Genomic DNA, 144,179 nt, shown 5'->3' with positions numbered 1-144,179 from the left:
TAAACTCAATGCAGTATAAAAACGACAATAAAAATGTAGTTTATATAAAGCATTTAAAACAGTAGATAACAACTCAATGTATTTAAAAATACAATAATTACTCAGTTTGTATGTAAAGATACAAAATAACTCAATTTGGGAGATTCTCTAACCGACAACCATCACTATGAGCTATGTGATAATACAACGTATCACCCACGCTGCCACAACTGTCCTATATCTTGCCGGAGTATAAGACATCCTCAACTAAGTGGATCCACTAAGCTATGCTTAAAAAGCAATAAGGAATCATCTAAAAAGTATGACCTTTTCTACCCACGTTGCCTACATGGTTTATAAGGACTTTGAGTTGTATGAACTCGTCCCCATATCGGTGCTCAATGTTACTCCCAAAAATATACTTAGCTCATATGTTTAAAAATATTTCCTCATCCTCAATCTTTGAGATTATTACTCAAAAGGTTCGCTTAAAAGAGATTATACTCGAAAACTCCTCATGAACTCATTTGTAAATCAATGTTTCCTCTCATTTTAAATGTAAAAACATTTACTCTTGGGAATACTTAGTTCCCATATATTCATTTTGAAAAATGAAACTCAACTGTCCTTATCCTCAAACACAAGTACTCAAGTCTTAAAACAAGTTTTAAAAGATTGTAAAAGATTTCTCAAAATGACTCGAACGAACTCTCACGACTTTACTCTTAACTCTACCTTGAATTATGAATTATGAATTCAAGGGTTATGATTCATGTTATGAAGAATCTTTCGATGTTTAGATGTATTTTAGAGTAGTTAGAATAAGAAGGGAGTAAAGGTACACTTTAAAAGCACTTAGGCGAAGCAAACGACGGAAAATGGGTGGGGGCAAGAGACCCTGGCGCACTGTTGGTGCGGGGCGCCAGCCCTTAAACTTCATAGACTCATTCTTGGCGCACTCCTGGCACGCCTCCCCAGTCCCCCTGGCGCATTTGGGGTGCGCCGCCCTAGCTCCTCCCCAGAACATTCTGACGAATTTTCTTCTTCGATTTTTTGCCATAATTTGCCTAGAATCAAATAGTTTCTTTCCAACCCACTTAGATTTGACGACCCAACATAAGTACACAAAAATCTACTAAAAACAACTCTCAAACTTCTAATACTCATTTCAAGAACTCATCAAACTCATCATTAATGATTTAAGAACGAAACTTTAAGAAACTCATCAAGAACTCAAATCATTCAACCTGAAGAACAAAATTACGGATTTAAAATCACATGATTGGCGTGTGGGTGAAAGAACCCAACACTATGAGAGCTTATATACCTTAATTTGGAGAAACAAATCCTCGATTGAACCTTTATCGTTCTTCTTTTCTCCTATTCTCTTCTTCTTGAACTCCTCTCAAAACCCTAAGCGTATTTTAGGATTGTGAAAACTGAACCAAATCAGTTTAGACCCCTAAAATATTACTAAAAACGTTTAAAACTGATGGGGGTAAGGAAACCCCAGAATACCCCTCATTAATTTGGGTAAATTTCCTTAACTAGACAGGCTGACTTCAAACGGGCATATTTCCCTCATTCAAACTCAAAATTTAACAAACTCAGTGGCGTTGGAAAGAGGATCCAAAGACCTTTCATTTGATATCTTATGGGTCACCTAACTCATCATGTATTGAAAGTTCGTTTGAAGTTAACCCAAAACTCACAACATAAGCATAACTTGCAAAATTCTAAAGTTGGCTCTTTCCAAATTAGTTCTTTCTAAATTTAGCTCTTTCTAAGGGGGGATGTTACAAAATGAAATGAGTATGAATTGAAATGTTAATTGTTGTAATCGTATGTAATAATCAATCTTTTTACTTGGGTGTTCACGTGTGATTTCTGCTAATTGTGATTGTGATGTGTTATTGTTGGTTAGCTCGGATACCATGCATGGCATGACTAGATATTCTTATGGTTGGCTTGGATACCACACCTGATACATACTGACGATTGACTTGGATACCGCACATAATATGAAATATCTATATGGTTGACTCGGGTACCACGACGGTACAAATTACTAACGGTAGAGATCACATAAAACTTTCAACGATTAATTTTGAAAGTGTGATGGAAGAAATTTTATGGCCTTATAATAAATATTGGTGATAATTTTTTTATGGCTGAATACTTATTTTTATGCATAATAAATAAACATGACCCTTAACTTGGCTTCAAATTATAGTTTTAACCTTTAGCTTTGATAGTGCACATGCACTTTAATTATCCAAAATATAAACAAAAGAACACTCAAATATTTCATGCAAAACACATGATATACAAATGTTCCAACACGGATAAGTGAACCACTTATTTGCTGCCAACTGACTCAAATAAATACACGTAGATTTTTAAAAACAATAAAAACAAATTATAATATAGTATAAGGTGAATGTGAAAACAAATTCATTTTTAGGAAAAAAAAATCACTAGAACTTCTCCTCTTTCTTCTGAAAAAAAAAACCCTAATCTAAGTTTCTATATTTCACGCTCTTTGTCTTCAAATCGAAGGAAAAATTGTACAAAATATGTGCTGAGATTTCATATTCTTGAATGGTTACCACTATACAAAAAAAATGTGTATTGTTGGTCAGATGCTCAGGCCAATAAGGGAATCACTAGAGGAGACTAATGCGTTGGTTGAAAATTTGTTTCAAAACAACTTGTAGATATGGAAGACATAATGAACTTTTCCTTGTTTTCTTTAGTTTGAAGTGTATTTGTGCTTTAAGTTGTCAAAGACTTAATGAAAAAAAAGGATGTTTTGTGTATTGTGATTGTCATAGTGAGTAGAAAATTACAATTACGAATTTTTGGAGGCCAAACAATAAACATAGAGTGCTAAAAATTACTAAATAAAATGGTGCACACACTATTTGATAAATTGTAAATGAAATTTCCAGAGAGATATTTGTCAAAGTCTGAGTAATTCTCACGCCCCAGGCCTACACCCTGGATGGGACTAGCACTCGAAGACCATTGCTGGCCTCAAGCGAACCCTTGGTCTGGCTTAGTAACTCAGCGGAAGACTTAACGCATCATATACACACTTATGAAGTAACTAGAATATTATAAGGGAACATTCAACTGGCCTTTAAGGCAAACTCAAGTCTTTAACATATGAAATGAAAAGTAAAGACAATTGAATTAACTAACTGACTGTCTGTCTGTCTATGAAGCCTCTAAACAACTGAGATGGATGTCGGGACAGGCCCACGACATCCTAATGAACTAATACTAAAACTAAAAGCAATGAAAAAAAGTCCTCTGGAATGAAAGAGTCTCACTAACAGACTCTGAATGCTCAAGCTGGATCAACGAGGCGTTGGATGCTGATCCTGGTCACCTGCGTCTGCATCATAAGACGATGCAGGCCAACTGGCATCAGTACATTGAATGTATGAGTATGCGAGTTGGAATGCTAACAAACATAGGCTTGATAGAGGTTCTGAAAGAAACACTTACCTGGCTCTTCTCAACTCATGAATACTAAACTCAATATAAAGCAATAGAACACATGCGATATATATATATATATATATAAAACTTATAAAACAAATGAAAACAATCTTAGTTCGTTAAAGATAAAACAATAACAAACTTAACTTTACTCATTTAGAAAGTAATATAACTTCTGTGGAAGATTCTCTAACTGACAACCATCACTATGAGCCTAAGTGATGGTACAACGTTTTACCTCACGTTGCCAAGGACCGTCCTATACCTTGCCATCAGTATAGAACCTGAACTAATAAGTGGATCCACTAATCTATGCTAAAAAGCACTAAGGAATCATCTAAAAAGTACGATCCTTTTTCTGCCCATGATGGCTACATGGTTTATGAGAGCTTGAGTTAATATGAACTCATGTCCAGAGGCGTATCCAGGATCTCAAGAACATGGGGGCACCATTATCTTCAAAATAGACAATTAATTCAATTATATAAATTTTACGGTGAGAACAAGTTGATGAGCAAGTAGGTAGTAGCAATCTTTATATAGTAATATATTAGCAAAAAACATCATTCACTTACAATTGTCCTCGACGAGTTTTCATATTTTGAAAATGGTCAATAATGGCATCATTACTTACATTTTTAAATATACTACGCTCTATATAGCAAACTAAACAACCATTCAAAAGATCTTCATCCATCCTATTACGCAAATCATTCTTTATGTACTTCATTAATGAGAATGCTCTTTCCACGCTTGCGGTAGCAACATGAATAATCAAAGTTAACTTCACAAGTAGATACACAAGTGACCAAGTTTGATCTAGTTTTGTCTCTATCATCACTTTTGCAAGATCCTTGATTCCCTTCAAGTTGAGAAACTTGCTATCACACTTTTGAGCATAGACAATAAAATCATCAAGTTGAAAATTGAGTTCCCGAAGCTCTTTATCACCAAACTCACTTGGGTAGTACTCGGCTAGTTTCATTATCCTATCCTTGTGAAAATTAGCAAATGAATCAACCGGACTCAAACTAGCCATACCGAGAAGCAAGTCACTAGTCACCACATCAAAACGATTATTGAGTTCTTGAAGTGCCAAATCAATGACGGCATAAAATACTTCCACACGAAAGTGATGCAAATATGAAATATTGGACCTCTTACGCTTCGACTTCCCATTAGAGTAGTCTTCATTCATTTTGGGAATTGAAATTCCATGTTTACCACAAAATAAGCTAACCTCATCCATCATAGAGTCCCATTCATCCTCTCTCATCATTTGCAATCGTTTCTTTGAAAGGTCAAGCAATCCCATAGCATTAACGATATCTTGATCTTTCTTTTGTAAAACTTTATTCAACTCATTCGTCAATAGCAACACCTTAAACATCAAGTGCAACATAAAGACAAATTCAAATTCATGAATCTTGCTCAAAAGATTTTCCGCCGCAAATCTATCAAGATGATATGGACAATCACGTTTCATATCCTTAAGCACATTAACAATTGTAGAAAAAAGAATCAGGAAATTGTCCAAGGTTTTAAAATGAGACCCCCAACGAGTATCACCCGGTCGTTGGAGGCCACGTTCTTGATTCAAACCTTGCCCTGTATGAACTTCTCCAAATTTAAGCAACTCTTCCAACTTATCTTCTTGATGTTGTCGAAGTGAATCTCTGCGTTTAAATGAAGCTCCAATAGTATTCAAAATATTAGTGAGAACATAAAAAAAATTATCCACATCCGAATTCTTTTTGGAAAGACCTACAAGTGTCAATTGCAATTGGTGAGCAAAACAGTGAATAGAATATGCAGATGACGTATCTTGTAAAATCAAAGACTTGAGACCATTTATTTCCCCTTGCATATTACTAGCCCCATCATAACCTTGACCACGTATTTTGGATGTACATAATGAGTGATCCAAAAGCAAAGAATAAATTGCCTTTTTTAATGATTGAGAAGATGTATCATTTACGTGGACAATACCCAAGAATCGCTCTATCACCATTCCACTTTTGTTGACATATCTCAAAATTAGAGCCATTTGCTCCTTATGAGAAACATCCTTTAATTTGATTATCAACTAATATTAATAATCACCGTCCAAGTCTTCAATGATAGCCTTAGTTGTTTCTTTAGCACAAGCCTCCACAATATCTTTTTGAATTGTCGGACAAATCATCATATCATTTGCATTACCTAATATTACTCTTCCCACATCAAAACTTCTATCCCCATACCATTTCAAAAGTTCAAGAAAAGCACCCTTATATTCGGAACCTTCACTTTCATCATGTCCACGAAATGGAAATCCCGATGTCAAGAGAAATCTTGCTACATCCTATTGAAACATTTATGATGGATACTATTTACCTTACCAACATGTTTTTTGAATCTTTCTAAAGCTTTGTTCCAACACCTAAAACCATCTCTTGTAAATGAATCTCCGGCATTTCCACGACTTTCAAGTTCATTCTTGAACAAATAACAACACAAACAAAATGCCGCGTCTGCTTTAATGCTATATTCCAACCATTGAGATCTTCTCAAACCAAGTTGGTCGAAATTGACGCATTTTATCTCCTAACTTAGTTTTAAGGAAGATATGATCAACAGGCTGACATGGCTTTTTTTGAATGTAATACCTCCTTACCTCATCTCGAATATTAGGACCATAAGATGAAATAGGCATTCGATCTTTGGGATCTGCTTCAAGAGATTTAAAATCAAGCATATTATCCATATTTGAAAGTGGAAAAGAATTTGTATGTCTTTGAACTTCCGGAGCAACTTGTGAACTCACAAATGGTTGATTAGAGCTAGAACTTGGTTGGCCATCTTTTGGCTTTGGTAACTTGATGAGAAACTTATCCATTTGTGATTTGATGAATTGATTGTAAGAATTATTTTACCTATAAAATTAAATATTCACACTTCTATTCAATCTTATAAAAACAAAATAATTTTTAAAAAATATTAGCACAAATAACAAGTTTACTAATAAAAGAATCACAATTATTAGATAACTATTTAGAAATCAAGAAATTCTTATAAATTTAAATATTCAAGCAATCAAATAATGGAACCACTTCATAAATCAAGAAAAACATATAAAACAAATGAAGTACATTAATAAATAATTTTTTTTTTTTGAGATAACATACCTTGTTACTTGTTCTCAAATCTCACTTCTATTTCACCATGAACAACAAAGTGAAAATGTGGAAGGAAGCCAAAAGAAGAACAATATGAATATATGATGTCTTTACTCCTTTTTACCTTTAAGTTTAGGGCTTTGAAAAGTCAAAAGAAAAAGTTAAAATAAATAAATAAGAAAAACGTCTAAATAAAGAAGGAAAGGAGAAAAAGAAAGTAAAAAAATATAATTTGACTTTATTAACACTTCTAGCTTAAGGCCTAGACATAGCTAATGCACTCTAAAAATATGGGTATTTGAACCTCTTTTTATTTATAAATTATTTAAAAAATCTATGAAAAGTGGCACATTTTGTTATATTAATTAAAAATTTAAAATATTAATGTGGATAGAAAAATTTGAACCACAAATCTATAAGTTATGCACCCCCTATTTGTACTTACTTATCAATATACTAGAGTATTCTTTTTAACCTTGGGTTCACCAATACAAATTTAAAAAGATAATTAGAAAAATAGTAGTATTATATAGGGGTTAGGAAGGGGAGGATGGGTGCATGTGAACCCCCTCCCCTTCATGTACATACGCCTCTGCTCATGTCCCCATATCGGTGCTTAATACTACTCCCAAAATATACTTAGCTCATATGTTTTTAAAACAACTTCTTCTCTGGTTTGAGGTAATTCTCAAACTTAGCTTAAAAAGCTCTCTTGGAATTAATGTTTCCTTTTGCTGTTCAAAACTCTTTTGGAAATCTCAGTTTCCTCTCATCTCAAATGTGAAAACATTTACTCTAGGAAATACTTAGTTCCCATATATCATTTTAAAGAAATGAACTTTGCTCTTACTCTTTACTCAACTTCAAAACTTAAGTCTTAAAACAAAGTTAAAATGTTTGTAAAAGACTTGTGAAAAATTGCAATGAACTTCTCTTACTGACTCTTGACTTGACTCTTAACTTTACTTGAATTTACTCTTTACTTTCCTTGAATTTGAATTATGGATTCAAGGATTATGATTTGTGATAGGTAAGGTCTGTTGATGTTTAGGAATGATTTGGAATAGCTAAACTTGAGAAAGTTATGAAATCACCGTTTTGGAATAAGTCCGCGACGCGGAGATGTTCCTAAATAATTATTCGCGAAATTAAAATTTGAGACAGTGGAGTCCGCATCCTCTCTGCGACGCGGAGCAGATTTTTGTTCACTGTGGGAACAAATCCGCGACGCGGACTTGTTTCATGAACCTTACTCGACTTTTTCCTTCTTCATTTTTCAGCCTCAATCCACCTAAATTCGATTATCTTCCTCAAATTCGTTTTAGATCCCGATGCCCAGCATGTATACTCAAGAAACTAACTCAAAGCAACCCTAAACTCAATGTAAGGATCTCATAAACTTCTCAATTCATCCTAATTCGCTAACAACATTCGAATTCAAGAATATTTGTTAAGAACATCAATTTTCCAACTCTTCTAGGACAAATTTTACTGAATTAAACATGTTTGGCGCGTGGGTGAATGAACCCAATGCCATGAGAGACTCACATACCTTGTAGGATAAATTCCTTGGTGAATCCACAACCAAAATCGATCGTTCTTGGCGAATCTTGTTGTTCTCCTTCTCCTTTCTCTTGTGTTCTTACTCCACAAGCCCTAACTCTATTTCTCAAAAGCGTAAACTGAACTAACTCAGTTTTGACCCCACTTAATTTACTAAAATGGATTTAATTAAATCGGGTAAGGAAAAGACCAAACTACCCTTCAAAAATCTAGATTGGACATTTCCTAATCCAACAGCCCAACTTCCGAAAGGCATAACGTACTCATACGATATCGAAATCGTGCAAACTAAGCGAAGTAGGAAAGATCACTCCAAGAGCTTTCCAACCATATCTGGAACTACACCTAACTCATCCTGAGATAGGAGTTATGGTCGTTTGAAGTTGACCAAGAACTCACTTGAACTTAGAATTTTCCAGATTTCCTTACACTTTCCAAAAATGACTATTTTCATATTTTAAACTTCTTTCTAGTTGCGAGATGTTACAATAGCAATCCAATACCTAAGGGAAAATGTAAAAAGTCCCCTAAGTGTGGATACGAGTCGTTGATTGAGAGTCTTCGGACTTAAATCGCATTTGCTTTTTATAAGTGTATACTCACCTAGGGATGGCAATGGGGCGGTGTAGGGCGGGGGCGGTGCGGGTTGAGCTTAACCCCCAAAATTTTTAATCTGCCCCGCATAATTTTTTTAATATTTTCTTTTTCTAGTTATGTTTGATACTAAAAATAAAATTCATAAAAATAAATTCACTTTTTCATTAAGTTGTATTAATTTAATAGGATAGTACTTAAAATTTTATTTTTTAGATTTCAATTGAGAAACATGTAAGAAGTTGTATTATTTTTTATTGAACCATTTTCATTTATTATCTTGAATATTTTAGTAGCTTTAATGAAATTATCTAAATAAATAATGTTCTATCACTCTTATAACATGTAAAAAGTTAAAATTAAGTTTGAACCCACATAAAATCACATATACCCGCAACCCGCCCCGCCCCACATTATTTGTTTTAAAAACTCACTTTAACCCGCCCTGCATCTAACCCTCCCACACAACCTTAAACCCGCCCTGCCCCACATAGCCTTAAACCCACCCCGCCCCGCATCCGCCCCACCCCATGGCCATCCCTATACTCCCACATTGCTTACAATAGATATAGGCAAAAAAAGAACTACTTCATAATAGTTTTTTTCACAATAAAAATAAAATAAAATTAAATGCCACTTGCATTTAGCAATGAGCAGCAAATAATGCAAAAAAAGGAAAAAATTGTTGAACTGCTAGGCCTTGAAATTTACATCTGGCGCGCATAACTTGGGTGTATTTCATGCACTTTGCCTGGTAGGTTCAATTGTTTTTTTTTTGTTTAAGTTTTGAATAGTTAAAGTGCCTAGTTGTGCACTGACGAAGTTAAATGTCAGAGTTATAATTTGAAGTCAAGTTAAGCATTTAATTTATGTAATTATGCCTTATTTTTAATTAGTTTCTTACTCTTAAAAATCAACAATCATAGAATAACCACATAACTTCTCCATCTCTATATTTTGATAAGAAAAAAATTTAATGTATACGATATTAGAAGAGAGCTCGCTTTAGGTTACTCTAGATGGGCACACTATCTTTTTTAGTTCATACATATATAAAGGAAGTTTAATGCCGATAACTCAACCTTCTTCTTGAGGTTTGAATTTTTGCATTATTTAAGTATCCTCATTTGTCATATCATCATAGAGTGTAAATTAAACTCTGTAACTTAGTTTTCTCTAGTTCTTATTTTTTCCATGTTTGTTAATTAGTAGAGGTTTGTTACCTCATTAGGATTGGTAAGGTAAGACCTATAGCCNCCCCCCCCCCCCCCCCCTTGCTTGTACTTATCCACGTTGAGAATTTCATTTTATTATTAATAAAATGCCGCTAGACTGAAGGGATATTAGTTAAAATCTTGTTGTTTTTCCCGGCTGTGTAAAATCAAATGACAATTGTGCTTTAGCCAAGTAATGGTTCTCTTAATTATAGGTTTAGAAGAAATATACCTAAAATTAAAGGAGTTATTAATTAATGAGAATTTAAATACTCAAATTGAAGGAAAGAAAGTTGCATATATAGTTTTAGACGGGTTCAACCCCAGTACTTCATAAAAGGAATGCAAGAAAATGTTGAATCAAAATTATTAATGAAACAATAAAAGTACCTATTATAAATTTATAACAATAACATGCATGGTATCAAAATTAAAAAGTACAGATCGATTAATGGTCCAAATCTTCATCCTCTCGCCGTTTAATTTTCACTAAGCTCTCCTTATAATAAAAAAACTCCACAACCGCCATCATACTCTGCATCTTTTCTCAAGCCCGGATGTTGAAATCCAAGATGCCTCGTCTTGTTAGTCCGAATATCATAGGAGACCAGTTGAGAATCTTTAGTTGCCAAAATGAGAGAGCTATCATAACAAGACTTAATCCTAAAGAAGCATTGAAAGGTAACAAGTTTGTTCCATACACCTGGTTGGATCATTACCCATATATCATAAGCAAACACAATACGCGGGTTTAAGTTCAAGATGGCAATGGAACTATCAACCGACATCAAACCCAACATGTTAGTATCAACAGATTGATGACCTGGCCCTTCAATCTCTTTAAACATTTCACTCCCAAAGTCGAACAAAAGAATGGTGTAATTACTATGGCGGCCCCCAATTAGCAGCCAATAATAAGTTCCATTCAAATAAGCAGTACCAAATGTGTGTTTGACGTCTGTAAAGTAGGGGATTTTAGGTTTGAAAATTCTCCACAAGTCCCTAGAACACGAGTAGACCGATGCATAATGTTCACACAAATTATTCATGTGAAAGTAAACCACTTTATAGTCATAAGTCAAGGGGTCCAATCCAAACCCGAACACCGGGGAATCATGGATTGTGGCAACTGGGATAGGGAGATGGAGGGGTTTCACCTCCCTAGTCCCAGGATTCCATAATGCACATGAAACCTCACGATCAATTTCTCCAACCATAAAAAACAAGCCATCCACAGAATCGAAGAGTTGTTTCATACCTATGAACCTTCGCGGATGTTCTTCGGAAATCAAGGTTATGGAAAGGTCGTCCTCATCATCATCAATGTCACCATTATCATAAATCAAGAGTTTAGGGGGGCTATGATTTTTCAAGTGTTGTTGAACAAATTCAGAGGTTTTGATAAGAGTGCACCAATTCTTACAGACGCATTTGAATCTCAACAACGACTTCACAAGACACCTCACCAAAATATCCTTCACTATATCTTCAGGGGAATTAGCCAGACAACTATCCATAGTAATAGGGCTGATCATGAAAAGAAATGAGGAGGGATTCAACCAGCAATTTGCTTCCTTAAATAGACAAGCAAAAAATTCCTCATTTTACTATCATTAAATTTTATTCTACTTTTAATCATGCAAATTAAAATACTTTGACTACATTTCTCACATTAAATTTTATTCTACAATTAGTCATGCAAATCTAAATACTACTTCCTCCTTCTCATTTACTTTGAATAATTTTCCCTTTACCAGCCATTTAAGGATTTAGAATAAATTATTTGCTAAATTTATCCTTTAATCTTTTACATTATTCTATTTATGACTTATTCAAACAATACTTAATTTTAAGGGCAAAGGAATATTTTAAATAATTCTATCTTGATTTTATAAATTGACAAATAATTTAGGACAAATGCTTTAAGTAATGTAAAATAATAATATCGGAGGAAGGAAGTATGAGAAAGAATATATTTTGTACTTTAAAAGGAAAAAAGAAATACAGTACTCATTCTATATATTTTTAATTGTTCAGTATACAACTAAACCCACAAGCACCTTAAGCAACTTTTAGTAGACTACCACAAAACTGAAGGGAGAAGAAAAAGTGACTTCCTGATTATTATTGAACTTCATTTAGCGAATGAATCTACAAGCTAATTTTCCTAACACAATTTTTTCATATTTGACTAGTTCTTTCTCTTATAGGAAAAATATTTGCTTTGCTAGTTTTCGCCTGACATTTGATTATTTCAATCATAACAAAAACCTCATCGGAAACTCAAAAAGATTGTTGAGAAGATTAAAAGCAGGATGTTGCTTCAATCCACCATGATTTTTTCCCTGGGAAAGTCAAGCTCCTCAAGAACAATATGTTTCTTTCCTAAGGAACTATTCATAGATATTGTGTAGGACAAAATATGGATACAAAAAGTAGTCCATGAAAACACAATTCGCTCAATTTAGCCAATCAAAATTTTTTACTGATATGTAGTCCAAATTAACTTATGACAAACAACCTTATAAAAATATTTATAATTTTTTTTTTTTAATTCCAAAGATCACCTGTTAACCTTCTTAACCTTATCATGTGCAAATTTACTCTAGTTTTATATATGTAATCTCTTCTAGATTTTTGGTGTTACTTAGGGAGGTTTTTTGTTCTATGTCCTCNCCCCCCCCCCCCCCCCCCCCTCCCTCTATTGTAATTATTTCTAATAAAATAAGATAGTGGTCAATGCCAAACCCATTTTAACTATTTTATTCTTAAGAAAAGGAAGACCTTGCCCATTGGGGTTAAAACCTGGTTGAAGAAAGACCAGCATTCTTTTTTTTAAAAATAAAATTGAAAGACCAACATTCAAGATTCGAGCTTAAAAAATTTTATTTTTTAATTCACTATCAATCTTATAGAGCATCATGCAACTATTAACACGACAATGAATTTTATCATACGATAATCCTAACTTGGAAATCAATCTCTTTGTCTGATAGAAATTCTTAGGTAAGTTAAACTCTGAATTAACTAATTCACTCAAAAGATCAACAATTGAGTTCATAGTCACATGAGGAACACTCCAATTTAATTTAATTCATTAATTTAACTGCAAACTAACAAGGCAGAATGCGGACTCCCTTCACATAGTGGACAACTAGTCTCTTCTAATTGTTCATAGAAACATCTTGCTTCTTCATTAGGAGCTTCATCAAAATATTATTCGGGTTTCACCCCTCCTTGAATCCCAAAAGCATCATTGACCATTTCATGAACTCTATCATGTTGAACCCTATCATGTTCAACCCTAATTTGGCCATGTGGTGCAAGAATACTATATTCATCCATGGGCAGCAAATTATAAAACATGTCATTCAATCCATCTATTTCTTCATGATCAACCCATACAAAATATCTAGGCGTAAATCTATTACGACACAAATGAACCATAAGTGTATCTGAATTAAAAAATTTCAAGCACCTACATGCACTATAAGGGCATCTAATCAATCCATTATTCTTTAAAATATCAAGTGTTAGTGCATGATCAATAAAACTTCTTACACTATCAATAAACTCAGGTTTTAAACCACTGCACCAGTTTTATAATGCATGTTATACATCCACAACTGATGATCCATCGATAAAAATATATATTGTCAATTATAAATTAAATTTATTAATAATTTAACTAGATTAAACTAATTTATATTGTCAATATATATTTATTGTTACTTAATAATTATATTTTTAATTACTTATATATATTTGGTTAATTTATATACCTAAGTTCATAAATACAACATTTCAAGATCAACAAAATTCAAGTTTCATTAGTTCATAATTAAACACTACATTTCATCAAGATTTCTAATGTTTACCAACTAAGTTCATAATTCTACAATTCAATATATATTTTTAAAGTTCACAACTTAAAGTTCATATATAAATCCTAAAGTTAATAATTCAACATTTTTATAGTTTAAGCTTAATTCGTTCATAAAGACTAGAATTCATCAAGATTACTAAAGTTCACAACCTAAGTTCATAAATTCTTCAATTCAAAATTTATAAAGTTCATAAATCTTACAATAATTCAAGATTTCTAAAGTTTAAACTTAGCTCATAAAGACTACATTTCATCAAAATTTCTAACGTTCACAACCTAAGTTCATAAATTCTACAATTCAATATATATTTCTAAAGTTCACATCCTAAAGTTCATATATAAATCCTACAATTAATAATTCAACATTTCTAAAGTTTAAGCTTAATTTTATCATAAAGACTACAATTCATCAAGATTGCTAAACTTCACAACCTAATAAGTTCATAAATTCTACAATTCAAGATTTCTAAAGTTCACAACCTAAAATTTCATAAATCCTACAATAATTCAAGATTTCTAAAGTTTAAAAGTTAATTAGTTCATAAAGACTACATTTTATCAAAATTTCTAACGTTCAGCACCTAAGTTCATAAATTCTACAATAATTTAGGATTTCTAAAGTTTAAGCTTAATTACTTCATAAAGACTAAAATTCATCAAGATTTCTAAAGTTCAAACATAAGTTCATAAATTCAAGAACAATTCAAAATTTCTAAATTAAGTTCACAACTTAATTTCAAATAAATCCTATACAATTCAAGATTTCTAAACTCTAATTAGCGTAATTAGTTCATTAGGACTACAATTCAACAAGATTTCAAATTCTAAGTTTAAGTTCTAAATTCAAGTTATAATTAAGTTCTAAGCTGTAATTACAAGTTATAATTAAGTTATAAGTTCATGACATTCAAGTTGAATTTTTCAAGTATAACTAAAGTTCAAAATCCTAAAATTCAAATTCATGAAAATATGAAGTTCTAATTTCTAATTAATTAGTTCTAAAGCTATGTCAAAATTTATACAAACAAAAAAAAAAATCTAAGTCAACTTCAACAGATTCAACAAACTACATAGAATAAACTAACTAATAAATCAAAAATTACTCAATTGAAAAATACTAACCCTAACCTTAATTTAATGAGAAGAGAGAGGATGAAGGGGCAGTGGGGTCACGGCACAGTAGGGAGGTCAGCGGCAGCTCCAGGACTTGCGAGAGTGGCAACAACAGGGAGAGTGGCGGCAGCAGCAAAGAGGGTAGCAGCGTTTGGTGGCAGTTTAGAGAGAAGAAGAGAGGAGAAGAGAAAAAGAGGGAAGGGAGAAAATGAAAAAAATAAATCTGGTTCTCCAGATATTTAATAAAAGTAACGGACAACATCACGAAGTCCGTCGCTATTTTGATCAAACATCATATCATCATATCATATATATTATTATAAGTGGGAAAAATCTAAGTCAAAAGTTGGATTACGAAAATACCCCATACCTATTAATTTATTTTCTTAAAACTATTTTTTTTTTAAATCTTTTTCATTTAAAATCAACTTCATAACTACACCTCTTCATTTTCATAACTTATCCTAATAATATTCATTAATTTTGTGCCTTTAACTCACTCATTATCATCTTAAATTAATCTTCTTTTCTACTTCTTTTTAGCTTCCATCGGTTAAAAGAAATTTTCATATTCTTTTACGCCTTCTATAAAATCAATAGTTTTAGCCTTTGGGTCATTATCAAATTATTGTATGCTTTCCTTTTTAAAATACTCAATATTTGATGTATTCTTAGCACTTTCTCCAGCAAAACTATATATTTTTTATATTAATTTCTTAGACCTATGTTTTGTTCTTAAAATTTTTGTTCTCATTTGTTCTTTGTCGTTCTTTGCTTGCGTTTTCAATCTTCAAAATTTGATTTATATTATATGGCTTATTTTGCTTAGTCATTTTTTGAAATTCTGGCATTCGCTCAATCTTTTGATTTTCTTCTCTATTATTTTAAGAAATTTGTACGAATTGGCATAGAATACACGTGAAATGCCTGTGTTCGAGAACTAGTTTTAAAAATATGACAGACTAAGTGACATTGTCTGTTGCTTTATTAAAATATTTGACCAACATTTTGATCAAAATTGTGACGGACTAAGCAGCGTCATCTGTCTCTTATATTAAAAAAATTGAGAAATTAAAATTAGTTAAAAACGAAATACGGTATCATAATTTATTAATTTTTACATAGTTATATTTTTATTAAAAGTGACGGACGGTCTCCCTACCTATATTAAATAATTAAGTAATATATATATATATATATATATATATATATAATATTTGGTGCAAAATCTGCCAAAATAAATAAATGACGGACTTAGAGTCACTATTTGTCGTTTTTAATAAAAATAATAATAACGGACACCGTGGCAAATAACATCGCTTTTGCAGTCGTTTTCCTTTCCATCATTTTTCACCACCATTAAATTTTATTCTACATTTAGTCATGCAAATCCAAATTACTTTGATCACTTTCTCATATTAAATTTTATTCGGCAATTAATCATGTCAATCTAAATACTACTCCCTCCTTCTCATATTGCTTTGACTATTTTTCCTTTTACCATCCATTTAAGGAATAAGAATACTTATTTTACTAATTTTATCTTTTAATTCTTTTAAATATATTCTATTTATGTCTTACTGAAATAATTATTTCAAGGATCTTTCTAAAAAAAATTAATAAATTCTATCTAGATTTTATAAATTGACAAATAATTTGAAATGGATATTTTAAGTAATGTGAAAAAGTAATATGGGACTGAGAAAGTATGAGAAAGAATATATTTTATAGCTTAAAAGGAAAATGGAAATACATAAACAATATTCATTCCTTCATTTTTAATTGTTTAATATAGAACTAAACTCGTAAGCACCTTAACCAACTTTAAGCATACTCCCGAAAAATTGAAGGATAAGGGAAAATGACTTCCTCCTTATTATTTGAAGAGAAGTAAAGAAAAATGAACTGGATAGGATCGTTTGGGGAATTTTCTGAGTTTGTATTTCTTTTTGCTCCTCTATTACAAAGCTACTAAGTATACAAGTAAGAAAGGGATTGAAATGTAAGAAAATAAAGTTTATAACAAACTACAGTTGTGTGATAGCACAAGATACCACATGTACTATTTTCTGGAGGCATCTATTCTAGACTATGTATGATGGTATCTATACATGCATATGTATCTATACATCAGAGTGAAATGTTGGATAAGTGAGCTTGCTTTCATACAATAGGCAAGACTCCTAAAGGCCCAAATAAAATAGTCCATTAAGCAATAGAGGTCATATCAGTTACCTTTCTTCTTTCTCTTTTCTGATCATCATCTTCTTTCTTAGGATCAAGCAGGTCACCAAAAAATCCCCCCTCAAGTGGGAGATTGAAGATCGGATTCCCAACTTTCCAAAGAAGTGTCGGTGTAGAGTGGTCCTGCCAAAACCTTGGTGAAGAGGTCTACCAATTGAGAAGAAGATGGAACAAAAGGCAATGAAATCAGTCCATCAAGAAGCTTTTCACGACTAAGGGTGTGTTTGGTATGAAGGAAAACATTTTCCGGAAAATGTTTTCCAATTTTCTCATGTTTGGTTGGGCTAAATGTTTTGGAAAATGTTTTCCAAATCAACTCATTTTCCTCAAATTTAAGGAAAATGACTTCCCTTCTAAACTTAGGGAAAACATTTTCCAAAACTCACTTCCAACTTCAAATTACAATTATTTTTTTGCTGAAAAAATCAATTTATTTTGTCCCTACCCTCAAACCACCCCCAACCAACCCCCTCCCTCCCAAAATAAAATAAAATTTTAAAGCTTGTTTTTAAATTCAATTTTTTTACCCCACGCTCACCCCTACGCCCACCCCCACCCCCTCCCAAAAAAATATTAAAAATTGTTTTTNCAAAAAAAATTTAAGTTTGTTTTTAAAAACTATTTTCAATTTCAAAAATTATTTTCTACTCTAGTAAAAATAAAAGATATTTCTCAAAAATATTTTTCATTCATAAATCAAACACTAAAAAATCTTTTCCGGAAAATATTTTCTACTCACCAACCAAACATGAGAAAATAAGTCAAAAATCAACTTGTTTTCCAGGAAAACATTTTCTAGGAAAACATTTTCCATGGAAAACATTTTCCTTCATACCAAACACACCCTAAGTGACAATCCAGTTAATTATGTTTCATTCCTTCGTGAAATACAGGATTGCGAGTAATATGTATGGCAACCTGATTTTCACAATGAAGGTTGATAGGTAGTGGAAGAGAAAGAGAGAGATCATAAAGAGACCGGACAAGCCATGAAATCTCTGCAACTAATCGTCGCATGGATCGATATTCCGCTTCAGCTGAAGTGCGGGATACCATATTTTGCTTCTTAGATTTCCAAGAAATGGGAGAACCACCGAGACTGATATAAAATCTACTAAGACGTGTATCGAAACACGCAGCCCAATCTGCATCACACAAAGCAAGGATCTGAAAAGAAGGATCACAATTCATAAAAAGCCCAAGATTTGGATCCTTTTTTCAGATATCTCAAGGTGTGAAAAGCAGCATGTAGATGACCAGATCGAGGGAACTACATAAAATGACTCAAAGTTTGAACACCATATGATAAATCCGGACATGTATGGGTCAAAAAATTTAGTTGCCCCAATAAACGTCGATAAAAGGTTGGATCTTGAAGAAGAGTACCAAAATATGAGTTTAGTTTTACCTATGGATCTAACGAAGTGGAAGCAGTGCGAGTACCAACGTTAGGATACTCATATAGCAACTCAAGAGTAATTTTTTTCGGTGTGATTACAAGTCCATCTGACTCAGGTAAAATTTCCATACCCAAAATATAACTTTCCCTAACCAAATCATTGATTTTGAATTCTTTATCTAAGAAAAGCTTCAACTCTCTAATTTCCTCAACGTCATTACATGTCATCAGAATATCATCAACGTACACCGCAATAATAGTAATCAATGCACCAGAAGATTTAGAGAACAAAGAATAATCATTCATGGAATGCGAGTAACCCCTTGTACTCAAAGCTGAAGACAACCACAAATACCACTATCGAGAAGCAATGAACATGTCACTGCATTTTTTCCACTTTCCAAACATAGGCGAGTCTTTCTTTGGAATTTCAATGTTTCTATTTATGAAATCTAACTTGTAGAAAAAAAAAACTGGAAAGAAGAAGAATGATGATGAATTCTTCTAGTTCTGCTCTGATACCATGAAGAGAAGTAAAGAAAAATGTACTAGATAAGATCGTTTGGGGAATTTTCTGAGTTTGTATTTCTTCCTGCTCCTCTATTACAAAGCTACTTAGTATTATATACACGTAAGAAAGGGTCTGAAATGTAAGAAAATAAAGCTTGTAACAAACTACAGTTGTGTGACAACAAAAGATATCACTTGTACTATTTTCTGGAGGCATCTATTCTAGACTATGTATGCTAGTATTTATACATGTATATGTATCTATACATCAGAGTGAAATGTTAGGATAAATGAGATTGCTTTCCTACAATGGGAAAGACTCCTAAAGGCCCAAATAAAATAGTTCATTAAACAATATCAGTTGTCTTTTTTCTTTCTCTTGTCTGATCATCATCTTCTTTCTTGGGATCAAGCGGGTCATCGAAAATATTATTGAACTTCATTTCGCCAAAGAATCAGCAAGCTAATTTTTGTTGGACTTTTATAAATACACTGAAGAGACAAGACACCGACAACTTTTAACTTTGTTACAAGCAAGTAAACAACCTGATAGATTAATGAATACAATTGTATCACTCTAATGACTGTATCAACATATAGTTTTGTATCACCCTTTATATATTAGCTTGTATCTATCGAATATAATTTATATTGCTATATTTTTGTATCATGAATATATATACAATCAATACAAATGCAAATGAATATTATTATTTTTAATATTAAAATGCATATTGCTAAAACAAGTGCGCGTATCTTTTGTATGCAAGAGTAAAACTTGAGTATGTATTATAAATTGGAATAAAGGGAGAAATCAGTACACATTTAAAAATATATACTTTAACTACATAAATAAGAATTAACATTTTTACTAATTTTATCCATATACTCTTTTGACTAAATGTATACATGAAAAATAAAATTAACAATGAAGGAATTATTATGAAACTTTATAATCAATATGGTTTACACCCTCGAAAAGAATTAATTTACGGGCTAAATAGAAAAAAAAATTAAATTTTATCTTAATTTTGTAAATTGCTAACTAATTTGGGATGAATAATTTTTAGTAATGTGAAAAAATAATATGGGACGGGATCCAAATACCAACATTCTTGTACATGCTCTGTTGTTGATCTATTAGGAGTTGCTTCAGAAATGTATGTTTTGTTGTAGTATGCATTTATTTAAACAATTAATGCACTTTTTTGACTAAATATGTACATGAAAAAGAATTAACAACAGTGGAATTCGAAGTCTCCAACTTATTCTCTACTCAAATCTTCAAACAATTTTACATACTTATAAGCTCAATTACAAACACTGAATGTATATATTAGAACTATGAAATTGATTGAACATGCTTATACGCTCGACGGCGATTAAAGGTCCAACTCTCGATCCTCTCATTGATAAGAGCGTATCAGTTCTTGCTAGCACATTTGAATCGCAACAACGACTTGATAGGACAACTCAATAGAATCTCCTTCACTATATCTTTAGGGAAATTAGCCACACAATCATCCATTTTAATCTAGGTTTTTCCACAGAAGCAATTTGCTACTTCTTTAAATAGACGAGGAAATTTCCTCATTCTTATCCTTCATTTTTCGTTACTATAATTCATTTTACAAACACTAAATTTTATTCTGCATTGAGTCATGCAAATCCAAAATACTTTGACTATATTTCTTATATTAAATTTTAGTCTACATTTAGTAATGCAAATCTAAATACTTTGACTTCATCTCTTATATTAATTAATTTTATTCTAAATTTAGTCATGCAAATTTAAATACTTTGACTACATTTCTTATATTAAATTATATTAAACATTTAGTCTTGCAAATCTAAATACTTTGACAGCATTTCTCATATTAAATTTTATTCTGTTATTAGTCATGCAAATCTAAATATTACTCCCTCCTTCTCATATTACTTTGACTACCTTTCCCTTTACCAGCCATTTAAGGACTAAGAATGATTTTTTTACTAATTTAATCCTTGAATTCTTTTAAATACAATATATTTAGTATCTTACAAACAATTAATGCACACTCTTGACTAAATATATATGTACATGAAAAAAATATAACAATGGAGGAATTCTTTTGAAATTATAAAATAATAAAAAATTAACTCATCTTGATTTTGTAAATTGAAAGATAATTTGGAGCAAATATTTTATAGCTTAAAATGGAAAGGGAAATACATAAACAATACTCATTTCGTCTAGTTTTGCTTGGTCAGTAGAGAACTAAATTCACAAACACCTTAACCAACCTTTAGCAGACTCCCCTACACAAAACCCAAGGAGAAGAGAAAAGTAGTTGATTTCCCTGACTCTTATAAATACTCTGAAGAGACAAGACAGTACAACTTCTAACTTTGTTACACTCATGAATTAAACGCAGGATTTCATGCATTTGTTTATGAAATTTCCACATAACCTAGCAAACATAACTACTATATTTACTATGCATAGTTATAGTTTTAAAATATTATTAAACGTAATTATAGTTAGGGTTTTATAAAAAATTTCTCGCCGCTCTATATCAGCATGTATCAACCAGTAAAATGTGCCTAACACATTTTTAAGGAAGGGAATTGATTTGTATAAATCTTTAGGTTGGAAAATTCTCCATGAGTGCATAGAATAGGAATAAGACACTGCATATTCATCTGGTTCTAGAAAAAGTAAACCACCTTATAGTCATTAGTCAAGGGGTTTATTTCGAATCCAAAGTAACGGTTGCAATTTTCATATGGTTGAAGCTTAATTTTGTGTGCAGGGTTGGCAGAATTCCGCAATGCACATAAAACAACATTAGCAATTTCTCTGGCCATAAAATCCAAGCCTTCCACAGCTTCTTGGCCTTGTGAACAGCTTCTTAGCCTTGTGATTCTTTTCAATTTTCCTTTTGTCAGTTTCACTGTATTGGTGTCGGATTTTAGGAACAACCCTTATGATATTCTCATCATTTACCTTGATAGTGGGCACATAGGGACCATCGAGAATAAAATCTCATAGCTCACTATCCTTAGTCATGAGATAATCATACATGCGAATTTTTCACCATCTAAAACTTACCACAAAAAAAGAGGGAGGAAAACCACGGCCAGTGCAACTAAAATTTCAAATTGTCTTCACTATCTTCAAGCAACAAGTGAATATATGTCACGCCCCGAGCCTACACCCTGGGCGGGATTGGCACTCGAAGACCATTGCTGGCCCCAAGCGAACCCTTGATCTGGCTTACTTAACTCAGCGGAAGACTTAAACTCAACAAAGCTAAGTTCATATAATAAACTGGAATGTTATAAAGGAACATTCGACTGGCCATTAAGGCAAACTCAAGTCTCAACATGGAATAATGACAATGAAAAGACTAAAGAACTAACATCTGACTGTCTATGAAGCCTCTAATAACAACTGGGATGGATGTTGGGACAAACCCCACAACATCCTAATAAACTAAACTAGTAAACAATGAAATGGATCCTCCGGAATGCAAGGAGGCTCACCAACAGACTCTAAACTGCTCACTGGATCAACGATGCGCTGGAATGCCGATCCTAGTTACCTGCATCTACATCATAAGACGATGCAGGACAACTGGCATCAGTACATTGAATGTACGCATATGCGAGTTGGAAGGCTAAACATAACATAGGCTTGAAAAGGATCTGAAAGAAACACTTACCTTAGCTCTTCTCAACTCATGAATACTTAACTGAACTCATTTCATTATAAAGCAGTTTAAAACAAGTGCAATATAAAGAAAAAGAAAATTATTTAACACATGTTATCAACTCATAATCATAAAAGACATATCATGATCCCTCTCGAAGTCTACTTGTGCAATGTATGAATGAAGTCCCATACCCCATCCATACTAAGAAGAACCCCTTGAGGAACCGTACAATTACTGTTGTGGGAGTTTCTCTAACCGACAACCATCACTTAAGAACTATAGTGATGATACACCGTTACTAGCCCCACGCTACCCGGGCCATCCTATACCTTGTCGTGGTATAGGACATGAACTACTAAGTGGATCCACTAGTCTATGCGAAAAGGATTCATCTAAAAAGTATGACCCTTTCTACCCATGATGGCTACATGGTTTATGGAAACTTGAGTTAATGTGAACTCATATCCCCATATCGGTGCTCAATACTACTCCCAAAAATATAATATAAGCTCTTATGTTTAAAAACACATTTCTTCTGTGATTTGAGATTAGTGCTCAAAAACATAGCTCAAAGGCTATCTTGGAATCTCAGTTTCCCTGTTTGTTTCATTTAGAAAGCTATTACTCTTTTCTGAAAAACTAGCCCGAAGGCCCTTTGGAAATCTCAGTTTCCGTTCTTATTTAAATGTGAAAAACATTTTAAATCTCTTTGGGAAATACTTAGTCCCCATATGTTTATTTGAAGAAAAGAACTTCAATCCTTACTCTTTACTCTTTACTCAACTTGAACTTTAAGTCTTAAAACAAAGTTAAAGCATTTGCAAAAGACTTCTTGAAAAGACTCGAAGAACTTTCGAAACTTGGCTCTTAACTTTTCTTAAATTTGAATTTATGGATTCAAGGTTATGATTCATGTTTCTGGATGATTTCTAGATGTTTAGAAGTCATTTAGAATAGTTAGAATCAATAGGGAGTGTTAATACCCTTTAGAAAGGCTTAAACGGACTGAATGACGAAAACTGGGTGAAAAATGCCGATTCGGGCGCGTCCGGGGCGCGTCGCGCCATCCCCACATTACTGGGGCTCCAAAATGGCATACTGCTGGCGCGCCTCCCCAGCCTCTCTGGCGCTATGGGGGCACGTCGCGCCAGCCTCCCTTCAGGCGAATTCATGACGAATTTTGCATCTCGTTTTCTGATCCTAAATCGTTTTAATCCGATTCTTTTTCTCAAATTCACATTAGATTCATGTGCCCAAATCATATATACAAAATCTAACCCAACAACTTAAAGAAACAACACTTAATCATCAAGAAACTTCTTAATCCCAACTCATGTTCAAGAACTAAATTAATTCAAGAACAACTATCAAGAACATCAAATTCTCAATCTTTTTAGGACGAAAATACGCTCAATTAAACATACTTGGCGCGTGGGTGAACTAACCCAATGCTATGTGATCTCACATACCTTGTGTGGTCAATTCCTTGGCGAATCTGCAATCGAAATCGATCGTTCTTGGCGAATCTTGCTTTTCCTCTTCTCTTTTCTCTTGCGTTCTTTCTCCAAAAGCCCTTACTCTATTTCTCAAAAGTGCAAACTGAACTAACTCAGTTTTGACCCCAACTATTTTATTAATAACGGATTTAATTAATTGGGTAAGGAAAAGACCAAATTACCCTTCAAATCCTGATTGGGCATTTCCTTATTCGAACAGCCCAACTTCCAAAGGGCAGAACTCACTCATACGAACTCGGAATTGCACAAACACAGAGGCGTTGGAAAGATTATTCCACGAGCTTTCCAACCATATCTGGAAGTACACCTAAATCATTCTGAGCTAGGAGTTATGATCGTTTGAAGTTGATCAAAAACTCACTTTAACACCTTTACCAAATTTCCAGATTTTTAAATTCTTCCCAAAAATGACTATTTTCAGATTTTAAATGTAACGACCCTCTTAGTGGTTTTATGAATTTTAATCATTATTTTTATATTAACCCTTTATAGTAGCTTTTATAAATAATTTATGACTTATAAGAATGAGTGATATGATTTTCAAATTTAATACAAGATTATTTTGTTACTAATAATAATACAAAAGGTGAATAAATAAATTTTAAAAAAAAATTAAAATAGAAATAAAAGGGCAAATATTACTGGCTGTTGTGAACAACAGCAGTTCGCGCAGAAGGTAAAAAAATAAAAATAAAAAGAAGGGTTGGAATACTACCTGCGGCGGCCGACAACGAATTCAGGTGAGAAGTTCAAAATTTCGACTCTTTGAGTACGCAATATATTGCTAAATATGTTAAGTTGTCCATTGTTCTGGAAGGAAAGGTAGTATTATATAATATTATATGTTGGTAGTGAATTGGATTTCTTTTTGTTTGCTGCAATATTGATTTTTCAAATTAATGTTAAGTATTATTATATGGGTTACTATTCACAGGTTATAGTAAGTAATCATAAAGTAATTATAACCAATGATTGGAGGATGTTATAGTATAGGATAAATGCCCAACAACGTTCTGCCTATTAGTTTCACGTTTAAGTATTGTTTCTTCAGTGAGTTTCAATTTCAGATTTTATATAATTATCATATTATGATTAAAGTTTTGGTATATTGAGATAGTAGTGGGTGTATTGTAGTATATGAAGATCATTAAATTTATGTTATTTAGAGATATTGAGACTAAACCCTAGACTTGAAATTTGGAAAAGAACTTGAAAGAGTTGACATATTAGTTGGTATCAAGATTAGGATAGCTTGATTATAGAATTGATGTGAGCTTTTGGGTCTAGGCGTAGACCTGTAATGATATGGTATTGTTAGTTTTGAAATCTTATTGTGGTCATTTATTTGAATAGATTGCTTTGATTTGGAAGTTCAATGAAAGGGGAAGACTCAAGTCCCAGAGTGATTGTTCGACTATTTGAGGCAAGTGAATTTCTAACCCTTGTTAAGTGTATGGAATTCATGTATTTCCTTGTAATATGTGTTTAGGGTAATGAGGCTTGGTGATGGGTTGACTTGTCCACATTCATTAATTCTAATGATGAAAAAGGGATAATAAAAGGCAATGTGATCAATTGTTTGTGTGATGTGTTGAGAGTTGTTTGAAAGGCTTGTTGAATCATTGTTGATGTTGTATCCTGATTGTCTTGTTGTGAATTGTGCAATGTTATGAAAATGGTCATCTCTTCATTATGTGTGTGAACGTGTCATTTGCATTATTCTGAGACATGGTTCTGACAAGTGTTATGTGCATTGAGAAAGAATAAGAAAATAAAGAGGATGTACCATTTCGAGGGACGTGTCGCGCGCCGCGACGGATACTATATTTCGAGGAACGTATCGCGCGCCGCGATGGTTACTATTATCGAGGGTCGTATCGCGCGCCGCGATGGATGCATGGACAGATATGTCCCCCATGGGTCCCGGACTGAGAGACAGCGGGTGTGTATCATTAGGTCAGACATGCATCACTATACTTGACATTGCATTTCATTACATTGCACTTCTTTATTATTGGTGAACTTGATCTTGTGTGTTGCTGATCTTGTGAGTGCTTTTCTATGGAACTTGTGACTAATGAATATTGAGCTTGTTGTTGAAGGTATGAAATTGTTAGAGTGTTGTGTTGAGCTATGTGCTTTGTAAATTGTGAACTGTTAGGTTGGGCTGGTTTTATACAGATTGTAGTTGTGAAGGTTCGGTTGGGGTGTAAGGAGTACTTGTATTCTATCCCCTTAACTCGTGTTTAGAGGTTTACTTGCTGAGTACCGTGTGGTTTGGTACTCACCCCTTGCTTCTACAAATTTTTGTAGGTTACGAGCCTGGATTTTTGTGGTACTTGTTATTCTCTTCTTTTTCGAGGCCTCTGGGAGATTTGTGAGGTAGTTGGTTGTCTTTTCAACGATCCTTCTTACTCCTGTTTATGATCTTGTTCTACTCTAGAAACAATGTCATATGAGATTTGTATTTTTCTTTTGATTCAATTGTAATACTTTAGAGGCTTGTACACGTGACAACCAGATTTTTGGGGGTATATTTGAGTTGATTATAAAAATTTCCGCATTTAATTGAAATGGTTGAGTTTTAGGCTGACTTGTCTTGGTGGGTTAAGACGAGTGTCATCACGTCCATTTTTGGGTCGTGACATTAAACTTCCTTCTAGTTCTTTCTAGTTGCGAGATGTTACAATATAGACTCCAATGAACATGTAAGGATTGAACTCTTAATCCTACAATCTGTAACAACCTATTACAGAGAGAGTCAAAGTAATACCTCTATTGCCCACTATATCAACTACCTCTAGTTAATGCAAATTCAATCACACCATACACAGTCAACTCTAACTATGCTCATAAAGACACGATATATTCCTTTATAGATTAGGAACTGATCCTACAAGTTATGATGCACAAGACCCAAGCTTCTGATCAACAACAAAAGACACGCTTGATAGCTTTATCAAGTCCTTTCTAGTTCTTGAAAGCTTGTGTTCACGAGAGACAAAAGAAAGCTTTTCTTCAATGTATTCAATTGTCCTAACTAAATTGTTTCATGTCAATGAGGATGTATATATTATCCTCTGAACAAAACAATCTAGTGTCCTCCCATTGGTCGAGGACACTATCCTCTTTTCCCGTGCTCACCAACTGTGCCAGTCTTGGCAGCTTTACAATTGTTCTTCATTTCACCAAATATACATGACTTATGGGATCAGGGAACATAGTTTGTGAGGATCATCAAAACACCAAAGTTATATTTTCTCCCTTTTTGATGATGACAAACAAACACTTCACTTTTTCAGCATGCTCTTAATTTATTCCCCTTGTCACCAGGGGCGGACCTACAGTGGTTCAAGTGGGTTCATATGAACCCACTTTGTTGAAAAATAACACTATATATATATGTATATTTAATCAGCTTTTAAAATTTTATATGTATATATTAAATTTTGAACCCACTAACACAAGTCTGAAGCTTAGCCGAATGGTTTAGGGGGTTCAATTTTCCCAGCCAACCCGGGATCGAATCCCCATTGCCACATTTTAGTTTTAATTCATTTTCTTGATATATAAAACGTTCACACACAGTTGTGTCCTCTATGTAGGTGTAATTTTTGTCCTTTTAGTTACTTAGAAACTATAAAAAGTAGAACAACTTTTTACTTTTACAATTAAAAGTCCAATAGTCAACAACTTTTGTCCTTTTTGTTTTTAATTTATTTTTTAAAAAAAAACTCAACTAAAAAGGCACTAATCCCTATTATTCTCAATTCTAAAAACCGTTTTGTCTTCTTCTTTGTTGAATGTTTTTCGCTCTTGATTCTAGTCTTTATATATACATATATGATTATTGTGGTTATTTTTTATTTCTTCAACTAAAAAATCCCTTATCATTCTAAAATCAACAAAAAATTACAAATAATATTAGGTATATTTCTATATATTTGATTCTGAAATTAAGGTTATAATTATTTTGTTTAATATTTTGCTTTTATTTGTTAAATGTTGAATGAAGAGAAATCATTCATAATATTTTTTTATTTTCTTAGTTTATATTGAAGCCTAGTTTTTCGTCCATCTTGTTATTTACCGTCTCATTCATAAGTCAATGTAATTTTTTTTCAAATGTATTAACATTGTTTAGTATAGTCAAATATGTATGTTGTTAGCCTCATAAAAATTACAAATAATAGTAGGTATATTTTTATATCTTGAACTCACTTCATGAAAATCCTGGGTCCGCCACTGCTTGTCACCAATAAAGCATACATTCATTCCCCCTGTCACTAGTATGTCCCTGCTGCCCTATCATCCATAACATATTTCCTCTGTCCCCTATTTTTTCATCTCTCTATAACAGATAAAGGTTTTAGCGACAATAAATAATTGTCACTATATTATATTTAGCGGCAATAATAAAGATAGGTATTTATAACCAGCACTCTATATAAATGTTGTCAAAGGCTTTAGCGACTCTTGATGCAATGGCATTGACAAATTAATATATCTGAGAGTGGACAGATACCGAAAGTAATCAAAATGCTGCCATCAGTTTCCATAAATTGTAATACATTGATATGAATGCCATAAATTAAAATGTAGTTTACAAAGTACCATGTCCTTCAATATCAAGTTGAAAGCATTAGGAAAGAGAATTACTGCAGCAGTACACAAGTGCTGGTGAATTATTCGAAAAAGTAGAGTTACTAATACAACCTTAACTTCATAATTTGGTTGGATTTCTTGATCATTTCAGATTCTTAACAAGCCCTTTTTCTATGACAGCATTCTTTATGAGATTAAGAGAATCTTCAAAATCATCAAGCAATTGATGTGGATCAGGTATAGCATTTTCATCAACAGATACGACGATAATCATCTTGTTGATATAGCTTTGGAAATTGATCATCAATGCCTACAATTACAAATATTGTAAATCAAATTCTTGATTTACTCTGTCACTGCTTAAGATGCATGTGTGATGCACATAAAAGCTAATTTTATTAAGACCTCTTATTATAATTTGATTTTAGGCCACCAACTTCGTGGAGCCCCAATTAAATTAAAGAGCAAATGACTCAACAACAGAGTGTAGCAATACTTACACTTGGCTGCCCATAAGCACTTGGAGCAAAATAAGTAATGGGGTAGCCACAGAACCCAATTTCCTCTTGTGGTCCAACCAAGTTGGTGAAACATATTGTTGAATTTGAGAATCCTTTGCAAGTCACCTCTGTAGCTACCTTAAACACACATTTTTTAACAATTTAAATTAGTTAAAAGTTAAATATGTTGAGTCATATATATATAATACAAAGTATCAAAATTAACAAATAACTAAAGGACAAAAATTGTTATTAATTATAGCTCTACATTTTACTAATGCAACAACATTGTTTTAAGTTTTATACATCAAGGAAATTAAATGTAACTTGAAATATGCAAATATATAAATGTATATATACCTTGATCCCAAAAAACTTGATAAGTAATTCGGCCATGATCAAAGTGGACAAAGCTTCAAAGGATCGCTTCTTGCGATCAACTGTCGCTTTAGCTTCTTTCACATAGTCTAAAGGATTATCTCGCAGTGCAATCTTGAATGGTAACAACGCGTAACCAAACCAATTTCCCCAACCCCGCTTCCCTTTGCTTCCATTCTCCATCATATTGGCTAGATCCTAAATGTTTCATTCATGTATGTCATATAATTTAATAGCGAAATTTGAATGTCACATAAATTGAGACAGAGAGATCGTAACAAAAATAGAGTGCATGAAAGTTACTTGAATTCCTGCAGAGGATCTTAGGTTAAAACAAAGACAAGACCGAAGTCGAATGCCATTGGGAAGATTATTGCTTCTCTCTGTTGCTCCCTTGTCTTTTCCACCAATAGCTGTGAATATTTGGAACAATAAAATAATTTAGAGGTATAAATGTGAAAATTTATTAACATTTGAACAAGTATTAAAATCAAAACTCATAATTGTGAACATGTATCAAGTTCAACGGAGAGAATCAAGGTCGAATCTATCAAATTTAAATTGTGAATCCGTCTCTTTGACTAAAAATAACTTACCATATCTCCTATTAAGATATTGAGATAAACCAGCTTGTGTTAATCCTAGGGCAACATCATTTATAGTCTGTGGAGAAAAAAGATTAGCTAATTATTTTCACTTGTAAACTTTCACAACACTATGAACAAGAGAGGTTGATTATAACTTACAACATTCATAGCATTTTTCACAAACTTCAAATCATCCAGACTGATTATCCGATGAACGATTCGTCTAGCTTTATTAGACTCGAAATTAGGCGGGGCGCTGATTGGTGTTTTGGTATCCTTGAGGAACATGATTGTGATGATGAACATGAAAACATCCACTGCAGTATTCACAAGCATTACCATGAAAAGCCAAAATTTTCCCAACAGACGCCACAACCCTTCCTTTGCTGAATAACCTACAAAAGTAAAAATTAGATATGGTAAAATTAACTCATTTTGCGGCAGCTTGTTCAATTTGACTGTTGTGCGTAATTTTCCTAACCTTTAGAAAAATCACTTTTCGAATATTCTAAGTATAAAACAATTTGAGAAAAATACTTAGAAAATAGTCGCTACTTAATTTTTAAAGAAATTAAGAAAACTTATAATTTTCAAAGATTTAAACAGAAAAAATAATTTTTTAGGTATATATAGTAGATGTCGAACCCCTTCGGCTACTTCGTGTGTCTATTTGTTTAGATTTTGAACCCCTTATTGAAAATCCTTGCTCTGCCACTACATGTATCCCAAATACACGTGAATCACACTGGATACATGTATATGTATGTATTTAGAGTGATTTGCATGTATCTGGGATAGGAGAGTGACGAACAAGATGAGAGGGAGGCAAAGGGAGGTGAGCAAGATTTGTTGTGTTTCCTAGATACATGTGAATCCACTTGCATACAATATATCTAGAATAAATTACACCTAATAAGATTCGTAATATTACAAACTAGAGTATATCTAAGTAATCCGCTCCTAAACTAGTGAAATTTATGTAAGTTTTGTCCGATAATTAGTAGAGTTCACTTAACCCGACGGGTTGTACCCAAAATGACCCCTCAAATAATTGGGTCAAAAATGTGTCATAATGGTATAATTCAGCGAATCACATTGCCACCTATATCCAAAAACAAAATATCTAATTTTGGACCGAACTTGATAACCATCTGACACCTTTTGTTGGGCCATGATGGGCAGCGACTTAAGTTATGACTTATCATTTAATCCAAATTATATTGATAAAAGTAAATTACGCGACTTAAGTTATGACTTGTCATTTTGATCCAACTTATTCTGATTCAAGTAAATTATTGAGCAAGTTATGTTACGATCCATTTAAAGCTTTGATTCATTTTGACTCAATTCGCCCATTTACCTGAAGGAGTAGGCCTCCGTTTCTTGGTTGGAATGGTAGGAAGTTTGAGATCATCAGCAGTTTGGCGAGTGCACGCGAGTAGAAGAGAAATAAGGGAGGTGCCATCGCCAAGAGAATGGTGAACCCTAAACACAACCACGGACTCTGCTTGACGAGTTTTGACATTGATAATGTGAAGGTCCCAAAGTGGCTTTGATCTATCGAGGCTTGTTTTGCTAAGATTGTAAATATAATCCTCCACAAACTTGTCGGGTGATTCCAGCTGAGTTTCATCTACTTCAACAATTATAATATGTTGGTCCAAATCAATCTTTGTTTGGACCCATTTCATGTCTGTTAAATTTTCTTCATCCACAACCTGTGTGTACATTAAATTTGTTAGTACATATATTTTGTCACATAATTAAAGAGATATCACTTCTTCGTGAATTTATATTCAAATTGAAATCTTTTGCTCAATTTTAATCTTTTTGTATCTAGAGAGATCTAGTTTCCTTTTCATAACTAAACATACTCTCGCTTTTTTCTTTTAAAGAAAATAGATTATTATTTGATTATATATAATAAAATATAATTACACATAATTTTGACTATAACTAGAGTCTAGACTTAATAATGTAAGAATATTTTTTCAAGACTAGTGTAATGTATACTTCCTTTATTTCCTTTTGTTTCTTCGATATAACTAAAAATAGAATATCTTTTTTAATCTATTTTTACTAGTCTATTTTAACAAAATTTTAATTTTTTTTTTTTTTTTTATTATTATTATTATTATCAAATATTTATTTTCCAAATGAATTGGAGTGCTAATAATCAAATTCAATTTTTCAAAATTTTATTAACAGAAACAATAAAGGGCAATCTGATACACTAAACTTTTGTTATACGTGGATTTTGAGAAAGGATCAGATCATAAGGATCTATTGTATATAATTTTATCATGTATTTTTATAAGAGATTGTTTTACGTCTCGAACATGTGCTCTTCCAATCATGTTAAAGCAACTTTACCAGTCATGTATCATGGCTCTCCATAAATAAAGATAATTTGATAAAAATAAATACTCAATTAATATTGTTATGAAAGTATGTGTCCATCTTTACTTGTCCAGTCTGTAAAACTAGTTATCCAACTTTACTTGTCCAGTTTAGAAAACTAAGAGTAATTTACTATTTTATGTCTATTTTGCTCTTACTATGAATACTATATTTATTTGTCAACATTTAAATAAGAGTAACTTTCACATATAGCAAACATAAAAATCATATTTGTATGTTATAGCTATAGTTTGCATAATTGCGCTCCATAACAAATTTTATGTTTGCTATGGAGCTTTTGATTTTTATAATTCGCTACAAACATCTAATTTTATACAAATTGATCAGTTTTGTATAAATTCATTTATACATTGTAATTTGTATAATAAGATCTGTATTTGTATAATTATAAGTGTATAGGATGAAAATATATGTATTTGTATTTGTATATACACTTTTCTCTCGCTTTATACAAACACAAACGCATTTTATACATTTTATACCAAAATGTATAAAATGACTAATTGTATACCAAAAATGGCTAATTGCATATCGAATTAGATGGAAAAAAAAGGGGATGTTTGCTACGAATTACAATTAAAATAAACTATGGCAATAGCATTTAATTTGAATTAATAATTTGTTATTTCATACAATTTTCCCTTTAAATAAGGCATAATACATAAACATGACATTTAACTTGGCATCAATTGGCAACTATGACCTTTAACTTTGGTGTGCACAAGTAGACACTTAAACTTGTATAAAATTGAACAAATAGACACATTCATCCTACATGGCACCTTACATGAAAATTTTGTATCCTACGTGGCGTCCTACGTGTATTATGCCATGTAGGACACATGTGTCTACTTATTCAATTTTATGTAAGTTTAAGTGTCTACTTGTGCACACTCAAAGTAGGAGGACATAATTATCCGTTGAAGCCAAGTTAAGAGTCATGTTTATGTATTATGCCTTTAAATAACTTATAGAGAAAAGACATAAAGTCACCACTGAAGTTGTCCCAGATTTTCAAAAAAACACCTTAACTTTGCGAGTGTCATATTAACCCACAAAAGTATTGAATATCCATCGGGTGAGAATATGGCTCAAAATGGTCCTTTTAAAAAGATATTCAATACATATGTGGGGTAATAGGACACTCATTAAGTTAATGTGTAATTTTGAAAATTCGAGACAATTTCAGTGGTGACTTTATGTATTTTCTCTAACTTATATAATTAATAAGAGTGATCTAATAAAATTACTTTTTTTTATTATTTATTAAAAGAATATGTCAAATTAAAGATGGACGGAACAAGTAGTTGGAATATTGAATATTGAGGTCACAAAATTCCATATGTTATGGAGAAACATACATGGCGTGCACCCTTAAGAGATGCTTATTACTAGGCACATCACACGGTATCATGCATCTTTCTCTTCATCTACCAACTACCGTATGGGACTCTTTTATGGGTCTAAAAGCTCACATTTTTGGAGTACCAATTATCATTAATACGATTTACATTGTTTGCTAAAATTAAGTTTATTAGTAATAAATATTTAATAATTATTTACTCTTTCAACTTATTTATTTTTCCATAGGCATAATATATAAATATGACTCTTAATTTGTATTCAACAGACAATTATGATCTTTAATTTTTGGTGTGCACAAGTAGGCATTTAAACTTGTATAAAGTTGAACAAATAGACACATTCGTCCTACATGGCAATTTTGTCTCCTACATGGCGTCCTACATGTATTATGTCACGTAGGACGCATGTGTCTACTTGTTCAATTTTATACAAATTTAAGTGTCTATTTATGCACACCCAAAATTAGAGGACATAAATGTCAGCTAAAATCAAGTTAAAGAGCATATTGATGTAAGATTTGGTGTTAGTAAGGTTCTCATATATCGAGATTTGTAATTATTAATTCTAAAAATAAATAGTGTTATATTAGCTTTTAAAAAAAACAAATATGGGAGGATCAGCAATGGAATTAATAATTGGCCGATGATAGTAAAACTTAATCTCTAAAAATATAGTGGGATCATGGGCGGAGTTACCTTAGGCTAAGAGTGGTCATGTATACATTTTTCTTTTGGAAAATTATGTGGTGTACAGAGTTCAAACGTTACTTCCTTTATCTCAATTTATACGACTTAGTTTGATTCGGCATAGAGTTTAAGAAAAAAGAGAAAGACTTTTGAAATGTGTCATAATTCATTTCATTAAGGGTAAAATAGGCATTTTAAAATTATATTATTATGAATATCTATTTAATTTTACTCAATTTTAACACAACTGAAAGAAAATTTTGCACATACTTCGTTAAATTTCTGATTCCACCGGTGGAAGGGTAAGGCAGGATAAGCTAAATTAGAGCCATTTCTTCTTCTTTGTTTTTACGAAGGAAAAATCCATTTGATAATTGAAAGGAAAAAAAAACTTAGCGCATATATTGAGGCGGAGCCAGGATAAAGAGTTTGGGGTTCAAAATTTCCTTTAGAACCGTCAATCAATTTGTTAGGGGTTCACAAATACAGAGTATACGAAAAATCTACTAGGTTCATCTGAACCCACGAACCCCGCCTAGCTCCGTCTCAGGGTAACTTATAAGTAGGAAAAGATGTCAAGCAATGGATTCAATTGAACCAATAATTTTAACACGATAATCTACCTGAAAGTCACTAAAATTTTAGTTATTTATAATTTTTCACCTAGTACGTTCACAAGTGTATATAATATTAAACTCTTAGATCCTTCTTCGGTGACATGCTCTCAAAGTACTTTTTTATGTTTTGACAAAAATTCTGACTCTGTCATGCACGTCCAAGAACCAATTACATCCTACATAAACGGAACATGCAAAAAAAAAAAAGCATACCATCAAGCTAGTGAAACGAGGATGCTTAAGCAAAGTATGCACCAATTTTTCCTTCACAGGCTGTGGTGAGATTCGAGTTTTGCAAGCCATAAATGCAACGGCATGGACATCGAACCTCCTATCGTGGAAAAGACGAGCCATTGGACTCAATGGCTCGTCTTCCACGGTCACCATATCGTACTCTTCGATTCCCCCTTTCCTCTTTGTTTCTATTGGTTTTAGACCTGATGATCTGCTTCTTAATCCTTCAGCCATGAGTGACTCCATTTTTTTTTCTAAGAGAAAGTAATATGTGTGTACTATACTTTGATCTTGTGACTTTTTTGGTTTGTTATATAGAAGAATAATAGTACGAATCTCAGTTAACTTATTATGTGTTTTATTTATTTTAATTTGTGTGATTTATTTTGATTGGACGTGAATTTAAAACAAGTGTAAACTTTATTTTAAAATAATAAATAAATATATATATGACATAAATTATTATTTTTCTTTTTATTTGTTCTTTATTATACGAGTGGAGAAGCCCCGTACTTAGCACGGGCCAAATGGCCCATTCTTTACTTCCGAACTTTTTTGTTTTTGTTTGTATAGAAGCTACTAATTTTTTCCGTTTCATTTTAAGTTTTGAGATAAGTATTGAGAATATCCATAAACTTGACGTGAATTATTATTTTAGTCCTTCAACTATTGACAGCGTTAAAAATATATAGGTGATACGTTGATAGCTACTAGTTGAGGATAGGTTTTAGACTTGCTAGAGAACTTCTAATATTGTTATTATTATATTATTTACCTATATGTTTTACTTATTTGTCACTTTTAATTTATTTAGTATGATGATAATATGATATGAACTTAAATGGAAAAATGAGGACTCATCGCCAACCCAACTTGTTTGGGACTAAGGCATAGTTATTGTATAAGTAAAGTGTTGTTGGGCTGGATATATAATCAATGAGATCTAATAATATGGGAGAAAGTACATGGGTGGTGTTTGATAATGATTACAACAACAACAACAACATACCAACTCTAATCCCACAAATGGGATCTGGGGAGGATGGTGTGTACGCGGACCTTACCACTATCTTGTGAGGTAGAGAGGTTGTTTCTGATAGACATTCGCCTCAAGTAAAACATATCAAAACAGGTTTGAAACAGAAATACAGTATTGTCTGTATTGAAGGAAATACAGTACTGAATGTCATTGTGCCCAAAATAATGGAGAAAAGAACAGTATCAACAAGTAATACGATAACTGAAGCAAAGGAGGCAACAGATAATAATAAAATCAAAGAATAAAATATTATGAGAGGAATAAGGGTTAGGAAACTAGACAACGCCTGGCTAGCTTCTAACCTTCTAGCTTCTACCCTAATCCTCGACCTCCATCTACTAATACTGTTTGATGATGATTGTGAGTAGCAAATATGGAAAATAGTGTTTTATATGTTGGTTAGAGTCATAGAATTGGAAAGAAAGAGTGTTTCGTTGAAGAACTAACCTATGTCCTCAAATTGTTCTTCCTCCATGTAGTGGAAAAGAATATAATTGAGCATTTTTGTCAATTTGAAACAACCAAACATCAAAAAATGATTTTATCATGGAAACAACTTCTGTCAAATCAAAGAGAGCAGCAAAATGGTAGATGCCTATTATCAGTATCCAAAATCTTCCAAATTTTGAGCCTTAATCAAGTATCAGATGCACTGTTTACGAAGGACATGTTAAAATCATACGCAACGCAAAGCTTTTTTTTATTTAAAACATAACAACTGTATCCAACTTACCGTTAACATCCACATCGCATTTTCCACTTCTCGGGGATTTGATTTGACATACCGATGGTTAAAAGTGCAACCTGAATGCATGTCTACCTTGTGATCATCTCGCAAATGAGCAACCAAGTAAGGAATATCACCAACAATTGAGCACTCTGAACCAGCATACGGGCAGTTGTAAGGTCTAAAATTACACATTGCCTCATGTTTCAGCTTACTGTAATAAGGAAATATCTCAGGACAGCCAAGAGAGCCATATTTGCAAGGGAGCTCAAGAGATTCAGCAACCTTTTCCAGTGCTAAGCATCTAATATCACCAAGCTCCTGTCTACACGTCGGACATCGATTGTGCACGCTTTCTTTACATGTTGAGCAGATGGTGTGCCCATTGTGACACTGTAGAAATAACATGGGGAAAATGGCACATTAAGTAGCTTTCCACAATGAATTAGATTTGGTATATTTAAAATAATAGTGTTCATTTACGCTGGAACAAATACGAGTCAAGTAGAGCATTGGTTAAATTCAGAGCTTCCAGTTATGGATAATTAAATCAATTATCTGTATTTTGTGAATGGTAGTTATGTAGATGCCGCATGCACTAGTATTCAGTTTAGAAAGCTACTTGTTCCTGGTATCATTAAGTATTGTGATATTTATTCTCATATCATATTTCCAATCGGCTATGTATCAGCAAGGGAAGCAAAAGTAGAAAAGGATCACAGGATTCATTTCTTACTATTGAAAGCAACTTTCCCTAGCTTTATTTCTTTGAGTTGCTTCAGATAAAATTAAATGATCGTATTTAAAAGGCCCAGTTTTAATCCATTAAACCAAAAAGACTGGTATACAACCAGATAAATACAGATTCTAATCAAGATGAATGACAATGTTAGTACAGAAACAAAACATCCTTTAGGCCCTAAACACCATCAACCACCACTCACAACCAACATGAACTAATGATAAATGTTCTTCTATATAGAGATCTATTCTTTTAACTATTAGCATTCATAAAGTTTTATCACTGTGTCTATTTTGAGCCAATCACAAACAAAGCACATAGTACATTAAACATGTGTACTTGCATTGTAGAATAGCAGAGTGCCTGCAACCCAAAAATTCATGCAGTTGGTCTGATAGCAAAACAAAGACAAGAAGAAACATCCCACAGAATCATATAGCACAAAAGACTTAATGAAGAAGACAAAGGAATTGATTGAAAATTTCGCCATTTGATCTCATAACTAAGAAAGAGTTCATTATTCAAGGACACTATGTAATAAAAATGCAGATCTCGTTAGAGAAGCTATTAGAAATCACTATGGATTTTTATTAGACTTTCGAGGATAATACTATGAATTTACACTTGACTGATGGAGCAACTAGCCTATTAAATAAGGTCAAATGTTTTTCGACAGCTTTGAAATTAATTGGAGAGTCAAACATCAGAATAGGTTAATACATTCAAGTGTATTCTTTACTTGCTTGGAAAAGAAGTTAAGATAAGAAAAAAGAACTAAGCACATGAATTTGAAACGTTTGTTTCTATCTAAGAATTTGAGACTTGACAGTGATAATCTACCTGAAATCTAAGTTAACAGTTACATTGATGCTACATCTCAGTGCCACAAGGACTTAAGGCGATATTTTCAAGATGGACCGAAAGGACTCACGATGTACCTAAAAAAAGTTAGTTGTTTTACCTTAAAGATTATTTAATTAAAGTTTCACGAAAGCAACTACATTAATGTTACAACCCAGAACAGGAGTCCACAACCTTAGTTTCATATTCCTATTGATACTAGCTGAGTTTTTAGTTCTAAGCATACAACAAATCACATATTTTGAGTATTTACTTTCTTCAAGAATTTTAAAAATAAAGATCATTCATTCCAGTTACACCTACAAGTAATATTCGATCTCAACCTTGTTGAGTTCTATATTTAAATGAAGATCGTTTTATACTTCATTGCGAGCTGTAATTTGATTGTATCATCCATCTAGTAGTGACTCAACCAACGATACAAATAGATATGAAATCGATAGTATTAATGACAGCAAAATAGTGATAAAGGCATAGTAGAAGTAGGGGTGTACAAAATCAAACCGAAAATCGAACCAAATCACAAACCGAGTCAAATTGAAAGGAAAAAAAAACAACTGATGGTTTGGTATTGGAAAAAAAAAAACGACCATACTTGGGTTGATTTGGTTTTAACTTAAAAAAAAGTCAACCTAAGACCAAACAAACCCGACATTTTATATATATATATATAATTTTTAAGTTTATTTTAGGGATAAGGGTCTGAAAAATATCCAACTTTGGTCGGATTTGCTGTTGCGATACTAAACTTTTATGAAGATCTATTACCTCCCTAGACTATTTAATACCGTATTTTAAACATATATATTTGCTCATGTGGACATAAAAAATAATGCAAAATTATAAATAGTAATGTGTCCACGTGGGCACATATATACCTTTAAAATACACTATTAAATAGTTCATGGGGTAAAAAATATTGTATTAAATAGTCTAGGGAGGTAATAGGTCCTTATGAAAGTTTACTATCGCAACAGCAAATCCGACCAAAGTTGGAGTATTTTTCAAACCCTTATCTCTTTATTTTATACATAAAAGTATTACTTTGATGTAATTTCTAAATATTACTTATACTTTTTCATAAGTCTTATCTTTTAACTTTTTTTTTTCAAGTTTTTTGAGACTTAGAATTTTGAATGGTCCAATAAAGGTTATTGTCCGAAAATTTCAGTAACTCTAATAAAACTCAATTCAAAATTAAATCAATAGTAATTCTAACATAAAAAATTAATTCAACATTAAGAAAGACAATAATGTTGAATATTTATTCTTTAGTTTTACATTGATTTAAACATTTATAATGCATAACCTAATTGTAGTTTTCCTTTAATGTTGAATAATGTAACTAATACTTATTTGAGTGGTCATTTTTATTATGACTTATTAATTTGTAATATTTATTTTATACGATTTCATTATTATTTTTTATTGAATATTTAAGTGTCATCACATCTCACATTATGTGTTATTTTCTTAAGAAACACCTTAGATAGTTGTATTTTGGTTAGACTAAAGAAATATTTGGAGCACAAGTTAATTATATGCTTGTATGAATACTTTACCGGAAAAATTCAAAAATCCAAAAAAGCCCAAGCTTTATTAGTTTGGTTTAATTTAAAAATTTGACACAAATAATGATTTGATTTGATATTTGAAAAATTCGAACCAACCCGAAAAAAATCCGAGGTTGAAAACCTTGAAAAAATATGAGTTTTATTAGTTTAATTTGATTTATAAATTTTAAAATTTGATACAAATAATTTGATTTGATATTTGAAAAACTCAAACTAACCCGATAATGTACACCCAAGGTAGAAGTATGGAATTGAAAGATCAAATGCTCAGTCAATACTATCCAATATGGGCAAATTTATCTTCAGTGGAATTAATTTTCCTACTTCAATGAAAACGTCCCACATAATACTACTATAATATATGTAACATCCGACAATTTGAAATAACTTTGAAAAAGCTTGAAATTGGAAATAGTCATTTTTGGAAAAAAAAATGTGAAATTTCAAAATCTGGAAATTTGGCTAAGTATGGAAAATAATGAATTTTTGGCCAATTTTGAACAGTTATAGCTCCTAGATCAGGATGATCTAGGTGTGGTTCCAGTCATGTTTGCAAAGTCCGTGGAATGATCTTTCCAACGCCATAGAGTTTGCTCGTTTCCGAGTTTGTATGAGCGAGTTATGCCCTTTGAAAGTTGGGCAGTTGGCAGGAAATCTGTCCGGAAATTTGTAAGGGTATTTTGGTCTTTTCCCTAGCCTTGTCTTTGGATATATATATTAAGGTGTAAGACTTAATTGTGATCAGTTTTTCCCTTTTTTAAAAAGAGTAAGGTTTAGGGTTCTTGAGAGAAAGGAGAAGAAGAAGCAAGATTTCGTCAAAAGATCGTCGTGGATATCGTCGGGGGTGATCCCTTTTAGGTATGTGAGTTCATAGTGTTGGGTTTGTTCTTTCCCCCACACGCCAAGCTCATTTAATTTCGAGAAAAGATTGTTTATGTTTGATTGAATTGAAGTTGTTGGTTGGAATTATTGAAGTTGTAGTTGTGTTGTGTTGTAGTTCTTGTTGGTTTGGTGTATGTTTCCGGGAGTGTTTTTGAGTTGAAACTAGTGTATGCTAAGGGTTTTGATGATCCTAAGTGCTTGGGGGGTTGAAGCTTTGAATATTGGAAGGTTTAGAGTTGGAGAAAAGGAAGAGAAAAGTCAAGTTTTCGGGGAAAAGGGCTGGGGCGTCATGCCAGCCAGCGCGCCCCAAGAGGGACTCTGAGGTCCAGCCCCTGGGGCGCCGCCCCTACCAGAGCCCCAACCAGACCTCTCTGAAGTTTGAGGTCTGGCGCTCCGCGCCTCTCAGAGCGCCAAGAGCGCCAAGCTTTCCCATTCCTTCCCCACTTTCTCATACATGTTCCTAGGTGTTGTACCTATGTTCCCTAGTTGTTTCCAACACCCCAAGGTACGTTTAAACGTCAAGAACTCGTCCATAACACGTGATCAAATACCTTGAATCCATGATTCCAATTCAAGGAGAGTAAGTTTCCAAGTCAAGGGAAGTTAAGAGTTGAGTCTAGAAGTTCAAGAAGGGAGTCAAAGCAAGTCTTTAAAGCTTTCCAAGAGTCTTTGTTGAATGTTTTAACTTCATTTTAAGGCTCAAGTTTCAAGTTAAGTCAAGTTTCAAGTTAAGTCAAGAGTTTAAAGTTGAGTTCATTTCTCAAAAGTTATTAGGGAACTATGTATTCCCAAAGAAGTTTCCAAATGTTTTTACATTTGAGTAAGAAAGGAACTATGATTCCAAAAGAGCCTTTGGGCTAGTTTTCAAGAAAAAGGAACATTGTTTCCAAGTGAGCCTTCGGGCAAAGTTTTGAGTAATTATCTCAAATAAAGAAAGATGTGTTTAAAACACTTATGAGCTAAGTATTTTTGGGAGTAGTCTTGAGCACCGAATTGGGGACACGAGTTCATATAAACTCAACTCTCCATAAGAACCATGCGCCAACATGGGAGTTAACGGGTCATACTTTTTAGATGAACCCGTAAGATTAAGCTAGTGGATCCACTTAGTAAAGTTAGCTTCCTATATCACGGCAAGGTATAGGATGGTCCTTGGGCAACGTGAGATAAAACGTTATATCACCACTAGGGCTCATAGTGGTGATTGTCGGTTGAAAGAGTCTCCCACTTTTATATAAGTAAAGTTGAGTTGTTATTGTTTTACCTTTAACAAGCTAAGTTATTTACACTATTTTACAAGCTTTATATATTGCATGTGTCGTATTGCTATATATATTGAGTTCAGTTATTCATGAGTTGAACAGAGCCAAGGTAAGAGTTCCTTTGTACTCTTTTCAAGCTTAAGTTGTGGTTTAGCTTTCCAGCTCGCATACTCGTACATTCAATGTACTGATGTCAGTTGGCCTGCATCTTATTATGATGCAGACACGGGTACCCAGGGCCAGCATCCGGTTCGCCGTTGATCCAGTTGAGTACTTCCGAGTCAGTGGTGAGCCTCTTTGCATTCCGGAGGACTCGATCATTTTGTTCTCTTAGTTTTGTTTTGTTAGGATGTTTTGGGGTCTGTCCCAACATCCATCTCAGTATTATAGAGGCTTCATAGACAATCAGTCAGTTGGTTTGGAGTCTCTCATCTATGTATATATGTAAATATTATATTTTGAGACTCGAGTTGCCTTTTTGGCCAGATTTTATTTCAGTCAGGTGGTTTTAAAACCTTGCATTGCATTGAGTTATTCCGCTGAGTTAAGAAAACCAGGCCAAGGGTTCGCTTGGGGCCAGCAATGGTCTTCGAGTGCCGTAGGCTCGGGGCGTGACAATATATCAGTTGACTAGACCCAATAACAATTACTCTTAAGTATTACTTTGATTTATTGGAAGCACATAGCATTAGTTGATCAAATTGCCACAAGTATATAGATTATATATTTAAATTATATATGCTAACATAAATTAAAAGGGCTTTAGTCATTGACGACCTCTTAAAGTTGTTCAGATATTTTATTTAAACACTTTAATGGTCCTTTTTTCCTATTAGACACTTCAATTTTAAAAAATAAATATCTATCAAACATTTTTCTGACACTTAATCAAAACAGAAAGTGCATGTAATACATATACATATGATGTAGCAAAATGACAAATCAAATAATAACACGTAACATTTCAATTTAAAATAATTATAAGAATAAATTTTAAATATAAACAAATTTATATCTGAATCTAAAAAAAAAGAGCAACTAAAAAAAAGAAAAGGAAATTATACACCCTACGCCCCCCCGTACTGCAGCTCACCTCACCTCACCTCTCCCTTTCTTCTCTTTCACCAACACTTGTCCACCATTGTTAACTCTCAAAATAAGAAAATTGGAGTTTTAGTAGGCGTTTGGCCATGCGATACCATATCACGATATGGTATCGTGAGTGAGATGGAATCAGCGTTTGGACATGCGATTTTACGCTGATTCCATCTCATGATTCCATATCATGAGAGGTGATACCATATTCTCCAAAAACCATGTGATTCCATATCATGATTTGAGATATTTTAATACAATAATTGATCCATGAGTTTATATTTTGTTAAAACAACCGCACATTTATATCTACTAACCATTTGTTTCATATGTAAATAAAATTTATAATCACATCATTACTTTTTAAAATTTATTATTCTCACCGACATAAAATTTATTATTTTCACCAACATATAGTCATTTTAACTCACACCTCACGATTGTGAAACTTTTCAACATTCACTTGAAACAATTAACCGGCATGTTAAAATAGTTGCCGAGGCAATTAGCAAGATGGCACCAACATTTATACAACCAAAAAATATGACTGGTGTACATTCCAAAATTCGACATAATACTCGATTTTGGCCTTGGTTTAAGGTAAAATTTCAATCACATTAATAAATTTATTTTATTGCCTTAATAAGTGACATTTATATTTTATGTGTAAGTAATTAGTATTTAGTTACATATTTCCTATCAACTTTGTTTAAAGAGATAATATTTATTTTATGACTTTGCATTGTCTTGGAAGCACTATTTTTATTACTCTTACAAACATTATTTTTATGAAGAGCATTCTATAATGCTTCCAATTTATTTTATGTTCACTAAACTAATATTGATGTATTTTTTATTTGGTAGGATTGTGTTGGTGCGATTGATGGAACATATATAGAAGGGAAGGTTCCTAAAGCGGTGCAACAAGCATATCGTAATCGCAAAGGAAGAACATCACAAAATGTCTTATGTGCTTGTGATTTTGATATGTGATTTACCTTTGTTGCTACTGGTTGGGAAGGTACTGCACATGATAGTAAAGTACTTGAGAATGCACTTGTTGAACCAACGTTACAATTTCCATTTCCGCCACATGGTAACTTTAAATTACATTCTTAGAATAAATATTATTTATTTACACAAAGCCGTCTCATTTACGTCATATATACTTTTAGTAATTCTTTATAAAATATTTTTTTGTAGATAAATATTATGTTGTTGATGCTGGTTTCCGAAACACAAAAGGGTTTTTATCTCCATACAAAGGACTACACAAGTTCAACGTGAGGAAATTGTCCGTACTATGTGGGAGCATTTTATTAAAGACTAGTACACTACAATTTATGTTCAATTTTTTTTATTAAATTAAAGTTAGATGAAACAATTACTTAAGTGGAGAATAAATAACTTTGTAATAATTTATTATGCGATGTTATATTTTTTTGTTTATTTGATAAGATTGAATAAACAATTGGGGCTATTTTAATAGTTTTACAACTTATGGGATTTTTATGTTTATGAGAAAATATACAACACAAAAATTCCAAATCGCATGTCCAAACAAACCTTTAATTTCATCTCATGATTCCATATCATGATACCATATCATGATTCCATATCATAATACCATATCGCATGGTCAAACGGGCCCTTAATATGAGTTAATATTTTTTATGGTCACTCAACTATCAACTCTTTTCATAGAAAGAAACTTAACTTTGATCTTTAACTCAAAAGTCACTCAACTATGAGATCTTTGCATATAAAGTCACTCAACTATTTACTTATTTATCTCATTAAAATTTGTTGATGTGGAATTTTTATTTCTAACTAAAATTTTAAGAAATAAACATATATCCATTTAAATCATTTAATATCCGCTCCACTTGACCCAACCCGCTAAAAATATAATATTGACCCTCTTAATTTATCTTTATTTTCTAAAATTATTTTCTCTGTTCTCCTTTGCATTTTTTCTTTTCTTCTTTTTTTTTTGTAAAAAAAATCTCAATTTGAGCCTCTTCTTCCTTCTTTTAGTTAGGGATATCTCAATTTCTGATCACACTAAATTATTCTCTTTTGTCTCCGATTTTATTTTATTTTTTGGTTATTGTTCATAAGCATTGTTAGCTTTAAATGATGTTGTTACTGCGAGTCGTCATATGAAGGCGAAAAGATAAAAAAAACCTATTTCGAGAAAAGCCTTTCGATATTGCCTGAATCTAAACTCGCATTATCCGGCGCTTTTCCATGGATTCTCTCTTAATAAACTCTCCATGTACAACCCTGCATCCTTCTAATAATATTTTAATCACAATCTAATCCCTATTTAACCTTGCATACTTTCTATGCAAATATCTCATAGTTGAGTGACTTTTGAGTTAAAAATCAAAATTAAATTATTTTCTATGAAAAAAGTTGATAGTTGAATAACCATCAAAGATATTAACTCGTTTTAATATATATACGAAGTATGAATTTATAATTTTTATCTCTGTTTTTGCTTCTTTTTCATTTTTATTTGAATTGATAGTGTTTTGTTGAAAAATCTGTTCTTCTTTGTTTATTGTGATTTCAGAAAACAAAGTTTCATTTCTATTCGATTGGTGGGGAAGAAGGGGCGTGGGTCGGGGGAGATGAAGAGTGAGAAAATATTTAACTAATGGTCATCATTTTCTCTAGTAAAGAAGATGTGGATGGTGATCTCCATTTTTTTCATGCAAAAAAAGACATAGATGATGATCTCCATTTTCCGACAAAGAACTCTGATGATGAAAACAAAAAAAGGAAGAAGGAAAGTAGAAAAAATAAATGGTGGTGTATTATTATGAAGAAATGGTGGCAGATAGAGAGAAAGAGATAAGCTTTTAAAAAAAAAATTTTAAAAATTAAAAAAGAAAAGGAAAATGTAAATATATTAATTTCACGCATTCAACAAGGAGTGCATTACACTTTTTGTGCCACATTAGCATAAAGTGTCTAAGTGGTTCAAATTCGAGAGGATATAATTGTTCAATAGGCACAATTCCTAATTAAGGTGTCTAAGTGAATTATGCGGATAATTTTAAAGGCCAGATATAACTTATGCCAAATTAAAATAATACTTATATGAAGCAATGGCCTGCAATCTTTCCTTCTTTTCTTCTGTTTTTGTTTTTGCGAAACAAAAGATGAGAAAAAGAAGAACGAGTCAATTCTTCTAAGGGTGTGGTAGGTAGGTGGAAAAATGTTTTTCACGGAAAATAATTTCTTAGAAAATGTTTTCTTGGAAAATGAGTGAGTATTTTTTAGTGTTTAATAAGTAAGCAAGAAAGTATTATTTTAAGAGCATTTATATGTTATCTTGCAAAACGTTATGAATACAGATAGAGATGGAGAATGGGGTGGGGTTAATTTGGGGGTGGTGGGGGTTGGGATGGTCAAGGTGGGTAAGGGATAGATAATTCATATGTTATCTCAAATATGTTTTCCTCCATAGTTACGTTGACTCTTCAAAATCATATAGTACTAGCCTAGCTATTTTTCAACATTTTCAATTAAACACACATCACATATTTTTGTTTCTATATCTACACTAATCAGTCACACTTGCAGTTAGTCCAAATTGTGTAGCTTGACTCAATTTTTTTCCTTACATGATGTTGAATATTTTTTCATTAATAATGGATGCTTGAAAGCTACTTCCATTAAGTCATCTATCACTAGACAATTGACTTCCCACTTTTAAGGTCGTTAAACAGTACCCATTAAGCTGATACCCACGAATATTGACTCTCACAAATATGGCTGTTGTACTTCCTATCCCAGAATATGCTGAAAATGGTCCCAAAGAGCTTGACGCCGGCAGCCTTTTCGTCCTGAAATCCCGAGGTGATCAATAATTGTTTCATTTCTTTTTAGTGTATCATATATGAATCTGAATGGTATAATTGGTATAGGGTCATGGTTGCACTGTGGATACCATTTGACAACGGCGATAGTGGCGCCGGCGCTGCTGAGTTTGCCGTTTGCTTTCACGTTGTTGGGATGGATAGGGGGAATGATATGCCTGAGCATGGCAGCGCTGGTCACCTTTTATTCCTATAATCTTTTGTCTTTAGTATTGGAGCACCATGCTATGCTTGGCAAGCGCCAGCTTCGTTTCAGAGATATGGCTCGTGATATTTTAGGTTCCAATATTCATAGCTTTTATTTTTCTTTTTAATCTACTTAAAAACCCATTTCTATCCCTTTCTTTTTTTTTTTACTCCATTCGTTCCTTTTAATTACTTGTCACAATTTCTTTTCTTTTTGATAGTCAAACACTATAAACTTTGTGACAAAAGGAAATTGATCCAATGATAAAAGCATTTTCACTTTCAACTCGAAAGTTATGAGTTCACCAAAAAGGTGAAAGGGGTACTGATAAAAAACACTATGATCTTTGACCAATGTTTTCAAATGTATTTTTTTTATTTATAATTGCAATTCATATTTAAGTTTTGATTTTAAAATAGCAAAGTAATCTAATCATATTAGTTTTGAAAGTTAATTAATTGGCTCTCGAACAGTGAAACGTGACAACTATTTTGGAATGAAGAAAATACTAACCTGCCACATGACATGTTTAAGATTAAATGACACTTTTATACATTCTAGATATCTTGAATTTAAGATCACAAGATTCAAAAAATTTCTTTAGTTCTTAAACTTTGTAGTAAATCAAAATCACATAAATGCATTGAAACAAAGAAAGTAGTTACTCCCTCCGTCCCATTTTATGTGAGGTATTTTGACTCGGCACAGAGTTTAAAAAATAAAGGAAGACTTTTAAAACTTGTGGTTCAAAATGAATGATAGAAATTTGTGTGGCTGTAAATCATTTTAGTAAGGGTAAAATAGACATTTTATAGTTAAATTATTACTTAATATAGAAATGTATCATTCTTTTTTGGACTGACTAAAAAGGAAAGTAAGTCACATAAATTGAGACAGAGGGAATATTTTTTTCATTAATTTAGTACTCTACTAGTACTAGTAGAGTAATTGAGCAAATGTAACAGGGCCAGGATGGGGCAGGTATTTTGTGGGTCCACTTCAACAAGGCTTATGTTATGGCTTAGTCATTGCATCAACTCTTCTTGGTGGGCAAAGCCTCAAGGTTAGTCTCACCAAGTCAAAAATGATAACAATTTAATTACAGTTAGATATGTTCTTTTAGTTACAATTATTATTTTTGTAAATGTCTCCAAATCTATAATAATATTAGATCTGATGACAATTAATCAATACCACTAAGAATTTTAGCATTAATTGTTTATTATTGTGCAAAATGAGATCACAAAGTTATTGTTGTTGTATTTCATGAGTATTTTTCTTCTTCTTTCAGTTCATTTATTTGTTGAGTAGACCAAATGGAAGCATGCAGCTGTACCAATTTATCATTATCTGTGGAGGGCTAACACTAGTGATGGCACAATTGCCATCCTTCCATTCCCTAAGGAATATCAATCTTGTCTCCTTGATTCTCTGTCTTATTTATTGTGCTTGCACAACTGCAGGATCCATTCACATTGGTAATTATATATTTCCATCTCTTAATTTTAAAAAAAAAACCTATAATTAATTAAAATTAATTCATTTCTTGTATACATATAGGACATTCTAATAAAGCACCTGAAAGAGATTATTCAATTACTGGGGTTGGTATTAATCGCATATTTGGTATCTTTAATGCTATTTCTATCATCGCAACTACCTACGGAAATGGAATCATTCCCGAAATACAGGTTTGTTCTCTTGTATGTTAGCAAACATAATCGACACGTACTGTTAAAGCAAAAAGTCGTTAATGAGATGGGAGTTCACTTATAAGGCTTGGGCAATCCTTCTTCCTTTGAGCTAGCTTTTGGAATGTGAGTTAAGCCTAAAACCTAATTATAACAGACTGATATCTGATTGTATTTAACTTAATTTTTTGTGGACAGGCGACAATAGCACCTCCAACAACAGGGAAAATGTTGAAGGGACTATTATTGTGTTACAGTGTAGTGATATCGACATTTTTCAGTGTTGCGATTTCTGGATATTGGGCTTTTGGAAACCAAGCTCAACCATCAGTGCTCCAAAATTTCATGTTAGATAGGATGCCTTTGCTGCCCAAATGGTTTCTCTTGATCACTTATATCTTCACCTTTGTCCAAGTATCAGCTGTTAGCTTGGTAACGCTATTTTCACTTCTTTTTTTTGTCATAATTAGCATCGATATTTATTAACTTATATATGTTGCTAATGTTATACATACGCAAAATCTTGGCAGACTTACTTACAACCAACAAATGTAGTATTAGAAAAGAGATTTTCAGATCCAAAAAAAGGCGAATTCTCAATCCGCAATGTGGTTCCCCGGTTTATTTCCCGGTCACTATCGGTGATCATTGCGACAACGTTAGCTGCAATGCTACCTTTTTTTGGAGACATTATGGCTTTGTTTGGAGCATTTGGTTGCATTCCTCTTGATTTTATTTTGCCTATGGTCTTCTATAATGTCACTTTCAAACCTCCAAGAAAGAGCATAATTTTCTGGGGAAATACCATAATTGCTCTTGTCTCAACGGTGTTGTCTTTAATTGGGGCTGTAGCATCTGTGCGGCAAATGGTGCTTGACGCCAAGACATATCGTCTGTTTGCGAATATGTGATGGGAATTATTATAACGCGGGATTTTACTGAGAATGTTGTTATTGTATCCAAAATGTCAAGCACTTTCGGTAAAAGTTGAAAAGAAAAAATGTATTGTTATTGACTATATGAATACATTGAATGTCCATTTAGTATTTCTATATATCCTTATTTTATATGATGAACCTTTTACAATTTACATATGATTTTTTAGAAGTTGTACGTACCTATTATGAAGTTTTCCGAAGGATTTACAATTCTCTTGGGAATCATATCGACATAATCTTTTTATTTTAAATTTTAATGTCAAATTAAATTATTTAAAGATAGGCAAGACAAGTAGTAATCGATTAATTAGAACTTGGGAGTTGTACAAAAATCGGAAGCAAATAAAAACGCATATTAACTTGTTAAGGAAGTAAAAATACCTCTGAGTTATTTAAAATAGGTTAATTTATCTCATTGAAATTTTTTATTAAAATGGAACAAGGTTGAGTTGGAGTGTCAAAATGAAATTTAGAGACAAGTTTAAGGGTCTGCATATTTTGTTTGACCTATGAAATAATATTCATGAAAAAAAATTACCCATTAATTATTATAGTATATTAGATAATTAGAAAAGGTTCCTCGACATCTAATCATCGATGTAGGTATAAATTATTATTTCTTCTATAAAAAATTAAAAGTTTGAATTAATAATATAAAAAATAATATAACAAATAATTGATTCACTATTTGTATTTAATTAATTTCAATGATTAATATATAGCAAAATGTATATATTAATTTTATATACATGATTGTATTATTATTAAATTATTTATGTTCATTCTTTTTAAAATATATTTTCAATTATATATCTTACATGAATTTAAGACGGCAAAGAATATTTTGAACCTTTTGGATTTGAAAATAACATAGGTAAAATGTACCAACATGTGAAACTATGACATTTAACATTTCATGCGGAAAGTTAGAATTAATAAATTAAATTGTTAGCATGATTTTTTTTTACTTACACAACATAAAAATAATAACGGACAACTATGTAAAAATATTTAAACTATTTTTCGTATTTTATAAAATTAAAATAATCATAAATTAAAATATCCATGCAACGCACGAAAAGGGACGTAGGTGATTTTGTGCAGGACGTGAAGTTGTGGGGGGAATCAGCGTAGTTTTGTTACATTTTTCTCTATGTTTTTTAATTTGTTACATTTTTCTCTATTAGTTTTTAAATTTGTTACATTTTTCTCTATTAGTTTTTTAATTTGTTTTTCTTATAAAGATAAATAATGAAAATACAAAAATAAATGAAAAATAGGATTAAATATGCATCATGTATTATTTTTTTTAGCAATTTTCCACAATGGTGTTAATTTAATTTTCCATGTATTAAAAATTAGATTAAATAGATGCTCATCATTATAATGAAAAATTATAAGAATATGATTATTGTTTTTTTAAAATAAGAACTGTAAATAATTAAGTAACTATAAAAAAAAATGTAAAAAAATAATTAAAATAGCTACCAAAATTTGGATTTTTTAAAAAGTGGTAAAAGAAATAAAGGAAAAAATAACTAATTAGATAGATAAGCATCAATGTAATTTTAAAACACTCAGGATTTGAATTTATAAGAAATTGTAATAATTAAAATAAACTTTTTTAAAAAACAGTAAAACAACTAAAGTAACTGCAAATTTTGATTTCAAAAAGCTTTAAAATTTTAAAGGGAAATTAAGATTCAAAAAATTTTAATTTTTAAAATTTGATTTTTTATGGTGCTGCCCATGTGACATTTTTTATTTATCTCTCTCTCTTTATATATATATATATATATATATATAGCCGTCAAATTGGACTTAGCCCATGGGACTGGCCCAACCCAATCCGTTATTGAGATATGATTTTTTTCAAGTCCATTTAAAACTAGGGCTTATAAGCTCGGCTCATATAAGCCCTTAGCCCTTGGGGCTTGATCGGGGTTGGGTCGGGGTCGGCTCATGGGCTAAAACTATTTATTTAAGGGTGACTTATAGAAATCTCACTAGTGAGACCTGCTCTGATACCAATTGAAAGTCAAGAGAGGAGTGAATTAAAAATTCCTTCAGTCGACTATCTGTGTGGGAAAATCGATTCACCTATAGATTAGTATAACAATATAAAGTAAGAGTAAATGCAGTAAGTAAAAGATTCAGAGAGTTTTTATACTGATTCGAAACATCAATGTGGTGCCTACTTCCAGTCCCCTTGGGTTACAAGGATTTCCTTAAGAGCTTGTTAAGAACTTGGGCGTTACAAAGTGTTACGACTAAGAGCCATGTTTGATATGCAAATCAAATCTTCTACTTTGACACAACCTCTACTTGTATAACCTACACTCAGATCTTTCTTTCTCTTTTCTTTTTCGATTGTATACTCACGAGAATACAATGCTTTTATGAAAGACAATAGAAGACAACAGTAAAAATTCAAGTGAAGTGCGTACTTCACAACTAAGGCTAAGAGAATATTATATAGTGTTTGAGGATTACTAGCTTTTTTTAAGGAATAACCCAGGGTATTTCAAATCAAGGATCGTAGTTGAGTCCTTGATTTCGATTGATTGATTCATGTCCATATTAGATATGTGCATGAGCAAACCAATTCCTTCCTTCTTTGGAGATCTTCTTGTAATCTTGATTCTCTTCCTTCTCTTGAAGATATTTGTGTGATCTTGATACTTTGTTGATTTGATTTTCTATTTTCCAGATCCTAGTCAGACACTAGGATTGTGGTGACCTTGATTTTGTATCCCTTGAATGGTGGTTTTCCTTTCTTGTGTTGTTTCAGTAGGTGCATATTAATTTCTTCCTTTATGGTAGTACTTTGACGTCCTTTCTTTTTAAATTACTTGCTTGCGATTTATCAACATATGAGATAAGTATTTCATTATCAAAAGTAATCGATTATATGAAGCTATCGGTATAGACTTAAACTCCACTTAAATTTTTATCTATTATAATTTAATGTATGGTAATATAAAAACCTATCGATAGTTCGGCAGACCCATATCCAAGATTTATATCAAGTCAATAACGCTAATATATGCATAATGTGTGTTTGTACAAAGATTTTTAGAACTTAACTATGGTTAACTAACATGCATTTTTACCTTATTAAATAATTAACTATGGTAAATTTACGTAATTTAAGATAAGCATTTAGATAAATATTTATCATTAATGTATGTATAGTAGTCAAACTCTTTAAAAGAAATAAACAATTTTACTAGTCATCCGTATTGGCATAACTAAATGGTGCCCTTTATTTAGATCTAGTACGAATTATGCTAGGATAATGGGTAGAAATTTACCTTTTCTTGTGCAAATCATTAGAAGTAAGTAAATTAACTAATTTTCCTAATACACCACTAAAAAACTGCTAAAAAACGACGTACAGAAAAGCAACGGACGACGTCGCTCCAAAAAGCGACGCCATTTGCCACACTGTCCATCGCTTTTTAATAAAAATAATTTTTTTTAATTATTTTACAAAAAGCGACGGATGACATCTCTTAATCCATCGCTTTTTTCGCGAATTTTTACGCCAAATATATATATAATTAATAATTATCTATTCAATATATATAGCGACGTCGTCCGTCGCTTTTATTAAAAATAATTATATATAAATTAAAATATTAACGACGTTGTCCGTCACTTTTAATTTATTTTATTTTATTAATTATTTTTTTATTATAGCGACGGACGACATCTTTATGTCTGTCGCTTCTTGGTCAAAATATATGGTCAACTATTTTTAAAAAGCGATGGACAGTGTCTCTTAATCCGTCACTTTTTGGTCAAAATATTGGTCAACTTTTTAAATGAAAAGCGACGGACGGGGAGATGTTGTCCGTCCCTTTTCATTAAATATCTGAAATATCATACGCGATTTTTCCCCATTTTCCCTCTCTTCCTTCTCTCTAACGATTGTGCCGCCACTGCCGCTGCTTGCCACTGCCGTAGCCATCGCCGCTGCTTTCTCTCTCCATTGTCTGTTTCTCTTTTAATTTAAGGTTAGGGTTTTATCAAATTAGTTTTAAATTTTTTCATTTTTAGTTATATTTGATTTTGTTAATTAGTTTATTGGATTTGTGTTTTATTGAATGATTGATTGTGTTTGATAGTTAATGAATTAGGGTTATTAGGATTTGGGTACTAGTTTGAATTTGAAAATCTTTAATTTGATTGTGAATTGAGATTTTCAAATTCTAAGATAAGGACTTGTCAATAGGAAAAATACTGATCACCAAACAAAAAAAACAAACAAACAAAAAGGAAAAATCACTTGGAAGTAAATTACTCAAACATGATACGTTGTGTCACTTGTACTTTATTTGTCGTACTTATTAAAAATAGATGATTTAAAATAATTGTTCTTTTAGAAAATCAGGATATAATTTTAGGGAAATAGATCAAAAATACTCTTCAACTTTCGTTTAATAGCTAGTTTACCCTTCGTTATACTATGTGGTCATTCATACCTCCCGTTGTTAGGAAATTTGTCATTTGTACCCTTCAAACTAACGTTTTTAAATGCTGTCACATCTAAATTATAAATGTTTTATCATGTCTAGTTTAATACAAAGTAAATGATTTTTTCAATAATAAATATGTGTTGTTATTCACTTCACATTCTCGCATTCATCTGTTATCTTCTTTTCCTGATCTAATGTTTTGATCTTTGCAAATTGATAGTCATATCTTAACAATCCGTAAGGTCTATATACTCAATTGAACTGATATATATATATATATATATATATATATATATAAATAAATGCGAAGAATATTATAAAATGAAATTGAGGACTTCAAGAAATCTCGATTATAAATTTTAAAGTTGTGTTTACTTAAAGGTTAAAAAAATCAAGCTATTCACTTTAAAATATTTGAATAATTATTTGTTTCTTTGTTTTGTTATCTTAAGAAAATGATGAAAGCGATTATTTTCAATGGCTAGAAAACATGCCCATAAAAATAACTACATGGTCGATGCGATTATTTAACGTTATTATTTTAAGGATAAACAATCATTTGTGTATGTAAATTGAATTTAAATATGAAGATCTGAGAAAGTAATGAAATGCTTTATTAATTAAATGGACTAAGAACAGGACTTTTTTTTATTTTCTACTCGGTGTTTGGAGACCATATTGAAACTCTTATTAAATTTGGATGTTCATTGCAAGGCCCATTTGGGATGCCGCTCCCAACAAGATTTTTTTCATGTCCAGAGGTCAAAACTGAGACCTCCAATTAAGGATAAAGCAGTCTCAACCACTGCACCTCAACTCAAATCGATGAATAAGAACAAAACTTAACCAAGTGTAAGGATCACTAGCATTTATTATTGCATTGAAAAGAGGAGACTTGAGTCTATGTCATGAATCTTGAATTTTATGTTTCCACAACTCCACCAAATCCTTTCATATCTTCCCATCGCAATTGTAGTTTGCCAATTTCAGGCCCAAACTAGTCGTATATATCTAGATGGGCTTCTTAGGTAATTGTACATGGGAATGTGAAAAAAAAAAGGATTAGTTTTAAATATATACAATAAAGTTTTTAGTTTACCACAAATATAGTCATATTTTATTTATTAAAAAAAAAATAGCCAAAGGCATAAAAAGTATGCATCGACTATATAGCTTGCCAAAGTCATCAAAATATACATGGACTATGCAATATAGTTTATTTATACATGAGTTATACGCTAACTATACATTATGATACACTCAAAAAACTGAATATAGCTTAATTATACATGAAGTATACACTAACTATACATGAAGTACACACAGACTATTCAATCTCGATCAACTCAAAATCACCTCTAAGCAGTCCCAAATTTTAGATATGAAATCTTCTCGATATTTTGAGTCTTTTGATATATAATTCGTTCTAAACAATTCTCATTTGCTGTACATTCAATTTTTAGGAAAAAGATGAAGAAGGATGAGGAACCAAAAGCAACCGAAGAAGATGAAGAAGGAGGAAGTACGTAGCAGCAGAAGAAAAAAGAAAACAAGAAGAAGACACATGAAAGAAAAAGAAAACGAAGAAGAAGACGCAAGGCATTAAATATATAATATTATATGTACTAAATTATTAGTTTCAAGGTTATTTCATATGTTGGAAAAAATTTCTTAATATTTTTATATATTTTAAAATTTTGTTTATTTATTTTTAGATTTTAATATTTTTGTGTGACATTATTTGTATAAATCTGTATTCAATTGTTAGTTTCAAAATTATTTCATAGAGAACTCTCGTAATTAAAAAAATATATATTATCTACCATACATGGCCGGGTTGGTTCGGGTTTTTCAAATATCAAACCAAATCATTTGTGTCAGACTTTTAAATTTATAAACCAAACCAATAAACTCGGATTTTTTTAGGGTTTTTCGGTTTTTCCGATAAAGTATTCATACAAATATATAATTTACTTGTACTTCAAATATTTCTTTAGTCCTACAAAAATACAACTATCTAAGGTGTTTCTTAAAAAAATAACACAAAATATGATACGATTAATGACACTAAAATATCCAACAAAAATAATAATAATGAAATCGCGTAAAACAATTATTACAAATTAACAAGTAATAATGAAAATGATCATAATTTAAAAGTACTAAATAATGCTAAAATAAGTTCCATAAGTATTAGTTACATGACTAAATATTAAAGTAAATTAAAATTAGATTATGTATTTTTATTGTCTAAACCAATGTAAAACTAAAGAACAAATATTCAACATTATTGTTATTCTTAATGTTGAATTGATTTTCTTTTTACATTAGTATTAATTTGATTTTGATTTAAGCTTTATTATAAGAGCAATTTTCACATGTAGTAAACATAAAAATCATATTTGTATGTTATAGCTATAGTTTGCATAATAGCGTTTCATAGCAAATTTTATGTTTGCTATGGAGTTTTTGATTTGTATAATTCGCTAGATATATCAAATTATATACAAATTGTTCAGTTTTGTATAAATTCATTTATACAGTGTAATTTGTATAAAAAGATCTGTATTTGTATAATTATAAGTGTATAGGACGAAAAAATATGTATTTGTATTTGTATATACACTTTTCTCTCGATTTATACAAACACAAACGCATTTTATACATTTGTATACCGAATGGGTAATTGTATACCGAAAATGGTTAATTATATACCAAATCAGATGGCAAAAAAATGGGATGTTTGCTGGGAATTACAAATAAAATAAATTATGACTATAACATTTAATTTGAATTAATAGTTTGCTATTTCATACAATTTTCCCTTATTATAATTACCAACATATGTGGATTATAATTTTTATTGGACCATTCAGAATTCTAAGTTTCAAACTTGAAATAATATATTAAAAGATAAAAACTATGAAAATATATACGAAATATTTAAAAAATTATATCAAAGTAAATATTTTTATGTATAAAATTAAATTTAAAATTATATATATAATGTCGGGTTGGTTTGGTTTTGGGTTGGTTTTTTTTAGTTAAAACCAAACCAACCCAAATATAGTCAGGGGGGGTTTTTCAATACCAAACCAAACCACTAGTCGGGTTTTTTTTTTCCGATTTGACTCGATTTGCGGTTTGGTTCGATTTTCGGTTCGATTTTGTACACCCCTATCTACCATGTTTATGAGTCATTTGTGAATATGCAAATGATGCTATTCTAACAAATTGACCACGACCTTAATTTATTCCCTCTATTTCATATTAATTGAATTTTTAAAACTTTTTTCATTGTTCAAAATAATTGAATTGTTCAAAGTTCAAAATGAATGTTTGAAGTTTTTTTCATATTTGTCTTTTCATTTATTAAAATTTTATATTTTGTAGGAGATAAATTACACTTCCTACAAAGTTACATTTATAATTTCACAAAAAACAATAGTGAAAATTATAATTTAAATTATGTGGTTGAATGTTTTTCTTAATATGTATGAATTATCGCACAAATTCCGTTAATATGAAATGGAGGGAATAACATACTTGCTATTTTGATTATTAAATTCATATGGAAAATGTCGGACTTGTTTATTAAAAAAATTAATAAATTTATATATTGAAAAAAACGAAAAACTTTGACAAATTAGTAAATTGATAAACAAGAAAAGTGAAAAGTTTGAGGTGTAGAAATCATGAAAATTATGTTTATAGTTTGAGGTGTTGAAATCATGAAAATATTGAAACATGCTTAAATGTAATAATGATCATGTCTTGTAGGAAGCTTTTTGGAGAAAAAAATAAACTGCTTAGGACCCGTTTGGTAGGAGGTATTAATCAAAATAATTTATGGATTAAAATTTAGTTCAATAAAAGCATTGTTTAGTTACTTTATTTAACCTAATCCATAGATTAGTTATACTTCATACAAAGTCTTACTTTATCCCGAGAAAAGGAGGGATAACTAATCCAAGATTTAACAATCCTTGGATAAGATTCCTAAATGACTAAACTATCCCCAAATCTTTTTTCCTATTTTTTTTATTTGTCATTTAATGCTTTTTTTTTTATTTATATGAGAATATTTATAAATATTCGTTTAAATTCTCCAAATTCGTTCCAAGTAATTTGATGATTTCACAAATTAATATTTTTTTTCTCCATGTTTGATTTTGTTATATTGGGTTGGTTTTTTTCGTTTTTTTTTTTAAATGTAGTTCGTTGATTGACCACTTAAACTATTTATTTTTTTAAAAAATAAGCTTTGTGTATTTGAACAATTTAAGTAGCCTTAAATCTATGTTAAGTTTAAGGTATATTTGACCAACAAAAAATTAGAAATATACCGTGCTATCAAGAATCTCTATGGTGGCATATCACATCTCAAAATTAATAAAAAAAAATTAATATATTTTAGTATTTAACTTAACAAATTAAATGAAATATAAAATCTTATAATAACTCAAGGGTATAATAGGAAAGAAATTTTTCTAGAATTTTAAACCAAACATAAGATTAAATGGGAACAATGAACCAAACACTTGATAAAAACTAATCCCTGCATTACTAATTCATGCATTAGTAATCCCTGCATTATTCATCTTTGTTCCAAACGACCCCTTAGAGTCAAATTTACAAGAATATACGCCCTCTAATATAGGGTAATGCTAAATGGCCAAAAATTTAAAAATTCTATAATATCATTTTTATTTTAAAATAAATTGATCTTTTTTCTATTTGTTAATTAAAATGTATTAAAGTTAAAAGGGTAAAAATGTTTTAAAAGGTAAAATAATATAGGTAAAAGGGAAAAGGGTCAAAAATGTCCTTGAACTATGTGAAAGGAACAAAAATGCTCTCCGTTTATAGTTTGGCTCAAAAATGTCCTTATCGTTAATACTTTGGTTCAAAAATGTCCTTAAACTATATGAAAGGAACAAAAATGTCATCCGTTTGTAGTTTGGTCCAAAAATGCCCTTGTCGTCAATATTTTGGTTCAAAAATGCCCTTATTATTATTTAATGGGTCAAAAATGCTCATTTTTCAAATAAATATTTTTTTAACACATTCTTTTTCTAATAATGTTTTCTTAAAAAAATTACCAAATGTTTATCCTACTTCAATTCAGAAAAAAATAAAAAATGAATATATTTCTTATTTTTTATCGTTATATAAATATAAATTAATGATGGATATACTATAATCTTATATATGACATATCTTATATGTCCAAAGGGTACATGAAGTTATTCTATTTTAATTGATAAAATGAGATTAAGAAGAAAACAAATATTTCCTACGTTTTCATTTGTTAAAGTGACTTTAGAAGAAAGAAAACAAGAATAGTGTCTTTAATAATATTTTAATTAGGAAGAAGATGTGTTTAAAAAGAAAAATATATATATTTATTCGGAAAAGGGCATTTTTTACCCATTTTGTAACTATAGGGGCATTTCTGGACCAAAGTATTGACACTAAGGGCATTTTTGAGCCAAACTATAAACGGGGGCATTTTTGTTCCTTTCACATAGTTTAAGGGCATTTTTGACCCTTTTCCCTAGGTAAACTACCATTCTTAATTTTCTAGCCTAAAGGATTTTTCCCTCTAATATATACTCCCTAATTACTTGTTCACTTTTAAATTGGCAGACCTATCAAGAAAACAATAATTGACATACTAAGTTTACCATTTTACCACTATTAATTATGAAGTTGATGAATTAAAACTTAAGATTTTCAAGAAAATTTACCTTTTTCAAAGTAATTAATTGAGGGTATAATAGGTAAAAAAAATTGTCATTTCTTGAATTGTCAAAATTGACAAGTAATTATGAACAACTAAAAAAAGAAATGTGGAAAAATAATTAGGGACAAAGGAAGTATTAACTATTAAGTGAATGGCTTATAGTTCAAGAAAATTATTGGAATATTTTTTCAAGTTTACCCTATATTTAATGAAGTTTTTAGTTATCATACATTTTTTTAAAAAATAGTTTGGGAATAATAAAAAGAATAATAGTGAAAAGTACTTTTTTGTTATAAAATAATATATTGTGGATGTCCACTACATCAAGAAGTTACTCCATTACTTTCCTCCATTATGAAGATAACCATAACCTCCACCTTTATAACAATTATTCTTGTAACCTTTCACTTCCATAACCTCTCCATTATATTCATGTTAATGTCATGTTTATCACTAACCTTTTGTATGCTTCTATGTTACACTATAAATAGAGGCATAAGGGTTCATATTGTATATACTTGAAGATTGAAGTTTTGGAATAATAAGAAACGCTCTCATCTCTTGTCTCCCTATTTCTATTACTTTCATCTTCTATATTTCTTGTCTTATTTTGCTTTAGTTTTATAACACGTTATCAGCACGAGTTGCTCATTCTCCGTCAAGAATCAATGGTATGTATTTCTTGATTTATATGAATTATCCTAGAAGTTCTTTGGCTGCAAGGAATACTTCATATCCTATGTATCATTTGTACTAACAAAACTTATTTTGTGATTATTTTAAAATGGTTAGAAAATTATGATAATCTTCATAACTATATTGAGAGGGACTATTAAAATGTTTTAATTTATTTTAACTTGGGACTTTTATATGGTTCTAACATGTTGTTCTAATTAATTAGTTTTGTTCATTTTTAAGTCAAATTCAGATTATATTTATGGAATTCAATATTTATTTTTTGTTAATGCATTTGGTTTATTAAGACGTTGATTGAGGGTAAGAAGGTGAATTCAAGTTTCACCGCACCAAGTGAGTAAGACATCGAGTTAAAGTCTCGGTGCATCATGATAATAAGAAGTTGGGTTCAAGTCCCATTGATTTATGACCAAAGACGTCTTTATATGGGTAAGACATTGGGTTTAAGTCCTAATGCACTATAGTGATGATATGATGATGACTAACATAAAGTTATATACTTTTGACTGAAAGTCATGAAATTTGCCCAATTAATTTGCTCCATTCTCTTATGTGAATGTGGTAGCAGTGCATAATATGTCTGAAAAATGACAAGTGGTTGAATGTATGAATATGAGAGTGGTAAAATGTTAATGGTCATCATTGTGGTAATTAAAAGGAAGAACATTATGGGTTCTTAGATGGTCCTTCAAATGTGAAGGTAATTTTGTCCATCAAAGTGGTATGAAAGGTTATTGGGCACATTGTCTCTTAAGGTGGTCCTTCAAATGTGAATGTAAGTTTTATCCATCAAAGTGGTATGAAAAGATATTGGGCACATTGTTGTTGATGCAAGACAATTTGAAAAGTTTTGTAAATCCTCCATCAAAATAAAGGAATACAAAGTGGTAGTACATATGGTACATTTGACCTCTTAAAGTGATGTTGAGGTGAGTCACATAAATTTGATAATGCCAAAGCACGACAATGAGTTTCTGATAAAAAATTATGGAGCATGCACAAATGGTTATGATTCATTTCTTGAAGAGAATGTGACTTGTGTTCGTATAGATAAAGACATGTTCATGTATGGTTGGATAAATGTCACATCTCACCTCTACGGGAGGTTTGAGATATTGAAAAAAAAATATTTTGACATAAATGGTCATTTTGGTCATATACTTTGACTACTACACAAATATTGTGGTATGTTTTATTATGAACAATTAGAGGACAAAAGAAAGAAATAATTCTTTTCTATAAAGGTTGTGGTCATGACCAAAATAAATGTTGTTGTGTGGCAACACAAATTTGTCATTGATTGTCAAGAAATAAGTCTTGTATATAATAATTTTAACCATGACAATAATTATAATTTTCTCCTTGAAGGAGATGGTCACCATAAGAACGGTGTTGTGAAATTTGTGGCAGTACACAAACTTAATTAAGAGTTTCGGAAGAACTAATTTGTTACTATCCAGAAAAGAAAATAGTTCATAAGATTGAGGTTGTAGTAAGTCTCAAAAGAAATATTTTTAAGTTTCGGAGGAATAGAAAAAAAAATTATTATATTGAGACTGTAAATTATTGAAAGATTAAATAACTTCAGATTACTACAATCAAAGAGGGTTATGAATATTTACATAAAAGGTTACCTGCCTTTCGCTTGTTTGTTGAATACAAATATAAGCATGATGATGGAATCACTGTAATGACCCTAAAGGGCATTTTTGGAAATTTTCATAAAATGATTGCTTTACCCCTTCCGATAGTTGCCCCGAGTCCTAATTGTTGTATTTTCGAAGTTGGTTTGAAGGAAAATTGATGAAAAGTTGAGTTTTTGGAAAGTTGAGTTTTTACGAGTTAAAGTTTGGTTAAAAGTGCTATTTCGAGTCATTTGGAGTTTCGAGACTCGAATCAGATTTTTGTCGATTCCAGCAGTTTTAGAATGTCGAAACGGGTCTATGAGAATTTACGGAGTCGAATTTGGAGTTAAAATGAAGATTTGAGGTCCTAAGTTGCAAAAATTGTGAAATTTTGATCAAGAGTTGACTTTGGTCAACAAACGAGGTTCCGGTGCTCGAAATGGAATTCTGAGGGCACCGTTGGATTCAAGGGGTGATTCTAAGTCTAGAATGAGTCTTGGTTGAATTTTTAGAGGCGCCGAGTGCGTTTCGAGTTTTTGAGCCTAAAGTTAGTTTCTTGACGCCTTATCGATACCGGGTCAAGGAGACCTCGAATTGAAATTCCGACGATTTCATTGAGTCCGAAATGTCATTTTCAAGCTAGTAGCATATTTGGTTTGTGTTCGGGAAGTGCCAAATGAGTTTTGGGTGAGCTTTTAAGCTTCTTGGATGCTTTGACACTATTTCAGCAAATTGTGGCAACTAAAGGGTTCATTATTAGTTTTAAAGGTCGAAAAATTATTCCGAAGGTTTTGAAATTTTGAGCATGAATTATAGGACTTATCTGCAAATTTTGGTGCATTTTCGCTAACCCGAGATTGGATTTTTATCGCAAATAAGAAATAATTGTTTACCGAGTAGAAATGAAATTTTGACTGGGCAAACGAGCATGAAATTGAGCTCCGATTGAACGAGCAGGTCCGTATCATTATTTAAGACATTTACAAAAAGAATCGGGTCATTTCACTATCGTATGAGGAAATTACGGCCTTTTTAGTGAAAGATTAACTGCTGTTTTTCTGGTGCATAACAGTCATGTACTGTTATAAAAATCTTAGATTGTGTTCATTGGATATTTTGAGCATATCGGGAGTTCTAGAGATCGGAATGGAGTGATTCTTATGGGTTTCTTCTTGAATTAATATGAGGGTTAGTATTCAATCTTCAATTCGACATTTTCTCATAATTTCTTTATCTGGTTTTTTTTCCTATCCGTAAATCTCTTGGGAAAAATTGGGGTTTTATCGATTTGGACTCCCTTTTTGATGAAAAAGGTATATTTACGATCCTTATGTTATGGGTAAACTGATTTTGACATAAAATTATTGATTCATCGATTATTTTCATCATATTAACCGCGTACAATTTTGACTTTCCTGGTAAAGTTAAAGTTTGATAAATTGAGAATTTCAAGGTCGATCTTAACTCCGTTTTTGATGAAATTTCATATTTGAACTTATCTAAGCATGGGTAAGATGTTTTTCAAGAGATATTTCATTTTCGAGTCGGGGTTTCGGATCCGAATATTTTAGGCTTCTTTAAGAACGTTGATTTTCCTTCAAATTGAGTTTGTGAATTGATTTCAACTCCGTTTTCAAATTCGTTTTCACCATTAGCTTCCAAATACTTTAAGGATCATTTTACATCAAAAATTTCCAGATTTGGGTATCGTTTTTCGGTATGAGACTTTTGGACTGTTTTTCCCTTTTTCCCTAAAATTCTTGATTTTGGTGTCATTGGACTCGAATTGTGATTGTGAATAATTGTTTGAACAGATTATCGTGATCCGGATTATACTCGAAAAGGAAAGGCTCAAGTCAAGCAACTTTTGGAGTTCGTTTTAAGGCAAGTGGCTTCCAAACTTTGTAAAACTCTTAGACTACGCATGACTACTTTCCTAATTGTGTTGGGGAGTAATGGGGATTCAGGATGGGTTTTATTTGTTGATTGAAATTGTTGTAAATGAAATATGGGAAATAAAACGAGCTAAATGTGTTATATGTGACTAGAATTTGTTGAATAAGTCATGTGATAACTGATATTGAGGGGATAGATGAGCATGAGTAGGCTATGATTGATACAGACATTGATGTTGAGACAGATGATGTGTAATACTATGATGTGGTCGTGATATGGTTGTGATTGAGACAGATGATGTGTAATACTATGATGTGGTCGTGATATGGTTGTGATTGAGACAGATGATGTGTAATACTATGATGTGGTCGTGATATGGTTGTGATTGAGACAGATGATGTGTAATACTATGATGTGGTCGTGATATGGTTGTGATTGAGACAGATGATGTGTAATACTATGATGTGGTCGTGATATGGTTGTGATTGAGACAGATGATGTGTAATACTATGATGTGGTCGTGATATGGTTGTGATTGAGACAGATGATGTGTAATACTATGATGTGGTCGTGATATGGTTGTGATTGAGACAGATGATGTGTAATACTATGATGTGGTCGTGATATGGTTGTGATTGAGACAGATGATGTGTAATACTATGATGTGGTCGTGATATGGTTGTGATTGAGACAGATGATGTGTAATACTATGATGTGGTCGTGATATGGTTGTGATTGAGACAGATGATGTGTAATACTATGATGTGGTCGTGATATGGTTGTGATTGAGACAGATGATGTGTAATACTATGATGTGGTCGTGATATGGTTGTGATTGAGACAGATGATGTGTAATACTATGATGTGGTCGTGATATGGTTGTGATTGAGACAGATGATGTGTAATACTATGATGTGGTCGTGATATGGTTGTGATTGAGACAGATGATGTGTAATACTATGATGTGGTCGTGATATGGTTGTGATTGAGACAGATGATGTGTAATACTATGATGTGGTCGTGATATGGTTGTGATTGAGACAGATGATGTGTAATACTATGATGTGGTCGTGATATGGTTGTGATTGAGACAGATGATGTGTAATACTATGATGTGGTCGTGATATGGTTGTGATTGAGACAGATGATGTGTAATACTATGATGTGGTCGTGATATGGTTGTGATTGAGACAGATGATGTGTAATACTATGATGTGGTCGTGATATGGTTGTGATTGAGACAGATGATGTGTAATACTATGATGTGGTCGTGATATGGTTGTGATTGAGACAGATGATGTGTAATACTATGATGTGGTCGTGATATGGTTGTGATTGAGACAGATGATGTGTAATACTATGATGTGGTCGTGATATGGTTGTGATTGAGACAGATGATGTGTAATACTATGATGTGGTCGTGATATGGTTGTGATTGAGACAGATGATGTGTAATACTATGATGTGGTCGTGATATGGTTGTGATTGAGACAGATGATGTGTAATACTATGATGTGGTCGTGATATGGTTGTGATTGAGACAGATGATGTGTAATACTATGATGTGGTCGTGATATGGTTGTGATTGAGACAGATGATGTGTAATACTATGATGTGGTCGTGATATGGTTGTGATTGAGACAGATGATGTGTAATACTATGATGTGGTCGTGATATGGTTGTGATTGAGACAGATGATGTGTAATACTATGATGTGGTCGTGATATGGTTGTGATTGAGACAGATGATGTGTAATACTATGATGTGGTCGTGATATGGTTGTGATTGAGACAGATGATGTGTAATACTATGATGTGGTCGTGATATGGTTGTGATTGAGACAGATGATGTGTAATACTATGATGTGGTCGTGATATGGTTGTGATTGAGACAGATGATGTGTAATACTATGATGTGGTCGTGATATGGTTGTGATTGAGACAGATGATGTGTAATACTATGATGTGGTCGTGATATGGTTGTGATTGAGACAGATGATGTGTAATACTATGATGTGGTCGTGATATGGTTGTGATTGAGACAGATGATGTGTAATACTATGATGTGGTCGTGATATGGTTGTGATTGAGACAGATGATGTGTAATACTATGATGTGGTCGTGATATGGTTGTGATTGAGACAGATGATGTGTAATACTATGATGTGGTCGTGATATGGTTGTGATTGAGACAGATGATGTGTAATACTATGATGTGGTCGTGATATGGTTGTGATTGAGACAGATGATGTGTAATACTATGATGTGGTCGTGATATGGTTGTGATTGAGACAGATGATGTGTAATACTATGATGTGGTCGTGATATGGTTGTGATTGAGACAGATGATGTGTAATACTATGATGTGGTCGTGATATGGTTGTGATTGAGACAGATGATGTGTAATACTATGATGTGGTCGTGATATGGTTGTGATTGAGACAGATGATGTGTAATACTATGATGTGGTCGTGATATGGTTGTGATTGAGACAGATGATGTGTAATACTATGATGTGGTCGTGATATGGTTGTGATTGAGACAGATGATGTGTAATACTATGATGTGGTCGTGATATGGTTGTGATTGAGACAGATGATGTGTAATACTATGATGTGGTCGTGATATGGTTGTGATTGAGACAGATGATGTGTAATACTATGATGTGGTCGTGATATGGTTGTGATTGAGACAGATGATGTGTAATACTATGATGTGGTCGTGATATGGTTGTGATTGAGACAGATGATGTGTAATACTATGATGTGGTCGTGATATGGTTGTGATTGAGACAGATGATGTGTAATACTATGATGTGGTCGTGATATGGTTGTGATTGAGACAGATGATGTGTAATACTATGATGTGGTCGTGATATGGTTGTGATTGAGACAGATGATGTGTAATACTATGATGTGGTCGTGATATGGTTGTGATTGAGACAGATGATGTGTAATACTATGATGTGGTCGTGATATGGTTGTGATTGAGACAGATGATGTGTAATACTATGATGTGGTCGTGATATGGTTGTGATTGAGACAGATGATGTGTAATACTATGATGTGGTCGTGATATGGTTGTGATTGAGACAGATGATGTGTAATACTATGATGTGGTCGTGATATGGTTGTGATTGAGACAGATGATGTGTAATACTATGATGTGGTCGTGATATGGTTGTGATTGAGACAGATGATGTGTAATACTATGATGTGGTCGTGATATGGTTGTGATTGAGACAGATGATGTGTAATACTATGATGTGGTCGTGATATGGTTGTGATTGAGACAGATGATGTGTAATACTATGATGTGGTCGTGATATGGTTGTGATTGAGACAGATGATGTGTAATACTATGATGTGGTCGTGATATGGTTGTGATTGAGACAGATGATGTGTAATACTATGATGTGGTCGTGATATGGTTGTGATTGAGACAGATGATGTGTAATACTATGATGTGGTCGTGATATGGTTGTGATTGAGACAGATGATGTGTAATACTATGATGTGGTCGTGATATGGTTGTGGTTGAGACAGGTGATGTGTAATACTATGATGTGGTCGTGATATGGTTGTGATTGAGACAGATGATGTGTAATACTATGATGTGGTCGTGATATGGTTGTGATTGAGACAGATGATGTGTAATACTATGATGTGATCGTGATATGATTGTGATTGATGACATGTGCATATTCATTATTCATCCCATGTGTGAACTATCTGTTGCATGAGTTCTGAGACACTGATATGAGGATGGATGGATATGAGACACAGTTGAGACTAGCTCCGGCTAGAGATATATGAGATGGACTAGCTCCGGCTAGCGATTTGGATGCCGATGGGATCTGGTTCCGGCGGTGATACATGGTCCATGTGTGGCCCCCATGGGTTCTGATTTGAGTATTCAGCGCGGACTGATTACGTCAACAGATGTGTATCGTAGGACAGACATGCATCACGACTACATGACATCATTATTGCATTTTGCATCGCATTTGCCTTATCTTTGTCTGTGATGTGTGGATTGTATCGGTTTACCCTTCTTATGTGGAATTTGATCTACTTGCTCTTATTTGTTGATCTGAGGTTGATGAGGATATACTGTTGGTTCTGGCTGTTGAATATGATCTGTTTAGTATAGGTTGGTTGGTTTGCTGCTAGATTGAAGTTTCGGTGGTTCGGTTGGAATTAAAAGGAGTTGTTTGTAGCTGCTAGTTTTGCTTAGTTTAGAGTTACTTGCGAGTACCTGTGGTTTTCGGTACTCACCCTTGCTTCTACACAATTGTGTAGGTTGATAGCTCTCTCAGATTCGGCTTAGTATTTTCTTTAGCAGATTGAGCTTCGGGACATACTCGAGAGGTAGCGGTTCATTCCAGACGTGCCCTTGAGTTATCTTTACTTTCAGTTTTGTTCTATTCGAGAACTATACTCTGAGACTTGTATATTTTTATTCGAATTCTGTATTTATAGGTTTGTACATGTGACAACCAAATTTTGGGTAGTGTTGAGTCTTAATTAAAGTCTTCCGCTTATTTATTATTTTTTATTCTCGTATTTCTACTTCTCTATCGTTGTGGTTGGGTTAGGCTGACGTGTCCGGTGGGAAATGGACACGTGCCATCACATCCGGATTTGGGGTGTGACAATCACATGCAAAAGTAAACTAGAAGTTCACTAGAATAAATATCAGTTGGCATAATCGGTTGACCATTTCGGTTCAAATGTGATGCAAAAGAATTGAGAATTCATAGGGTTATATGTTGAAGAAATAAAAGTTTCTTCAAGAATTCTCATGTGTTGCTTGTTCTCATTATAAAATGATCATTGTACCATCAAAGGTTGGAATTGTATCCCTTGAAATTATTTGGAACATATAAAAAGGTGAATATGGGCCCGTTCACCTGCCATGTGGACCACTTACTTATGATTTAATAGATGCTTCTATGGTATGGTCACATGTGCATTTGTATCAACTTACAAATTGGTTTTTGTAAGGTTGTTTGCTCGAATTGTTAAATTAAGAGCACAGTTCCAAACTATAAAATTATGTTGATAATGTTGGTTGGTTTAGCAGAAATTGTATGCCTCCAATTATAGCTAGACCAATAATTATGAGAACAAATCTCTCAAATAAAATTTGGTATGAAATGAGTTTATTTAATGTGTATGCATCTTGCCAACAAGGTTCTCCTATCACAATTGGTTCAAGGTCAGGAACCATATAATTTCCATCTAAAAATTTTGATGTGTGCACATATGATTTTATTGCTCCACCACACACAAAGATGATCCCCAAATGAGGTTGGGGGTGAATGTTAGATTTTCTAACATTAGGGGGAGATATGTTCAGCAGCTGAAATTATGTGTAGGGTGAATTATCTAGAGCCTTGTTAAAAAAAATGTAAACTTGAAGTTCAAGAGATAATTCATTTGCAAAATATTGCAAATAATTTGCCAGAATTTTAATTAAGCTACAAATGCTCCAATAAATAGTCCTTGAAGGACAGAGTCTACGGTACGCCAGAAGTGTGATAGACCAATCGATTTCAAACGTAAAACTCCTTGAGGAAGGAGAGGTGCAAATTATCAAAATGGTCATGATAATGAGGTAAGTGCTTTGAAAGAGCATTATGACATAACACATCATAAAACCTTGGCAAAGGTTCAGGTACATGAAAATGGTGAAAAATGAAGAGATCTCGATAAGTTATGTCGTATTGGAATCGAGTCAAATGACCGTCGACGGTATCTTTGATATGAAGTAGCACTTAATGCTATAAGTGGTTACGAGGATCTTAAATTCGAATTTGTCATATAATATGGACATATAAATGATTGGCCAAATAAAATGCACTATTCAATTCACTTAGAAAAGTGATGTTTTTGAACTTGTAGTTCATAGATCAAAATATATGTCAGTGGGGTACAAATGAATCATTGTCCGAAAGTATAACCGTAAGATATAAAGTATTGTTTGTGCCTCGGGGCATAAAGGGTTTTCACAGAAGTCCTAACATTATTAAATGGAGATATGTTCTCCAGTGGTGGATGCAATGAGACTTATTTCAGTCTGGCAATAGATGAAATACTTGAATATTTATAATGACTGATTATCATGTCTAACTAGACGATGAAGGTTATATGAAAATTCTTGAAGGATTTAAAAGGTCTTAAAACAATTCCATTAAGCACCCAATGGTTCTAAGATTGCTTAATACAGAGAAAAAAAATCTTTTCAACCTCATGAAATGATTAAAAATGCCATTTATTAGTGCAATTGGTGCACTTACAGATTGTTGGTTATGCAAATGCTAGAATATATATATTAAGTTATGTGAGGGGATTGTCATATTATCATTCAAGTTATGCCAAGAAACTAACAAAGTAAGTGACTCAACACATAAAAGATGTGTTATTTTCTTTGAGAAGAAAAGACGAGCAACGTATAAAATTGAAATGATCAATCTCTGAGTTAGAAATGATTTGATTATGTAGATGCAGAATATTTATTTGATTTGCATAAAGCTCGATCGCAAATGAGCTATTTGTTTACATATGGAGGCACAACAATATCTTGGCATTCAAAGAATCAAACATTGGTATCCACTTATTCAAATCATACAGAAATAATATTGATCTATGAAGTAAGTCGGGAGTGTGTATGGTTGGAATCATGATCTATCATATTCAGAAAATATGTGATTTTCCTTTGGCAAAAGATATTCTAACCACCATAATATATAGCTCAATTGAAGAGAGGATACAATCAAAGGAGGTCGAACAAAACATATTTCACCAAAAGTATTTTTCACACATGATCTTCAACAAAATGGTGAGATAGAAGTTCAAAGACTCATTCAAGTGATAATCTTGTAAACTTATTCACTAAGGATTGCCAGCATCAATATTTGAGAAGTTGTGATATAAGATTGGAATGCATCGTCTCCGAGATATCAAGTAATGTTTTTATCAGGGGAGAAAAATACGCGTTGTACTCTTTTCCTTAACCATGGTTTTATCCCAATTGGGTTTTCCTGGTAAGGTTTTTAATGAGGCAACATTCAAAGCGTATTAAAAGATATGTGTACTCTTTTTCCTTCACTAGGATTTTTTTCCCAGGGTTTTTTCCTAGTAAGGTTTTAACGAGACATATTATCTATGGGCATCCAAGGGGGAGTGTTATAAAATAATATATTGTGGAAGAACACTACATCAAGAAGTTACTCCATTACTTTCCTCCATTATGAAGATAACCATAACCTCCATATCCTCCACCTTTATAACCATTATTCTTGTAGCCTTTCACTTCCATAACCTCCCCATTATATTCATGCTAATGTCATGTTTATGACTAACCTTTTGTATGCCTCTATGTTACACTATAAATAGAGGCATAAGGGTTCATATTGTATATACTTGAAGATTTGGTGAACACTTGAAGACTTGGAATAATAAGAAACGCTCTCATCTCTTGTCTCCCTATTTCTATTACTTTCATCTTCTATATTTCTTGTCTTATTTTGCTTTAGTTTTATAACATTTTTGTTTATGTCTTTAATTTATTTTTTTAAGGAATATGTTACACCTTCAATAATTCACAACAATTTACTTAATATAGACTCGAGAAGGTTTAAACTTTTACATTAATCGTGACAGATTATGCCAAAGTGAAATAGTAAATTGTGTCATTTAGCAGCACCCTTTAATTAACCATTTTTTTAATGATCTTTTTGTTTAAAAAAAATTTAGCAAAAAGACACCAATATATTTACGTATCTTATTCAAACAATTAATGCAGCACTTTTGACTAAATATATATGTACATGAAAAAAAATATAACAATGGAGGAATTCTTTTGAAATTTTAAAATATTTATGTTGAAGAATTAATTTTAAAAGCAAAATAATAAAAAAATTAACTCATCTTGATTTTGTAAATTGAAAGATAATTTGGAACAAATATTTTAAAGCTTAAAAAGGAAAGGGAAATACATAAACAGTACTACTCATTTCGTCTATTTTTGCTTGTTCAGTAGAGAACTAAATTCTTAAACACCTTAATCAACCTTTAGCAGATTCCCTTGCAAAAAACTGAAGGAGAAGAGAAAAGTAGTTGATTTCCCTAAGACTTTTATAAATACTCTGAAGAGATAAGATAACTATAACTTTAAACTTTATTACACTCATGAAGCAAAACGCAACATTTCATGTATTTGTATATATAATTTGCACATAGCCTAGCAAACATAACTATTGTATTTACTATGCATAGTTATAGTTTTAAAATATTATTGAACGTAATTATAGTTAGGGTTTTATAAAAAATATCTCTCCTCTCTATAGCAGCATGTATCAACCAGTAAAATATGTCTGAAAACATTTTTAAGGAAGGGAATTGATTTGTATAAATCTTTAGGTTGGAAAATTCTCCATGAGTCCGTAGAATAGGAATAAGACACTGCATATTCATCTGGTTCTAGAAAAAGTAAACCACCTTATAGTCATTAGTCAAGGGGTTTATTCCGAACCCAAAGTAACAATTGCAATTTTCAGATGGTTGAAGCTTAATTTTGTGTGCAGGGGTGGCAGGATTCCGGAATGCACATAAAACAACATTAGCAATTTCTCTGGCCATAAAATCCAAGCCCTCCACAGCTTCTTGGCCTTGTGATTCTTTTCAATTTTCCTTTTGTCAGTTTCACTGTATTGGTGTCGGATTTTAGGAACAACTCTTATGATATTCCCATCCCTTGCATTGATAGTGGGCACATAGGGACCATCGAGAATAACATCTCATAGCTCACTATCCTTAGTCATCAGATAATCATCCATGCAAATTTTTCACCATCTATAAAACTGACCACAATAAAAAGAGGTGGCCTAGTTGGTGATTGACCTTCATCCAATTTTAGTGGAGCAGCCATTTTTCACATGATTCTCTCTCTAGGTGTTAACCAGATAGAGAGTCCAGACTTTGATACTAATTGATAGAATGTATGCGTCCACTAGTAGTCAATGGACCAGTCCCTTGACAGAATAAACAACTGAAAGCAAAATACAAACAAGAATTTTACGTGGAAACCTTCTTTCTCAAGGGAGGAAAACCACGACCTGTCCCATAAGAATTCCAAATTGTCTTCACTATCTTCAAGCAACAAGTGAATATAGACTCCAATCAAACATGTAAGGATTAAACTCTTAATACTACAATCTGTAACACCCCTATTACAGAGAGAGCCAATGTAATACCTCTATTACCCACTATATCAACTACCTCTAGTTAATACATACTTCAATCACACCATACACAGTTAACTCTAACTATATATGCTTATAAAGACAAGATATATTCCTTTATAGATTAGGAACTGATCTTACAAGTTATGACGCACAAGATGCATGCTTCTGATCTACAACAAAAGAGACATTTGATAGCTTTATCAGGTCCCTTCCAGTTCTTGAAAGCTTGTGTTCACGAGAGACAAAAGAAAGCTTTTCTTCAATGTATTCAATTGTCTTAACTGGACTGTTTCATGTCAATGAGGATATATTATCCTCTCAACAAAACAATCTAGTGTCCTCCCATCGATCGACCACTTTCCAATTGTTCTCCATTTCACCAGATATACATGACTCATGGGACTAGGTCTCATAGTTTGTGAGGATCATCAAAACATTAGAGTTACATTTTTCCCCTTTTTGATGATGACAAACAAACACTTAACATTTTCACCACGTTCTTAATTTGTTCCCCTCGTCACCAATAAAGGATACATTCATTCGCCCTGTCACCCATATTCATTTCCCCTGTCACTAGTACGTCCCTGCTGCCCTATCACCCATAACACATTTCCTTTATCCCCCATTTTTTCATCTCACTACAACAGATAGAGGTTTTAGTGGCAACTATTTAGTGACAATATATAATTGTCATTATATTATATTTAGCGGCAACAATAAAGATGGGTATTTATAACCAACACTCTATATAAATGTCGTCAAAGGCTTTAGCAAATCTAAATGCAATGACATTGACTCAATTGCACTAAATGTTTTTGTGGCAAAAAATATTGTTGCTAAAAGGAAAATATATTACCACTAAATGCCTCTTTTGGTTTTAGTGTCCATTTTTCCCACCATTCCTTGAGTGCTAAAAAGTTGAGGTAAACTATCAAAGAGATCCACAACCAGCTTCACCCCTTCTTGATTCTTTACATAGGTAGGTAGTCTACTAGAGTCTGTATTTTTAACCTGAGGATTTCCCTTAGTTTCTCCCAAGTCATTAGGCATAGAATTGTTGTCGTTGTTGTTGTTGTTGTTCCTGTCCTCAATGTTTCCTCTTGGTTCAGAGTATCCTTATCAGGTAGTTTATCTACCACCACGAGATAGTGGTAACATCTGTGTACATCCCTTTATGGAAAAGAAGTTCGGATAATTAATCCCTCATGCCACCATTAGTTTCATGACAAATATATCCGAAAGTGGACAGATACCGAAAGTAACCAAAATACTGCCATCAGTTTCCATAAATTGTAATACATTGATATGAATACCATTAATTAAAATGTAGTCTACAAAGTACCATGTCCTTCAATATCAAGTTGAAAGCACTAGGAAAGAGAATTACTGCAGCAGTACACAAGTGCTAGTGAATTAACCTTAGCTTCATAATTTGGTTGGATTTCTTGATCATTTCAGATTCTTAACAAGCCCTTTTTCTATGACAGCATTCTTTATGAGATTAAGAGAATCTTCAAAATCATCAAGCAATTGATGTGGATCAGGTATAGCAATTTCATCAACAGCTATGACAATGATCATCTTATTGATATAGCTTTGGAAATTGATCATCAATGCCTACAATTACAAATATTGAAAATCAAAATCTTGATTGACTCTGTCACTGCTGAAGATGCATGTGTGATGCACATAAAAGCTAATTTTATTAAGACCTCTTATTATAACTTAATTTTAGGCCACCAACTTCGTGGAGCACCAATTAAATTAAAGAGCAAATGACTCAACAATAGAGTGTAGCAATACTTACACTTGGCTGCCCATAAGTACTTGGAGCAAAATAAGTAATGGGGTAGCCACAAAACCCAATTTCCTCTTGTGGTCCAACCAAGTTGGCGAAACATATTGTTGAATTTGAGAATCCTTTGTAAGTCACCTCTGTAGCTACCTTAAACACACATTTTAACAATTTATATTAGTCGAAAGTTAAATATATATATATATATATATATATATATATATATATATATAATACAAAGTATCAAAATTAACAAATAACTAAAGGACAAAAATTGTTATTAATTATAGCTCTACATTTTACTAATTAAATGTAAAATGAAATATGCAAATATATAAATGTATACATCAAGGAAATTAAATGTAACTTGAAATATGCAAATATTTCAATATATATATACCTTGATCCCAAAAAACTTGATAAGTAATTCGGCCATGATGAAAGTGGACAAAGCTTCAAAGGATCGCTTCTTGCGATCAACTGTCGCTTTAGCTTCTTTCACATAGTCTAAAGGATTATCTCGTAGTGCAATCTTGAATGGTAACAACGCGTAACCAAACCAATTTCCCCAACCCCGCTTCCCTTTGCTTCCATTCTCCATCATATTGGCTAGATCCTAAATGTTTCATTCATGTATGTCATATAATTTTATAGCAAAATTTGAATGTCACATAAATTGAGAGAGAGATCGTAACAAAAATAGAGTGCATGAAAGTTACTTCAATTCCTGCAGAGGATCTTAGGTTAAAACAAAGACAAGACCGAAGTCGAATGCCATTGGGAAGATTATTGCTTCTCTCTGTTGCTCCCTTGTCTTTTCCACCAATAGCTGTGAATATTTGGAACAATAAAATAATTTAGAGGTATAAATGTGAAAATTTATTAACATTTGAACAAGTATTAAAATCAAAACTCATAATTGTGAACATGTATCAAGTTCAACGGAGAGAATAAAGGTCGAATCTATCAAATTTAAATTGTGAATCCGTCTCTTTGACTAAAAATAACTTACCATATCTCCTATTAAGATATTGAGATAAACCAGCTTGTGTTAATCCTAGGGCAACATCATTTATAGTCTGTGGAGAAAAAAGATTAGCTAATTATTTTCACTTGTAAACTTTCACAACAATATGAACAAGAGAGGTTGATTATAACTTACAACATTCATAGCATTTTTCACAAACTTCAAATCATCCAGACTGATTATCCGATGAACGATTCGTCTAGCATTATTAGACTCGAAATTAGGCGGGGCGCTGATTGGTGTTTTGGTATCCTTGAGGAACATGGTTGTGATGATGAACAAGAAAACATCCACTGCAGTATTCACAAACATTACTATGAAAAGCCAAAAATTTCCCAACAATCGCCACAACCCTTCCTTTGCTGAATAACCTACCAAAGTAAAAATTAGAGATGGTAAAATTAACTCATTTTGCGGCAGCTTCTTCAATATGACTACATAATTACACATAGTATAGTACTCGATTATTATCTGTACTTTCAAAATGTTATGTATCTCACAACTATTAAGAGTTTTCTATCATATATTGAAGAAGATACATGTATTTTTGCTACCAAATACACTAAAATAGGGAGAGAGGGGCGAGCCAGATAGTCATGTATCCTAAATACATGTGAATCACACTAGATACATGTATCTGTATGTATCTAGTGTGATTCGCATATATATGGGATAGGAGAGTGGCGAACGAGATGAGAGGGAGGCAAAGGAGGTGAGCGAGATTTGTTGTGTATCCTAGATACATGCGAATCCACTTAGATACAATATATCTAGAATAAATTACACATAATTTTAACCTCATACATCTCAAGATACTGGATGCACCAAAATCTAATAAGATTCTTAATATTGCAAACAAGAGTGTATCTAAATAATTAGCTCATAAACTAGTATGTAAGATTTATGTAAGTTTCTTCAATAATTATTAGTTTACTTAACCCAACAGGTTGAACCCAAAATGACCCCTCAAATAATTGGGTCAAAAATGTGTCATAATGATATAATTCAGCGAATCACATTGCCACCTATATCCAAAAAAAAAAAAAATATATATATATATATATATATAATTTTGGACCGAACTTGATATCCACATGACACCTTTTGTTGGGCCATGTTGGGTGACTTAAGTTATGACTTATCATTTAACCCAACTTATCTAATAAAAGTAAATTAGGCGACTTAAGTTATGACTTATCATTTGACTCAATTCGCCCATTTACCTGAAGGAGTAGGCCTCCTTTTCTTGGTGGGAATGGTAGGAAGTTTGAGATCATCAGCAGTTTGGCGAGTGCACGCGAGCAGAAGAGAAATAAGGGAGGTGCCATCACCAAGAGAATGGTGAACCCTAAACACAACCACAGACTCTGCTTGATGAGTTTTGACATTGATAATGTGAAGGTCCCAAAGTGGCTTTGATCTATCGAGGCTTGTTTTGCTAAGATTGTAAATATAATCCTCCACAAACTTGTCGGGTGATTCCATCTGAGTTTCATCTACTTCAACAATTATAATATGTTGGTCCAAATCAATCTTTGTTTGGACCCATTTCATGTCTGTTAAATTTTCTTCATCCACAACCTGTGTACACATTAAATTTGTTAGTACATATATTTTGTCACATAAGACTAAAGAGATATTACTTCTTCATGAATTTATGTTCGATTGAAATCTTTTGCTCAATTTTAGGGGTGTACATGACCGGGTTGATTCGGATTTTTTTAATATCAAATCAAATTATTTGTGTAAAAATTTTAAATTTTTAAATCAAACCAAACTAATAAACCTCGGGTTTTTTTTCAAGGTTTTTGGATTTTTCCGGTAAAGTATTCATACAAACATATAATTAACTTATGCTCCAAATATTTCTTTATAAGTCCAACCAAAATACAACCATCTAAGGTGTTACTTAAGAAAATAACACAAAATGTAAGATGAGTGATGACACTAAAATATTCAATAAAAATAATAATAAAATCATATAAAATATGCAAATTGATATGTCATAATGAAAATGATCACAATTTAAAAGTACTAAATCATGTTAAAATAAGTTGAATAAGTATTAATTACATGATTAAACATTAAAGAAAAATTAAAATTAGATTATGCATTTTAAATGTCTAAACCAATGTAAAACTAAAGAACAAATATCCAACATTGTTGTTATTCTTGGCGTTGAATTAATTATTTTGTTAGCATTAGTATTGATTTAATTTTGAATTGAGCTTTATTAAAGTTCCTAATATCTATGGACTAACGTTTATTAGACCATTCAAAATTTCAAGTTTCAAAAAACATGAAAAAATATGTTAAAAGATAAAAATTGTGAAAACGTATAAGTAATATTTAGAAATTACATCAAAGTAAATACTTTTATATAAAAAATAAATTTTAAAAACTATATATATAATATTGGATTGGTTTGGTCTCGGGTTGAATTTTTTTAGTTAAAATCAAACCAACCCGAGTTTAGTCGAGTTTTTTGTTTTCACTACCAAACCAAGTCAAATCAAACCAGTAGTCAAGTTTTGTTTTTTATTTGACTCGATTTGCGGTTTGATTCGGTTTTTACTTTTCTATTCGATTTTGTACACCTCTACTCAATTTTAATCTTTTTGTGTCTAGAGAGATCTAGTTTCCTTTTCATAACTAAACATACTCTCGTTTTTTTAAAAAAGAAAATAGATTATTATTTTATTATATATAATAAAATATAATTACACATAAATTTGACTATAACTAGAGTCTAGACTTAATAATGTAAGAATTTTTTTACAAGACTAGTGTAATGTATACTTCCTTTATTTCCTTTTGTTTCTTCAATATACTAAAAGTAAGTTATCTTTTTTAATCTATTTTTACTAGTCTATTTTGACAGAATTTTAATTTTTTATTATTATTATTATTATCAAATATTTATTTTCCCAATGAATTGGAGTACTAATAATCAAATTCAATTTTTCAAAATTTTATTAACAGAAACAATAAAGGGCAACCTAATGCACTAAACTTTTGTTATACGTGGATTTTGAAAAAGGATTAGACCATAAGGGTCTATTGTATATAATTTTATCATGTATTTCTTTAAGAGACTGTTTTACATCTCAAACATGTGATCTTCTAATCATGTTAAAGCAATGTTACCAGTCATGTGTCATGGTTCTCCTTAAATAAAGATAATTTGGTAAAATAAATACGCAATTAATATTGTCATAAGAAAGTATTATCCATCTTTACTTGTCCAGACTGTAAAACTAGTTATCCAACTTTTTTTGTCCAGTTTAGAAAACTAAGAGATACTTTACTATTGTATGTCTATTTTGCTCTTACTATGAATACTATATTTATTTTTCAACATTTAAATAACTTATAGAGAAAAGATATAAAGTCACCACTGAAGTTGTCCCAGATTTTTGAAAAGACATCTTAACCTTGCGGGCTTCTTATTACCCCACAAAAGTATTGAATATCTTTGTAAAAGGACCAATTTGACCTACTTTTTCACCTGATTTGTGAACACGGACAACACGCGCGTGAATGTCTTTTTTGTGATAAAAACCAATTAAAAAGTGTCACGTTTCAGTTCTTTTTTTTATTAATTATTTACTTTATTTAAATTCATCATCTTCCTCAAAACAAGCTCAAAAGAGTCATTGGAACTCTCTCTGATGAATTCATCATCTTCCCCCAAAGATTATTCGCTTTTAATTTCCAGTCGAAAAAACTTAATTTGAAATTGTTAAGGTTTAATTTCTTCTTAATTTCATTTAGTTTTGAGAAATCAAGATATTTTTGTGATAAGGTTTAATTTCTTCTTAAATTATAATCTTTTTTGAATAATGTAAGAAAATATTAACTTGTTAACCTTCAGTTCCTTGTTTACTTAGCTATTCCTCCGAGAATTTTGACGAAGAGTCATCAAAAATGAAGCAAATGATCTCCACTTCACTATCAGTTGACCAAGAAATTGAAGAGACATGGAAAGCTAAGAAATGGAAAAGAAAAGAAAAGAAAATATTCAATACCATGTGATACTCACACGTGTCTTACCAACTGAGAATATGGCTCAAAATGGTCCTTTTACAAACATATTCAATACATTTATGGGGTAATAGAATATTCACAAAATCAATGTGTCTTTTTTAAAATTCGGAACAACTTCAGTGACTTTATGTCTTTTCTCTAATTTATATAATTAACAAGTGATTTAATAAAATTATTTTTTTATTATTTATTAAAAGAATGTGTCAAATTAACATGAACGGAACATACATGGCGTGCACCCTTAAGATATGCTTATTACTAGGCACATCACACGGTATCATGCATCTTTCTCTTCATCTACCAACTACCGCATGGGACTCATTTATGGGTCTAAAAGCTCACATTTTTAGAGTACCAATTATTAGAGGTGTGTAAAAATTGAATCGATTAATAAATCGTATCGGAAAAAATGTTATTGGGTTATTGCTATTAGGTTATTGGATTAACAGGTTTTTAATGGTTTTATAAAAGAAAAATTATTGGGTTATCAGTTTGGTATCGATTTTAGTATTGGGTTATTGGTAGATTGATAACTCATTAAGACGATAGTACTTTACTACTATATCCCTCATAAATATTAGATATTAATAATTTAATATAACTAGACACTATATCAGTTTTCTACACTACGGTTTACACACGTCACTACTTCTACTTTACATCACATCAGAAATTTCATATATGTTTTGGTTGTAACAATTAATTGTAGTCTTCGTACTGACATCTACTTTTATTGATGTAACTTTTCATTATATTTCTTGTTTCACTATATCAAAGTATTTACAGCTAATTTGTTTGTCTCACTCTATCACGCCAAATTATTAGAGAAGTAAAAAAACCATATATTTATTGTATGAGCATTTTCTTATTGGGTGAACCGAAAACCGAACCATTAATGACCAAAAATTGATAAATCGAAAACCGATAAAGAATATCTTATTGGTTTGTTATTAGTTTAGTGTATTTGAAAATAACCAATAAACCGAACCGATAATACATAAAACCGAATCGACCGACCCCACCCCTACTAATTATCATTAATACGGCTTACACATTTTTGGCTAAAATGAAGTGTAATTAATAATTATTGACTCTTTTCAATTTTATCCATTTTCCCCATACCTAACGTAACAACACTAGGTAAAGTTCGTCATCCCTCTTTAATATTCGTTAGGTAAGAGTTGGTCCTAGTAATTAATGTTCTCATATATCGAGATTTGTAGTTATTAATTATAAAAATAAATAGTGTTATATTAGCTTCTGAAAAAAACTAATATGGGAATGGAATTAATAATTGGCCGATGATAGTAAAACTTTTCTGTTGTTTGGTTGGAAACTAGTTATCCCAGAATTAATTATCCTGGGATTAGTTATCCTAGGATAACTTATCACACTCTGTATATGAGATAACTTATCTCATCACTATGGTATAAATGATGGGATAAGTTATCCCAAATATGTCAATCAAACAAGACACCAAACTTTTATTCCAGGACTATTTTTTTATTCCAGGACTATTTTTTTTATCCCAGAACTATATATTCTTATTCCCACACCAAACGATCCCTAAAAATATAGTAGGATCATGGGCAGAGTACTTTAGGCTAAGAGTAGTCAGGTACACATTTTTTGCTGGAAAATTATGTGGTGTATAGAACTCAAATGTTACTTTCTTTATCCCAATTTATACGACTTAGTTTGACTCAGCATAGAGTTTAAGAAAAAAGAAAAAGACTTTTGAAATGTGTCATAATTCATTTCATTAAGCGTAAAACAGACATTTCAAAATTATATTATTATGAATATTTATTTAATTTTGCTCACTTTTAACACAACTGAAAGAAAATTTTGCACATACTTCGTTAAATTTCTAATTCCACCGGTGGATGGATAAGGCAGGTTAAGCTAAATTAGAGCCATTTCTTCTTCTTTGTTTTTTACGAAGGAAAAATCCATGTTGATAATTGAAAGAAAAAAAAAACTTACCGCATATACAAAGGCGGAGTCAGGATAAAGAGTTTGGGGTTCAAAATTTCCTTTAGAACCATCAATCAATTTGTTAGGGGTTCAGAAATATAGAGTCTACAGAAAAGCTACTAGGTTCATCAAATAATGGATTCAGTTGAACCAATAATTTTGACACGATAATCTAGATATATGTACGTGAAAGTCACTGAAATTTTAGTTATTTATAAATTTTTCACCTAGCACGTTCACAAGTATAATATTAAGCTCCTAGATCCTTCTTCGGTGACATGCTCTCTAAGTACATTTTTATATTTTGAGGAAATTTTTTATGTTTTGACGAAAACTCTGACTCTGTCATGCACGTCCAAGAACCAATTACATCTTACATAAACGGAACATGCAAAAAAAAAAGGACATACCATCAAGCTAGTGAAACGAGGATGCTTAAGCAAAGTATGCACCAACTTTTCCTTCACAGGCTGTGGTGAGATTCGAGTTTTGAAAGCCATAAACGCAACGGCATGGACATCGAACTTCCTATCTTGGAAAAGACGAGCCATTGGACTCAATGGCTCGTCTTCCACGGTCACCATATCGTACTCTTCGATTCCCCCTTTCCTCTTTGTTTCTATTGGTTTTAAACCTGATGATCTGCTTCTTAATCCTTCACCCATGAGTGACTCCATTTTTTTTTTCTAAGAGAAAGTAATATGTGTGTACTATACTTTGATCTTGTCACTTTTTTGGTTTGTTTTTTGCTTTGTTATATAGAAGAGTAATAGTACGAATCTCAGTTAACTTATTAGAGTATGTATTTTCTTTATTTTAATTTTTGTGATTTATTTTGATTGGACGTGAATTTAAAGAAGTAGAAACTTTTGTTTAAAATAATAAATAAATATTTATGTGTATAAATTTCTGTTCTTTGTTATAAGAGTGGAGAAGCCCCCATTCTTTACTTCAAACTTTTTATTTTTGTTTTTATAGAAGTTGTTAATTTTTTCGGTTTCATTTTAAGTTTGAGATAAGTATTGAAAATATCTCTAAATTTGATGTGAATTATTATTTTAGACCTTTAACTATTGACAACTTTAAAAATACCTCTCTATTTGATCAAGTAATTTAAAAACACCCATTGTATGCCACATGTCATCCACATATGCGTATATGTGGAGTTTTCTGTTGGAACACATAGATATATATAGTTAATAGTAATTAAAAAGATATTCTTTATCTCACAGCACCGCCTACTTTGACTTCCCCCACTCCAATAGAATTATTGTTGTGTCTTGTAATAATAGAGTTACAAAGTATGTAGAATTAAAAGTTTAATCCTTTGTAAGTATTCAAGTTTGTATTTAATCCCTTGAGCAAGGAAGTTTCCGCGTAAACATTTGTGTTATTTACTTTAAGCATTTACTTAAACACTTCTATTACTAATTTTGTGAAGGGATCTGGTCTCTTAACTCGTGGTGGACTCATACAAGCCAACAATAACGGTTGAGTCGAGTTAAAATTTTGTAATTGTGACTCAAAATGAAGCCAGAAACTCAGCAGCACACATGACCAGAGAGATTCAAACACAAGAACAAAAAGCTTATTACTACTTGATAAATAAACACAACTTCCATAGTTTTACAGAAGAAACTTCAACATCAAGACGATGCTAAACGCTAACGACAGTATCCAGTAATCGGAGAAGAAAAGTGGAATCCACGAGTTGTGAGGTACAACCAGTATTAACTACATAGCTTTGGTATACATGCTCCTCCATCTGGATTCTGCTGTTCCTTCCATATTTTTCCAGTAACACGTAGCTTAAGCTCTTTTCTGTCGCCTCCAGAGAAGAAAAGTGCCATGTTACGTTGTATAATAAGCCCGTCATGGCTATCCCTAACTTTCCGATGACTATCTCTTATGCTCCGGGGGGTACCCTCCCAGATAAGTTTCCTTCCATTGCCTCCAACTTCAAGGCTGTAGCTGTAGTTTCGAGCATCTGTCTCATCTCCCATAAACCGAAGAAATGCCATGTATACAGGAGCCACGCCAAGCTGAAAGGCTTCAAAATGGAGACAGAAGTACTGACCGAAACAATTAAAAACCTGAAAAAAGAGGTATACGCATGAAAAAAAACTCAGAGCTTTACGCCATCTTGCTTTAGAGTACTTTGGCTTTATCAGAAACAATTCTAAGAGGATAAAAACTAGAAGAAAACATGAGAAAGTTACCCAAATACTCTTAACAAAGGCGTCGTACCAGCAATGATCTACTTCCAAACTGGCAAAGCCCATTTCATAGATCTCAAGAGGATCATCTTAACTGTTTGGTAAGATGTAAAACCTAAGCTTCCATTTAGTAGGAATGTAAAATGTCCTTTATAAATTACAGGGAAACTGATGTTTGGCTGGATATATATATATATAGTTGAGGACTTGAGGTAATCAATGCAGAGTTGCAGACTCAACTAAAGATAGAACACAATGGAAGAAGAAGATACATAGGTGATACGTTGATAGCTACTAGTTGAGGATAGGTTTTAGACTTGCTAGAGAACTTCTAATATTGTTATTATTATATTATTTACCTATATGTTTTACTTTTTTGTCACTTTTAATTTATTTAGTATTATGATAATATGATATGAGCTTAAATGGAAAAATGAGGACTCATAGCCAACCCAACTTGTTTGGGACTAAGGCATAGTTGTTGTATAAGTAAAGTACTGTTTGGCTGGATATATAATCAATGAGATCTAATAATATGGGAGAAAGTACATGGGTGGTGTTTGATAATGATTACAACATACCAACTCTAATCCCACAAATGGGATCTGGGGAGGGTGGTGTGTACGCGGACCTTACCACTATCTTGTGGGTAGAGAGGTTGTTTCTGATAGACATTCGCCTCAAGTAAAACATATCAAAGCAGGTTTGAAACAGAAATACAGTATTGTCTGTATTGAAGGAAATACAGTAATGAATGTCATTGTACCCAAAATAATGGAGAAAAGAAGAGTATCAACAAGTAATACGATAACTGAAGCAAAGGACGCAACAGGTAATAATAAAATATTATGAGAGGAATAAGGATAAGGAAACTAGACAACGCTTGACTAGCTCCTAGCCTTCTAGTTTCTACCCTAATCCTCGACCTCCATATACTAATACAGTTTGATGATGATTGTGCATAGCAAATATGGAAAATAGTGTGTTCTATGTTGGTTAGAGCAAGTAACATAGAATTGGAAAGAAAAGAGTGTTTTATTGAAGAACTGACCTATGTCCTCAAACTGTTCTTCCTCCATGTAGTGGAAAAGCATTTATTTGAGCATTTTTGTCAATTTAAAACAACCAAACATCAAAAAATGATTTTATCACGGAAACAACTTCTGTCAAATCAAAGAGAGCCATTTATTACACAGCAAAATGGTAGATGCCTATTATCAGTACCCAAAATCTTCCAAATTTTGAGCCTTAATCAAGTATCAGATGCACTGTTTACGAAGGACATGTTAAAATCATACGCAACGCAAAGCTTTTTTTTATTTAAAAACATAACAACTGTATCCAACTTACCGTTAACATCCATGTCGCATTTTCCACTTCTCGGGGATTTGATTTGACATACCGATGGTTAAAAGTGCAACCTGAATGCATGTCTACCTTGTGATCATCTCGCAAATGAGCAACCAAGTAAGGAATATCACCAACAATTGAGCACTCTGAACCAGCATACGGGCAGTTGTAAGGTCTAAAATTACACATTGCCTCGTGTTTCAGCTTACTGTAATAAGGAAATATCTCAGGACAGCCAAGAGAGCCATATTTGCAAGGGAGCTCAAGTGATTCAGCCACCTTTTCCAGTGCTAAGCATCTAATATCACCAAGCTCCTGTCTACACGTCGGACATCGATTGTGCACCCTTTCTTTACATGTTGAGCAGATGGTGTGCCCATTGTGACACTGTAGATATAACATGGGGAAAATGGCACATTAAGTAGCATTCCACAATGAATTAGATTTGGTATATTTAAAATAATATTGGAGATTATATCAACTAAGTGCTCATTTACATTGGAACAAAAATGAGTCAAGTAGAGCATTGCTTAAATTCAGAGTTTCCAGTTGTGGATAATTAAATTCACGTTGGCTGACCTAATTAAGTATCTGTATTTTGTGAATGGTAGTTATGTAAATGCGGCATGCACTAGTATTCAGTTTAGAAAGCTACTTGTTCCTGGTATCATTAAGTATTGTGATATTTATTCTCATATCATATTTCCAATCGGCTGCAAAAGTAGAAAAGGATCACAGGATTCATTTCTTACTCTTTCACCTCTGTCCTCCACGACTTTCGATCACACAACAAGAATGTGAGAACTTACTTCTATTTTACCTCATCTTAACCACCTCCTATTGAAAGCAACTTTCCCTACCTTTTATTTCTTTGAGTTGCTTCAGATGAAAATAAATGACCATACTGGAAATAAAAGGCCCAGCTTTAATCCATTAAACCAAAAAGACTGGTATACAACCAGAAAAATACAGAGTTTAATCAAGATGAATGACAATGTTATTACAGAAACAATCATTCAAGAACATCCTTTAGGCCCTAAACACCATCAACCACCACAGCACCAGTCACAACTAACATGAACTAATGATAAATGTTCTTCTACAGAGAGATCTATTCTTTTAACTATTAGCATTCATTAAGTTTTATCACTGTGTCTATTTTGAGCCAGTCACAAACAAAGCACATAGGACATTAAACATGCGTACTGCATTGTAGAATAGCAGAGTGCCTAATGAAGAAGATAAAGGAATTGATTGAAAATTTCGGCATTTGATCTCATAACTAAGAGTTCATGATTCAAGGACACTATGTAATAAAAATGCAGATCTCATTAGAGAAGCTATTAGACATCACTATGGATTTTTATTAGACTTTCGAGGATAATACTATGAATTTCCACTTGACTGATGGCTAGCAACTAGCCTATTAAATAAGGTCAAATGTTTATCAACAGCTTTGAAATTAAATGGAGAGTCAAACATCAGAATTGGTTAATACATTCAAGTAGAAGTAGAGGAACTTGGCTCAGCTTCTTATAGCGGGTGTCATCTGTTTCTTGCTTTTCATTTTCTGGTTTGGATTTTGCTTGGTTGGTTAGAAGCAAAAGTTCTAATTTCTAGATTCTTAGCTTTTTTACATCTACTACCAATAAGAGAAAATACTTAAGTATTATTTATAAGTATTTCAAGTATTGTAAAAATGATACCGAATTAAGGGTAAGTATAATGTACTTCACCAAATTTGTAGTGACCAAGTATAGAGTAAGGGCAATTATAGCAATATATCAAAAGTTTCAGTTAGCAACAATATAGGGTCTCTGTAATTGAATTGAAAATAAGAAGCATTTCTGTATTATCTTTATACTAGACAAGAGGCATAATATTCAGTAAGTTGAGGAGAGATAGCGACAATTTGCCAAATGAAAAAATGGCTTCAGTTTTATAATAAACTTTCTCTCAAATAAAAGAAGCCATAACACCATAATGCTTCAGTATATTCATAGCAGTGTCGGAGCCAGAATTTTCGCTAAGGGAATTTAAAATATAAAGAAGTAAACACATGAAGAAGTCAAGGAGATTCAACATCTACTATATAGATGAAATAATTTTAACCTTGTATATTTTATTTTATTTTGATGAAGTAGAATTTTTTAACCTTGTATATACAATGTAATTAGCTCGGGTGAACGCCCTTGCACCCACGTGGCTCCACCCCTGATTCATAGACACTAGTAAAGGTTTACTATGCTTCAGATTGCTGTGCATTGGGATCAGTTATGCGTATACTGACACCAACATTAGAAAACAAGAGAACCAATATAACTGTGACCACTCTCACAGTTCTGAATACTAATTAACCTCCTCAGTGCTTAAACCTATAATTTTCTAGTATAACTTCCTCATGAACGAAACTAAAGTATGACTTCAGAACCCCAACATCATAAACTTAAAACTCAAAAACTACTATTTATGCTATTTGAGAATACAAGAGTTGCCATTTGCCACTAGAAGTTGATCAGAACTCGGAAAAAACAGAACAGTTACACAAGTGTTTAGAGAATTCAAAAAAGAGAGCAACATGGGAAACGTAGAGAAAGAAAATATGTTTCAAAAGCCACTATAGATCCCAAAAACAAGATTTACTCATTTAATTCTCCCAATTAAGGAAGTTCCCAAAGGTGATGGCTTTTTTCCCCTTCCTTCAAGGTGATGGTTAAGTGGTTAAGAATAGGAAAATATCTAGGGATCATAGTTTCAAATTCCCTCTACAGCATATGAGCACATCTGCTCCAGCCTCAGTGAGTAAACTTACACAGCAACTGTACTTGTGAGCTACAGGAGGTAGCTCGACTGAATAGTTGAGGTGCAAGCCAACTAGGCAGGACACGACCATTACCAAATAATTAAAGCAAAAATTAAAGCATAGAATAGCTCAGATGCCTGACCAGCAAAGATATTAATACACCAGACTGAAAACCAAGAAACAAATTCTGCATTATGACTCCATTGACTCAGAAATCAAAAAATTGACAATTTGTCCGTGATACCTCGCTAATCAAAACCAAGAGAACATATGCAACCCATTTACCAAATGAAATTCAAGCTAATCCACTCAATTGCTCAAGATTCCCACAGCTAACAAATTCATGGAACATGTGTGGCATAAAGCTCCAATAAACTGAAATTAAACAACCATATTCATCACTTCCCCTAAATTCATACCACACCAGCCAAACATTCCCCCACCCTGAAAATAGGGAAAATGCATAGCTTAAGGAGTCATTAATCGCTAATCTGAACGGGTTCACACAATATAAAGATATAGCACCTCAGCTTAACTCAACCTCAAAAATTAGCTAACAAGGGGATGATCGTCCAAGTCTATATAAGCACACCACCAATCATTCCCCAACCAATATGTAACTTTGACCTACTCTAACTCCCCCTTCACACCTAAGCCCACCTTGAGCCCAAACTATTCGTGTATCATACGATGTAAAGATATGATATTTGGACCTAACTTAGTTACTTAACCCCCAAAAGCTAGCTTTTTGAGGGGAGACCACCACACATAACTCCAAATTGTCTATAAATATAAAATTAGTGAATCTATACACCAATCATAGCAACAAACCAAACAAAAACCAGCATATTACTTCAAGTAACTGCAAAATGAGAAACATAAATGGAACAGAGAAAACAAACCTGATGGATTGGAGGATACATGGAATTAGTACAAACAGGGCATTCAAGAAGCTCATGGACACTCGTTGCTGGACGGACACTGTTATTATTTTTGTTATTGTTATTCTTATTGTTATTGTGGGGTGTCTTTGAAGAAGAAAACAACTGAGAATGTACAATCTCATTCACATCTATACCATCTAAAGATGATATGCATTCAATGCTATCTGACTCCATTCATACACACAAAAAAAATCAATTCTTGATTCAATAACCAAAAAAGGAAGAATTTTTCTTTATTGAACACTCTCCGTGCGACTATTTCTGGGTGTTTAAGGGAAATTATTGATGGGGTTTAAAGATCAAACTATTCGTTTGATTTGAAAAAATGAAGAGAGAGAAAAACAGGGAAGAAGAAGAAGAAGAGGAGGAAGAGATATGGGGTTTTAACTTCACTATTTTGGGAAGAAGAATACAATATTTCTTTTTTGTCTTCTTTTCTTATTTTGGACTTGTGGTGTGCTTGGTATGCATACAAGAAAAAAAAAACTAGAAAAATATTTTTTTACAAATTTAAAAAAGTGATATTTTATGATAATTATATTATTCCACCCTACAGATGTAAGTGACAAATTCAAAATGTTCATTAAGAAAGTTCAGAAAAAAGATTTAATATATGAGTTTCGAACATCTAATCAATGAGTTAACCTCTGATTTTATTTCTAGGGGATTTGAAATTCTATATAGAATACATTAAAGAATGAGCTTTTTTCTTCTATTTCCAAGATTGAATTCCAGTTTTTTCTTATCGAGTGTCTTATTATTTTGCCTTTTTTCTAGCTTCTTGCTTGCTAATTAAAAAAAATACCTTATTTATAATGTAGTTTTTTACCGAGTAAGTTCGGATGAATATTTTTTCGCCCCACTAAATCTGCCCTACCTAGTGCCTATAGCCATCCCCCCACCCCCCTTATTGTAGTTTCCTAATTAAATAGGAGTAAATATTTTTGTGATGGTATCCTTTTTATTAATTAGGAAAATATTTTTTTCCTTGTACCAAACACACATTGGTGTCATTTTATTTTTATTCTTGACACACTTTTTCTTTTAATATGGGTCATTTTAGTAACTATTTAATTTCTTTTAGGGTAACTATTTAAGTTAGTTATTTTACTATGCTTATTTTTACCCTCAATGACATTATTATATTGGAATCAATTTAATTTTTAAAAATCATCCTTTTATTTATTAAGAGAAAGAAATTGAACAGATAGGTGAAACTTTCATCACTTTTGAAATTTCATAAAAGATATTCAGAAATTGCACAATAAAAGGTCTTTTTAAAAAGGGAAAAAAAATATTGCTAATGGGATTCAAACACAAGCACTAGCTCATTCAAGACATATGAAACCATTGAGGTACAATATTTTGTTGTGTCAAAAATGTTCAATATATGTTATTTAATCAATTTACGTATCAATTTACTTATATATATAATATTTTTTTCAACGGAGAATGTCCAATTGGACATCTTGATAGCCACGTAACTTTGCCGATGAATGATATTGTTAATATTGTACATATATTTTTTGACTTATACATAAATATCTCTATTATTTTTTAAAATTTTATGTCTAGTAAAACAAATTTATATAAAATGGAACTAATGAGGGTATAGTTTTGGTAAAATTATCAAAACCTTAGGGATTGATTGACTTTTCTTGGAGCCAAATTTGGTTACAATCTGTTGGAGAAATTACAACTTACAACTGTTAATTTTTTTTGTTAAAAAACTAAACAAATAGAATTAGAGAAATTTTAGTAGCTCGATTAATTAATTAATTCTATCGAAATTTTTATATTATTGGTGAAAGGCTCAATTTTTCACCTTATAATCCCCGAACCTTAATTTTATTTTACTTCTAAATAATATGAATAGAATAGATAGAAGTAAATAACAGCATTTGCATGGTTAGTTATTCCCTCTGTCCAACAATAGTTGTTCACTATTAACTTGACATAAGAATTAAGAAGTAGTAAATGATTGGGGTAATTTTACCAGCTCATCCCTATTAAATTTATATCATCTCAACGCTAAAAAATTAAATAGTACTTAATAGCAAGGATAAAATAGACAGAAAATGATAAATTATTGATTTTATAAACTGAACAAATATTATTGGATATCCCAAAATAATATAGAGGACAATTAAAGATAACGGAGAGAGTATTTGCTATCCTGCTTTTCTTCAGTTCAATTCATTTTGTTAGAGTTTGACTTTTTCATTAAAATATACTCCTTTTTTCAAAAAAAAAAGTTTCTTATTTCATGTTCGATATTATATTAGAGTTCGACTAAAGTTTGATTTGCACATTGCAGTCCATTTTTGAGGACGAAACTTTTAATATGATTTTTTTTATTTTAAAAGGCTTGAATTTGAAATCTCTAATTAAAAGTAAAAAAATCTCAATTGTTCTATCACAATTCATGTTAAATAATTATTCTCATGTTTTCAATTTATTTTTTCATTTCCTACTTGTATGTTCATTACATGCTTAGATTCAATGTTCTGTTTCTAAAAACAGTTTTTTTAAAAAAATAATAAAAGAAAAAAAATCATGCTTCATGCATGCTGTTTGTCATTTAGCCGTACGTTGTTTTAATATTTCAATATAAAAACTACACATAGGTTCTTGAAAATAAAGCGAGACATATATAGATTTTAATATAAACTTAATCAATTCAACCTTTAAATTCATAATACTGAAATTTATTACACATTTGAAATTTTGAGCTCAGCTTATTATTTATTAAATGTTAATTTTATTTACTGACGATAGAAATTTTTCAGCACATGAAATAAATAATAAAAATTATATTTTAAATTTTTTTTTATCTAAATGAAACAAATTTATTTCTGAACAGTGCCCTTTATCACAGGAAACTAATTGGAAACTGAGGAGTCCTTTCGTTTTCATATTGTAGTAGTGGACAATATTTCAAATTTAAATTTTAAAATATTTTATCTTGTCCCTATCAAAATAAATAGACAAAGAAGAATTGTTGTATTCGAAATTTCAAAACTTAATAGACTTCAGTTTTCAAATTCTAAGATTAGGACTTGTCAATAGGAAAAATAATGATCGCCCAAACAGAAAAAAACAAACAAACAAAAAGGAAAAATCACTTGGAAGTAAATTACTCAAACATGATACTTTGTGTCACTTGTACTTTATTTCTCCTACTTATTAAAAATAGATGATTTATAATAGTTGTTTTTTAAAAAAAAAACAAGATATAATTTTAGGGAGATGGATCAAAAATATTTTTTAACTTTTGTTTAATAGCTAGTTTACCCTTCGTTATACTATGCGGTCATTCATACCTCCCGCTATTAGGAAATTTGTCATTTGTACCCTTCAAATTAACGTTTTTAAATGTTTTGTCACGTCTAAAATATAAATGTTTTATCATGTCTAGTTTAATATAAAGTGAATAATGATTTTTTCAATAATAAATATGTGTTGTTATTCACTTCACATTCTCTCATTCATCTGTTATCTTCTTTTCCTAATATAATGTTTTGACCTTTGCAAATTGATAGTCATATCTCAACAATCTGTAAGGTCTATATAGTATATACTCAATTGAACCGATATATATAAATGCGAAGAATATTATAAAATAAAATCGAGGACTTCAAGAAATCTCGATCATAAATTTTGAAGTTGTGTGTATTTAAAGGTTAAAAAAACTCAAGCTGTTCACTTTAAAATATTTGAATAATTATTTGCTTCTTTGTTTTGTTATCTTAAAAGAATGATAAATGCAATTATTTTTTATGGCTAGAAAACATGTCCATGAAAATAACCACATGGTGGATGCGATTATTTAACCATATTGTTTTAAGGATAAACAATTATTTGTGTATGTAAATTGAATTCAAATATGAAGATCTGAGAAAGTAAAGAAATGCTTTATTAATTAAATGGACCAAGAACAAGACTTTTTTTTTTAATTTTCTATTTGATATTCGGAGACCACATTAAAATCTTTATTAAATTCGGATATTCATTGCAAGGCCCATTTGGGATGCCGCTCCCAATAGGATTTTTTTCATGCCCAGAGCACGAAATTGAGACCTCTAATTAAGGATAAAGCAGTCTCAATCACTGCACCTCAACTCATATCGATGAATAAGAACAAAACTTAACCAAGTGTAAGCATTTATTATTGCATTGAAAAGAGGAGACTTAAGTCTATGTCATGAATCTTGAATTTTATGTTTCCACAACTCCACCAAATCTTTTCATCTACACCTCTATCCATAAAATATCATATCTTCCCATCGCAATTGTAGTTTGCCAATTTCAGGCCCAAACTAGTCTTATATATCTAAATGGGCTTCTTAGGTAATTAATTGTACATAGGAATTTGACGAAAAAAAAAGGGTTAGTTTTAAATAGATATATACAATAAAGTTTTTAGTTTACCACAAATATAGTTATATTTTATTTATATAAAAAATAGGCAAAGGCATAAAAAGTATACATCGACTATATAGCTTGCCAAAAGTCATCAAAAATATACACGGACTATGCAATATAGTTTATTTATACATGAGCTATACACATTATGATACACTCAAAAAGCTGCATATAGTTTAATTATACATGAAGTATACACTAACTATTCAGTCTCGATCAACTCAAAATCACCTCTAAGCAGTCCCAAATTTTAGATATGAAATCTTCTCGATATTTCGAGTCTTTTGATATATAATTCGTTCTAAACAATTCTACGATACGTCGAATTTTAAGGCAAAAGATGAAGAAGGATGAGGAGCCAAAAGCAACAGAAGAAGATGAAGAAGAAGGAAGTACGTAGCAGCAGAAGAAAAAGGAAAACAAGAAGAAGACGCAAGGCATTATTTTTGGAAAAATTAGGGTCGAATGACCCTTTTTGGTAAATTAAAAAAGAGAAAATTAAATTGAGCTAAAATAATGGTGAGTTAATTTTATGAGCTGACATTTTGCATTTTTAAAAAAAAAAAATCAACAAAAATAATTGCATATGTATATATACTATTTATATAATAATTATACATTGCAACGATTCATTTTTCTTAACGAATTGATTTCTTTCAATTTCGACCAAGTCAAATTTCATCTAAACAATCTCAAAATTATTTGGAAAAGAACTTATTGAAAAATATCACCAACATCTGAGGAGAATTACACGTCATATATAAAATCATTAAACAAGGCAACTTGCAGAATACATGTTCAATCTTTTGTGTGTGAATAGAAGCTAATTATAGGACTAGTAATAGTTTACTATTTCACTCACATTATTAAGAGATTAATTACGTTACTTTACACCTCATTTAAGGAAATTTAACTAATTTATTCAATAAATAATTTTAAGGCTAAACTATTTGACGTCCACATGGGACCTTAGTAATAGTGATTATTCCTAAAAGATACTAATCCTTCATTGATTTGGTATTTGCAAGCAGCGTAATGACCGACGAACAATGTTTGTTTGGACTCCAAAATGTTGCAAGGGCTCAAAGGCACAAGTGGATTTCTTGACCCTGATGGAACCGTACGTGGTGTATACATCAATTCAATATTGCATGTCATGTGCGGGTAAGTTTTTACCCCGAAGGTTTGATCCACAAGAAGCATGTTCTTGCATTTTCTCAACTTTTGTATATTTATTTTCACTTCTTTTCTGTATTTTACGTTATTTATATAATTTTATGTATATTTTTTAGATTTTAATATTTTTATGTTACTAGTTATAAAAATATGTACTAGATTATTAGTTTCAAGGTTATTTCATATGTTGGAAAAAAATTCTTAATATTTTTATATATTTTAAAATTTTATTTATTTATTTTTAGATTTTAATATTTTTGTTTGACGTCATTTGTATAAATATGTACTCAATGGTTAGTTTCAAAATTATTTCATAGAGAACTTTCATAATTAAAAAAAGGGTAAAGGGTCAAATATGCCCCTAAACTATTCGAAAATGTCTAGATATACCATCCATTTAAAGTTTGGCTCACTCATGCCTTCGTTGTCCAACTTTTGGTCTAACTATGCCCTTATTGGCGTTAGTTGGTCTGCTGGACATATCCAACTCATTTTTCATTTCTTTAAATGTCACATGGAATTGCTATGTCATTTTGACTTTACCACATGACATTTATATGAAAATAGAAAGGGATCAATTATACACCTAAAAAATTCGAACCCATAAACACCTAATCCGACCCATAAATCAACCCCCCTTTTAAATAAACTACCCGACCCGTTTTCAACAATTTTGTTTAAATTTTTATTTTTTTTCGATAAATCCCGAAAATTAGTAATGATTAATAAAAAATAGGAAAAATATGAAAAAAATAAATAAAATTAATGCCAAAAATTCACAAAAAAATATTGTAACCTTAAATTCAACAATTTCAAAAAAAATTTAAAATTTTTATTTTTTCGGTAAATTTCGAAAATGAGTAATTGATTAATAAAAAATATGAAAAAAAATATAAAATTAAAGCCAAAAAAATAGAGTAACCTTAAATTCAAAAATTTCAACAATTTTTTTTAATTTTTAATTTTTTTTAATAAATTACTCATTTTTGAAATTTGCTGAAAAAAATAAAAATTTAAAAAAAATTGTTGAAATTTTTGAATTTAAGGTTACTCTATTTTTTTGTGATTTTTTGGCTTTAATTTTATATTTTTTTTCATATTTTTTATTAATCAATTACTCATTTTCGAAATTTACCGAAAAAATAAAAATTTAAATTTTTTTTTGAAATTGTTGAATTTAAGGTTACAATATTTTTTTGTGAATTTTTGGCATTAATTTTATTTATTTTTTTCATATTTTTCCTATTTTTTATTAATCATTACTAATTTTCGGGATTTATCGAAAAAAAATAAAAATTTAAACAAAATTGTTGAAAACGGGTCGGGTAGTTTATTTAAAAGGGGGGTTGATTTATGGGTCGGATTAGGTGTTTATGGGTTCGAATTTTTTAGGTGTATAATTGATCCCTTTCTATTTTCATATAAATGTCATGTGGTAAAGTCAAAATGACATAGCAATTCCATGTGACATTTAAAGAAATGAAAAATGAGTTGGATATGTCCAGCAAGCCAACTAACGCCCATAAGGGCATATTTAGACCAAAAGTTGGACGGCGAAGGCATGAGTGAGCCAAACTTTAAATGGAGGGTATATCTAAACCTTTTCGAATAGTTTAGCAGAATATTTGACCCTTTACCCTTAAAAAAATATTATCTACCATGTTTATGAGTCATTTGTGAATAAGCAAATGATGCTATTCTAACAAATTGACCACCGCCTTAATGTATTTTCTCTATTTCATATTAATTGATTTTTAAAACTTTTTTTATTGTTCAAAATAATTGAATTGTTCAAAGTTCAAGATGGATGTTTAATTTTTTTTTCATATTTGCCTTTTCATTTATTAAAATTTTATATTTTGTAAGAGATAAATTACACTACTTACAAAGTTATATTTATGATTTCACAAAGGGCAATAGTGAAAATTATAATTTACATTATGTGGTTAAATGTTTTTCTTAATATGTATGCATTGTCGCACAAATTCAGTTAATATGAAATGGAGGGAATAGTAACATACTATTGCTATTTTGACTATTAAATTCAAATGGAAAATGTCGGACTTGTTTATTAACAAAATTAATAAATTCATACATTGAAAGAAATGAAAAACTTTGATAAATTAGTAAATTGATAAACAAGAAAAGTGAAAGGTTTGAGGTGTAGAAATCATGAAAATTATGTTTATAGTTTGAGGGGTTGAAATCATGAAAATATTGAAACATGCTTAAATGTAATAATGATCATGTCTTGTAGGAAACATTTTGGAGAAAAAATATAAACTGTTTTAAGTGAATTGCTTATAGAAGAAAATTATTGGCATATTTTTTCAAGTTTGCCCTATATTTAGTTATCATACATTTTTTTAAAAATAGTTTGGGAATAATAAAAAGAGTAATACTGAAAAGTACCTTTCGTTTATGTCTTTAAATACTTTTTTAATTATTAAAGTACTTTTTTTAAAGAATATGTCGCACCTCCAATAATTCACAACAATTTACTTAATATAGACTCGAGAAGGATTAAACTTTTTACATTAATCGTGACAGGTTATTCCAAAGAGAAATAGTAAACTGTGTCATTTAGCAACACCCTTTTTAATTAACCACTTTTTTTAATGATCTTTTTGTTAAAAATTTTTTTAGCAAAAAGACACCATCATTAGCACATAATGATGTGATCCAACTTATATCAATTTATCAAAATTAGTTGTATAATTTTTTATTAAACTTAATTACGTTCTATTGATATTTTGATTATTAAATTCATATACAAGAAAAATGCCGGACTTATTTATATGAAAAAAATAATAAATTCATATATTGAAAAAATGAAAAACTTTGACAAATTAGTATATTCATAAACAAGAGAAGTGAAAAGTTTGAGAGGTTGAAATCATGAAAATATTCAAACATGCTTAAATGTAATAATGATTGTATCTATAGGAAACTTTTTGGAGAAAAAAATAAACTGTTTGGAGTCAAATTTACGATAAGAATATACTTCTTCTATTCTAATATAACATTAAAGGAAATTGTTATAGTTCGAGATATATTTTTCATGTAGTTTGAATTATTATTATTTTTAAAAGTAATAACTTTTAATTTATATTTTTCTTAAGAATATATCATACCCAATAATTCACTCGAAAAGTACTCAACTTTTTACATAAGTCGTGACAGATTATGCCAAAGTGAATTGTGTCATTTAGGAGCACCTTTTAATTAAACCTTTTTTCTAATTATCTTTTTGTTAAAAACAAAAATTAGCAAAAAGACACCATGATTAGCACATAATGCAAAACAAAAACATGTGAAGCTGTTCCTCTTTTTCTGCAAAAGTGCTAATTTTATCTCTGCCTTTCCAGAGATTCATTACTAAACAAACTGTTTAACTTAATTTTTTTAATTAATAAGAACACCCACGAGGAGCAAACCCTAATCGAGAACCCGCAAGATCAAACACGACCCGAAAACCCTGCTGCTGGATATTCCCAATTATTGACAACCCGCCATTTGTACCCGCAAATCCAAAGCAGTATCTCCCTTCACCGTTCACCGGAATCATATAATTCGCCGCCGGTAATGCCACGTCAGCTCCAGCAAAGTGCAAAACCAACGTCGGTACCTTCGCTTGTGTTTTACCCGACAGATCATAGCATGTATCGAACAAAGAGAAATTCGGTGCTCTCTTCAAATCCTTAGCACCCAATCTGAAAGCATCCCTCACTGCAATATAACCGGATCGGGTCAACCGGGTCACTGAAGTACCCGAATCGACTATAACCCCACCGTTACCTTCAGTATCAAGCTTGAACAACTCCGGCGTGACCGCCGGAACCTTCGTACCTCCGACGCTAATTCCGGTGAGCTCCACGTAGTAAAACGTGTCGAGTTTTGGGTTGGTGAGGAGAGGGGTAAAAATGGTATTTCGGGTAATTGCTGATTCGCCGAAGACGATATAGGACGGTTTAGCTGAACCGATCCGGTCTACAAGGCAGTATGAGAATTTCTGACCGAACCGGCTACCGGCTTGACCCGGAAACGAGAGTTTCCCTTTTCCTAAACCCAATAAACCGGCAGCTCCGATAAACAAACCTTCGTTATCATGGCCGCATCCAAAGGAAATATTGCTAACAGTTGTTTTTCTGAAATTCAAAGTTTCTGTCGAGTATTCGCCGACTGTAAACGAACCATCGCCGTATGAGACTTGGTAAAGGCATTTGTTCCGATTGTTACAGCCGGAGGAATCAAGCCGGCGGCACAACGGAGAATCACAAGTGACCGGAGAGAAGGAAGATGACTTACTCGGGTCAAAAACCGGGTCGGATTGAGAGTAACATTTTGCACAAGGCAAACATTGGATCCAAACAATGTCACTTCCAGTATCGAGAACTAAGTAAACGTACTTAGTAGGCGTACCGATTCCAATACGAGTAAAATACTCGCCGCTTCCCTGAGATAGACCGGAGATAACAGAGCTGCTGAAATCCTTACCGGTGGAATTAGCAGCGGAAGCAGAAAGAAGGGAAAGGGATTTAGCTCTAATAGCATCGCGTTGGAGACGGAGTTTGAACAATGCATGTGGAGTTGCATTGAAGGAGGAAGGTGAGAGTAAGTCGACATGGTGTAATTGTACAGAAAGAGTGTTTTCGTTATCAGAAGATAGTTGTGGTTCCCATGAGAGGGATTGAAGTTGAGGGAGGGAATTTAGGGTAAGTGTTTGATACTGAAGAGAATGAGCTGCAACAAAAATGGTGAAGAAGAAGAGAATTGAAATGAGTTTCACTTCCATTGTAGAGAATTGAAACTGTGGATGAGCGTAGTAGTGATATTTTGGGAGTATAAATATAGGTTATAGTGTGTGTGAACTTTTGACTTTAAAACAAGTGTGTTTCTACTTGCAAGTTTGAAGAACGTTGTATTGTGCTACGGTATGGTGACACCGTTTCCAATGCTCTTTTCACTTTTTGTTTCTATTTGTTTTTTTTTTTTAAGATCATAAAATTAAATAATATTTTGATATATTTTTAATTTAAAATTATAAAGCAAGAAGGCTTCAGAAAATTATACAACATAAAATATATTAAGTATTACTTATTATTATTATATAATAATAATAATGATAATGTTTTTTATTCCGTTGGCATGTGCAACACGGCAAGACCTACATTCCCTTCTTTCCGTTGATGCCTTCTAACTTGTTGACAAATCGGCACAAAACAAAGAAAATAGGTGTTCGTTTCTAATTTCTAGTGGTCATTGAGGGCCAATTCACTATTCAATTTGTGTTGCATGAATTTATTGATATTTTTTTAGTATTATTAATAATCTAATGTATTGTTTGTTGGCTCTTGTGCTTTAAAAGAATGAACAATATAAGAGAGATTGATTTTTCATTCTAACACTTAACTTTTTCTATTATATTTAAGGGAAAAAAGATAAATATATCTACGAACTGTCGTAAATGATATGCAGATATTTTCTGTCATATTTTTGGAACATTGGTTCCCTTGTCATAAAAAAACTAGAGCATATATGTCCTTCACTCTAACGGAAGGTTAAATAGGGACATGTGGCACAATTTTATCCTTCGATCCAATATTTAATAAATTCGAGTTGATGGATAAGATTATGACACATGTATATTTGTTAGTATAAAGGGTATATGTGCTCTAGTTTTTGGACGGCAGGGGCACCAATGTCCCAAAAGTATGACGGAGGGTATCTGCATACCATTTACGACAATTTATCCTTTTTTCCTATATTTAATGATGTATTCATGTTTTAAAATTTCTAAATCCGACTCTAGCTTCTAATAGTACTTGTAAATTGTAATTAGAGTGGAGGAGACGCCAAATTTCTGTGTGTTTTTCCCAATGGATTGTGAATGCATGTCTAGTATTTGCGACTATGGTGACATGTAATTTTTATTACAACTTTAATGTCCAGACATGACGCCACAATGTTAGAAGACAATTGGTTATAATTGGTAAAAATAGGTGTTTGGTAGTGTTATGTGACTTGAAACCATAAATGTTACTTGCATATTATTGTCATTTCTGTTTGTCTTTGAGCTAATATGCTCTACTTAAATGAGTAATATATATTGAAATGTGATTTTTAAAAAATAAATTAGTAGTGTAATTCGATATGTTATAGTATCACATTATTTACTCGATTTTCGATGTTGTTAGAGTTAGAAGATTGAATGATTACGCGACTTTGTTTTATCTTTCAAAAGTCATTTAATTTTGTCAAGTTAGATTTCATGATTATTATTCTCAAAAAATAATTTCCATTACCTACTTAATGACATATTAACTGTAAATTTTTGACATCAGAACATGTTGTTAACCTTGATCACATAACTTTTGATCAATTCACTCTCTCCTTATAGACTCAAAATGATGATAAAGTTGGAACATTCTGCTTCAATTATCCTATTGTCCGTTAAGAAATAAATTATTTATATATTAAAATTACACAATTAATATAATATTTGATAATATTTTAATCGATACAAATAAAATTAAGTAAATTATATGGTAATATTTTAATTGATATGCATAAAATTTAGTAAATTAGTATAATATTTGATTACTAATTTACAATCTTACAGCACTAAAATAGGTATAATTTAAAGGTAAATTTATGTATTATTTTATATATAAATAATTAAAATCGACATAACTAAAAAAGGAAATGAAAGTCATCATTTTGGCAGAAACAAGTGGAACTTCCCGTGACTTGGTGAAATTTGTTTTTTTGTTCTTGTTCCATGATTTGGCCTTGTGAAGCTACGTGATTACCGTGATCATAATTTATTTATTTTTAAAAAAGGAAAAAAGGTTTTACATATTTTTTTATTTTTATTTATAGTTTATTTTGTCTGTGTTATATATTGTAGAAAATGTCAAAAAAAATCCCTTATGTTTGAATTTTTTTTAGTTGAAACTCACATTTAGAGGCACAATTTGTAGGTTTTGCTATTTTAAATTAAATTTATTTCTAAAGTTTGGTGTAATTCTTATTTTAAAAAAATATTTGTTTAGTGTCTAATGCCATTTTTTAGATGATATATTTTAGGATTTGATGAACTTCTTAGTGTTTATGATTAAATCTTTTTATCTCAATTGTTTTCATCATATTTAACGAGCATAAACTGTTAAATATTTGATAAAGACTAAAAATAATATTTTTTAACAAATTTAATTGATCAAAATTGTTTTGTACATATTTAAGGGCACTGCTTTTAATTGCTTTTAAACATAAGGGGAATATTTTTGTTATTTTCTCTAAGTACAAGTATAAAAACAATTTAAAAACCTAACCTGGATAAATGGTTCAGGATTTGACTAGACTATCTTGATGTTTATGATTAAATTTTTTTTTCTCTATTGTTTTCATCAAATTTAACGAATATAAATTGCTAAATAAATGATGGCAAGACCCGCTTGGCCATAGATTTCTCAAATAATATTTGGGGGAAATTTGGCAAATAGTGTTTGTCCATACAATTTGCCATTATTTGACAATTTTTTTTGGCAAATACCCAAATACTCCCTCCGTTTAAAAAAAAATGACCTCCTTTCCTTTTTGGTCAGTTTTAAAAAGAATGACCTCTTTTTTTTGGTAACATTTTAATTTCAGCTTTTCATGTGACATGTTTAAGACCACAAGATTAAATGACAATTTTGTACATTTTACAAAACTTTAAATTAGGACCACAAGATTCAAAAGTTTTTTTAATTTTCTTAAACTTCGTGTCAAGTCAAACTAGACCATTTTTTTTAAACGAAGGGAGTACTAGATTTTTCTAGTATTTGGGCCAAATCTCATTATTTAGAATCTTTTAAAAATTGAAATTGTACACCAAACTTTTATCTTTTACAAAAACACCCTCTATAGTAGTTGTTTGCATTGTATTACATAATTTTTTACGTGAACACCAAAATAGTGATGAAATATTCGATGAATATGAAAGTGATGATATGGTTGTTGATGAAAATGATGAATAATCGGCTCAGAGTAACAAAGTCACGTGTTTTGTCTACTTCACAATGTATGAAATGATGCTTGTTGCACTCACTCCAAACTACCACATTACTCCAGTGTCATGGATACTACTTGTTATTTATTGCAACAAAGATCCAATTGACTTGTAATACAAACTTATGGTTAGTTTTGATAGTTTTTAAAACTTATGAGTATAAATCATATTTTTCTAAAAAGGTGAAATATGTTTCCCAAATACCATGGCCAAACACATGGTGAAATTTCACCCAAATAATATTTGCCAAGAATATTTGGAAATCTATGGCCAAACGTTAGCTAAGTTTGACAAACTTTAAAAATCAAAATTGTTCAGTAATTAATACTTGAGGAACTACTTTGAACTACCTTCAAACATATGGGGACCATTTCTGTTATTTTCCCCGAGTATAAGATGGAAACAATTTAAAAACCTAGCATTTTGGTAGGTATAAAAAGGACCGTCTGCCAAGCCGCCGTCCGCCACCTCCGCCGACCATCGCTGCTGTAAAACCACCGTCAAACTCCATGAAATCTGGCGAGCACCTCCATACACCGTTAAATCCAAAAAGCATGACCACGGTACACTAAAACAGTCCAAAATCATCATTTCTTCACCAACAGAATCCCAGCGTTTAACTCGCTGACGCCATTGGCTAAACACAAGGTCCAGCAGCTCTGTTTTGCTAGTTCTGGGGGGTTTCGATCAGTCTAGGTCACTTCCTGAGTTCAGGTTCCTGTTTAGCCGAAGTTTTTTTTTTTTTCATTTAAAGCATCTTGTGACTGATTTAAGCATGTAATAAGAGACAGAATCATGATTTGAAGTTTATGACTTTTGAACTTACTACCAAACCCATAGCTCGTCTTAGTTGCTGGATTCAAAGTTTAAAAATTGTAGGTACTCGGTGAATTTTTATTATAAATACAGGGCCTAAGCAAAAACTTCTTGGTTTGGCTGAAGCCGCAAATAATACTCTACCTCTGCCCTAGCTTGTAATGTATATATTGTGTTGATTTGAATCATGTGGATATTTTTTGATGACGAAATAGTTGAGATGATGAATCAGTCTATCATTTGAGTACTGTCTATTTGAAGACTCTAGGTTGTTTATCTATTTTGTTTTCTTCACCACATTTGTTGAGAAATGTAGTCAAGAGTCCATTTATGACTGATTTCCTTTAGGGAAATACGTATGTCTCTTTGGATAACATTAGCAGAACACTAATGAAAGCACAGTTTGTTCCCACTTGGTAGTTGCCAACATTCTTTATATCTTAATTCTCTTCTTCTCGATCATCCTTTCTGAGTTCCATCTACAACAAGTTGTAGATTCCCTTGGATATCTCATCATAATTCCTATCCATTGCAAATTTAAGTCGTTCAATTTAGATTTGTGATGTTGCTTGCTCAAATTATAAATTTAAAAGTGCAATGTCAAGATTAAGTTGTGCCTGTGCATGCTTTAAGCACAGATGTGACCATCTGCACTAATATAATCAGATAGTGGAAAAACCGAAAACGTTATACAGGTATGCCTACCTCTTTAGTTGGCATCGACTGTAAAAGCTCTTAAATTATTGACAATTAATAGGATCTTCGGTGATTAACTAGGTTGACCTAGAACGGACTGAACTTCAGCCATATGTGTCTAAACTTCAGTCTTCCACAATATGAAACTTCAGACATTGAGTTTGAAGTTAGCTTGCAACATCAATTTCCCCATCTATCCTCATTTGGAAATTACTCACTCAAACATGAGCAATACTTCCAACACTACCAAAAAATCCCATTGATACCCGAGTTCACTACGGGATCACCTTGAATATGCCAAAATTTTAAATAGCCTAAGGCCTTCCATAGACTTCACTTCCATAAAACTTTGTTACCCAATACCGTGTTCCTATCATTCATAAATATTGTCTACAATATCATGTCAGAGACACTGATAGTTCACGCCTAACAACGAGTTTTGGTTTAGAAATACACTTTGCATCTCCTTCCACTTTATTTTGTCAAATAATCTAACTATCTTGAACCACCATACTTTCAGGTTAATGTTGAGAAGCATAACATAGGGATTATTTTGTTGGAGCTCTCACATTGGGCAAACATAGGTGATGTTGCTCCATTGTTGAAGAAATCCAAGTTCGGGATGTTGATTGTGCATATACCCTGCTATTAATTACACCTCCATATTGCGTTGTGTCGAAGTTGGATTTACAAACGGTGACATGAGGATATTAGATTATCAATTCGTCTTTTAAGATGTTAACAACAACATACTAGTGTAATCGCACAAGTGGGATCTGTGAAAAGTAGGATGTATGCAGACCTTAGATCTACCTTTGTGGAGTAGAGCGATTGTTTTGGATTGACCTCGATTCAAAATGTAAGTTTTTGAACAAGTATAGCAAAACTGCACAAAAAAGACAACAAAATAGCAAGGTACAAAGCAAATGCAACAACAAGTAGTAATACTTTTTTTTTCTTTTTTTTTTTTATCCCTCCCTAGGAGTTCCTACCTTTTTGGTCCCTTGGTGACTCGAACCACAACCTTAGGGTTGGAAGTGAGGGGTGTTTACCATCCGAGCAATAAGAGACTCTGCGATTTCTAAATAGTATTACACTATCACTAATGAGGGGAAGAGGAGGAGACTATACCTCTACCTCTCCCACATAAAGTGTGAAAATACTCGGCTACCTCTAACTTTCTATCCTAATTAATGACCTCCAAATTTTTCTATCTAGGCTTATTCCTCAATAAGCTGGAGTTGTGCCATGTCATGTCTAATCACCTCCCCAAGTTCTTTTTGGCCTACCTCTACCTCTCCAAACTCTTGCCACAACCAACCTCTCACACCTTGTTATTGACGCATCTGTGCACCTTCTCTTCACATGTTCGAATCATATCAACACCACTTCCCTCATCTTGTACGCCACGGAAGCCACTCCTATCTTGTCGTGTATAACTTCGTCCTAATCGTATCTCTCCTAGGATCTCCACACATCCATCTGAGCATCCTCATCTTTGCTATCTTCATCTTCACATGTTCTTGACAGGCCAACACTTGACCCCATACTTCTAAGATTTTAACCATCTTAAAAATTTAATTCCAGTTTGGTGTTGGAGATGATCACCTAAGCAGTTAGATTTGATGGTGGAAAGGAAGTAGTGGTTTCATGCTTGCTTCAAAGAATGGAAGCGATGGCGCCCTGTTTGTCGAAATCTTAGTGGACCTTCTGGATTGCTTCACATTTATTCATGCGATTGAAACAGTCAGCAAGTTTGCTACCTTGTTGAGCTACAACCTTGTGTAGAAAATAATAAACATCAGTATAAGATGAGAAAGCAATGCAAGCGCTTTCAAAAGCAAAACAGAATCTGTAATTATCATTAAGTACAGATGCATCACTTTACTACCTTTTTTTTGGTGTGACACAGCTATTGCAAATGATATAGATGCCATGATAGATTTATTGGGATCTTTACACTTACAGCATTGATGTTCTGCTCCCTCTGTATATACCTTTATAGCACTTTCTTGTTACTTCATTTTCAATGAAGTAACCTATAACAATCATAAAAAAGGTATATTATGAGGAACAAAAGCATATAAACCAAGAGAAAATGATCTGTATATTCACCAGTGCTGTAGCAGGCAGATTTTTCATCTGGGAGTCTACTTCAGCAACTAGTGTCATGAACTTTTCGATGTTAATTTCAGCATTTTCTTCTGAACTCTTTAGTAAAGCATTATTGGAAATTTTCTAGTAAGATTTATGCTTATTGCTTGGTAAATAAGAGATAGAAAATACAAATGGCAAGTCCATTGATTGATTGTAAGGTTAATTTCCTTTTCCTTAATTCGTGATTGAAAGAAACAATTTATAAATAGTAGCTGCCAGTAACGACAAAATTCGCTATACGCAGCACTTCATTAACTCTTTGCTGATACATCACTTTAAAGAATTGATAATCGTTACTGGGCCCTTTCCTTTTTTTTTGGTTGTTATTTTGGTTACTTTTCCAGAAACATGTTAGTTTTATCACTTCAATTAATTTTTTTTATTAATTAGGTTTCTCGGGGACACACCGTGCATTGTAAGAAATTACAGAGTAGTGATGGAGAAAGAAGAAGAGCTACAAGAATCTTCTACTCCTTGCTTGCATTTAGTCTCTGCTTTCCTCGCCTGTGAACCCCCTGATTTTGTTGTCTCATTTGCCAGGTTACTAGTTTCAACCCCTGCTCATGTTAACTTACACCGAATATAGTAGAATTGCAATTGCACTCTTAATTGTTTCGTTTGACTGAACAATATGTGAATTACACTAGGGATTTTGGAGGTGGTTCCATTACGGAAAGAGTGCAAAGTTTCATATGGAACGTATGTATCAACAAATCCGTAAGTTCATTAAACCTCTAACTGTCTAGTTAAAAGATTTTCTTTCCTGAATAGAATTATCTCTTGGGGTAGTTTTGTTTGATTTTCAATGCTCTTACTAATGCTGCAGGATGTGAAGTGTAGTTTGCCTTATTTGAAAAGATTCTTAAAGAAACTCATTGTTGAAATCGAGTCAAATGGGGACGTTGTTTTGGATGAATTATATGAAAAGTATATTTATTGTCTGGCTTCTGTGAAGGTAAATATTTTTAAAAATTGCTATCAATAATGATTAGGATTTTAGCATCACCATGTAACCATTGTGAAATTGGCCTCCTTTTTGTTGCAAGGATGATGAATTGGCAAAAGGAAGCACAAGAATGTTAAGAAGATTTTCGTTTCTATTTCCCAAGGGTGAGGAGTTTTTTCTTTTCGTTCCTTTTTATAGAATGATGTTTAGCTACTTTTAGTAACATTCTGTATCTAATTTTTGGTGTACACAGATTGTTCACAAGCCTCGAGTTGTCAAATATTTAGGAAATTGGAAGTCATGTTGCAATGTTCACTTAACATGCTTGAAGGTGATACAGGGTATGTACTGTCCCATTTCTTTTTCTTTTTGACGGGAGTTGACTTTTTTCAAGGATATGCAGCCCTAGGTTTTGAATTTGGTTGAAAGATACTTCCATGAGCACGTTTCAGAAATTTTAAATCTTTGGATGCTTTATAACTTTTCTTATAGAGATTCTCTTATTGCAGCTGGGAATGACTAACAAGCTTTCTGGGGTAACTTATTATGCAAAGTAGCAAGCTGGTTGACAATCTATATGTCTAAGCTCTTCCTTGCTTTTTTTTGTTAAGGTGGTGTCTGGGTCAATTCTCACTCACCTCCACTAATCCACTTGGTACCTGCTACCTCCCACATGTATAGAATAACTCCGTCCACCAAAGTAAACTCAATTGAAAGAAGTCACTGAAGTTTTATATTTTTCGTTTTCCCTTTGATGGGATTTGAATCGTGGTCTTCCACGATGGACTTCAACTTTCAATCCTGTATGCTTACGCTTTACGTTGATATCTACCAGTAGCCTATTTGGAAAGTTAAAAGTGCTTATAGTAGAGAGGTCTGGCCAGGGCTATGGGTCCCTTGCTCGCGGCATGAGCTAAATGCGAGAAAGAGTTTGAGTGTCCAAGACTTCTCACGTGGGCAATGATATACTTCCCAACCCCTTCTTCCCAGCTTCATTCCCTTACTCCCAGGCTCACCGCTTGTGACACACGGGACAACATGAGGATGCCTGGGAGTTGGATCAAGATTCCAAATCTATTTTTTAACTCCCTTTGGCCATTTAACTGCTACACCCACTTCTAACTTGTACCATAAATATGTCACATATTCCAATGACCCCACCATTCTCGTGTGGGCGCGAATACTCCTCAGAGTCACTTTAATCACATCGTTAGGCATTTAATTAGCCCAAAATAATTGATTGTTTACTTTCGAGGCTTTACAATAACTGCCTGATATTGTGAAAGATTTGCTTCTTTGTTGTTTTATAATTTGGTGCAAACATTCTATTCTTAGTGTAACGGCTGATCCAGTTTGTCCTCTGTATTTCTTGGTTGAAGCAGGTGCTCAATCTGGCCATCAGGTCTGTTCCTTTCAGAGTTCATACTTTCTTTTCCAGAAGTGTTCTCGGACAAATCTTGTCTTGAGGTGAGATAGCTTGTAGAAGCATTCATCTGTTTGTCTTAGTTTATCAAATTGTTCCTCTACAATGTTTCTTAGGGAAAATTGAAATGTCTAATCTTGTTACATCTTTGTGGATTTTTCCAAGGTTGAGCGTTGTTGCTCTTCATCCTTTTTTGTCTGTCAGTTGGCAATGCTCTTTTACGTGTGTAGTCAGCTTGATTAATATAATAACAGAGTTGCTATTTCTTGTATTTAATCTATTAACAAAACAGGTTGGTTCGGGTGTTGGATTGGTTGGTGTCTGTCTAGCTCAGACAAATTGCTCCAAGGCAAGTTTCCTTTTCCATTCTGTCTTTTTTCTGCAAATTCTGCCTCTTGTTTTTTTCTCAAATGCATCACACATCTATCTCTTGCTCATTTTGAGCTTCACTATGTGTGTGTTTCCGTTTGTAGATGGGATCATAATTTTGTATGTTCCTGAAGAAGAAGGGTCCTCACGGAACAATTTTGGGAATCATTTCTCTCTTCCACTAATTGTATTTGAGGCTACAATTGACTTCGTCTTCTCTATTCAATATGCTTCCTCGTCTTCTATTGAAAGTGGCTGGGGTGATTGACTGGACATATGGTTTTCTTTAGGTCGTGAAGCATGTAATTGATAATGACTAGATGTGATCTATCAATTTCCTCAACTACAATTTGGATCAAGCAACCCATGCTCTTGTCACCCAATTGCTAAAAGTGAAAGAGAAGCTCTCTTGCAATCATGAACATTTAGTCTTATTTTTCCATAACATAGTTTTGCCATCATAAAATAAGAACTAATGCATTCCAAGTGGTGGCATTTTTTGCTTAGTCTAGTAATTTATTAAACGGTATTTACATCCTAGGATAGATATAGTGGCCATCCTTATTTTAGTTACTGAAACAACAAACATTTTAGAAGCTTCGGTTAATAGTATTCCTAGTGTTAAACATACTAGTGTTCTTATGAATAATACAACAACATAATAGTATATTCTCACAAGTGGGGTCTAAGGAGGGTAGAGTCTAATTTGTCCCACAAGTGAGGTCTAAGGAGGGTAGAGTGTACGTAGACCTTACCCCTATCTTGTGGAGGTAGACAGACTATTTTCGAAAGACCTTCGGCTCAAGTGCATCAAATAAAAATAGTCATGAGCGAGGAAATACAACAATGAAGAAAACATGACAACTATATAGGAAACAACACAAAACATATAGAAAAGGAACAATAACAATGTCATATGATAACATATACCAAAGACAAAGAAATTGCATAAATAAGGCTAATACTACGACATACATGACGCTCTAGACTACCATTAAGCATACTCCCATCGAAAAGTAAGACAACGCTCAATTACCTACTAACGTTATTCTACCCTAATTTACGACCTCCATACCCTCTTATCTAAGGTTATGTCCTCGGTAAGCATGTCCTGTTTAATCACTTCTCCCAATACTTCTTTTACCTATCTCTACCTCTTTTCGTTCCCACCATATCCAACCTCTCACACTTCCACATTGGGACATTTGCTCTCTTCTCTACATGTTCAAACCATCTCAACCTCGCCTCCCTCCTCCTGTCCACCACGGAGGTCACTTCCACCTTGTTCCAAAAATCATCATTCTTAATCTTATATCTTCGGTATGCCCACACATCCATCTCAGCATCCTCATTCGACAACTTGCATTTCTGAATATAAGAGTTCTTGACTGCCAAACACTCCACCCCATACAACAAAGTCGGTCTAACTACCGCTTTGTAGAACTTACCTTTAAGTTTTGGTAGTACCTTTTTATCACACAAGACCGCATCAATATGATGTGTTACATCATAATCGATCTCCCCATTTCCTTGGATAAAGGAAGTAGTAGTTGATAGAATACTATTTATGCTGATATGTAGCATAAATCGTTATTAATTAAAATTACTTTATGAGGCGCTGATCACATTCTTAAAATGTTCACTTATTTTGTCAGAAATTGCTCTAAAATCTAGTATTGTTGCATCTCAATTTTGATGATGCAACAAGCCTCTTAATTGGATTAACTTTCAACATTTTGGTTCTATGTTACATCAACATATACCTAGTGAAATCCCACAAAATGGAGTCTAGGAAGGGTAGAGTGTAAGCAGGCCTTATCACTACCTCTACGAGGTGGAGATGTTGTTTCTGAAAGACCCTCAGCTCAAGAAAATCATAGCAGTAATCAAAGCAAAAACATGAAGCTCAACTTGGAATTACCAAAAGGGTAATGGTTAATTTAGAGTCTTCTCCATATAATGATGCAGGTAATACTTACAGATGGTGACTTATCAACTTTAGCAAACATGAAGCTCAACTTGGACTTAAATCAGCTGGGCACTGATATGTTAGGACATACACAAAAAAACAACACGGTTAGTGGTCATAATTTTGCTTATTTATGTGTCTTTTTTGATCTTACTATTCTTAACTTCTTCCCGTACTATTCTGTATTTATGAAAGTTGGCTAGTTTGACAATCATAGGCTTCATGCAAGCCTGCTTGGGTAGAACTGGTAGAGATTTGTGTACTTGCTTTATAATCTATAACCAAAAGAAGTGTTGAGGAAGCACCTGCCGGCCTGATTATTGAACAGTAAAATCATATTAATTTTACAGTTGAGCGTAATGTATGCGTATAGATGCTCTATAATGCTACAGACTCAATTTCTTCAACAGTCCAAGGCATTATGTTTTTGGTTTCTCAAAGCATTGTTTTACAATAATTTTTATAACGATGGTTTGCGGGTTAGTTTGCAAACGTATCATCTATTTGATCATTACTTGCAGGCTCCCACCAATACAGGTACTATGTAACTCCACGTCTCCACCCACTAAGGATTAACTAGTTTTGTACCTACTCTAATCTCCCATGGTCTTCATTCCACCTTCGTTGACCATTATATTGCACCTTTGGATATTTTCGCCAAGCAAACGGTTGATATCCAATCATGGAAGTCCAAGTAGTTTTGGGAATCATTTACCATTTAAGTTGAATTGATGTTCTAGGGGATGAAAATCTTAATTATTATTCTGCTTATCCACTACTGCATGCCGCACAAAGTATATATACAAAAAAAAGAGGAAGATGAAGAACAAAGAAATCCAGAGTGCGGCCAGGAAGTTTATGAACTCTGAACTCAAAGTGCTGACTGTTACTGGCTTTCTTTATTTCCATCATAGTTGCAAATACATTTGTGGATGAAGTTGAGCATCTAACCTAAACCTTAAGGCAATGGATGGAGTGGTGTAGGAAATATAAATTCTTTTGGAAACCTTTACACAACCAATAAGGGACAAGTATAGCACTCTCTAACACTTCCCAACATGTGTAACCTCCTTCAAGGGTTTACACATGCATTTGATTTTTAATTTATTTTCTTTATAAGTAGAGAGAGAGAGAAGGCCCAACAGAAGTAATCTTGGAGTAGAGGAAGATAGATTAGGCTCAATATGCTAATGAGTGGACCTGGAGTAACGCCGGTGGCTCGATGTGAATTGAGAGAGAGAGTAGCCAAAGCAACCCCATGGATTGGTTGAGAGAGAGAAGCCTAGAGTGATAAAAAAGAGAGATGAGGCTATGAAAACGTCTGACAAAGTTTGGCTCTGATACCATGTAAAACCCCTTTGCCGACCTTGACACCACCTAGAGTGATAAAACATGAAGAGAGAAGGAGGTTGTGTAAATGGGCTCATAAAGTTTTAGCTCTGATACCATGTGAAGGAATCTGAGCATCCAACCCAAAACCTTAAGGCAATGGATGGAGTAGCCTAGACATTATAAACCCCTTTGGAAACCCTCACACAACCAATGAAGGTCAAGTGTAGCATTTTCTAACTATATAAGTTATAATTGTAGACTTCCTAGATGGAGTAATTATCTAAAAAGAACATTTGTATAAATAGTTGGGTTGGATGAAGAATTTGGTCTTATTGTTAGAGAGAACACCGTGTGGTGTTCTTATTGTCAAAGCAAACACGGTGCAGGGGCGGAGCTATGACATGGCGAGGGTGGTCAGATGAACAACCTTCGTCGGAAATTTTTTACGGGTATATATACTAAATATCGAGTTTTTTGGATATATATTAACTGTTGAACAACCTTGACACAATAAAGGTTGACAGCTCAGCGGTTAAGGTTGTGCAAAAATGCCTCAGTGTTCCGAGTTCGAGCCCAAGTGTTGGCGTTTTCTTTAAATTTTTTCACTATTTCGTTTGTTCTCTTAGAAAAGGCAAAACTCAGCCTGGGTTCGATCCCAGGCTTGAACATTTCATTTATTTAATATTTGTTCCGTTTTTCTCTTAAGAAAAAGTACAAAAGTTACCTTTTTTAAGTTAAGAAAAACAAAAGGAAACAAAAGGTCAATTTTTGACTTTTCTTAATTTAAAAAAAGAATAGATTCATAGTTGTCTTTTCCTTTTAGTTTTTTTGACTTCTCCTTCTCCCAAAAACTCTTTACAACTTTACTCTTTACCTTTCTCTCTTCTCAATTTTCATACATATTTGCAAGTTTTAAGAAATTGGAAGCTTTAATCATTGTATATATCTTCCTCAACCACCATTGAAGTGTGAAAAGGTATTTCTTAATTCTTTTTTTCCTTTAGTTTAGTTTTTTCTAATCATGTGTTGAAAGACTTGAATATCTTAATTTTTATGTGAAAAGCTACTTTATTTATTTGATTATCGATCAACTATTTGGTGTATTGTGGATGATTTTTAATAAGTTTGGTATACTTGAACTTGACTACTATTTCAGTTTGGTGTTCAATGAGTTTGGAGAAATATTTTTTTAGAGTACCCAAAACAAGTTTGGCGCCTCAAAATCAAAATAAACTACGCCGAGATGAAAATGTCAACCAAATAGAAATATCATCTCACTCTTCCCAAAGACAAGAATTTGATGTAAATGATTTAAAGGTTGATCCGGCTGAAAGAACTCCAATTTTAAATTATCATTCAAACTTTCGTGATGAGATAAGGAGGGCATATATCATTAAAGGTCCTTGTTAACCTCAAAATCATCAGTTTCCTCAAACTAATTTTTTTGGAACACCACGTCGTTTTGTTTATACGTGGTTTGATGAATATCGTGATTGGTTGGAATACAGTATTAGTGCGGATGCTGCTTATTGTTTACCTTGTTATTTGTTTCAAGGAGAAAACATTAATCAAGGTGGTGGTAATGTATTTTCGACTAAGGGATTTACAAATTGGCATAGAAAGGATAGCTTTGCTACACATATTGGTCCACCAAATAGTGTTCATAATCAATCCAAAAGAAAGTGTGAAGATCTTATGCGAGAACAACAATCCATTCAAGCCGCATTTTACAAGTTGGATGATAAAAGTAAGCATGAATATCGGATTCGGTTAACGCTTCAATCGATGTGGTAAGACTTCTCTTGGATCAAGGTTTTGCATTTCGTGGTCATGACGAGAGTGAATCGTCATTGAACAAGGGTAATTTTCTTGAAGTTCTTTCTTGGTTAGCTGCTAGATGTGATGCAATTAAACCTTTTGTGTTAGAAAAAGCTCCAAAAAATAATAAAATGACTTCTCATGACATCCAAAAAGATATTGTGACTTAGTGTAAGATTGAAACAGTTAAGGCTATAATAGAGGATATAAATAGTGACTACTTTGCTTTATTGGTTGATGAATCTAGAGACGTGTCACGCAAAGAGCAAATGGCTATTTGTCTAAAATATGTTGACAAAATGGGGTTTGTGATTGAGGCATTTATTGGACTTGTTCACATTAAAGATGCTAGTGCTTTATCTCTAAAGAAAGCAATTGTAGATGTACTTGCTCACCATTCTTTGACTTTATCTAATGTACGTGGGCAATGTTACGATGGGGCAAGTAATATGGAAGGTGAGCTAGGTGGTCTTAAAACGTTGATTAGACAAGAAAGTAGATCGGCTTATTCTGTTCATTGTTTTGCTCATCAATTTCAATTGACTCTTGTTGTGGTTTCTAAAAAGTGTGTTCAAGTAGGTGAACTTGTATTATTAATTTCAAATATTTTGAATGTGTTGGGAGCTTCTTTTAAACGTGTGGATAATTTTTTAGAATCTCAAAAAAAGCATCTCCAAATGGCATTGGATATGGGTGAACTAGAAACGGGTAGAGGGTTGAATCAAGAACTTGGTCTTGTTAAAGCCGGTGATACTCGTTGGGGATCTCACTACAAGTCATTTGGAAACTTTATTAGTAGTTTTGACTCTATTGTTGATGTACTTGATATCTACTCTTGTTGAAAATGCAAGTACTTTGGAAGAAAGAGCAAGCACATCGAGATTTCTCAGAAGTTGTCAAACGTTTGAGACTATTTTCTTGTTGCATTTGATGACAGATGTTTTAGGAATCACAAATGGTCTTAATGTTTCATTACAGAAAAAGGAGCAAGACATTGCAAATGCCATGATTTTTGTAAAGGTAGCAAAGAGAAGGTTGCAAGCTTTAAGAGATAATGAATGGGATCTTCTCTTTAAAAAAATATTGGATGGGATTCACTTAAAGAAAAGGTAGAAGCATTTTGTATCAAGCATGGCATTTCATTACCCAATTTTGATGATCCATATGCTAATTCTGGGAGATCACGACGTAAAGTAGTTATTTGTACTACTTTGCATCATTATCGTGTGGATGTGTTTTATAAAATCATTGATTGACAACTACAAGAACTTAATGATCGTTTCAATGAGGTGACAAGTGATTTGCTTAATGGAGTATCTTGCTTGAATCCAATTGATTCATTTTCTAGTTTTGACATAAAGAAGATAATGAGAATGGCTGAATTATATCTTGATGATTTTGATGGGTCCAACATGAGAGCTCTTGAGAATCAACTTGTTAATTACATTATTGATGTTCGTGATATTGATGAAAGGTTCTCCAATTTGGGTGGACTTGGAGAACTTTCAAGAAAGTTGATTGAGACAAAGAAGCATTTAACCTATTCTCTCGTATTTCTTTTAGTGAAGTTTGCTTTGCTTCTACCTGTTGCCACTGCTACAGTTGAAAGAACTTTTTTGGCAATGAAGATTATCAAGAATGACTTGCAAAATCGAATGGATGATGAATTCTTAGATGGTTGCATAGTGCCTTATGTAGAGAAAAAAGTATTTAAAGATGTTTCTAATGAGTGTATTATGAAAACATTTCAAGAGATGAAGTGTCGTCGAGTGCAATTGTAGTTACCACTTTACAATTTACATATTTTGGTGTATTTGAAACTATCTGTCAATATATTTGTCCTACTTCATCTTCCTTAGTTTATTCATTGATATTTTGTAAGTTTATGTTTTAAGAATTTTCATTTTGGATAGTTGATTAATTTGATATTGAGGTATGACTATTTTGAAGCCAATCTTTATAATCTGACTAGCAGGGTTTATTTTTTTACTTGTTCTAAAGTATGAACACCCTTGGCGAAAATCCTGGCTCCGCCACTGACACGGTGTGGGGTTCACATGAAAATACAAGAAAAGTTTTTTTAAAAGAGAGAGTAATGATTGGAGAAAGAGACATTCTGGGTGCCTACTATTTTGGTTGCCAAACAAGTTGCAAATAAGCAATTCTGATTGGTTGAAAGGGACAGTAGCTTTTACATTAAATAGAATCCTTCCATTTCATTCTTTGATACATCATTTCAAAGAGAGAAATACAGAGAGAGTTGAGAGTAGTTCACAGACAATGATATAAAATATTATGTGAAGAAAAATAGACAGTGTGAGCTGTGTTATAGTGAGGTGGCTAAAATAAAAGAAGGTTGTTTCTTTTTGTTGCAGTCTTTTGAGACTATTAAGTGTGTTAAATTTCCCACTATAGTGATATCGTATTGCTCGTCTCTAGTATTAAGGTGGATATTATTCTTGTGTGATTATTATTTCCCAACACACAGCACATGAAAGAAATTGTCTCAAGACACTTGTTGAATTTAAACCTTCTAAAATTAAAAGAAAGTCGATGGACTATTTTATATTTTTCAGAACCTATGAAGATTGCCTCCATGATCGGTTCCTGTTGCTGCTAGTGTAGTCCATGGAAACTTTCTTCTAGTTTTTGATCTTTAACGGCTGGCTTCCGTTCACAGTGAATGCAATTGACTGCCATTGTAGGATGTTTACATGATGTATCTGAAAGTGGTACGAGTTACTTGGAAGGTGAAAGTAAAATTTCCAACATCTTATTGTGGTTCCTGAAAACCGAGTCACTGTGAGATGAGGACATCTTTCGTATATATATCTATGCCTTAATCCTATTAGGGATTGTTTTTTCGGTATATGCCATGTTTTTTGAGGCAAACAAAATTTTCGTTTAAGTCAGTCATTGGAAACCGGAGTTCCTTTTAATGCAACAGAGGTCATTAGCATAAACATGATGTTAGTGAGTTTCACAAGTTGAGCCATTTATGTGTCTGAAATGTAGTTGTTTAAGCACTTGTAAACATTTTGGTACCTTCTTCATACTGTTTTTACCAGTGAAGTACTTTATCTTTTCAAAAATAAAATATGTATCTAAAATGTCTCATAGAGTTGGCATAAGTTGCAGTTAAGACATATCTTTTTGGATTCAGTTGCAGTGCTTGTATTTGCCATGGGAGTCTGCTGCAGAAAATGAGCTACGTGAATTCATGCCAGATATAGTGTGAGTAGTTCCTCTTAAGTTTGCTTTTGTTATTTTTAGTACCACAGGTACTACTTTCCTTTACTGTAATACTTTAATCTTTGAGGAATGGACTTGCAGTTTTAACTGTTAGAAATCTTGTGGAGAACAATAAATAAAAAACAGATATATTTTATAGGCCATTCAAGTTAAGAGACTAAATGACCAATGCTGCAGTATTTGGTCTATTATAGTAAATTTGAGTATTGACAGTGAGCTTTGGCGTGGCTGGTAAAGTTGTTGTAATGTGACTAAGAGGTCATGGGTTCAAGCTGTGAAAACAATCTCTTGTAGAAATGCAGAGTAAGGCTGTCATACAATAGACCTTTATGGTCCAGTCCTTCCCCAGACCTCTTGCATAGAGAGAGCTTTAGTACATTGGGCTGTCCTATTTTATAGTAAATTTGAGTATCGTCCCAAAAGGGTTGTGGTGTTAAATAATTTTAAATATCCTCGATTGAGTTTCAAGCCTTAGTATCACGTTGCCTTCATTAGAACCGGCTTTTGACTTTCCTCTTTAAAGTTTGGGTGCAGATGTGATATATGATCCACTGTGCCTACCTCACCTTGTTCGAGTCCTCGCGATTCTTTTGAAGCGGGAAGATCACAACCTACATCATTTGAGTAATGGCTGCAAGGACTACTATCCACCTGACCGGAGATGTTTTGAAAGTGAAGAAACTAGTTCAGCAGGTGACCTTGATTTGTCACCACGATTAGGTCAAGAGCCTGTTGCATATATTGCTTCAGTAATTCGCACTATCGACACGTTCAATTATTTCCTTTCGTTGGCAGAAAAAGAGAAGTTACTTGTATCCGACATCACTGAAACAATGAAGCCGCTTGACTTGCTTCCTTATGTAAAATCATACCAGCGGTCTAACGTAAGGATGTTTAAAATTTCATATTTGCACAAATAAGACTACTATGTAATCAGACAGACTTAAGTCTGCTGTGTGGATTGCCACAGGTGAGAAAAATGTTGAAGTATACTATTACAGGAGGTGAGAGCTTTTTTTTACGAGGTACAAATAGAAATTTCTCTTTATTTGATTCGTTACGAAATCCATTAAAGACCAATTCCCTTTGATTTGAGTACTAGTAACTAATTATTGGTACAAGTGAGCAGGCAGTCTAGGTTTAGCAATAGCCATCAATGGCTTAGCTTTAGGCATAGTCATTCCATAAACTTCATTTGTGTCAATATCTTGATGCTTTACTCCATTTGGTGGACTCCAATCATAGCAATGAAACAACCTAGCCAATGCCATAAGCACCAATTTCACACCCAATGGTGCACCAGGACACTTCCTTTTTCCAGCACTAAATGGCAAAATCTTGAAATCTGGACCATGACTAATCTCAACTCTACTACTACTACTACTAGTAGTAGTCATGATCAAGTTTTTTTCATCATCATTTGGTGGTAAATGTCTCTCTGGCCTAAACTCATCTATGTTGTCCCAAATCTTTGTGTTCCGGCCAAGACCATGTGTGTTGATGAACACGCGTGTCTTGGCCGGGATGTAATAGCCGTTGATCTTAGTATCGCGAATTGATTCATGTGGGATTAGGAATGGACCCGCGGGGTGCATTCGGAATGTTTCACGTACTACACAACGGAGGTACTTGAGATGGATCAAGTCAGATTCGGTTACCATCCGACCCGACCCGACAACTATATCGAGTTCTTCTTGGATCTTTTTGAGGACATGTGGATGTCTGATTACCTCAGCCATTGCCCATTCGTTGGTCACAGCAGAAGTGTCTGTGGCTGCAGCTATCATATCCTATAATTTAATTAAAGAAAAGAAATAAGTCACAGCAGAAAAAAGAACCATTTTTGGCTTTTTTTGATACTATTGATGTAGCAAATATATATTGTGATTAGTAATAAGCTGACAATAAAATAGGCATCTTGTTAATACACGTTAAAATATACTGTACATATATATATATATATAAATTCTCTAATATAAAAGTTGCAAGGAAATTGATTGTATTAGAGTTGAGTTTTTGTGCATGAATAGTCTAAAAATGTCTACACTATCAAGTTGACATGTAACTCTCTATATTAAGTCTCATATAATAATTTAATAGAGTAATAACATGGTAGTACCGATTAAATTGGACTAATAATGTATTTTTTTTTTACTCTATCAGTATATATAACTGAAATTTTATGCTTTAAGTATCAATCAAGCTTATGAATTTATTTCTTTTTTTTTTCTACGGGTGTCCCATACCCTCATTAGAGTCCAACAAAATTTGAGTTCGCGCCCGAAAGTCCCACATTGTAGGAATTTCTTCTTCTCTTTCTTTTCTCAACTGGTGTTCGATACCCCATTAGAGTCCAACAAAATTTTGATTCTTGCCGGAAAGTCTCACATTGTGGGGTAACGCTCCTTAACAAAGACGACTTTGTATCCAGCAAAACTCGAACCCAAAACCTCTAGTTAGGGATGAAGAAGTACTTATCACTCCACCACAAGCTCTGTTAATCAAGCTTAGAAATCCCATGGGTGGGTAGTTGTTGCTTACCAAATGCATATATATTGGATATATATATAAGTAGTTTGAGATAAATGCATTGACATATTAAATAGGTTGAAAGTTGGTATATATAAAAAAAAATTAGACCTGAATTAGAGCTTTAATCTCTACATCATCCATATTTTGTTTTCCATTGCCATCTCCTTCATCTTCTCCTGGTAGAGACAATAAAACATCCACAAAGTCCATTTCATCATCATCAATATTATTATTATTATTATTTTTATTACCTTTCTTCTTTCTATGTTCTTCAATTATTCTCATATGAAAATCATCAATCCTTTTTTCAACATCCCTCATTTTTTTCTCACAACCATAAGGATCAATCCACCTCCAAAAAGGTAAATAGTCACCCAAATATATCACTCCAAGTAACCAAAATAACTCATGTGTTACATGCATAAATTCCATTGCTTCTTGTGGACCTGCTGATTCTGCCCCAAAATATTGTTTACCTAACAACATTCTAGTCACATTATTCATTGAAAATCCACCCAAAACTTCCCTCAAATTCACTATTTGTCCTTTTTGGGCTTTGGTCCAAATATCTTTAACTAGACTTTGGGCTTCATCTGCCCTATGTTTTGCAAATGATTCAAGTCTTTTAGTTGTCAATAAATGTTCCATACATATTCTTCTCATTCTTTTCCATTTTGGACCTAAAGGAGCCAATGCCACATCCCCACAACCATAAGCTAGATGAATGGCAGCAAGAGTTCTTGGCCTAGATGCAAAAACATCATCTTGTTGTACAAGTATTTCTCTTATGATTTCTGGATCATTGGTGGTGATAGCATCAACATTACCTTTTAAGAGAAAACAAAAGGCGGAGTCACGATATCAACTTTATGGGTTCAAAATGTTAGAACGATAAATTCTAGTGCTAATAACTCGGTTTAAAATTTAATGTGTGTACATAGATAATGATTTTTTCTTAACATGGATAAAGTACTTAGGTAAAATTTACTGAGTTTGACCGAATTTGTATAGCATTGAACTTTATCTGAGAAATAACGTTCACTTATCACTTATCACTTTTCGATCATTTTTTTGTAAAATAGTAATTGTTCATCGAGTTGCAACATCCATAAGTGAATCTCCAAGTCAAGTATACTTGAAGTTTCCCTTGTAAATTTGAAACTCAAAAACAATGACTATCCTTTATTAATTACAAGGACTAAAATGTGGTCATTTGTGAATTTATTGTATCAACATTACCTAGTCGGAGATAGACCAATGGGCCATATTTTTCGCAGAAAGACGCCATGTCTCGATGAGGTAATTGCCCTAACTGAAAAAGGTTGCCTACAATAGGCCATTGTTTTGGACTAGGAGGGAGTCGATTGATTTCTCGATTCGACTTACCGACGAATGAAAAATGAAGTAGCTTGGAAATAAGATATGCGCCAAAAAGGACTATACTATAATTGATCAAATTAAGAAGATATGTGCAAAGAAGGACAATAACAAAACTAGTCAAGTCAATCATCTTTAATTATTTGTCAAAAAAAAGAAAGAAGTAGTTTACAAAGGCTTAATAAGGAAATATGTTGTTTAATTCTAATTTATAATCTTTTTTTTGAGCGATTAGGAAGCCCATCATCTTGACATGTTTCAACTATAAGTATTAATCTTGAACTCACACATTTTTGCTTCCTCAATTTGCACAATAAGTTTGAATTTATGAACAAGTTTCTTTTTTATTTATGGGAATAATTTAATGCAATTTACGCATTTTACGAATATATAAAAAAATGCATCAATTGGGTTAACAATTTTTTTTTAAAAAAAATATCGGGTTATCGATTCAATATTGATTTTTAATATTGAGTTATTGGGTAAAATAATAACTCAATAAGATTATACTCCAGTAATTTACTTCTTTTACTTATACATAAATATTAATCTCAATATCTTACTAGTTACTGTTTTTGCCTTAAGCCTTCAATTCACACTTCACATTATACAAAACGTCAAAACCTAAAATAATAATCACATTTCTCTTATTTTCTCTTTCTGTTACACTTGTATAGTTCTTTTCATGTTAATTATTATTGTTTCTATTTTATGAGTATTTGGAGAGTTGCATTATTGTCTTGTCTTGTCGGTCAAATTTTGTTAGAGAAGTCATCTAGTTGTTTTATGAGCATTTTCTAATTGGTTAAATAGAAAATCGAGTCATTAATGACCAAAATCGATAAAAAAAAAACCTTTTGATTTGGTTATTGATTTAGCATATTTAAAAACTGAAAATCGATAAACCGAACCGACCGATGCACACCCCTACTTAAACCTCACCACCCTCAAACGAGTCCTAACTTGAGACCCGACTTTCGACCCCCGCCCTAACCTGTAAGGACCCACTCCCAACTACAATCCCGACTCGAAACTCAACTCTCGACTACGACCTCAATCTTGATTGAAAAACTTTCTATCTCAACTCGGGACCTAATTTTCGATCTCGAGCGGGGACCTGACTCGTGACCTCAACTAGGACCCAAATCCTGACCACAACTTAAGACCCAACTCCTGACTCTAACCCGAGATCTAATTTGGACCTCGAATCTCAATTTCAAGTTGGGACCTAACTCCTAAGCTCTAATCACGACCTGACTTCCAACCTAATCACTCGACTCCCAAGTTAGAATATAGAGATGTTAAATGAAATGAAATTAAAGAATATATTTATGTATTATATCAAAAATATTTATTTTATTTTATAAAAAAAAAAAAGCAAGACAAATAAATTAAAATGAAAACGAAAGAATATGTTAAACGAGACTAAAGAACAAATCTTTTGATAGATTGTGATAGTAGTGTGTACAAAGAATGGACAAAGTTGTTGACGTATGGTTGGTGGACGCCCCATCACTTTTTGTAGAGTAGGTGAAAAAAAATCCAAGCTAACTTGTCCAATCCTACACTGAAAAGAGCTGCCATTTCCATTATGCAAATAGAATCCAAGGCAATCCATAATCAAACAAACAAGAAATTAAATAAAAACTTAAAATATTTTACTTGAACCGAATGCCTATATATTAAAAAAGAAATATTTGTAGAATTGATGTGAATTATTAGTTTTATTTCTAAATTTTTGACAATCTTAAAAATACTTATTAATTTGACCAATTGAACTTAAATACAACCTCAAATTTACAATACGGAAAAGGGTCAAAAATACCCCTGAAATATAGAAAAAGGTCTAAAAATACCCTCAATCCATCTTTTGGTCTACAAAATACCCTTCTATTCATCTTTTTGGTCTAAAATTACCCCATCCACCTTTTTGCTCACTTATAACCTTGCAACTAACAACTCTCTCTCTTTTTAAAAAAAAAATACTTATTATGTGGCATGACTAGTATTTTTAAAAATATTTTAATTATCTAAAACAATTATTATTTTTGGAACTATAGAAAATAGAAATTACTAGATTTAAAAAAATATATTTTTTGGATCTTGAAAAGATATATTGTTTTGATTTGGATAAATTATGGGAAAAAATTAATAGAGGTGGATTTTTGTTTCATTCAATAAGAAAATGACACGTAATAAGTATTTTAAAAAAAGAGAGAGGGTTGTTAGTTGTAAGGGTATAAGTGAGTGAGTAAAAAGGTGGATGGAAGGGTAGTTTTAGACCAAAAAGATGAGTAGAAGGGTATTTTTAACCCAAAAGATGGATGTAGGGTATATTTAGACCTTTTCCTGTACTTCAGGGGTATTTTTGGCCCTTTTCCGTTTACAATATGAGTGAAATATATCTCTAAATTTAGTCAAGTTTAGGAGTGTTTTCAATGCCTCTCTCGACTTTTTATTAAAATTTCATGCTCAGAAAATAGTTTGAGACCACTAGTTATGACATGTAGTAGATTAAGGGTGTATCTAAATTCAGTTAGTCAAGTAGAAGAGTATTATTAAAACTGTCAATATATAGTTCAAGAACGAAACTAATAACTTACGTTAAGTTCAAAGGTGTTTTCAATATGTCTCGCTATTAAAAATAGTTTTAAGTGTAAGGATCTGCCTTCACACCATTTTCCACAAATTTAACTTCTGAAATTATATTGACTAAACGATTATTATTGTTATTTTATTTTGCTTATATTATAGTATTTGGACGTGAATGGGTTAAATATATCCCCAAATTATTGAAATGATATATTAATACTCTTCGTTATACTATTGAGACACCATAGCTCTTGCCGTATAAAAAGTGGAGCATTTATATCCTTCACACTAACAAATAGACACGTGTCATAATCATGTGCATCTATCAAATATTTTAGTTAAAACTAAAAAAACTCATCCCTTTACTATTTTCGATAGTTCGGAGTTATATTTATATTTTGAAATATCATCAAACTTATTTCTGACTTGACACGATTTCCAAATATTATATTTCAAATATATTGTAGTCCAATTAATAAATATTTTACACAATAAATCTAAGATTTTGTTTGATCATATGGATTAGTTAGTGTATGTTTTACCAGATGATATTTTAATGATATTTGTGCAGTCAGATATTTAAGCAAGATCTCATTCATACAAAAATGCAATCATTCACTAATTAAAAAAACACTAGATTTGCTTGTTGTCGGTTGGCCAAAACATACTTAATTATACTTAACAACATGTTAGTGAGATATATTTTTTTTCCATCAATTCCTTCCACACTATATTAAGAGAAAATAAAAATAAAATTATCATCATCAAGCATCATGCCATCTTATTATAGAGAGTCAAAAATCAGATTCCCATAATTAATTACAATATTTATGTTTTAATAGTATCTTTGACCGACCTTACAAAATATACTTATTTAGTTTTAAAAGTAGTTTTCTATTAAAAGTGGTTCATAAAAAAGTACTTTTGGAATATAATTATTTGTGTTTAATTAGATAATTCAAAAATTAATTTTATCAATATAGAGCAATAGGTTGTGTTTGCTAAAAATTTCAAAAATGCTTTTGAAAATATATTTTTTAGCTTCTTAAAAACATATTTTGCTACAATTTAAATCACTAGTACTTTTTTTCCTAAAAGTTTGAGCAAATAGCTAAATATAAAATAAGCACTTTATTATTATTTTAAGAAAAAACAGTTTTGACTTCACAAACTTGACGAAACAAGTTATTACTTGTCATCTTAATTTATATGAAATTATTTTTCAATGAGTTCTAAATTAATAGTAATATTTTCTATATTTAATATAATTTACCGAAGGAAAGTGTACTAAGGACGATGATGAGGGAATATTGGTAGTAGAGACACATAAGAAAGAGATGAAAAATGTATTTACATAACCTTTTGAATGAGGGTGATATTCAAAACCTTCATAGTTATGGTATCAAGCTACTAAGCACAATATAAAAGTTCAGGAAATGATAGTCAAAATAAGGGTTAAGAGGGTTATGTCTATCCCAAGAACAAATTCAAATTCATGTTGAGGCGATCGACTAGAAAAGTCATTCATCTTGTAAAGAAGAATGATGGAATAATATAGAGATATAAAGAGATACTTACACATGATATCATTAACCTTGAAAATGCATATGATAGAGTTCTTTAGGAGGTTTTATAGAGATATTTGGAGTCTAAATGTGTACTTGTAACTTACATTAGTACACGTAAAATGGACCCAAGTAATAAGGATAGTGGGAGGCGACTCAATACTTTCCAATCATGGTAAGGTTGCATTAGGATATCAATCTTTAACCCATTTATTTTGCCTTAGTGATAGATGAACTGAGGCGACATATTCAAATTAAAGGAAGGTGTCGTGGTCTATACAATCCGTAGATGACACAATATGCATCAATGAGACACACACTATAATTAATAATAAGTTGAAAATTTGGAGACAAACCCTATAATCAAAAGATTTTATATTAAGCGGGACTAAAATATAGTACCTGAAGTGCAAGTCCTACGACACAACAAATGAATCGAAGGTGGAAGTGAAGACGATACACAAGCCATATTCAAGAGAAGAGATTTTAAGTACATTGGTTCTATTATTCAAAGAAACAGGGAAATAATAAGGATGTAACATACATTATTGGAGCATAGTGAGTCAAATAGAGGCTCATATTTGAGGTACTGAGTGATAAGAACATGTCACCAAGGCTTAAGGATAAGTTATGCATAGTGATGGTTAGACCTACATTGACGGTGACGGTAAGATAAATGAGGATGACCAAATTAAATGGATGCATAGACATATTAAGAGCGACAAGATTAAGAACGAAGTTATATAGGACAATGTACGTATATGAGTGGGCTTCATGGTGCATAAAATGAGATTGCAATGGTTGGGGCATATAAAGAGGAGGTGCATAGACGCACCAAGTAAAGATGTGTAATATATTAGCTACAGATTTTGAAAGAGCTAGATATATATACACCAAAGAAGAACGATGGAAGGTGATTAGACATGACATGACACATCTCAACTAGCTTACTGAAGGCATGATCCTTTATAGAAAGACCGGTATGAAGGTCGATAATTAAGGTATAAAAATAGTATGTAGCTAAGTGTTGTCATACTTTTATGTGGGAGAGATATGGGGTGAGTCTCCTCTTCTCACTTTCTCCTAATCTAGTTGTATTAGTTATTAGTCATGTAGTATCTTATTCTTTAATTTTCACTACTACTTGTTGCTTCATTTTGTTATGACTTAGGCGTATATCTTGCTATTTTATTTTTGTTATTTTTCTTTCGATCATGCTTTGATAAGACTTCTTTTGAGCCAAGAGTCTTTGGATCCAACCTTTTCACCTCCACAAAGGTAATGAAGGTTTGCGTACATGCTATCAAAAAGTATCTATGTACATACTATCAAAAAATATCTATAACTTATTTAAGACTGTAAACTTTTTTTTAAAAACCTTTATTTTGAAAATTTCTTAACAAGATAAATATCATCATATATTTTAAGGCATGAGAGAACTAGTCATGAGTGTTTTCAAAGACCTTTTTGAGACGAATTTTGGGGTGGGCATACCAAATCCGCTCCGAGGCACAAATGAAAGGCGTAGATCCACAAGGAATAAGCCCTATCATTTGGGGCATCAAGGGCTTAAAAGTGTACACTGTGAGCTTAAAATTTAATTTTTATTGTTTAAAAGTATTTTTGTTATAAATCAAGTTTTTTATTATTTGTGCAATGATAATTATACTTTTTTGCTATCGTATTGTAGTGATTTTTCCTAAAATATATAAATAAATAAAGAAGCTCTCATAGAAAATGACAGTGCCATAAGTATTTTTTTAGATGATTATGCTTCAAATTGATAGAATAGAGAGATTCTACAATACTAAGTTTTTAAAGCAACTTTATCTATTTTTTGTTATTGCTCTGACACTTTCTCTTAGTTTTTTTCTTTCAAATATATAAACAATAATCAGCGCAAGTATTAGTCGAGGGTGAAAAGAAATAATACTCCATAGATATGAAGATGGATGGTGATTTTATTTTAAAGAATATATTGACTATTTTATCATTTTTTATATAATTAACTTTCTCAAATAATAATTACTCCTAATATTTTTGACAATTAATTTATGAAAAATTTATTTATTTTAAGTAAAATTATAAAATTAAAAATACATAAAATATATATTCCATAGATCAATGAACTTACGCCTCTACACACTTAGCTCCATTTCACATCGCCTCGTGAGTCGTGATCATCCCCGCCATTTAAAACACTAGTATCATTGCCTTCAAAGACTTCATTATTTTCTCTGCGTAAAGTGATGTCAAGGTGTGTCCTTTTCCCCCCCGTGAACAAAACCATCAATAGTAACCATAAAAAATAAAGTTGTCCTTCATTTTCTTCTTTTATATGTAGAAGAAATATTAGTACAAAATAAAACACCATCCAATTATGTCTATAGATCAAAGTAATTCCCCCACAAAACTTCCTCTATTTTTAACACCAAAATCCATGAAATTGAAATATTCACCTCAACAATATTCATCAGGTGTATTAACTCCACCAATTCACACTTGTTTAGCTTCTGTTCCTTTTAAGTGGGAATTACATCCTGGTAAACCTAGACCTTATTGTACTGACATTATTATTTCTACCATTTTTAATGATCAACCTAAATTCTTAGAGCCACCTCCTAGGTTTTACAACTTGGATAAAATGACCAAAATACCCTCCTCCCCTAAAATAAATAATGTCCTTGAGAGAGGGCAACTTGGTGCTCTAGTTCTTTATAAGAATGATGATAATAGTACTAATAATAATGTGCGTAGAAGAGGTTCTTATTGGTGGCAACAATGGTTTGCTAAACGACGTATTAAGAAGGAAGTTGGTGTCGGTGGGGGCAATTTGGTCATTTCATCTTCATCATCAGATTGTGGAACTGGCACTGGACTTGAAAGAAATGGTTACTTCTCCGGCCTCTCTCACTCTCACATTTGGGTAAGTTTTAGAGTATGCTTTTTATTTACATTTCCGTCTCTTAGAATGAGTTTTTTTTAAGTATTTGAAAATGTTAAGGAGTAACTTTTAAGTCAGGTATAATATATAAACATGATACTTAATTTGCGTTAACTAACAATTATGACCTTTAACATTGTGTGTGCATAAGCAGATATTTAAATTTGTATAAAATTGAATAAATAGACACATTCATGTTACTTGATAATTTTGTGTCTTACGTGTGTTATACAAATTTATGTGTTTATGCGCAGTTAGAGGACATAACTATTCGTTAAAGTCAAGTTAAAGTTCATGTTTTAAAAAAAAATTAGTAATATATTAAAATATGTGGTCTAAAACACTTCAAATTTGTGTTTGACCACAATTTTTCAATGTTCTTGACTAAACACCGTTGAAGTTTGTTACAAAAAATTTTAAGTAGAGAAAATCTTTAGAAGTATGACACGAGTGAAATAGAATAAAATTGAGTTGGGGTTTTTTTTAGAAAATATATATTGGGATTATAAAATATATATTAATGACAAGATAGCAGTACAGTTAAATAAAAAATGAACCAACTTAGAAATTTAGATTTAAATTTTTAATAATTAAATGTTTTTGTTGTTTATCAGACAATTAAATAAGATAAAATATTAATTATAAATTTGTTTGCTGCTTAACTTACCAAAATACCCTCCTAACGCCACTGTCCACAACTACTAGCAGTTGTCGGTTTGTTAATTCAATCTTATTCACTGATCTTTAACTTTAGACAGTAGCGACAAACAAGATTTTATAGCTAAACAACAAATATCTTATGCTAATTATATTTAGTTATGAATTAGCGATAGATTATAAAAAAATTTAGATACTTTGAATTAGTTAGGGATTACTGACATATTTCGTACCTATTCATATTTTCTAATTAATTTTTTTTTTCCATTTCCTTTTTGGTGGTTCTTTAAAATTGATTCATGTTTCAAAATATACAGGGTTCCATGTACAAGGGTTTCAAGAATATCATACCTCGGAAGAGCAAAAAATTTAAAAAAGAAGTGCTCATTAAAACTCAAACATGATAGTAATATCTAAAACTCCTTTGTTATATATGTAGTAGTAATAATATAATAAAAGCATAAATTATATATGCCCCCTCCTCGCTCTTGAGATGTAATCTACAATATTTAGTTTAAATTAATTGCAACTTAACGTATTAATTACTTCATAATTTTGGTGCTGACTGATTTTCTATTAGCCATCATCGCTTATACATTAACTAGTGAACTTAGCCGCGCTTCGCGCGATCATAAATAGCTCGTTAAATTCGTTGAACAATTTTTTATAATGTATCAAATATATAAAATTTCAAGTCTTAATTAAATCTAATGTACATGATTTTATTAAAAGTGTAGGTAGATCGTGTTTGTCCGTTTCTACGTCTATATAGAGTCATAGACACGCATTCACATAATTGTGGATAATAATTATGAACGATTGTAATGGTAAAAATCATTCTTTGGACTATTTTTTAAAACAAATATTTATGATTAATCTACATTAAATATTATTGATAAATATGAGATATAAAATCAAAAATTGATTTAAATATTATTGTTAGTCAAAAGAAGGTGTGATATCACTCTTTTTTGTCTAGCTTTAAACTATATATTAATATAAGAATTAGGTAGAAAGGATTGATAAGACATGTTATTAAATAGAGAGAACACACAGATGAAGGTCTTTTGTAACTCGTGATATATATAATTATTAGATGTAATAAATATGATAGATTTTTTAAAAATTATTAATCAAATTGATTAATGAAAAGAATAAGAAAAAAATTCAAAAAAAAGGAGATAAAAGATAAATAATTTTCTAGACTATAAAAATGTCCCTAGATATATCATTACCTTATATATATATAGCTTTATTATTATTATAGTGAACTTATTCACGCTTTGCGCTGATTAATCTTACAACTCAATCATATATTTGAAAGATCTCAATTTTCAAAATCAAATATTTTAATTTTTCTCCAATTTTATATTAGTTCTTAATTTATACATTCTTTTATGATATGATTTTATATCACTTCAAAAAAATTTAGTCTTCTATAAATACTTGTGTAGTGTACACTATACGTACTTATAAAGCAAAGAATATTTTATTTTTTATTTTCTTAATAGGATGTAAAAAAAGAAAAGAATTTCAAGAGATATTGTATCTATTTTTGTGTCTAGGATATATATAGTTTTTTGAAACCTAATTTTTAAAGAAAAAAAAACCATAAACACATATACAAACAAATTTATCAAAAGAAAAAAAAGATTCACAAATTGTATAAAATTGAATAAATAGACACATTCATGTTACTTGATAATTTTGTGTCTTACGTGTGTTATGCCATGTAGTACACGTGCCTATTAGTTCAATTTTATACAAATTTATGTGTTTATGTGCAGTTAGAGGACATAACTATTCGTTAAAGTCAAGTTAAAGTTCATGTTTTAAAAAAAAATTAGTAATATATTAAAATATGTGGTCTAAAACACTTTAAATTAGTGTTTGACCACAATTTTTTCAATGTTCTTGACTAAACACCGTTGAAGTTTGTTACAAAAAATTTTAAGTAGAGAAAATCTTTAGAAGTATGACACGACGGAAATAGAATAAAATTGAGTTGGGGTTTTGTTTTAGAAAATTTATATTGGGATTATAAAATATATATTAATGACAAGATAGTAGTACAGTTAAATAAAAAATGAACCAACTTAGAACTTTAGATTTAAATTTTTAATAATTAAATGTTTTTGTTGTTTATCAGACAATTAAATAAGATAAAATATTAATTATAAATTTGTTTGCTGCTTAACTTGCCAAAATACCCTCCTAACGCCACTGTCCACAACTACTAGCAGTTGTCGGTTTGTTAATTCAATCTTATTCACTGATCTTTAACTTTAGACGGTAGCGACAGACAAGATTTTATAGCTAAACAACAAATATCTTATGCTAATTATATTTAGTTATGAATTAGCAATAGATTATTAAAAAAATTTAGATTAAAAAAATTTAGATACTTTGAATTAGTTAGGGATTAATGACATATTTCGTACCTATTCATATTTTCTAATTAATTTTTTTTTTTCCATTTCCTTTTTGGTGATTCTTTAAAATTGATTCATGTTTCAAAATATACAGGCTTCCATGTACAAGGGTTTCAAGAATGTCATACCTTGGAAGAGCAAAAAAAAAAAAACAGAAGTGCTCATTAAAACTCAAACATGATAGTAATATCTAAAACTCCTTTGTTATATATGTAGTAGTAATAATATAATAAAAGCATAAATTATATATGCCCCCTCCTCGCTCTTGAGATGTAATCTACAATATTTAGTTTAAATTAATTGCAACTTAACGTATTAATTACTTCATAATTTTGGAGCTGACTGATTTTCTATTAGCCACCATCGCTTATACATTAATTAACAAAGATAATGTATGTATATATATATATATATATATATATTTGAACTTTTTTAGTAGTATGAATTTATAGTAATGACACTACTCGTGTGTTCTATAAAATATATGTTACTGTTAGTAACGATTTGACTTTAAAATGTGACATGAATACTCTGCTAATTGAGTCCCTTCCTCGTAACATTAACATGATAAATTTCATTTATAGAGTTAACTGTATAGAGGATGACATGTTTAGCTAATGCTTAGGAGTTTTATCTCCATCTTGTATATGGCTTAGGTCAAATTGTGATCTTATTTGTATGCAGAGGTTAGGCTCCACCCCCCCTCTCAATCGCCTTTTGACTTATCAATTTACTACCCTCGTGGGACTTATTAAAAAAAAAAATCTTCACGTCACATGTTCAAACTATCTCAATCTTCACGTCACATGAGTTGTTTGGTTGATCCACAATGCCAGACTCCTGGATTATTTATTTTGTCTTTTCTTATTTCAAAATATTATATATAATGAGTATTTAAAATTTGTATCATTTACTCATAGTCACTTTTATCCTTGTACCACCAAATTTTGGAGTTGTACATATAATCTTCATATTTATGACTTGAGACGCCTTTATAACTTGTAATTGTTTTCTTAAGTATGAGTTATTTCATGCGTGTAATTTATGGGATTGAAATTAAAAATTGAATTATGTCACCTATGGATTGGATGTAGGTTCTATTATAGCTTAAGAGATTTTGAATCATGACATTACTCTTTCTTCAAATCTCCCCCACATGTGTGCTAGTCTGTTTGATAATTCCTTCTATTTTTTTAGAGTCCAGAGTCCAAAGTTGAAAATAGTGGCGGAGTCAGAAAATTCACGAAGGGTGTCTAAGGGCTAAAGTGAATTTGCTCTTCTTAATAAGTGATTTTTTTTTGCTAGTAGTGAGATTTGAATACTCGAACACTTTAAGTTTGTGTGTCGTGCCTGAAACCACCAGATTACATCATATTGTTATGTCAATGGTGTCCAAAATATGTTATTTAGCCATTTTATTTATCATTTTACTTGTATATACGGTATAATTTTCCGACGAATGGTCTTCAATTAAACACCCTGACATAAGGGTAGCTAAGCCACTGATTGAAAAGGTCTTTTTCTTTTCTTCTAAAATGTAAAAAAGGCTACTTATTTTGATAATTAACCAAAATGGACAAATCATTTTGGTTAATTATACTAAATAAATGTTTAATTACAACACAGGATAAAGATTATCCAACAAAATACACTACTTATTGCTCAGTCTCCCATTGTACAAAAATATCCTCTTATCTTATTTTATTTTTTTAAAAATATTTTTTATAGGGCTTTTGTTGGTCACTCTAAAATACAAAACCAAATGAATCTCAATTGTTTATGAGTTTGCAATCCACAAAAATCAAAACTGAAGCAAAAATCAAAAGAAATAAAGAAGCGCTAAACAATTTATATGATTTACTTCTTTTTAATCAATTTAAAAAAGAATGACACATTTCTATATTAAATAGTGATTTAACTTTAAAATGTTCATTTTATCTTAATGAAATAATTTATAGCCATACAAATTTCTATCATTCATTTTAGACCATAAATTTTAAATGAAAAAGGGTTAAATATACCCCTATACTATAGGAAATAATTTAAATATATCTTTCGTTATACTTTTGGGCCAAATATACCCCTCCCGTTATACTTTGGGCCAAATATACCCTTTATCCGTTAAATATGTGGGTCCTATTCCTAGAATAAACATGGGAAAGGTTGAGATCAAGTTTAAAAAATCATATCATTTTTATCCGGTTAATACCCAAAATAACTCACTAATATACTTTCTTGCTAAATCCATCTATAAGTCACACAAAATCAAAACGAATTGTTTGTCACAAAAAAATTGTCAACTAATTATCTTCAACTGATACATGAAAACTCATTTTATAACTAATGTTCCCATTTTTTCTCTAAAATACAGAACATTAAAAAAAATTGCGTGTTATACTGTTCTTGTTGAGTTTATCATCTGAGTTCAATGATGAAGTTTTTGAAATTTCAATTAAGGTAGTGCTTGAAACTCCATTGATTTGAATTGATGTGCTAAAATTAGAATGCATATTAGGTGGAGAAGTTGAAAACAAAGTTGTTGAATTTTTTCCTTTCGAATTTGTGGCCGATGAACTTTTAAAGTTTGTGATTGAAAGTTGTTATAAATCAACCAAGTATTGAAAATTATTGCTATTGAAGTGATCAAAACTGATTTGAAGAAAATAACTTTTACATTAGTCCATTGTTGAGATTTGAAGCTTTGTTGGGGTTGGGCTATGTGTTATTTTTGTTGTTGGCAGAGACAAAAATTATTTGGGCTCTTCTAATTAAACTTAAACCCTTTATGTAATTATGTATTTTGGGTATTAACCAGATAACAATGATTTGAGTTTTTAAAATTAATCACAATCTTTCACATGTTTATTCTAAGGTTGGGATCCACATATTTAATGGATAAAGGGTATATTTGGCCCAAAAGTATAACGTGAGGGGTATATTTTTAGCCCAAAAGTATAACGAAGGGTATGCTATCTCCTGTATTAAGGTTAGCAAAACAAAAACAGAAAAATAGATGAAATAGACAGAAATAATAATTCGAGTCCACAGAACCCATTGTGTTTCCTTAAGAAATGTAATTCCCTCAAGTACCCGATGTTGTAGATTAATTCCTTCCAAGATAAAACGGATTAGCCTATTAGAGAAGTAGCGGTACCTCAAACTTCAATAATTTCAGTGAACGCAAGAACAGTAACGAGAGCACACACAGACTCAGTCGATCGACAATTTGTTTATGTAAGAAAATGTATGCCGGAAATTTTTTTTAGTGTTGAAAATCGGAAAAAGAGTCTCTATTTATAGTCACTTGCAGCAAGGAACGCGTCTGTTCGACAATGGTGTGAGCGCTTTTGTTCAGACATGTCGTTCCAGAATGTTGTGTCTTTTGGGAAAAATAACGTCTTTTCGGAAGGAACATGTCTCTTCAGAACGATGTTACCGTTACACGCGAATTTCAAATAAATCCCGTTACGTGAAATTAATTCTGTTAATTAACTAACATCCTGAATTAATTTATAAGAGAAAGGAAATCAATTAATGAGATTGATTAAATAAATTTTGTCCAAAAATATTATCAATCAAATCATTTGCCAAATTCAAAGCCGAAGTCGAGCGAGCGACGACGACGGCGTGAGGGGGTACCTTCTTCTTAACCCTATAAGAACTAAAGGAAGTGTTTCCTGATATAAGGACAATAATTTTCCTTTCTTCTACCAATATAGGAGAAATGACTTTTCATTTGCAATTTATAATGACGTTTCATTTTCCCTCCAAAATTGGTTCCCCCACATTTCCATTTTCTCTTCTTATTTCTCATTCACACCTTGCTAAAACCCAACAATCCTCCACATGAATGGGGAATGTCTATTGTTAAAACATATGCATGAAAACCTTGTGTGTCTCGTAAGTAAGGGTTAATCGCATCTGGATAAGTAGGTTTCCCTTTAAACTTTTCATAGTGAACATATATCGGATATACTCGATCAATCGATAGATTTGATATCTTTGAACCGTCGAGCTTTGGTGTATACCTAGACAACATAAGTCACACAATCAATCCTTGAACTATTTTTGGTTCTCATTGTTTTGTTCGTTTCAGCCATGAACACGTCTTTAGTTAATAAGTGCTTAGAGAACTGGCCTTACCAGATTCTTCTTGAAGCGGCTTACATTTCACACTTACATAGGTGGTTTGTAACTGTTTTATCTCGTAGATACACTATTTGATATACCCTGTATCAAACTTAGAAACCATTAAAAAGTCCTTATGCCTTTATTCTGGTTACTGAACATTGTCTCATCATGAGAATGAATTATAAAATAAATTTTGACAATGTTGAACCTTCATATATGACTTTGTTTGATCTCCTTGAACCTAGAACTTGGGATCTCCAGTCTTCTAGGTAGAGTTACCGCCACGATGACTTGTTCTCGGCCATAGTCTCATTCCCGTTGATAATCTCTCAATTCCCTCTCTAGTTAGGCCTTTTGTAAGTGGATCTGACACATTATCGTTTGACTTAAAATAGTCAATTGTGATAATTCCACTAGAGAGTAGTTGTCTAACAGAGATATGTCTTCATCATATGTGACGAGACTTTTCGTTATACATAACACTTCCGGCCTTTCCTATTGCAACTTGACTATCACAGTGTATGCATATATGGGCCATTGGTTTGGGCCAAAACATAATATCTTTTAAGAAATTTCGGAGTCATTCAACTTCTTCACCTGCCTTGTCTAGGGCGATGAATTCAGACTCCATTGTAGAGCCAACTATACATATTGTTTGGATGATTTCCAAGATATTGCTCCTCCACCAATAGTGAAAACATATCCACTCATGAATTTCGTTTCAGTTGACCCAGTAATCCAATTTGCATCACTATATCCTTCAAGAGCTGCTGGATATTTGTTGTAATGCAAAACATAGTTTTGAGTGTCATTTAAGTACCTCAAAACTCTCTTAATTTCCATCCAATGATTTTGATTGGGATTACTTGTGTATCGACTCAGTTTACTTATAACGCATACTATGTCTGATCGTGTACAATTCATGACATACATTAAACTTTTCAACACTCTGGCATAATCGAATTGAGACTGACTTTCACCTTTATTCTTAGCAAGATTAAGGTTCACATCAATTGAATTTTTTGCCCTTTTGAAATTCAAATACTTAAACTTTTCAAGTACCTATTTAATATAATGAGATTGAGACAGTGCTAGACCGTTAGGAATTTTGTGAATCTTAATTCCCAATATCAAATCGACAACTCCTAGATCTTTCATATCAAACTTGCTAGCGAACATACACTTAGTAGCTTTTACATTTGCAATGTCCTTGCTCATTATCAGCATGTCATCCACATATATGCATACAATGACCTCCTGATTCGGAGTGTCTTTAATCTAGACATATTTATCACATTCATTGATCTTAAATCTATTTGACAACATGGTCTGATCAAAATTCGCATGCCATTATTTCAGTACTTATTTTAGTCCATAAAGTGACTTAACAAGTTTGCATATTTTCTTTTCTTTACCGGGAACTACGAAGCCCTCAGGCTGTTCCATGTAAATCTCTTCCTCCCGCTCTCCATTTAAGAAGACAATTTTCACACCCATATGATGAATTTCAAGATCGTATACTGCAGCTAGGGTAATTAACATCCGAATTGATGTAATCCTAGTCACTGGCGAGTATGTGTCAAAGTAATCAAAACTTTCTTCACTGGGTTCATTCTCTTTTGATTCTTCTCGAGGTCGTTTAGACCCCCCACTAGATGACTCAAGTCTAGTTTTATACAGATAGATATGTTCAAATAATTTAGCATTATCTGATTCCATTACCGTATTGTCATGAATATCTGAATGTTCGGACTTTTGAACAAAAAATCGACATGCCTTACTATTTGTGGCATATCCAATGAATACACAATCCATAGTCTTTGGTCCTATTTTCACCCTCTTAGGTATATGAACCTGGACTTTGGCTAGACACCCCCACACTTTGAAATATTTCAAGTTGAGTTCTCTACCTTTCCATTTCTCATATGGAATAACATGTGTCTTGCTATGATGCACTCTATTGAATATTCGACTTGCTGTAAGGATAGCTTCCCTCCACAAGTTTTGTGGTAAACCTGAACTTATTAGTAAGACATTCATCATTTTCTTTAAAATTCAGTTTTTTCTTTCCGTAATCCCATTAGATTGAAGAGAGTAAGGAGCAGTAGTTTGATGGATAATTCCATTTTTCAAACATATTTTTGAAATGGAGATTTATATTCTCTACCTCTATCACTTCTAATCATTTTGATCTTTTTATCCAACTAATTTTCAACTCAGTTTTATATTGCCTAAATGCATCTATTGCTTCATCCTTACCATTTAGCAAATAGACATAACAATATCTAGTGCAATCGTCAATAAAATTTATGAAATACTTTTTCCCACCATGTGTTGGTGTTGACTTCATGTCACAAATGTCAGTGTGAATCGGTTCTAATGGATATAAATTCCTTTCAACAGACTTATAAGGATGCTTATCATACTTAGATTCAACATAAACTTGACATTTTGATTTATTACACTCAAATTTAAGCAAAATATTTAAGCTAATTAGTTTTTGCAAGGTTTTATTATTAATGTGTCCCAAACGTTCATGCCATAAACATTTAGACTCAAACAAGTAAGAAGAAGCAGAATCTTTATTCATATCAACTGCAATTACATTGAGTTTGAAGAGGCCCTCAATGAGGTAACTTTTTCCTATGTACATCTCATTCTTACTTACTATAACTTTATTAGAAACAAATACACATTTGAATCCATTCTTAGTAAGAACTGGTATAGAAACTAAGTTCTTTCGCAATTTTGGAACATACAAGACCCTGTTCAAAGTCACCACCTTGCCCGATGTCATCGTCAAGTGGACCATGCCAGTTCCTTCAACCTTTGCAGCAGCGGAGTTTGCCATAAATAACTTCTTGTCTGCTGGTGCTGGAGTATATGATGCAAATAATTCTTTGTTGGCACAAACATGGCATGAGGCACCAAAATCTATCCACCATTCTCTTGGATTTCCAACCAAGTTACATTCTCAAAGCATTGCACATAGATCGTCCATCTCTTATTTGGATTCAGTCAAATTTGCTTGATCTTTCTTCTTGTCCTTATTGGGACCCCGACATTCAGTAGCCCTATGACCACGTTTGCCACAATTGAAGCAGTTTCCATTGAATTTCTTTTTAGGAGGATTGCTCTTTGGACCAGATTCTTTCTTTCTTTTCTTTGATTTTGTGGGATCTTCTTCAACAATATTAACTCCAGATATTGCTGAATTACCATGTGACCTCTTTTCTGTGGCCTTGTTATCCTCTTCGATTCTCAGCCTTATCATGAGATTTTCAACAGTCATCTCCTTGCGTTTATGTTTCAAGTAGTTTTTAAAGTCCTTCCACAACGGAGATAACTTCTCAATAATGGCCGTCACTTGAAAAACAACATTCACAATCAATTCTACATTAAAGATTATGTGAGTATTAAGAATAGACTTAATATATTCAACATAGACATTAAATAAATTTATACCTTCAGCAAGGAGATCACGGATTATGACCTGCAGTTCTTGAACTTAGGTTACGACGGTCTTACTATCTATCATTTTATAGTCCAAAAACTTTGCCACAATGAACCTTTTCATTCCGGCATCCTCTGTTTTGTACTTCTTTTCTAAAGCATCCTAGAGTTCTTTTGAGGTCTTGATACTACTGTACACATTGTACAAATCATCTTGCAGGCCACTCAAGATATAATTTTTACACAAAAAAATTGAATTTGTCCATGCTTCTGTCACGAAGAAACGTTCTTCGGTCGGAGTTTAATCCGACATAACATGAACATTCTCATTAATGAACCTTTGCAGACTCAACGTAGTCAGATAGAAAAACATCTTCTGCTGCCATCTCTTGAAGTCGACTCCAGAAAACTTTGCAGGTTTCTCAACCGGTGCAAGGGTAGCAGTTGAACGATTGTGTGCAATTGATGTTGTTGCGACACTCATTGATGTTATTGCAGCACTCACTGTTCCAACATTTACTTGACTTGAATTTGTCATTTTTCTATCACAAATGAGAGACAATTTTAGTATGTGAAATACTAACAGTAAAGAATAAATCCTTACACAGCCTGCTTCTGATTTAATGATAAAGTTTTTATGTTCTTTTAATCGTTAATCGAATGAATTTTAAAAATTCAAATAGAGTAGAAAAAGGTTTTAATCTCCACAAATCTCAAATACAGAAACTATTAAATTTCTTAAGCTTGCTATCTCCTGTATTAAGGTTAGCAAAACAGAAACATAAAATGGATGAAACATACAAAAATAATAATCCGAGTCCACAGAACCCACTGTGTTTTCTTATGAAATTTAATCCCCTCAAGTACCCGAGGTTGCAAATTAATTCCTCCCAAGATAAAATGGATTAACCTATTAGAGAAGTAGCGGTACCTCAAACTTCAATAATTTCAGCGAACGCAAGAACAGTAACGAGAGCACACACAGACTCAGTCGATCGACATTTTGTTTATGTAAGAAAATGTATGCAAAGAGAAAAGATTTTCAGTGTTGAAAACCAGAAAAAAAGTCTCTATTTATAACCACTTGTAGCAAGGAACCCGTCTGTTCGACAATGGTGTGAGCGCTTCTGTTTAGACATGTCGTTCCAGAATGTTGTGTCTTTTGGGAAAAATAACGTCTTTTCGGAAGGAACAAGTCCCTTCAGAATGACGTTATTGTTACACGTGAATTTCAAATAAATCCCGTACTCAAAATTAATTCTGTTAATTAACTAACATCCTAAATTAATTTATAAGAGAAATGAAATCAATTAATGAGATTGATTAAATAAATTTTGTCCAAAAATATTATCAATCAATCACATCATTTGCCAAATTCAAATCCAAATTCGAGCGACCGACGACGACGACAGCGCGAGGGGGCACCTTCTTCTTAACCCTTTAAGAACTAAAAGAAGTGTTTCCTAATATAAGGACAACAATTTTCCTTTCTTCTACCAATATAGGAGAAATGGCTTTTCATTTGCAATTTACAATGACTTTTCATTTTCCCTCCAAAATTGGTTCCCCCACATTTTCATTTTCTCATCTTATTTCTCATTCGCACCTTGCTAAAATCCAACAGGATATATATAAACTATATCTTATAGTACATGGGTATATTTGACCCTTTTTTGAATTTTAAAAGTCTTATTTTTTTTCTAAATTTCGTATCGAGTCAAACTACTTCACATAAAATGAAACAGAAAATATTTTCTCTTATCAATCACATCAAATGACTCTTTAGAGTTAAAATCACCAAAAAGGACAAGAAAAGAAGGTAGGTAAGGTTTTTAGATGCATTGAGTATTAGCTAGTTAACAAAGAAGGTCCCATTAGAGCTATACTTCTAGTAAGCTCTATAAAAGAACAAATTAATCAAATTTGCATGGTTGATGACAGCTAGGATTACAAAAAAACAATCCATATTCATTGTTTCTACCAAATCAATTTACTATTACATGTTCTCTTTGATATTCACTATCATTGCTATCAATGGTTAATTAGCATGTACACTCTCACCTCAATAATCTCTTTTTAACTTTGTTTATCAAGATTACGACATATGAGAAGAAATTATCTAATATTTTTTATGTCCATTAAAATTTAAACCTAAAATATATCATGATTCTCAACCTATCTTGAGACACCACTCAGTCCTATGTGCATATCGCCCCAATAATAAACAATTAAAATAACGTAGCTTGGTATAAATATCAAGAATACACAAGTTTTTCAAGATTCAGTATGAGATTAAATTTATATTTTATTTGATTGGAAATACCTTCAACTCAAAAAATGTATAAATTTAACTTTAACTTAATTTTGAATATATCACCGAATCTCATCAAACTTAATATTATTTTACCCATTTCATAAATAATATTACAAAGTAATTTAAAAATTATAATCCCAAAATAACTTTATCCGTGAACTAAACGATCCCAAAAGTTTCTTGTTACTGCATATAATTACATTTTCCTCCTGACTGACAAGTGCTTATCACGAGTATACCTGACTCATTAGAAACAGTCACCAACAATTCAAAATTATAAACTTTGAGTTAGGAATGAAGGAAATAATAGACTAGAAGAAATTCAACAAAATAAAATGTTTTGAATGGTGGGTGGCTTGTAGTAATTTAATTGACATTATTCTTGGGGAAAGAGCTAGTACCAAGGACCAACAAATGAGCTGCAATGCACCTAAATGGAATGTGAATAATGTTGTATAGTTATGTGTATAAGAATAATGCTGAATATAATAATATGTCTAAGTGTTGTGACATGTTACGAAGTTAAGTATTTATATATACACACATCCAACAACTCAAACACAAAAGGCTGGTACAACCAACTCTGAGTTTTTGGCAGGTAACATGACTATAAATATTCCTTACTTTCTCATGGAGGAGACTCATATTTGCATTCACTTCTTTGGGAAAGCCTCTTGCTCAAATGAGTATTCCACAAATGTGTAATTGACATACTTTGAGATACTCATTTGGGCAAGAAGTTTTACCAGGAAGGTTGTACTTAGGTGGTATCTCCAACTCTACACTTGAATTTCCTTGTTTGTTGTAGTCAGGGGCGGATCTAGAAAGGAGCGAAGGAGTTCACAAACTCTTAGGTAAAAAGGTACTACATTATATTTACTTGTACCTTTTTTTGTAGTGTATATATATTGAGAGAGATTTTTGAATCTTTGAATATGAGTCTGGAGATTGACTTAGTGTTTAATGTGTTGAGTAGTGTTTAATGTTTTCTAATTGTTGATCATGATATACTTTCCATGTGGCTGGCAAGTTCATTAGTGCTAAAGATGTTAAATTACATGTTGTTACAAATTTAAAGGGTGCTGGATGGAAGGTCCATGTTTTGATGAATGATAAAAGGAAAATTACGAGGTTAAGCAAATATATATTAGTTAATTAGTCATCATAAGTATATAGATTTAGTTAATTACCACTCACGACAATATTCAGTGATAATTATGTGGGCTGGGGTTTCAAGT

At 32.1% G+C, this 144,179-nt stretch overlaps 9 protein-coding genes across 18 annotated transcripts; 3 read left to right on the top strand and 6 right to left on the bottom strand.

Annotated features, from left to right (window-relative positions):
* Positions 1-4,057: 4,057 nt before the first annotated feature.
* Positions 4,058-5,533, bottom strand: LOC125865506 (uncharacterized). The gene has a single exon (XM_049545701.1). The coding sequence runs from the start codon at positions 5,531-5,533 to the stop codon at positions 4,058-4,060; it is 1,476 nt and encodes a 491-aa protein (XP_049401658.1).
* A 4,982-nt stretch (positions 5,534-10,515) lies between these two features.
* Positions 10,516-11,532, bottom strand: LOC125864311 (F-box protein At3g08750-like). The gene has a single exon (XM_049544236.1). The coding sequence runs from the start codon at positions 11,530-11,532 to the stop codon at positions 10,516-10,518; it is 1,017 nt and encodes a 338-aa protein (XP_049400193.1).
* A 17,399-nt stretch (positions 11,533-28,931) lies between these two features.
* Positions 28,932-83,946, bottom strand: LOC125865044 (wax ester synthase/diacylglycerol acyltransferase 11-like). Of its 8 annotated transcripts, none has more exons than XM_049545205.1 (9): positions 83,834-83,926; positions 35,752-35,975; positions 31,810-32,167; positions 30,609-30,844; positions 30,459-30,525; positions 30,166-30,275; positions 29,845-30,060; positions 29,485-29,622; positions 28,932-29,294 (listed from the first exon to the last, which is right to left on the bottom strand). In XM_049545205.1, exons 1-9 carry the CDS (start codon positions 83,874-83,876, stop codon positions 29,127-29,129), a joined length of 1,560 nt encoding a protein of 519 aa, XP_049401162.1. In that variant the 5' UTR covers positions 83,877-83,926; the 3' UTR covers positions 28,932-29,126. The 8 variants fall into 8 exon arrangements, with proteins under 8 accessions (XP_049401162.1, XP_049401158.1, XP_049401155.1 ...); XM_049545199.1 differs by lacking the exons at positions 29,485-29,622; positions 29,845-30,060; positions 30,166-30,275; ... (2 more) ...; positions 31,810-32,167; positions 35,752-35,975 and adding exons at positions 75,772-75,970; positions 76,161-76,298; positions 76,549-76,764; ... (2 more) ...; positions 77,311-77,546; positions 78,399-78,756 and having other exon boundaries at positions 28,987-29,095; positions 83,610-83,946; XM_049545201.1 differs by lacking the exons at positions 30,166-30,275; positions 30,459-30,525; positions 30,609-30,844; positions 31,810-32,167; positions 35,752-35,975 and adding exons at positions 76,868-76,977; positions 77,161-77,227; positions 77,311-77,546; positions 78,399-78,756 and having other exon boundaries at positions 83,610-83,944.
* LOC125865047 (GABA transporter 1-like) lies at positions 47,678-50,798 on the top strand. The gene is made up of 7 exons (XM_049545208.1): positions 47,678-47,824; positions 47,893-48,123; positions 48,997-49,094; positions 49,323-49,509; positions 49,592-49,722; positions 49,921-50,154; positions 50,253-50,798. Exons 1-7 carry the CDS (start codon positions 47,737-47,739, stop codon positions 50,631-50,633), a joined length of 1,350 nt encoding a protein of 449 aa, XP_049401165.1. The 5' UTR covers positions 47,678-47,736; the 3' UTR covers positions 50,634-50,798.
* Positions 83,947-84,780: 834 nt separating the features above from the next.
* Positions 84,781-90,850, bottom strand: LOC125865046 (E3 ubiquitin-protein ligase SINAT5-like). The gene is made up of 3 exons (XM_049545207.1): positions 90,471-90,850; positions 86,766-87,152; positions 84,781-85,292 (listed from the first exon to the last, which is right to left on the bottom strand). The coding sequence occupies exons 1-3, from the start codon at positions 90,684-90,686 to the stop codon at positions 84,930-84,932; spliced, it is 966 nt and encodes a 321-aa protein (XP_049401164.1). The 5' UTR covers positions 90,687-90,850; the 3' UTR covers positions 84,781-84,929.
* Positions 90,851-99,361: 8,511 nt separating this feature from the next.
* LOC125865956 (aspartyl protease family protein 2-like) lies at positions 99,362-100,946 on the bottom strand. Its single transcript, XM_049546229.1, has one exon. The coding sequence runs from the start codon at positions 100,906-100,908 to the stop codon at positions 99,523-99,525; it is 1,386 nt and encodes a 461-aa protein (XP_049402186.1). The 5' UTR covers positions 100,909-100,946; the 3' UTR covers positions 99,362-99,522.
* Positions 100,947-104,597: 3,651 nt separating this feature from the next.
* Positions 104,598-119,999, top strand: LOC125865614 (uncharacterized). 2 transcript variants are annotated; one of them, XM_049545815.1, is made up of 11 exons: positions 104,598-104,880; positions 108,226-108,375; positions 108,483-108,552; positions 108,662-108,790; positions 108,882-108,945; positions 109,035-109,122; positions 110,164-110,248; positions 110,497-110,553; positions 112,542-112,649; positions 118,856-118,926; positions 119,468-119,999. In XM_049545815.1, exons 2-11 carry the CDS (start codon positions 108,272-108,274, stop codon positions 119,862-119,864), a joined length of 1,173 nt encoding a protein of 390 aa, XP_049401772.1. In that variant the 5' UTR covers positions 104,598-104,880; positions 108,226-108,271; the 3' UTR covers positions 119,865-119,999. The 2 variants fall into 2 exon arrangements, with proteins under 2 accessions (XP_049401772.1, XP_049401773.1); XM_049545816.1 differs by lacking the exon at positions 112,542-112,649.
* A 6-nt stretch (positions 120,000-120,005) lies between these two features.
* On the bottom strand, positions 120,006-123,002 carry LOC125865613 (cytochrome P450 703A2). Its single transcript, XM_049545814.1, has 3 exons — positions 122,716-123,002; positions 121,585-122,303; positions 120,006-120,734 (listed from the first exon to the last, which is right to left on the bottom strand). Exons 1-3 carry the CDS (start codon positions 122,984-122,986, stop codon positions 120,054-120,056), a joined length of 1,671 nt encoding a protein of 556 aa, XP_049401771.1. The 5' UTR covers positions 122,987-123,002; the 3' UTR covers positions 120,006-120,053.
* A 6,264-nt stretch (positions 123,003-129,266) lies between these two features.
* On the top strand, positions 129,267-133,254 carry LOC125865630 (uncharacterized). Of its 2 annotated transcripts, none has more exons than XM_049545835.1 (2): positions 129,267-129,936; positions 133,138-133,254. In XM_049545835.1, exons 1-2 carry the CDS (start codon positions 129,391-129,393, stop codon positions 133,222-133,224), a joined length of 633 nt encoding a protein of 210 aa, XP_049401792.1. In that variant the 5' UTR covers positions 129,267-129,390; the 3' UTR covers positions 133,225-133,254. The 2 variants fall into 2 exon arrangements, with proteins under 2 accessions (XP_049401792.1, XP_049401793.1); XM_049545836.1 differs by lacking the exon at positions 133,138-133,254 and adding an exon at positions 130,929-131,152.
* The last annotated feature ends 10,925 nt before the right edge of the window (positions 133,255-144,179 follow it).

The sequence above is a fragment of the Solanum stenotomum genome, chromosome 5 (assembly GCF_019186545.1).
Source record: "Solanum stenotomum isolate F172 chromosome 5, ASM1918654v1, whole genome shotgun sequence".
Classification (NCBI taxonomy): Eukaryota; Viridiplantae; Streptophyta; class Magnoliopsida; order Solanales; family Solanaceae; genus Solanum; species Solanum stenotomum.
This window is presented reverse-complemented; position numbering and strand designations above follow the sequence as displayed.

Excerpts from the sequence above, each read along its gene's own strand:
- LOC125865506 (XM_049545701.1), bottom strand. The coding sequence starts at position 5,533 with ATGGCTCTAATTTTGAGATATGTCAACAAAAGTGGAATGGTGATAGAG.
- LOC125864311 (XM_049544236.1), bottom strand. The coding sequence starts at position 11,532 with ATGGATAGTTGTCTGGCTAATTCCCCTGAAGATATAGTGAAGGATATT.
- LOC125865047 (XM_049545208.1), top strand. The coding sequence starts at position 47,737 with ATGGCTGTTGTACTTCCTATCCCAGAATATGCTGAAAATGGTCCCAAA. Across the intron at positions 47,825-47,892 it reads TTTCGTCCTGAAATCCCGAG|GGTCATGGTTGCACTGTGGA; the intron begins GTGATCAATAAT and ends TAATTGGTATAG. Across the intron at positions 49,723-49,920 it reads GAATCATTCCCGAAATACAG|GCGACAATAGCACCTCCAAC; the intron begins GTTTGTTCTCTT and ends TTTTGTGGACAG.
- LOC125865044 (XM_049545199.1), bottom strand. The coding sequence starts at position 83,876 with ATGGAGTCACTCATGGGTGAAGGATTAAGAAGCAGATCATCAGGTTTA. Across the intron at positions 76,978-77,160 it reads ATATCTTAATAGGAGATATG|CTATTGGTGGAAAAGACAAG; the intron begins GTAAGTTATTTT and ends AAATATTCACAG. Across the intron at positions 76,299-76,548 it reads TCAAGTTTTTTGGGATCAAG|GTAGCTACAGAGGTGACTTA; the intron begins GTATATATATAT and ends TGTGTGTTTAAG.
- LOC125865046 (XM_049545207.1), bottom strand. The coding sequence starts at position 90,686 with ATGGAGTCAGATAGCATTGAATGCATATCATCTTTAGATGGTATAGAT. Across the intron at positions 87,153-90,470 it reads TGTATCCTCCAATCCATCAG|TGTCACAATGGGCACACCAT; the intron begins GTTTGTTTTCTC and ends TTATATCTACAG. Across the intron at positions 85,293-86,765 it reads ATGCGACATGGATGTTAACG|GTTTTTAATTGTTTCGGTCA; the intron begins GTAAGTTGGATA and ends CTCTTTTTTCAG.
- LOC125865956 (XM_049546229.1), bottom strand. The coding sequence starts at position 100,908 with ATGGAAGTGAAACTCATTTCAATTCTCTTCTTCTTCACCATTTTTGTT.
- LOC125865614 (XM_049545815.1), top strand. The coding sequence starts at position 108,272 with ATGGAGAAAGAAGAAGAGCTACAAGAATCTTCTACTCCTTGCTTGCAT. Across the intron at positions 108,553-108,661 it reads ACGTATGTATCAACAAATCC|GATGTGAAGTGTAGTTTGCC; the intron begins GTAAGTTCATTA and ends CTAATGCTGCAG. Across the intron at positions 110,249-110,496 it reads CGGACAAATCTTGTCTTGAG|GTTGGTTCGGGTGTTGGATT; the intron begins GTGAGATAGCTT and ends TTAACAAAACAG.
- LOC125865613 (XM_049545814.1), bottom strand. The coding sequence starts at position 122,986 with ATGATTGACTTGACTAGTTTTGTTATTGTCCTTCTTTGCACATATCTT. Across the intron at positions 122,304-122,715 it reads ATTGGTCTATCTCCGACTAG|GTAATGTTGATGCTATCACC; the intron begins GTAATGTTGATA and ends TTCTCTTAAAAG. Across the intron at positions 120,735-121,584 it reads AGATTAAAGCTCTAATTCAG|GATATGATAGCTGCAGCCAC; the intron begins GTCTAATTTTTT and ends ATTAAATTATAG.
- LOC125865630 (XM_049545835.1), top strand. The coding sequence starts at position 129,391 with ATGTCTATAGATCAAAGTAATTCCCCCACAAAACTTCCTCTATTTTTA. Across the intron at positions 129,937-133,137 it reads TCTCTCACTCTCACATTTGG|GCTTCCATGTACAAGGGTTT; the intron begins GTAAGTTTTAGA and ends CAAAATATACAG.